Consider the following 140,012-nt stretch of genomic DNA (forward strand, 5'->3'; position numbering starts at 1 on the left):
ATCACCCTCCATGCTAAGCAATGGCCCCTCAGAGCAACAAGAAATTGATATTAAATTGAAATAATTACCATAAGAATGCTAGAATCAAACTTCGGCCTACAACATAACCCGTATCACATTCTACCAGCTCAGGCACAGAGGCTGGGTTGTATCTCCTAAGAAAAAAGGGAGACACACAGTGATATTCATTCCTGAGGAGCATTCCTGAACGAAGAGAAGATTATCTGGCCCTGCTGGTTCCCTGAACAACAAAAATCACAACTCATAACTAAAAGTGATGAAAAACCCAGCAAACACCTCATGCCAACACGAGGCCTTTGTTTCCAAGACCAGTTCTCGTTCCTGGGACGAATCTGCGAGGGTGTCATTGCCCCCCTCGGGGTGCAACAGGAGGGCCACCAAGGCCAGGTGCCCCCAAGCTGCCGGCAGCACCCCCGGTGGCTCCTGCCAGCAGCGGGGACACGGCCACCAGCACGGCCACCAGCAGCCACCGGCCGCATGTGCCCCGTGCTCAGGGACCTGCAGGGATGCAGGGACACGGCCCCGGAGCCAAAGGGCACAGCGGGACCCGGCAGCGCCGCGGGGCCGCACCGAGCGCAGCCTCAGCGGGACGGCACCGGCGCCCCAAAGGCTGGGAAGGACCTGAGCCTCCTGCCAGACACGGAGCTGCTGCAGGGGCTGAAGAGGAGTGCCCATCCCTGGAGGTGCTCTGGGCTGGGGACAAGGCGGGCATCGGGCACAGCTGGGCCTCAATGGGCTGGGAGGGCTTTTCCAGCCTCAGGGATCCTGGGATTCTGTGCAAGTTATCCTAAAACAACAGAAAACTTGGACATTGAGGCTTGGAGCCACCTGGGACAGTGGAAGGTGTCCCTGCCCACGTGTCACGATCAGGTGAGGGAGAGATGCCTCTGCCCCACTTAAGGGCAAATGAGACCAGAGGACGGCAACATTGGGATCTTACCCAACAACACAGACTTGATTTCTCAAGAAGTGGGAGGGAGAAAGAGCAAACACCTGTCAGAGAGGGGGAGACACAGAGCCGGAGATAATCAGCTGGAACTACATGAGCTTTAAGGCCCCTGCCAACGCCACCCGTTCTGTCGCTGGAGAAGTCGGACGGGCTCCAGAAGTGACTCCAACGCTGCTTTCTGCTGAGCAGGCCCTGGGCCAGGACAAGGGAGCAGAGGGGCGAGGCTTTAGGCACAGGGGCACCTGCAAGTTCCTTCCGGCGGATCCTTTGTGTGCAGAAGAGAAGTGCGAATGGTGAGAAGAGCCTTCCCAGCACTTTCCAGGCGCAGCGAGCCTGGGCAGCAGCAGCCGTTCCTCCCTGCCCACGCCACACTCGCGCTCCTTCCTAAGGCAGCTCGGCTCCCTGGCCGTGCTCAGCGCCGGAGCGCGGCTGCGGCGGCTCCGCTGTCCCGGCTGCGCAGCCCCGCTGCAAAGGCGTTCCCAGCACAGCTCTCTGCCAGCCGGGCTCCGCGGGCGGCTTTCGTTCGCCTTGGGCGAGCAGGGACAGCCCTGCCCTGCCGGCCCGGCCGGGAGCTCTCCCGCTGCCGCTGGGGCTGAGCAGCCGCTGCTCGCAGGGACTCCCTGGGGCTGAGTGTGAGAATGCATCGGTACCTCTGAGAGACGAGAAGTGAAACCCGGCACTCTTTTCTCGTGCCTTGCACGCTTTATTAGAAAATACACAAATTCTCCAGCAATGGAACAGTGTCCTGTCTTTCTTTGGTTGTTTCCTGGGAAATGATAATGTATTGCAATTACAACAAATTGTATATTCATGTTTTTATTTCATAGACTGTAATCTAAATATGCAATATGTAGAAAAAGAAATTATTTCCTAATTTTACTTATCTATTAAATTTTCTCTTTACTTTTGTATTCTTAAATTATTCTTCTTATTCTCCTTCTTCTTACTACTCTTCTTCTTCTCTGCTTCTTCTACGTATTTCTAAATTCTTACTCTTATTCCTATTACTCTTCTTCTTCTAACTATTTTTAAATTCTTATTCTTATTCCTATTCCTATTCCTCTTCTTCTTCTATGTATTTTTAAATCCTTATTACTATTCTCCTTCTATCTATTGTCAAATAAGTCTCTTCCGTCTTCTTCGTCTTCTTCGTCCTCTTCGTCCTCTTCCATCTTCTTCGTCTTCTTCATCTTCTTTGTCTTCTTCGTCTTCTTCTTTGTTGTCCTCGTCATCTTCATCCGATTCTTCGTCTTCGTCTTCTTTGTCTTCTTCCTCATTGCCTTCATCGTCTTCATCCTCCTCCTCGTCTGTTTCAGTCCTCGGGCTGTGGCGCCAGGCAGGGGCACCGGAACAGCCCCCGCAGCGCCCGCAGCGCCCGCCTGAAGCGGGAGGGACGTTTCCTGGGGGCAGGCACCGGGCTCTCTGTCCCTGCCTCTGGCACCGGCTCCTCGAGGGCAGGAGAAGCCGCGTGTCCCACGGGGCCTCGGCCTTGCAGGGCCGCGGGCGAGGCACAGAGCGGCCCTGGGCTGCACGGCTCCGGTGCCGGGCCCTCAACCCAGGCCTCACGGGGGACAGGCACTGGGAGCCCCAGTGCCGCAAAACCTCCCCGGTTTTGCTCTTCTGGGGGCAGCTCCAGGACACCCAGCTCGTCCCACTCGTCGTCCTCTGGGTGCAAGGGCTTGGTCCCGATGCCGTGCTCGGTCTCCTCTTCCCAGATCTCCTGCACGAGCTCCTTGTCGCTGTCATCTTCCCAGCTGGACTGTGCTGAGGGTCTGCTGCCGTTCCCTCTGGACACGTCTTGGCCAATGCAGGTTTCCCCTTGGGAAAGGTCTTGGCCAATGTGTTCTTCCCAGTAGGAAAGTTCTTCACAGCTGTTGACATCTCCTTGGGACAGCCCTCGCTCCAAGTATTCTTCCCAGTCGGACACTTCCTGGGACGTCTCCTGCTCAGGGCACTCTTTCCCCTGGGACATTTCTTGGGAGTTGTTAATTTCTCCCAGGGACAGCTCTGCCTCTTCCTCACCTTCCCCCTCGGACAGCTCCGGGTCTCTCACCAGGAAAGGCTCCAGGTCATCCAGGAACTGCCAATATTTCATTTCCTCGTCTGAGTCTTCCATCCTCTCCTGCAGTGCCAGCACTGACCCTGCTGCTGTCCCCTCCTGCTGCTCCCTGAGGGCCTGGGCTCCCAGCGGGGCGGGCGAGGGGCTGGGTGAGCTGTGCGGGGCAGGCACCGGGCTCTCTTCCCCTTGGGCTGTACCTGTTGCAGCAGCTGCCCACTGGGAAATCTCTCGGTCCATGTCGGGGATGGCCGCGTCCACTGGGGACAGTGCTGGGTCACTCGGGCTGTCCCCTGGAATGACCTCGATGGCCTCTTCCACTTCAGACAGCTCCTGGTCACTTGTGCTGCCCCCTGTAGCGACTTTGATGGTCTCTTCCACTTCGGACAGCTCCTGGTCACTTGTGCTGTCCTGTGGAATGACCTCGATGGTCTCTTCCACTTCAGAGAGCTCCAGGTCACTTGTGCTGCCCCCTGTAGCGACTTCGATGGTCTCTTCCACTTCGGACAGCTCCTCGTCACTCGGGCTGTCCTGTGGAATGACCTCGATGGCCTCTTCCACTGGGGACAGCTCCCGGTCACTTGTGCTGTCCCCTGGAATGGCCTCGATGGCCTCTTCCACTTCAGAGAGCTCCTGGTCACTTTTGCTGCCCCCTGTAGTGACTTCGATGGTCTCTTCCACTTCGGACAGCTCCTCGTCACTTGTGCTGTCCCCGGGAATGACCTCGATGGCCTCTTCCACTGGGGACGGCTCCCAGTCACTTGTCCTGTCCCCTGGAATGGCCTCGATGGCCTCTTCCACTGGGGATGGCTCCTGGTCTCTTGTGCTGTCCCCTGGAATGGCCTCGATGGCCTCTTCCACTGGGGATGGCTCCCGGTCACTTGTGCTGTCCCCTGGAATGGCCTCGATGGTCTCTTCCACTTCAGACAGCTCCTGGTCACTTGGGCTGTCCTGTGGAATGACCTCGATGGCCTCTTCCACTTCAGAGAGCTCCAGGTCAGTGTTGCTATCCCCTGGGAAGAGCTCGATGTCATCTTGCAGTTCAGACCGTTCTGGGTCAGTGTTGCTGTCCCCTGGGAAGAGCTCGCTGTCATCTTCTACTTCAGACAGCTCCTCGTCACTTGTGCTGTCCCCTGGGAAGAGCTCGCTGTCTTCTGTCACTGGGGACAGCTCCTGCTCGCTGCTGTTTTCCCCTTGGGACAGCTCACTGTCATTTTCCTGTCGGGAATCCTGTTTCTCCAGACCCGTGACAGTGATGCTGCACTCCATGGCAGGAGTCCCCGAGGGAATGGGCGGCACAGGCAGCAGCTGCGAGCTCGGGGACACTCGGGCTGTGCCCTCCTGGGCCACCCTGAGCAGGGGCAAGAACACCCTGGGCACGGGGGTGTATGGCTGCCAAGGACAGGGGCTGCGGGGCTGAGGCCCCTTCTCCCCTGCACTCCCCAGCTCTGTGTCCCAGCTCCGAGTGTCTCTGGGGCTCACCAGGCAGGGCCGTGGTGGCAGCGGTGCCAGCTGTGGCAGAGGTGGCAGCGGTGGCAGCGTGTCCCCACGGAGGGACAGGGCCTGGCTCCGGCTGCCCTGCGGCGCTGCCCGCGGCTGCCCGAGCTCCACCTGTGGGACCTTGAGGTGTTGGAGCTTTCCGGGTCCCACCTTTGGCTGCCCGAGGTGCACTGGCGGCAGCTTGATGTGCGTTGGTGAGGAGGAGGCGGCGTGGGACGGAGAGGGCTCCCTTGGCAGAGCAAAGATCCTGACCCTCTCTGTCCACTGGCCTCTCCTTCCTGCCTCATCCCTCACTCCTGGCCTCCTCCACAGGCTCAGCAGTTGGCCTTGGGCGGGCTGGGAGTTGGGCTTCCCGTTCTCCTTCTCCATCTTCTCAATAATCTCCGTTGCTCTCTAGAGCAGACGAGCACAGGGAGCTGCTTCCTCCTCAGAGAACGGCGCTCCTGTGATGGGCACCGCAGGGCTCTGCGTCCCTTAGATACCCTCAGCCAGGGCCGGGCTCTCTGATGTCACAAGGGTCTCTGGCCACCACCATGTCCCACATCACAAAGGGCCCTGACACCCCACGCCTGGGTCACAAAGAGCCATCCCCGGCACCCCAAAAACATCGGGGCAGAGAGGAACTGGCTTGGAACAGCCCCGGACTCGTGGCCTTGCGGCCCCTGCTGTGCCCAGAGCCCTGAGGGCCTTTGGCCACGCTCCCACACGACAGCCCCAGCCCCACGCTGCAGAGCCCTGCGTTTGCAGGCTGCGCTGTGCAGGGCACGAGGAATTGGCCGCACGGACGTGCCAGGGACTCGTGGGCAGCGGCTCCGCGTCCCGCGGGAGGCCGGGGACCAGGGCTGTCCCTCAGGGCTCTGCCGGGGCCCCGGGGCTCGCCAGCGCCTTTAGCAATGGCACCCGGCGGCTCCGAGCGCGCCCTCGGCGCCTTTGCAGGGGACGGGAAGCTGAGCGGGGCAGGGGCACCGCGCAAGGACGGGGCCATCCACAGGCACCCGGACAAGCTTGGTGTTATAAATAAAGTATGTAATTCGTGCTATTATGTATAAAACTGGAATGTAATCAGACCATGTAGAGACAGAGTTTCAAAATCCCTCCACCAGCGTGGCTGAGAGAAAAATTTCTCAACACTAAAAGAAGTTCTCTCACAATAAGTGAGGATTCCACCTCGGTGGGGTTAGATCTTATCACCGGGACGTTTGCACCATGATGATTTGGTTACCACCTTCCGATATCTACATCTCATCTGATAAGGAATCGGACATTCCGGGAACTAAAAATAACTGTTCCAGGAACCAGAGATGGCCCATCCATCACCAGAGATGGCCCTTCCATCGCCAGAAATGGCCCACTCATCACCCGGGATGGACAATTGATCAGACCCAGGAAAGGCTTTGGGCAGCCCAACTCCGGGACAAGAAAACTTCAGGAATATGCTAAAATTACGAGAAGAATAGAATTAATTCGGACTCTGCCCAAAAACTGTGTAAGAAAGGACCAGCCGAAGCAGCAGTCGTCAACTTGGGAGGTCTGGTGCGATAGAGATCAGATCTGTGCGTGTTCACCCAGCTCCGACCCCGGGCTCCGAGCTGCTTTCCTCGATCGTGGCTTTCTGTGTGACCGATCTTTCGGCCGCAGAATAACATCTATTTCTTTATTAAATTTAATTTGGCTGAATTTCTTCACTTCATTGAGAAGTGGGAGCACGAGAAGCTCGCGCGGTCCCACACGGCCAGGGGCCAGGTGCCGCCCCAGGGCCGGGGCAATGCCTCAGGCAGCGACTCTTGCAGGTCTCCCCTCGCCTGTGCGGCGCCTCGGGGACAGAGCCCGGGGCCGGGGCTCGGGCCCTGCTGCCACCAGGGCGCTGCCGAGCGCTCCCCGCCCGCCGGGGCCGGGCCCGGGCGCTGAGGGAGCGGCGCCGCCATTGCTGCCGCCCTCAGGGGCTCTGAGGGGAGCGCGGCTCCCGCCGGCCCCGCTCCGCCCGCACAGGCAACAGGAACATGAAGCACAAAGCCGGACGGGGCTGGGAATTGTGTCCGTGCGCTTCCAAATGCACACGGACAGCGGCCCCAAGGGCTGGGCTCGGCTGCGGCAGCATCGCCACACGGCTGCCCCAGGCCCTAAATGCCCTGTGCAGATACCGGCGCCGGGCTGTGCGATGGCACACGAAACACACGGGGTTCCGCCTCTTCGGCAGAAAGAAACGAGTGCTTTAGCCTGTTTGGGAGAGAAAACTACTATCGATGGCACTCGTCTGTTGTATGTGGGGTTCCAAATCATAACAAATACTAGAAAGTTATAATTAGAAATACATGTGGGTCAAAAGTCAGACAGAGGTAGTTAGGAGCAGCATCTCTACTGACAAGAGATATAAAAAAAGAAAAACTATTCTATTAAAAAGTCTTTCTTCTGCAGTTCTGTCACTTGTTGCTCTTGCTTTTTAAAAATTTTAAATCTCTTGTTCCCTGTGATCTGCTTGCTTTTGCAAACGTTGAAGCTAAAATGAGCAAGGTCGGGAAAAAACCAACAGCTGGGTACAAAGCTTCAGAGTCAATGTGGAACAAGTGGAGGATTCACACGTGCTCAAAAGCATCTCTCCTCTCCGAGGCTGCATGGCAGCACGCAAGGAGCAAAATCAGAGTTGCTCCTGTTGTCACAGTAAAAACGCCTCCTGTGCAGATTCCTGCTGCAACCAAACTGGTGACCATGACACAACATTGGATTCCAGAAGCTGGGAGTTGGGGTACCCTTTCTTCTTGTCCATGTCTTCATCCTAAATTCTTATTCCTATTGCTCTTCTTCAGTATCTTCATCGTCTTCTTAGCGTTTGTCTTCTCCATCTTTGTCTTCTTCGTCCTCGTCGTTCCTGTTGCTGTTTGTGACCCAGCTCCCAGTGGTGCCGGCAGCCCCGGGTGTGCCGCAGCCCCGCAGGGAGGGAGGCTCTGGGAGCGATCCCTGCTGTGGGTGCCCTGTGTGTGCTACTCCTCCGGCTGTGGCACCAGGCAGGGACACGGGCACGGCCCCCGCAGCGTCCGCAGCGCCCGCCTGAAGCGGGAGGGTCGTTTCCTGGGGGCAGCCGGCTGCCCGCGCAGGGCCTGGGCTCCCAGCGAGGCGGGCGAGGGGCTGGGCGAGCTGTGCGGGGCAGGCACCGGCCCTTGGCTGCACGGCTCCAGTGCCGGGCACTCAACCGAGGCCTCACAGGTGGCGAGCACTGGGATCCCCTCTCTGGACGAAGTGCTCTGTCCTGTGAGTGACTCCAGATCATCCAGGAACTGCCAGTATTTCATTTCCTCATCCGAGTCCTCCATCCTCTCCTGCAGTGCCAGCACTGACCCTGCTGCTGTCCCCTCCTGCTGCTCCCTGAGGGCCTGGGCTCCCAGCGGGGCGGGCGAGGGGCTGGGCGAGCTGTGCGGGGCAGGCACCGGGCTCTCTTCCCCTTGGGCTGTACCTGTTGCTTCTACAGCCATCCATTGTTGCAGGGCATACTCTTCCTCCCGCTGCTGCCTCAGCTCCAGCAGCTCCAGCAGCGCCTGGCTCAGCATGTCCCCGGTGATGTTCTGCTCCTGGTACGCTGAAGCCTGGCTGCTGGCCGGGCTGTTGAAGGGGACGCTGGGTGGGCTCTGGGGCTCCTCCTCCTCTGCAGCTCCGGCCGGGGCAGCAGCTGCCGGCTCGGCCTCCGTGGCACTGCCCGGGGCAGGAGAGGCGCTGGGCAGGGCAGGCGCTGCCTCTGCTGCCACCGCTGTGCCCACGGGGCTGGCAGAGCCGGGCCCCTCTGGGGGACAAGGCTGGGGCTCCTCCTCACTCACGGGGCTCAAGGCTCTGTCCCAGATCTTGGAGCTGATGTCAGGGCCCCATGGGGACAGCTCCTGGCTGCTCACTCGCTCTTCCCTCTGGGCCAGCTCTCGGACATCGTCCCATTGGGAATCCTCTGGGGCTCTCACATCTGTCCGTAGGGACAGCTTGTGGCATCTCTCATCCTCTTCCCGTTCCAGCTCCTGCTGCCCTCTCTCATTTGCTTCCCACTGGGACACCTCTTGGGCTGTCACACGTTCTTCCCATTCCCACAGCTCTTGGTGCGCCTGACCGTGTTCTTCCCCAAGCCTCTCCTCTGGGCTGGAGCCCTGCAGGGCAGCTCCACCAAGAACAATTCCTCTTCCCATTGCAGGAGCCTCCTTTGGTGTGGAAAAAAAGAAGAATTCCTGCCTTCCCCTCTCTGGGCTGGTAAGTCCTCAAACTTCCTTCCTGGTGCTCCCAGAGAGAGGAACGCTGGCCTAGGGACTCTCTGCTGTTGGATATTGGGAAGGGAGGAGGGAAACACTTGGTTGTTGCTGTACACAGAAGAAATGGGTGAACATCCAGTCCCAAACACTCATGTGGGTCATGGAGTCATCAGGTTTGGAAGAAGCCTTCAGGATCACCCAGTCCCTCTGTCACCCCAGCAGCACCAGCAGCACCCCAAACCCTGTCCCCAAGGGCCACATCCAGGCTCCTCCTGAGCACTCCCAGAGACAGTGACTCCACCACTCCCTGGGCAGCTCATCCCAAGGCCTCACCACTCTTCCAGGGAATGTTTTTCCAATCACTATTCAGAACCTTCCCTGGTACAACTTCAGGCCATTTCCTGTCATCCTTTCCCTTGGACAGGGCAGTACAGACCAACCTGAGTTGTGGGAGCCTGGCAGACCCTCCAGAGCACTGACCCCGTTAATCAGCTCCCTCAGAGCTCTTTCCATGTCCTTCCCAGCTACTTCCCCCAGCAATCAGCAGGAACCACATTTTCAAGCTGTGCCATGAATGTTCAGCCACAGCTACAGAAACTCAAGGCAGCTTCAGCATCTTCCTCCCTCAGGGCTGTGCTTTCCCAACCAAAACACTCGGCACCGTCTCCACAAGAAGGAAGAATTTTATTGTTTCCACGTGACAGGTTTCCCTGGGAATGACCAGGACAGCTCTCTAGACAGTCTCTCTCATGATTTTGGTGAGTTTCTGGATCTTGGACCTTGTTGACATGTCCACATACTTCTCCCCAATATTGACAATCATGCCACCAAGGATTGATGGATCAGTCTAAGGAAGAAACAGTGAACAAAAAGTGGATTAGCAGAAGATTGTTACCACAGGATACAAGTTTTACACTAGCAAAAAAACCCCAGAGCTTTTCAAAGAGTCTTTTTTGAGATAACTTTGTGGCCATTGCATTCCAAAGTGACAATTTTAGGAATTAAAACATCATCATGTCTACAGGAGAACACGGAACTATGTAACAAAGCAACTGGATTCAATAAAATCTTTTGCTTTTATCAAAATCAGAGACACAGAAGCCCTTTACATAAACTTAGTGAAATCTATTTGCAAGTCAAAAATCCAGACCTTGGTCTCCAGCTTCAACACCTCTCCTTTAGATAAGAACCCGTTCAGAGCACTTTTCAGTTCAGTGAGGCTGGCTTCATCCAAGGGCTGAAAAAAAGCAACAGAAGAGAAGAACTTAAAAATATTCAAATGGTATAATGAGGACCCAAATTTTCTCCTCAGGTCTCTTGGAAGACATACTTCCACCAGGAAGGCAGTGTTCTGTAACAGGGATAACCGAAGGACAACACAGGAACAACAACCACTTTGTGCCCTCCTTATTTCATGGAACATTTTCCTGTTTGAAAGAACAGGGGCAGCTCCATGTGCAGCCCAGCCTGACTTTTGTCAGCCCCTGGGTTCACACACAGGGAGATAAAACGTGACCTGTGGAGCTGCAGTGGAACGAACAGGTCTCATTTTGGAGCAGGCACTGCTGGATATCAACCCCTGCTTTGCAGCAATTTGGAAAGCTTGGCAGAGGTGAGACACGTCCTCACTGCTCTCACAGCAAGTACTCCAATCACAGAGCGCAGCATTAACCGGGAGAGGTTTGTCTGTTGTCCCACTCCCTGCTGCCTTGATGCAGAGCTTCCCAGCCCACCTGCGCCGTGGTCACCGTGCACACCACTTCTCCTCGGAAGGCGCTCATGATCTTCCCGAAGGCAGAGACGATGCCCGGGGTGTAACGCAGGCGGCCGTTCTCAGCCAGCAGATCTGCAAAACAGCCACGCATCGAGGGCTTAAAGCACCACCAGAGGTGGGTCCGGGCAGCCAACAGCAATTCCAAAGCATGACGCTGCTGGGATGCTCTCCTGAAGTCACTCACTCATCAAGTTGACAGTGATTGGGGACATCCTCTCTTTTGCCAGAGCGTCATTCACGGCTTTTTGTTTCACTGAGCTCTTGGTGTGAGGGTTCATCACCACGCTGGCCAGCTTGGGGTCCTTCAGGAGGCTCTGGGGGAATACACAAGGATGGGACAAAGGCCAGGAGTTTTCCAGGCATTACAAAGCTCACCTGGAGCAGCCAGGGCAGGCAAGACAGGTATTCCTGGAGTGAGAACAAAGAGCTCTGGAGCTGATGAGAGGTGAAATGGCAGCTCCAGGTATAAAATCAGGGAATGGTTTGGATTGGAAGGGACCTTAAAGACTGGACGGACCTAGACCCACCCCCTACCATGGGCAGGGACACCTTCCCCTATCCCAGGTTGCTCCAAGCCCCATCCAACCTGGCCTTGAACACTTCCAGGGGTGGGGCAGCCACAGCTGCCCTGAGCACCCTGTGCCAGGGCCTGCCCACCCTCACGAGGGGGAATTCCTTCCCAATATCCCATTTAAACACCAGGGCCACAGGCAGGCAGTACAGGTGCCAGTGGGTTGGGAGTCTCACAGGTTGCAGGAGCCCAGCCCCTCCCTACTGAGGGGCAGCAGGGAAGCCCACCTGCAGGAACCCTGGCTGTGGAACACCTTACCCACACCCGGGTCAGCTCCTTCTCCACCTGCTCCAGCTTCTTCTGCTTGCTGGCTGCCGAGTAGAGGGCGGTGGCATAGCGCCCTTCCAGCCCGTACACCTGGATGGGCGGCTGCAGGAGCAAGGGTGGGCGCTGAGCGGGGGATCCGGAGAGAGACCCCCTGCCCCTCACCCTGGCCAGCTAGGGAGACACCCCTGCACCCTGCCCTCACCGTGACCACCTCGGACACCCGCCTTGAGCCCCTCACAGTCCCCCCGCCCTGTCACCTTGACCAGCCTCACCTTTGGCCTCCTCGCCTTGACCGGCTTGGGGACCTCTTGACCTCCTCACGACCCCTCTCCGACCTCCTCACCTTGACCAGCTTGCAGACCCCTCCCAACCTCCTCAAGACGCCCCCCTTATCTTCATCAGCTTTGAGACCGCCCCTGCCCCCTCACCTTGACCAGCTTGGACAGCGGTCTCGCCGCCGTCGTACTCAGCTGCCGCACCTGGGGGGATAAGGGGGAGAATGGCGGGGTCAGCGCAGCCCCCGAGGATGGCGGGGAAGGTAAAAGTGCGAGACCCCTCGCGGGGCTGGAGGGCGGGGAACGGCGCTGCTCGCCCCCAAAGCCGCCCAGGCCCCGCCGCCCCCCAGTTTCACCTTCAAGACGAGCCCGGCTGCCGCCGCCATCTTTCCCGGCCGCCCCTCAGGGTCACCGTGCACTGCGCAGGCGCGGCGGGGCCACGCCCAAATGCCCCGCGCCGTCACGGCCGCTCCTGCCGCGGGGCACGCTGGGAGTTGTAGTTCCGAGCGGCGGCGCCTTCCAGCCGCGCGCCCGCTGCCGGGCCATTGGGGGAGCGCAGCCCCCGCGCCCGCCCCGGGGTCCCGGTGCCACCAGTGTCCTGCGGGGTCCCTGTGCCCACAGTGTCCCGTGTCCCTGGTGTCCCTGTGTTGTCACTGTGCCCACAATGTCCCGTGTCCCTGGTGTCCTGCGGGGTCCCTGTGCCCACAGTGTCCCGTGTCCCTGGTGTCCCTGTGTTGTCACTGTGCCCACAATGTCCCGTGTCCCTGGTGTCCCTGTGTTGTCACTGTGCCCACAATGTCCCGTGTCCCTGGTGTCCTGCGGGGTCCCTGTGCCCACCATGTCCCGTGTCCCTGGTGTCCCTGTGTTGTCACTGTGCCCTCAGTGTCACTGTCAGTGTCCCTTTGCCGAGTGTCCCTGTGCCCCTGATATCCCTGTGCCCTCAGTGTCACTGTCAGTGTCCCTATCCCTATCCGCCCAGTGTTCCTGTCCCCACGGTGGCCCTGTGCTGTCGGTGGCCCTGTGCTCTGGTGTCCTCCATGGACTTCTCCAGCATGGGTGCTTCCCATAGGATCAGTTCCTCAGGATCGAGCTGCTTCAGTGTGGGTCCTTTTCCATGGGGTCAGCCCTTCAGGAACTGCTCCAGCAGGGGCCCCCTTTCACATGGGATCCCAAGTCCTTCCAGAAAACCTCCTCCAGTGTGGGCTTCTCTCTCCACAGGGCCTCAGATCCCTGCCAGGAGATGCTCCAGGGTGGAATTCCCATGGGATCACAGCTTCTTTTGTGCATCCCCTGCTCTGGTGTGGGCTCCTCCAGGGGCTGCAGGTGGATTTCAGCTCCCCCATGGACCTCCAGGGGCTGCACCTGCCTCAGCCCCGCCTGTCCCTCCATTCAGGAGAGCGAATGGAGCATCCCACGAGTTCTTCCTGACTCAAGATAACTGTGCTTCCCTCACAAAAACCTCCAAAACGCGGGATTTATTTCCTCCCCGTGGATAAACTACATCCCAAGCGCTCCCAAGGCAAAGGATTTTCCAGGTGGAGCAAGGCAGGCAGCTCTGTCCCTCTCTCTGGTGACCTTGAGCAGCTCGCTCAGGTCCCGCCGGTGCTGAATTATCTAGAATGCTTCATCTCTTCCTCTCCCTAATCCTTCCGTCTCTTTTTCTCCGCAGAGCTGGCACCGAGTCGGAGTCATTTATTGCCCGCATGGTGCCGGGCTCGGGCGGTGGCTGCCATGGAGATGCGGAGCCTGGCGGGGATGGATGGCTGCGGGAATTCTGCGAGGCGGGATCCAAGCGCTAGGTGCTGCTCTCGCTCCGGATTCCGAGCGCAGGGATCGTTTCAGGACGTCAGAACAGAGTTCGAGCGAGGCTCCTTAGGAAACGCGGTTCAGCGTCCCAGCAGGAATAAGGCAGTGTCTCCAAGAGGCTTTTTTTTTTTTGCTGTCGGGATTGAATTCCCTCCTCTCTCCCTGGCTGCGTTCCGGAGTGACACTCCAAGGCACAAGGACAGGTTTGAGCCTGGCATAACTGAGACGCAGCTTGGCAGGCTGGGAGAGCTGGGATTCTTCAGCCTGGAGAGGAGAAAGATCCAGGGAGAGCTCAGAGCCCCTTGCAGGGCCTAAAGGGGCTCCAGGAGAGCTGCAGAGGGACTGGGGACAAGGCATGGAGGGCCAGGAGCCAGGGAATGGCTTCCCAGTGCCAGAGGGCAGGGCTGGATGGGAGATTGGGCAGGAATTGTTCCCTGGGAGGGTGGGCAGGCCCTGGCACAGGGTGCCCAGAGCAGCTGGGGCTGCCCCTGGATCCCTGGCAGTGCCCAAGGCCAGGCTGGACATTGGGGCTGGGAGCAGCCTGGGACAGTGGGAGGTGTCCCCGCCATGGCAGGGGTGGCACTGGGTGGGATTTAAGGTCCCTTCCAACCCAAACCCTTCTGTGCTTTTCAATAACTTTAATAACCACACCGTGAGAAAAGCACATCCAAAATGTAGAAAAATCTTTGCTTTTCTTTAGTAAAAATCAGGTTTGGCTTTTTCCTTTTTTATTTTTGTGCTAATGTGCCTGCACTGACTTTTTCAAATGGATTTATTTCAAGTGTGGTTTCATATCCCAAATTATTTTAGTGTCATTCCAGAACGCTCTGTGATCTTGCAGCATTTTAAGACACAGAAAATCTGGCTTTTTGAGGCCAGGGAAGTCACTGAGTGCTGAGGGCACTTTACTGAGCTGGGGACTGGCTCAAAGCCTGACACTGCTTTCAAGAATTAAAATCAGAGCACCTTTCACAGGTCAATTTTGAACAAATAAAATCCCCCAGATGATAATCAGGTTGTACCCTGATGCCTCACACTGGAAGGAAAATTTAAGCCTGGATAAAGCCTGTCTTTGTATTTGGATTTCTGTCACAATACTGGACTCCTCCATTGTCATATGTGGGAGTTTTTAGGAGTTTTTTCCTCCTGCAAAGCAATTAAATCCCCCATATTGCTTTTCCCTCAGCCTTTGACATTTCCCTCTGTCCCTGGTTTCAGTTTGGTCACTTAATGAGCACCTGAACCTCTGCAAGGTCTGGAGAAACACCTGGGAGAGCATTCCCTTGTGGGTCTGCCCCTTTAGTGCTTGTAGGGTTGTGACCTTAAATAAATTTTTTCAGGTGTTCTAGAGCATCTTAAAATAATTTAGATTATTTTTTAAAGTCTGCTCTTTTTAGTCATGTGGGGATAGAAAAAACATCACTTTTTTTTCTCCTGCTGAGTCAGAGCACAACTGAAATCATGCAAAGTGAGTTTTATTTTCCTTTCTTCGAGAAACCTCCAGAAAGAAGATGACAATTCTCGGGCTGTGGCAGTGCTGGGGAGGTGTTTCCATCAGGGCCCAGCTTCAGGAGGTGTCATAAAACCTGGAGCAAGGCTTGCCCAACTCCACAAACAACTTTGTAGCACGTGGAGATGGAAAGAGGAGGTTTTTAACAACCCACCTGAGGTCCTCAAAGTGGGGAGAGTGCCACGAAACTCTCTGGGCTTACCACCAGCCCCTCCACCAGGCCAGATCTTTGAAAAGAAGCCCAAAACCCACCACCCAAATCTCTCTCATGATTAAACTGCCGAGCCCAGGTTTTTAAGCAGCGCTGAAAACACCTAGTGCTTCTCTCCCTCACCTTGCAGCTCACCCCAAACCTGAGCTCTGTTATTCAAGAACTGCACCCAGCTGCTCCCCTCTGCCTGAGCCCAGGATTGGGCACCAGGGAGTCCCAGAGCAGCCAGGGTGGAGCTGGAAACAACTTCCTGATGAGTTCCTCTGGAAAAACTTTGGTGTTTACCAGCAGTGGAGGAGTTTTCCTCTCCTGGTGCTTCAGTTCATCCCTCAGAACGGGGCCCCAAAAAGGCGGGACTAAACTCACCCCCATCACAACCATGGGCTTGCTCCTGCAGCTGCTGGAGGGAGGGAGGGTTTGGTGGGGATTTGTTGGGGTTTTTCCCTCTTTCCCAAGGGTTCCAGAGGCGCAGCTGGTGCTGAATCCCATCCAGGTAGGAGTTTTCCACACCTCTGTTCCACAAGCAGTTCCGCTTGGGCTGGTAAATCAAGTGCTCCCTGGGGACGGAGTCTGTGCCCACCCTCTGAAATCACCCTGCCCAGCCACGACCTGACTCATTTTCCCATTAAAAAAGAGTTTTTCACTCAGGGCAAGGGACAGAAAACCTTTTTTTCCCCCTCCAAACCGGAAAGAATGATTGTAAACCTATAAACGTGGTTAGGGGAATTCCAAACAGGGGCAATGTTAGAGTTCGGTGACTGAACTCTCTGCCCTCAGCATCACAACGCTTCCCTGAAAGCTCTTGATTTGCAAAATCAAGCACCTAAACCTACATTTTTCCTGCCCTCCAAGGAAGGTTTCAGGTTAGTGTTGTTATATAGGAAAAAGATGAATCATTATTATTTTGTTGTGCATGTGATACTTCTGGGGAGCTCATGGTGGCTTCGTTTATTTTCCATGCAGCTGCTGCAAAAGGGGGAGAAACCCATAACCAGGTGCTTGTAGACTTTAAAAAATAACCTAAATTATTTCAAGACACTCTAGAACACCCAAAAAAATTAAGGGAATAAACACTGATCTGCAAATCTTTGCCTAGGAAAGGTGATGTGGGCTCACTTGGACTGTGTTAGAGATTATTTGGTTTATTTATTTGTCTTCAGAGGTTGGCTGCGAAATATCAAAGGTAAAAAGAACTGTTTGGGGAAACTCTGAGGATAACAGCCATGGGGTAGGTGATAAGCAGAGCTGAGTGTCACCATCTCCCACCTTGGCAGGGGAGCAGTCAGGACGTGGCCCTGAGGCTCAGGAGATTTGGGATCTATTTTCAGCTTCGCTCTGGACCTGCTGATTGGCTTCTAATTATTCTGCACCTCAGTTCCCCCATCTGCAAAAAAAGCAAGATACCAGCATCCTGTATAAATAGCTCTCGGTTCTGTTGATGGAACACAGTTTATTAATAGCAGTGGTACCTTCTCACACACGCTGCCGTGAAAAAATTCCTCGTAAATTCACAAGTGTCACTCAAATTACAGAAATGTGCAAGTGGCTCTGGAGGAAATAAAGCAGAGGAGGAGCACCAGGCCTGGTTAGATATCAGGGCTACAGGTTGTTCATTGCCACAAGAGGGAAGCCAACACTAATAAAATAACTTTATTTGTGCATTAGCCATGGTTACTGGGGAGGTTTTTACTATTTCAAGGCTGTTGTTTGTCCTCTTTCATCGTAGCAAACTTGCACTTGATCATATGTCAAAACACAAAGAACATTATTCCACATTCCCTTTGGTCAATGTCCTGTGAAATGAATTCCAGGGATTTGCCCGTTTGAATGGCAAATACATCAACCTGAAACAGAAAGTTGGGACAAAACAGAGCTGCTTGCTCTCGTAGTGAATTCAAAAAAAGGGCTCATCCAAAGAAGGGGAAGTTTGGCGGACGTGGGGCTTGAAAAACTGAAGATGGTGTTTCCCCTCATTTGGGTGAGCATGAAAAATTAAAGACTAATCTAGGACTCACAGACAGAGGTATTTTTAGGAGTTCTTACCCCACAGTAATGACAAATTCATTCAGGAGGTCTTCTGACTCTTGTTCACAACGTGTGTGAGCATCTTCTCTGCGGCTTCATTTATGATGGCAAAGCTGCTCTCAGTGCCTCTGCTGCAGAGCTGGGGGATTTATGGGGCGCTTCCTCCTGCAGGGAGGTACCTGTGGAAGTCACCCTTGCTCGGGTCACACGTTGCAGGCATAACCCTGGCAGGTCAGGATTTGTTGTTCCATCTGCAGCCAACATCGTAACGTGCTCGGGCTTTGGGGAAAGGGCTGGAAAAGTGCTGGAAGCAAGTGCTTTGGCACACAGAAATTTTCATAATAATTCCTGTGAAACTGAACAAAAAGTCATCAACCGGCTTCCTTTGGTGGATCTTTTCCTGGCTGTCTTCTGGATCGCTGCAAGATATGAGTATTTGAGAGTCGCTCTTCAGATTTCTGTAGAGCATTGAAACGTTTTTTTTCCCTCACAAAGCCCCCAGGAATGGGACCCCAAACCCCTGGGAATGGGAACCGCAAAACCTCAGGAATGGGACCCCAAGATCCCCCAGGAACAGGAAGCCCAAAACCCCCAGGAATGGGACCCAAAACTCCTCAGGATGGGAACCCCAAAACCCACAAGAATGGGAGCCCCAGACCCTCCCAAATTGGGACCCCCAGAATCCCCATCCCCTTCCTCATCCCAACGACCCCAAATCCAAGGGACCCCACCCCCAATCCCCCCACTCTAATAAGTTGGGATGAGCTGCCCAGGGAGTGCTGGAGTCACTGTCTCTGGGAGTGCTCAGGAGGAGTCTGGATGTGGCCCTTGGGGACAGGCTTTGGGGTGCTGCTGGTGCTGCTGGGGTGGCACTGGGTGATCCTCTTCCAGCACTGGTGATTCTGGGATCCTGGGACTGCAGGCACAGAACACTGGTCAGAGATCGTAATTCCTGGTGTTTGGAAGTCCGGATTTTTGAGGAATGGCAGGAATGGGAAGCCAAAGCAGTGCAGAAAAGCACCTCTGGTGAGGTTTGCTGTGAAGACCCCGCGGGTGTTCCCTGCAAGTGCAGAGAGGGAATCAGGGCAAGGCTGGGAAAGCCACAGCCAGAGATTGCAGTCCCCAAAGGACATTTGCATAACAAGCTGCTTTGTTAATTTTTTTAATATACTTTAGGAACATTTTGGGTGTTTTGTTCTCCTCCCCTTCACGGCAGGCACACCTTAAACTGCTGCCCTAAAGATGCTGCTGGGTTTAGAGGAATTGCCAAGCTGAAAAGGGGAAACAGCCAGAAATATTCCCATGGCCAGATGGGCAGACCCCCCCCCACACACACTGTTCAGGTATTCCCACACTCCCATCCCTTCTCCTCTCCCGCTGGTGCTGTTTTAGGCCCCAGTCCTCATGGATCCGGGCATGTGTTTAACTCTGAGGACATGAGCGGTCACACTGTGAATATTCACATGACTGCAATCATGCACTTGCATAGGGATTTCCTGAATGAAGGGCATAGAAGGAAACGGCCAGGTTAAAAATAATGCCTGGGTTTTGTCCCTGATGCAATGCCTTTGACACCAGTGGAATTGTACAGGGCTGAAAGGGATCCAGCTCCCTCACCTGCCAGTTTCCATAGCTGTGTTTATGGTGGGATAAAAGTCAATCCTGTGTTCGGCTGGGGGGAATTCAGATTCCTCTGTGTCCTTCAGGACAGGTTTCTGCCTATGGAGCTTCACCAGGGCTGTATTCCCCATGTCCTCGTTGCCACAGGGGTGGCTGGGGTGACAAACAGAGCAGGTCTGGCCTGTCCTGCCACTTCCCTGCTCCTGTGCAGTGCTGGGACACTCTGTGGCCTTGTCAGGGGCTGCTGGCCCTGGGGAAAGAGCCCTTCTTGTCTTGGTTTGGGTCTTGGCTGCTTCTCTTCATGTTCTCCACCAGCCCTGCTCTGGTCAGGGTGGGTATCAAACAGCTGGGAGGTGAACACGGAAATAAAAATGTTGTAAGGTGTTGACAAAACCTCTCTTAAAGATGCTTCTCCCTCTTTTCTGTGGCCACGTGCCCATGTGGTGTTTCTTGGGAGTCCCCAGAGAGTGCCACAGTGAAGGTCTGGGACCTGCGTGGGGCCAAACTCCCACCCACAGCCAGGCTCCTGTGTGGCTCCCCCGCGTTTCCCTGCAGATTCCCAGCAGCGTGTGCCACACCTGCTCCCGGGAATTCCCACCAGCACGGGATAGACCCCAAACTCCGGGAGCGAGGAGAGCGAGGGGGACAAAACCCACCCCAACCCAGCAGCCTGGGTAAACAACCCCGTGCACCCAGGGCTCCTGAGGGATCTTTGATGAGATCTATCTTTAGTTGGAGTGAGTCACATCATTGTGATCTGACTTTACGGTTTGCTGGAGGTATGAGCCAGGCCATGGGACTGCGAGCGAGAGCATCATGGGATGGAGCTGTAAAATTCCACTACTCTCTAAATCAGGTTCGAGAGCATTAAGGAGCAGGAAGCGTGTGTGTGTGTGTGGGGGGGGGGGGGGTATTTCATCGGTGGGAAACCATCGCGGGCCACCCTCGGCACGGGGAGGACGGCGGGGGAGAGGCAGCGGCGCCGGGAGCCGGCGGGGGAAGCTGAGCACACCTCTGCCCGGGGCTGGCTCTGTGTGCCCGCAGTCACGTCTGTGCCACCCCAGCCGCCGCCACAGCGCGGGGTTTGCGCGGATGCCGCCGCGTTGCTAAGCGACATCGCCAGGCAGCGATGCTCAGCGACGCACAGCCCGGCTGCCGCGGGGTAGCGGAGCTGCTCCCAGCATTTGGCTCTGCTGGGAAATACTCCTTTTTCCGCTGCCTCCCCGGGCTGGGATGGGAGTCACGGGCAGCTCCCGGGTGTGGAAGTTGTGGGTGCGATGGCCGGGTACCAACACCTGCCCTGGCCCAGGTGCGGCGCAGGGCGGCTCAAACGCAAATAAGCAGCCAGGCGGTGACGGTGATGTGACAGACGGAATAATGCCGGCAACACAGAGCCCCTACAATTTGCTCTTCCACGGATTCATGGAATCACTGAGGGTTGGAAAGCCCTCCCAGCCCAGTGAGTCCAACTGATCCCCAGCCCAGAGCACTGAGTGCCACGTCCAGCCCTTCCTGGGACACCTCCAGGGATGGGCACTCCAAACCTCCCTGGGCAGTCCCTGCCAAATGAATTCCTGCTGTGAGTCCCACGTGTTTGTGTACACAAAAACCAGGGACATTGACTGGATATTCTGGAGTAGTTTTGAGGCCCTCAACACCCCAGATCATTGGATGATCCCATTACAAACCAGTGGTGGGTTTTTAGCCTGATGAGCGTGGTTTTGTTGGAGTCTTCCTGCCGAGCCCCCTCCTCGAAATGATTCCATAACCAGCTGTTGCACACAGAAAGAGAAACCCAATCCCGTTCTGGAAAAAGCTGAGGGGTTGTTCTAGAAGGCAAAGAGCCGCCAGCCTGGTCCTCAGGGCCACAGAGAAGGTGGCACCTGCAGCATCTTGTCCCAGGGCAGAAGAGGCCTCTGCAAAGGCTCTGCCCAGGCCAGGCTTTGAGCACAACTGAGATCCCCACTGCTGAAATGTTCAGTTGTTGGGCAGCTCATCGCTGGTAGCAGGTGGTGAGAGGGGAGGGATGCAAAGGAGCTGATAAAAGGCAGCAGACAGCTCCTGGCACGTGAGCCTGGCTGTGTTTTTCCGCTGCGCAGCGTCGGCCGCGCTTGGGGTGTGAGCCAAGCAGAGAGGGAAGCGAGAGAGGAAAACCACACTGGCAGGATCCACAACGGTCTGGGGAGATCAGCAGCTGCCTTGCCCTTGCCTTGCACTTGAAGACACCCCAGCACCAGCCAAAACAGGGGCTTGTTTTGCCAAATTATTGGACAGCAGCAGTTTCGGCGTAGCCAAGCCCATCTTGTACCTGCACACCCTCCTGTTCTGGGGGTGGAACCTGGTAAATCAGGGACAATTCTAGAGCAGTCTCCTAGTTTAGGTATAGATTGGAATAAAACAGATCAGGATAGATTCTGGAGGAGCTGAGCCACTGCAGTTTGAGGCAGAAACAGCTCTCGTGGCGCTCAGTGGCATTGGGCCAAGAGCAGAACAAAGGCAGCCACAGAACTTCCATTTTTCACCAAATTGCAGCAGACCGAGGCAGATTCGGCGCTCAAGGCTCAGCCCCTCCTGCAGGCTCCTCGATTTTTGTTTGTACAAAAGGCAAATTTAATCGTAGGAGAAGATGCTCAGAATTTGCACCGGGTGTAGGAAACGCACTGAACGCTTTGGAGGGAAAACCACTGCTACAGACACATAAAATTCGTCCTTCAGGCCCAAGGGCCAGCTACAAGTCCTGGTTTTGCAGCTTTTTTTTTTTTTTATCAGGTGAGAAGAAAAAAATATAATCTATCTTTTCTTTTATTTTTCACTTTAATTGGAATGGTTGCCCAGATAGATTTTCAGCAAGATATTTCTTCCGCAAAGCACCTCAACAAAAAGCAGCAACAAGGGGTAGGAAAAACGTGCAGAATTTCACCATAAGTTTTTGCAAATCTTTCTGTCACTCCATGAAGGATGGAGCTGTGAGGGTGGGAAGGTCCTGGAATTAATTATCCAGGAAGATTTTGGACTCCCCACCCCTGGCAGTGCCCAAGGCCAGGTTGGACACTGGGGCTTGGGGCAGCCTGGGACAGTGGAAGGTGTCCCTGTCCATGGCAGGGGGTGGATTGAGATGAGCTTTAATGTCCCTCCCAATCCAAACTTCGTGTAATTCCATGATTAATACAAATGAGGACTTCTCCCAGCTCTTCCTGAGGGCCGAGAGTCATCACAACAAAATTTAGAGGACAAATCCCTCCTTACCCCCGGACGGTGCCAAATCGGGCACAGAAAGGAGAACAGTGTTCAGCTGGGCAGAAGCAAAAAAAGAAACAAGATAATCTCGAATGAAATTGGAAATAAAAAACAGCCCGAGGGTACTTTCTCTCAGAGTTTCATGGTAAATAGCACTCAGTTTTCAGTATCATTAATACCTGATTATTATGGCTCCTGTTTAGCAGTAGCCCCACCTACTTTTGTCTCTGTTTCACGGGCACGTCCCAGCAATTTGCCAGCTGGAGGTTGTGCTCAGAGCTGGAAATAACTGTATCATCATTTCATTAGCACCTGGCTGGGGGAGAGGATCCATTAATCCGGCTCTGGAGGCACCTACTGTGAGAAATGAGGGAGGAGGCCACTACAAACTCTCCTGTAGTGAAAGGGAAACTGCAATTATTTCTTGGAATGTTTCTACTTCCTCAAATAGATCACAGCAGCTTCAATTTCTTTTTTCTCTTCTATTTATTTGCAAGAAATAAAGTTTGATTGTTTTGTGCTACAAGAGATGTCACAGCCTCCTTTTTGCTCCAAGTGACTCAGGGTCAACGTAATCTGGAAAACAACTCCAACAGAACAAACTTGTCACAGATAAATCCCCAGGGACTGAATCTGCCGCTGTTCTCCCTCAAAAACCATTTGCATGTTTCCCTTTCCTTTGTATCCAGCCTGGGTGGATAAGGAACAAGTCAACTTGTCCTTTAGCTCTGCTGCTGAGGCCTGGATGTGGGAGGTGTTCTCGGATAAAGGAATATCTGTGCTGGGAATAAAAGGAGCTGATCATTCGAACGCACTAAAAAGTCTTCTTAAACCTACTCGGGCCCTCCTGATCATCTCCTCAGACTTCCTGCAGCATTCAGGCCATTGATCCTCAAATCCAGACCCAAATTCTTCTCCTCACCCTCTGAGGAGTGTTTGAGCTCTAATGCAGGCTGTGAGCATCTTCTTTTTATGTTCATTTTAAATCTGCTCTTTGGGTTTTGCCTTTGGATTTGCTGGTGAGGAGCAGCCAGGCCCAGGTTTGCTTCCGAAGACATCTACAAAGATTTATTTTAAATAGTGCCAGAAGCAGGCTCACATTCACAACTTTTATTAATATATTTATTTAATGTATTTAGAATCATTTAATACATTTAGAATCACAGAATGGTTTGGGTGGTAGGGACCTTAAAGACCCTCTAATTCCAACCCCCTGCCATGGGCAGGGATGGCACTCACTGGATCAGGTTGCTCAGGGCCCCATTTACTGTTATTTATATTTACTTTGAATTCTACTGCAACATTTATTTATGCCCATATTTCAAATTGCAGTGAATTGAAAAATGAACCAAATAAATGAGCTCATTTTTGTGGTGTTTTTTGATTTGTTTGTTTATTTGAAGAAACAAATTTATTTATTTTCTTCTCTTCCCCTAAGCAGAGAAGAAAAAGAAATCAGATTTTTTTTTGGTAGATGTAGACATTTCAAGATGTTTTTCCTTTTTTTTTTTTTTTTTTTTTTAATGAGGGGAAAATGACAACAAAAATAGCATAACTCCTTCCTTTATCCAGTCATTTTTAATAGCAGAACCCTAAAATCTGGTTTGGAAGAGGGAAGCTGCGTTACAGAAATACCTCAGCAGGCATTTTTTTGCCCTGATCCTGGCCCAGTGACAGTAACACCCTCCTGAATATTTTTCCAGCACAGGGAAGGCTGTGGATGGCTGGTTTAGAGCCCCTGGGCCGATTTATGTTTGTCCCTTACAGTCGTGTCCGTGTCGGAGCCACCTCACAGGACCAAACCAGGAGTGAGGAACGCGCTGGGAAATTCAGTGATGGAGAAGCAGCCACGGAAATCTCCCTGCCTGAGGCTTGTGCAGCTCGGGGCTGATGGCAGCGCTGCCACAGGAGCTCCTGGCTGGCAATAAATCTGTTGTTGCAGCGTGGGGGAGTAACAGGAGCCAGGTTTTGATGTTCCCCTTGTTGTGCGGGGTGACACCGGTGCTCAGGTGTAACTGGAGCCCAGGAAAGCGATGCCAGCGTGTCACTGCGCTCCCAGGGACTCCTCAGCCCTGAAAATGTCCTGGAATCAAGGTTTTTTTCTTCTGTTCTGGTTTGGGAAAAGGCAGAGTTGGACTCTGAGCTCATGAGGCTCCAGGGGCTGAGGAGATCACAGGGAATTCAGATCCATTGGAGCTGCACCGCCCTAAAATCGGAGAAGGGCTCGGGGAATTAATCCAGGGTTTAACTTACACAGGAGCTGCTGTCTTGCAATTCTGTTCCCTGTGTGGGTGTTAGGAGGACAGACAGGAGGACAGAAGGAGGACAGAATTCCCAACTCCTTGCCCAGCCTCCTGTCACACAAACAAACTAAAATTTGTTCTGACTTCTTGTCACAGACTCCCCTGGATGACTTTTGGGGTCCTGTTCACTCCTTGACAGGTCACTGAAATTCCTGTAAGGTTCTGCCTGAGGCTGGAGGGAGCCCTGCTCACCACTGCACCTCCCTGTCATGTAATCCCAGGATTTAGGCTGGAAAAGCCCTCCCAGCTCAGCCAGGCCCAGCTGTGCCCGATGCCCACCTTGTCCCCAGCCCAGAGCGCTGAGTGCCACCTCCAGCCCTTCCTGGGACACCTCCAGGGATGGGCACTCCAAACCTCCCAAGGCCTGAGCTCCCTTTCCATGGGGAAATTCCTGCTGAGCTCCTTCCTCTCAGCTGTTTTCATCCTCTCCCACAGCTTCTGTTTGTATTTGACGAACCTTTTCAGAGGCTTCTCATTTGATTTGTCTTTAAAACATCTTCCAAACCACTGCAATAGGAACAACAACAAAAAAAATTAAATAATTAATATTTATGAGTTGCATCTTGTAATTCACTAAACAGTTCTGAAGAGCAAGTCAAAGGAAACAGAGTTGGGAAAATCTCTTTGCTCATCAGCCCCTGTCAGTGCTGAGCTGCTTCTCCACGGGATATTGTCAAATGCTTTTTCCAGCTAATGTTTAACTGGCCAGATTAAACATTCCCATGTGGGTTCCAGTTGAGGGGGGGTGGATATTGCAAGAAATGCTGAGAATCCCCTCCTCACTGAGCTCTGCTGCCTCGTGGGGAGGTGCCAGCAAAGGAAAACCAACACAGAGAACATAAAATCTCTGGCCAGGGGTTTGGAATAACAGCTGATGGGAAGGGGAAGGATAAAGACCCCATTAGTGGGTGACATTTTTCCAGTCTTTAAATTTAAACAGGGTTAATTTAGAACATTCTAGAATGGCCATATCTGTTTCCAGGGGGGAAAAAAAGCCCGGATTTCTCAATCAGCTCAAATGTCCCTGGCCATATGTATTGGCATTGGGACTCCTCTTTCCACACACAACTAACCCCGGGATTAGGAACACCAGTAATTATTTGCTCAAAGTGAAGTCCAGAAATAAACCCCGTCAGGATCCAAACCTTGTTAAATATTTTGTGGTGCTGGACAGAAGGAAGACATTTCAGATTTGTAGTTGTAATTCACTATTAGGAGGGAGAAAATACTCCCAAAGTTTCCTTCTCTTTTTCTCTCATTGTTCAAGGGCTTTGTGTGGGCAAATTCTCCAGCTGGGGAATTGGAGAAAATATTGGCAGAGTAGTGGGGGTTAAGAACTGGAATTGTTCAAGTGCTAATTAGATGTAAATTGGTCTATAGGAAAATAGGAAACACTAACGTAGGTCAAAACAAGGCAATCCAGGTTGGACTTTCTGAGATTCAAACAGGATTTTAAGGGAATTAGGAGAGTTAAAATCTGTCACTGAAGCTGTTAAATGAAAGTGAGTCCACTGGCGTGGGGATGGAATCACCACAGTGGGATTTCAGCTCCATAGGAAGTTTTCAAGGGGTAAGAAGTGGAAAACAGAGGCTGGAGTGAGCCAAGGTGGCAGAGTCTGCAGTGCCTGGTTGTAGAATTTGGATTTTGGCACAATTTGAGGTTGTTTGATGGGGTTTTTCTGTTGATTCTGAAGAGAGCTACATCTACATCTGTATCTATAGCCACATCTGTATCTCTATAACTCTATATCTATATATCTCTATATCTCTATATCTATAACTATAGCTCTAGATATATCTATATTTATATCTCTTTATCTCTATATATCTATATCTTTATATCTATATATCTACATATCTATATCTAGACTATATATTTATCTGTCTATACCTATATATCTATATATCTTTATATCTATATACCTATATACTATATCTATATCTCTCTCTATATATCTATATATCTATATCTTTATGTCTCTGTATCTACATATCTATATCTAGACAATATATTTATCTATGTCTATATCTCTATATCTCTATATATCTATATCTTTATGTCTCTATATCTACATATCTATATCTATACTATATATTTATCTATGTCTATATCTATATATCTATTATCTATATATTTATATATCTGTATCTATATCTCTATCTCTATATCTCTATATCTCTATATCTATATCTTTATATCTTTATATCTTTATATCCTTATATCTTCATATCTTTATACCTTTATACCTTTATATCTATCTCTATATCTTTATCTATATATATGTCTGTATCTTTCTATCTTTCTATCTTTCTATCTTTCTGTCTGTATATCTATACCTCTATCTCTGTATATCTGTATCTCTCTATCCTATACCCATGTCTATCTCCCAGCAGTAGCAGCCTCAGTGCAGGGAGCGTTCCTTAAGCCGTACCTAACGGGGGTTCATGGCTTTCCACCCTGTCCCAGGTGGTCCCTAATCCCTGCAAACGCCTTTTCACCTCCTCTGTTCCCTGCTTTCCTGGAAGATGATGGAAGAGACCTTTGGAGTTTCAAAATGGATGAGCCACTTTGAGCCACGCTGAAATCAGCTCTGCACTTTCAGCCTTTACTCAAGACACGGCTGCTCCGCGCTTTTCCCTCCCTCCCTCTCCTCGATTTTGTAACCTGCCTTTCACAAACGCCACGAGGAACAGGATGATCCCTTTTAGTTCCTCCTCCAAGGCCAGCAAATCACAGCTGACTCAAATCTCTCTGGTCCTTGTCCTCTCTGAGAGCAGCTCTGACTGTGTGAGAACTGCTTAAATTGTTCTGATTGTTACTTGCCCGAGACAGTTCTGACATCAAGGCTTTCTTTTGGAGCTCTCAAACACTTCTTAGAGGAAGATGTTGGAAAACCTGTTGGAATAAGCCCAGAGGAGCTCTGGAGCCAGCCTGGGAGAGCTGGGATTCTTCAGCCTGGAGAGCAGAAAGATCCAGGGAGAGCTCAGAGCCCCTTGCAGGGCCTAAAGGGGCTCCAGGAGAGCTGCAGAGGGACTGGGGACAAGGCATGGAGGGCCAGGAGCCAGGGAATGGCTTCCCAGTGCCAGAGGGCAGGGCTGGATGGGAGATTGGGCAGGAATTGTTCCCTGGCAGGGTGGGCAGGCCCTGGCACAGGGTGCCCAGAGCAGCTGGGGCTGCCCCTGGATCCCTGGCAGAAAAGATAGAAGTGCCCATTTCTACAGTTCAGCTACGAAAGAGGAAACAATTGGTTGGTTTAGTTAGAATTTATATTCCTGTTATTCCTGCTGGCTGTTCCAAGACAATGACAGGACTTCATCCTGCTTCACTGGGAGCAGAAAGGGGCCACTTTCCCTCTCTGCTTTTTTGTTATCATTTTATTACCTTACCAATACATCCATCAGTTTGTTGGTGAGTTTGCAGCACAGCTCACAGGCATTCCCAGAGGTGTTTTCTGGAAAGGAGTAACACAAACATCAGGAAGAAAGTTGACACCATGTGTTTTGGTTGGGGTTTTTTTTATTTTAACCACAAAATCTTGCCGGGCACCGATCAATTCTTTTTTTAAACAAGAATTGCTCCAGATTAAACAAGAAAAGAGACCAAACCACCCAGGGTTTGCTTGTTTTGGACACTGTTCCTGCAGAGGTGTAGCTGGTGAGCATCCTGCCACTTTGATCAGTTGAACAGAGAAAACACGGAGCGAGTTCACAATTCCTTGTGCCAGCTGCCCAGGCAATTATTGGAAGCTCCTGAGTTCATCTGACCTTTAAAACTTACTTTAACACACAATCACATCTGATCAAGTGGAGTGTTAAGGTCAGTGCTTGCTCTCAGAGCAAAGCAGAGCCAGCCTGTTGTGCAAGCAGAGCTGGACATTTAAAGGATATCATCGTTCTGCAATTGCCAGAGAAGATGACTTCAAAAAATCGAAGACTAAAGGTGATGGGGATTTAAATTGTGGTTTAGAGCCAAACACCCTGAGCCAAAAGAGGGCCAAAGATAAAGTGCTGCCATTTGGCCCGGCTGTGGTCTCTTAAACTCAGCTCTGGTTTTTTGTGCTCGAGTTCTGAGGAAAATTAAACCTGTAGAAAACATGTGCAGAATCTGGTGGAATATTCCATGTTCCCAGACTGGAATGCTGTTGGAAAGAGCACCTTTCAGCCCTCTGGAGCACCTGAAGTGCTTTTTGAACATGACTGAAGTCAGGTCTAACAGCCAGGGGGAAAATATTCCCCTTGTTGCCCTCCCTGCTTCCCTCTCAGATCAAACTCCCACTGACTTCATTGACACTTTGCCTTCATGGAATAATAATTGGATAAATCTCAAGGTCTGACTCAGACAGTGGCCCTGTGATCCACCCAGATACAGTGGCTCCTTAGGCTATTTAGGAAAACAAAGCCTGTTTGGGGTGATGCTATCTTTGAGGAGAAAAGCTTTGCCCTCGGGCAGCTGTTGCTGTGAGAATGTTCCACTGCTGTCCATGGTGGGATTCCAGCTCAGGACCTTGGGATGTTCTTCCTTTGAAGATGTGGAAGCTCAAAGCGTGGCAGAAGGACACAGAACTGCCTTGATCTTGGCTTTCAGTGGTCCAGTGAAAGCAGAGATGTTGGTTTTGGCCAGAAGGGAAACAAAAAATCTGTTTCCTGCAAGGATTCCAAAGTCTGGACCCATTTTAAATCTCACTAATCACCCTTATTCAATTCACTGAGGAGAGAACAACTTGTAGGGAGTAAAAAGGGAGTAAAACATCATCCATTTGTTTCCACTCCATGTCCCATGACATCAATTACACCTTGGATTAAGCCTCCTTAAGGATGAGATGTTGGATCTGCCCCGGCCCAGAGACCCTGAGCCCAGGGCTGAGCCCCAGCATGGGAATCAGGAAATGGATTGGGATGGTGCCCCTGTGCTCAGGTGAGAGCCCACCTGCAGAGCTGCCCCAGCCCTGGGACCAGCACAGGGAGGACGTGGAGCTGCTGGAGAGAGGCCAGAGGAGGCACCAGGATGAGCAGAGGGATGGAGCAGCTCTGCTGGGAGGAAAGGCTGCGAGAGCTGGGATTGTTCAGCCTGGAGAGGAGAAGCTTTGGGCTGAGCTCAGTGTGGCCTTGCAGGGCCTGAAGGAGCTGCAGGAAAGCTGGAGAGAGACAATTCCCAAGGGCTGGAGGGCCAGGAGCCAGGGAATGGCTTCCCAGTGCCAGAGGGCAGGGCTGGATGGGAGATTGGGCAGGAATTGTTCCCTGGGAGGGTGGGCAGGCCCTGGCACAGGGTGCCCAGAGCAGCTGGGGCTGCCCCTGGATCCCTGGCAGTGCCCAAGGCCAGGCTGGACATTGGGGCTTGGAGCAGCCTGGGACAGTGGGAGGTGTCCCTGCCATGGCAGGGCTGGCACTGGATGGGCTTTAAGCTCCCTCCCAACCCAAAGCAGTCTGGGATTCCATGGTTCCTTAGCCCATACTCAGCACAGAGGCTCCTCTTTTTCACCCCTTTATGGAACCTGGGCCAGCACCTCCCACACCTGGGATCTCCCTCACGTCCCTCCAGAGCAGCAATATCCCCATGCCCAGGTGACAGCCTGGTGTTTTCAGGGCCCTGGGGTAGGTGCAGCACATCCTTGAGGTGCCAGATCATGATCAGACTCTGAAAGGGCCTAATTTTCACTTTGCCAGCACAGGAAATTCACTGACCTACTAACCCTCTTCTTCCCCCCGCAAATACAGCACAAAATGCTCTATATTCTTCCTGCCTCAGTTTCCTGACGGAATATTTTACTCCTAGGTGCCTGTGATTCTTCTGCTGCAGCTTTGGGCTTCTTCCCAGCATTGTCCAGCCCATCCTGGTCAGCTTTTTCCCAGCTTTGGGAAAGTTCCCACTGAACTGCCAGAGTTTCATCCAGCTCTTTGTGCCTTCTTTCAGGAGCCCTGGGAACCTCCCCATCCCCCCTCACGTAGAGTCCCAAAGGTGAGTCTCAGGATTTTGCTTCCTTTCCACATCTCAGATCGTTTCCCGATCTAAACCAGGACAAATCTGCCTCACATGGGCCTTGTCCGAGGGGGTGAAGGTGGATTGAAAGCTGGGGGTGATCTCAGGGGGTGGGGATCAGTGGCAGAAAGTCCATTTGGAAGGCAGTGGTCAGTGGAGTGCCCGGGGTCAGCTCCTGCTCCTGCTCAGGGCCTTCATCCATGGCCTGGCTGAGGGGACAGAGGGAGTCGGGAACGCAGCAGGAGGGAGGAATGGGCTGACCAGGACCTCGTGCAGCTCAAAAGGAGGGAAAAAAGAGGGAAGCTGGCACCAGGAAAAGAAAACCTGATGTTCCAGAACCTGCTGGGGAATGTCTGCCTGGGGAGCAGAACAGGACCTGGTGGTGCTGGTGGGTGCCAAGGTGACTATGAGCCAGCACCAGGAGGGGGAAGAGTGTCCTGGGCTGTGCCAGGGTGGTGCCAGCAGGGTGAGGGAGGGGATCCTGCCCCTCTGCACCCCTGGAGCACCGTGCCCAGCTCTGGGCTCCTCAGTGCAGAGAGACCTGGACAGCCCGGAGCCACCAGGGAATGGCACAGCGAGGGTGAAAGGAGGGGAACGTCTCCTGTGGGGATGGGCTGGGAGAGCTGGGACTGCAGGAAGGCTCCAGGGTCTCATCCATGCCCAGGGACACTGCAGGGAGGGGCAAAGGGACAGGGCCAGGCTCCGTCCAGTGTGCCCAGTGCCAGGGCTGGGGGCACAAACGGGGCACGGGAGCTTCCCTGGAACATCTGGGAACACTTCTTCCCTGTGAGTGAAAAGCCCAGGGTGCCCAGAGGAGCTGCTGGAAGCTTTCCATCCCCAGACATACTCAAAAACCATCTGGATACAATCCTGGGCAACCAGGGGGTCTCCAGAGGGGCCTTCCCACCTCAGCCCCTCCGAGCCTGGGACAAAGTGCCAGGATGGATTTCCCAGCCCCTGTGTTGCAATAAATGCCCCAGGCCTTTGCAGCCAAGGGAGAATTCCAGAGGCACACAGCGGTGCCTGACAACAAGCTGCTATTCCCCAGACTGCTCCCGATAAACGCCACGGGTTATCTCACATGTATAAATATTAACACACGTGCAGGTACAATGAGACATGAGTGGATTTATTTCTCCTCTGAATGAGGAAGGATTACTCAATGAATTAATCTGCAGTGAGTCACAAGGTAAATTTAAGTAATTGCTCACTGGTTTGTGTCATAAAAGTGGCAACCAAAGATTTATGGATAACTGAAGATCTGCTGGTCGATAGCAGGGAGCAATCCAGCGCCGCCAGGTGCCACCGTTTGTGGCCCCTGGGGAGGGAGAGCCCTTCCCAAGGTGTGGATACCCCACGTGCCAAGGGACACAAAGGGCTGTGCTGGCAGGAGAAAGCTGAGGGGAGAGATCCCCTGTCCCACTGTGAGAGCCAGAGGGGACACGGGTCCTCAGTTGGTCCCTGAGGTGCTGCTCTGGTGTCATCACAGCCAGGCTGCCCTTCCCTTCCCACCACTTTGGATCTTCTGATTTCAGCTGCAGAGGACAGAGGGAAAGGGTTTTCAAAGATATTAAATTCCTACCAGGGTCATGAAAATTAGAAACTGGAGAGAGTGAAGGTCAGCTCAGCTTCTTGCCCGGAGAGGAGAAACTTTGGGGTGAGCTCAGTGTGGCCTTGCAGGGCCTGAAGGAGCTGCAGGAAAGCTGGAGAGAGACAATTCCCAAGGCATGGAGGGCCAGGAGCCAGGGAATGGCTTCCCAGTGCCAGAGGGCAGGGCTGGATGGGAGATTGGGCAGGAATTGTTCCCTGGCAGGGTGGGCAGGCCCTGGCACAGGGTGCCCAGAGCAGCTGGGGCTGCCCCTGGATCCCTGGCAGTGCCCAAGGCCAGGCTGGACATTGGGGCTGGGAGCAGCCTGGGACAGTGGGAGGTGTCCCTGCCATGGCAGGGGTGGCACTGGGTGGATCCCATTCTGGGATTCCATGGACATCACCCCCAAGGACAGGCAGGCAGAATTCAGGGATCTGAATTCAGGATCAGTGTGTTTGATAATGAGCATTGTGGGGCTGATCAGCCCATACACAGCCCGGGATGAGCAGCACTCCAGGCTGTGTCTCGTTTGATAGGAATCTCCTAGGGAAAGGTGCTGGGAATTGGTTTGGATAGAGGGTAAAGGGCAACAAATGGCAGAAGCATTGAATTACAGAATCACAGAATGTTTGGGTTTGGAGGGACCTTAAACCCATCCCATTCCAACCCCTGCCATGGGCAGGGACACCTTTCATTATGCCAGGGTGCTCCCTCCTGGACTCAAACACTTCCAGAGAACCTGCCTTTATTCACAGTTGGACAATAACTTGTGGAGCTTCCCCCTGTGATGTTTTCCTTCTCCATGTTCAATTTTTTTAAAACAGGGATTTAATTCAGGGCTTCAAGGAGCTGAACTTGAGGTCATTCCCTGAATCTGTGTTCAGTCTTTCCTGATATTTAAGGGAGCACAGCAGAGGGACTCGTACCAAAAATTGGAAGCCTTTTGAGAGGTGCTCTGGAGACAGCTCCTGTTTTTCTCACAACCTGAGCGTTCCGAGATCTGGAATCCTGGTTCTGATCCCACTGGCAGCCATCATTTTTTTTCCTCTCAGGGAATGTTTGCCTTCCAGGCTGGGTGTTGGGGCTTGACGGACACGCTGCCTTATCCATTGTGGCAGGGTCTGTGCCTCTGCCAGCATCTTCTCCCAGAAATATTCCACACATCCACCGTGCACGACACGCACCAGAGCTGCGTCACAGAGGTGACGTAGGCAGAGAGACACACAGTGCCCGTGGCTAAGGATGCCTTAATCACATCTTCAAAATGCACAGCTACACACCCAGGAAATATTTTGAGGTCTATTATCTAAGCCTGCTATGAATAAAGATTTATTTTTTCGTGTTGAGCATCGCTGTTCCCTTCAGAGGACAGAGCACTGGGGCAGTGGAAATTTTTTCGTGGCGCAGTGGAAATTTTCGTTCTCTTTTTCTTCGACTGTTTCAAACAAATCTGCACTTTGGTCTTTCCAGACAGATTACTTCAGTAGCTGCCCTCAGGAAGTTTCTTTAAGCAGAAACTTATGTAGGGCTCATGGATTTTTGCTCATGGTTTTTGCTCATGGTTTTTCCAAGAATTTTTGCTGGTTTCCAGCAGGTCAAGGGAGATGATTCTGCCCCTGTGCCCCTGTGCTCAGGTGAGAGCCCACCTGCAGAGCTGCCCCAGCCCTGGGACCAGCACAGGGAGGACGTGGAGCTGCTGGAGAGAGGCCAGAGGAGGCACCAGGATGAGCAGAGGGATGGAGCAGCTCTGCTGGGAGGAAAGGCTGCGAGAGCTGGGATTGTTCAGCCTGGAGAGGAGAAGCTTTGGGCTGAGCTCAGTGTGGCCTTGCAGGGCCTGAAGGAGCTGCAGGAAAGCTGGAGAGAGACAATTCCCAAGGGCTGGAGGGCCAGGAGCCAGGGAATGGCTTCCCAGTGCCAGAGGGCAGGGCTGGATGGGAGATTGGGCAGGAATTGTTCCCTGGGAGGGTGGGCAGGCCCTGGCACAGGGTGCCCAGAGCAGCTGGGGCTGCCCCTGGATCCCTGGCAGTGCCCAAGGCCAGGCTGGACACTGGGGCTTGGAGCAGCCTGGGACAGTGGAAGGTGTCCCTGCCATGGCAGGGGTGGCACTGGATGGGCTGTAAGGTCCTTCCCAACCCAAACCCTTCTATGATTCCAAAATTCCCCACTAAAACTGAGGGAAGGAGTGGATGGCTTTGTCATTGTGGCCATTCCCAGAGAGCACAAGGAGTTGTTTGGTCCCAGTCTGTGGAACTCCCTCACTTTAAGAGCTTTAATTTGTTAGCACTGATAATTTGTAATGCTTGGATTTAAGTGCAGAACTCCATAAAAACCAGCTGGAGACTGAGAACTTTGGATGCTTCATCCAGGGTGGGAGTGAGGATCAAAAATCCAAAGGGAGAGGCTGGGGAAGAGAGAGGAGCCTGTGGGGTGGTGGTGTTGTCCCATATCCCAGTGAAGGGAGGATTTTTGGCTCTCACTAAGGCTGAGTTGGCTGTGCCAGTTAATTCCTACCAGGAATGAACAAGTGAATGAAGAACAACATACACAACTGTAAAGAAAGCAATATTAAAGAAATGAACTGTTCTGTTTTGTGACTCCCCAAGAGAACCTGGGGGAACTGCAGAAAAGCAGGATTGAAAGGGAATGGGAGTTTGTAGCAGAGTTAATTCAAATTAACGTTAAACTACAGTGAAATTCCCAAGGAATTACATTTTGCAGCCACATGAAAACCAGGGTAATTCATCACCTTTAATGATGTTACAACGAATCCTGGCATGGGTTGAAATACTTCCCTGTTCTAAGAGTAGGAGAAAAATGTTTACCGTGAGCACTAAAAATGGACATTAATCATTATGTCTTTAATGCCAGGGCAGAACTCTTTTCATGCTGCGAATATTCAGCTCATTATTGTAATATTTAGAGTGAATAGACTGACTGAGACAAGTCTAAAATTCCTAAAGAGCTCCTGCAACTGAAGGTAGAGCTGCAGAGAAAATCTCAGACCCCTTCAAATGTTTGGGTAGTCGCTGCTGCTGCTCAGTTTTCATGAGGCTCGGGTGGAAAATGGTTGGAGGAGCAAGAAATTGAAGATGAGGTGAGTTGAGAGTGATTTCATAGAATCTTTTGTGGCTGAGGCATGGAATGACATTCCCAGAGTCACATTTGCGCTGTCTGGGAAGGACAACAAAGCCTCTGGGTCAATGGGTGCAATTTTCCCAGCTGGGAGAGACCTCAGAGCCCCTTGCAGGGCCTAAAGGGGCTCCAGGAGAGCTGCAGAGGGACTGGGGACAAGGCATGGAGGGCCAGGAGCCAGGGAATGGCTTCCCAGTGCCAGAGGGCAGGGCTGGATGGGAGATTGGGCAGGAATTGTTCCCTGGGAGGGTGGGCAGGCCCTGGCACAGGGTGCCCAGAGCAGCTGGGGCTGCCCCTGGATCCCTGGCAGTGCCCAAGGCCAGGCTGGACATTGGGGCTTGGAGCAGCCTGGGACAGTGGGAGGTGTCCCTGCCCATGGCAGGATGATGTTTAAGGTCCCTCCTAACCCAGGGATTCCCGGATTCTGGGGTCCCTGAGTGCCGCTGTCCCTGTTCGGGTCTGGAGGCCCTGGTGATTCCTCATTCCCAACACGTGGCAGGTCCTGTGCTCTTCCCAGAGCTCACCTCTCCAGGGGGCTTGGAAAGGCTCCTCTCCTGCTGGGGTGCTTTTATTTAGGGGAAATTGCCCTGCCAGGCACATGCCCAGATCTGCCTGTTTACATTTTGAAGCTTCTGGGGCCGTGTCCAAAGTCCACTGAAATCACTGGGAGTCTTCCCACTTATTCCAATGAACTCTGATCGGGCTGTGCACTAACTAAAATCGAGACTTACCCAGGCTCTGCCACCTCTTCCTGCTCCTTCCCCTTCCTGGGCTTCTCCTCTCCCTCCTCCTCCTCTCCCCGTGCCACCGTCGCCACATAAACCAGACAGGCTTAAGCAAGATTTGTGATATCAGTGACATTTAAAGCCTCCAGAAATCAGGAGCCTTTTCTAATCACAGGCTTTGTAATCCCCCTGATTATCCAGGTAATGGGGGGCTGGAGCCAATGTTATCTCAGCCTGCTCCGAGTGTTAATCCAGGGACTAGAAAATTAATGATCCCATTACATCTGCACGTTTTCCTGTCTGTCTGAGGGGCTGGAATATTGTGGGTTCTTCACTGGATTTCTTTAATCAGTCTTATTTTGTTTGGGGTTTGTTTTTAAGGTAAAATTGGTGCCTTTTTGCAACATAATTGGCTGAAAAAATAATTACCAGGCAACTAAATAGAAGTAAGAAAAGGGCAGGGAGATGAAACTGCATTTCAACATTTTTTAATGTTTCGAGTTCAAGGCTCTGAGCTTCATCCAGGCTAGAGAATCATGGAATGGTTTGGGTCAGAAAGGACTTTAAGATCATGGGCAGGGACACCTTCTACTATCCCAGGTGGCTCCAAGCTCCATCCAAGCTGGCCTTGGGCACTTCCAGGGATCCAGTGGTAGCCACAGCTGCTCTGGGAAACGTGGAGGTGATGCTGCAGCCATGGAGAGCCCTGGAGAAGGGGACCTGTGAGGCTCACAGTGCTTCTCTTGCCTCAGCCTGGGGATTCCTCCACTGTTTTAGCCCTGGGGATCCTTTGGCAATGCCATGTGTCCCATTTGTCCTGGCTGGTGAGCAATGGGGATGTTTTATGTCCTGAAACAGGAGTTTTATCTGCCCCAAGGGGCTGCCTTCAGGCCAGAGCAGCAGAAGTGGCCCTGGCATGGGGTGTAAGACACGAAAATGGCTTGGAGCCACCTTGTCCCTTCCCTGGTGGCCCCTCTGCTGTGCCCAGGAGTGGAGGAGCTCAGGGATTTGGGATGGAAGCCGTGACTGGCCAAGAATCCCTGGAGAAAGAGAGACATTTGAGACAGTGATGATTTTGATCAGCTCTGCGTAGTTTTAATCAAACCCTCCTTACAAGGGCTTGCAAAGACCAGTGGCCTGCGTGGTGTGATCCTGAGCAGAGGATTTTGTTTAACTTAGTGGGGATGTCCAGGGAGCAGAGCTTTGGAAATTGGATAAAATTCTGCAGATCTGGAGGAGCTCTGTTTCTGTGTGTGTGTAAATCCTGGAGGCTTGGGCTGAGCCAACTGGGGGCTGCTGAGGCCTCATAACCTTCAGATTATCCTGATCTTATCTCAGCACTTTTTATCCTAAGAGTGGCTTATTTCTGAGTAATGTCTAAATATCATCTAAAATGTTGGTACAAATCTATCCAAATGGTTTTACTATTTACAATAATGTCCACCCCGTGGTTTCAGCCCTGGCTTTCTGGAATTAGGAACCTGAGCCATGGGAATGCTCCTGTGTCATCTTTATTTGCTCAAATGAAGTTAAGCAGGTTTGCAGAAACAGGGCCCATGGAAAGGGTTAATTAGATCCTCCCTATCACCAGGATGTAAAAACTTGATAAATAGGCTTGAGAATGAAAGAGGGAAGAGGTTTTCCTAATTTAAAGCAAGAACTTGTGACTTATCACATCTTATTTCCTAAAAAAAGCCTTGGCAAAGGGTCTTGCACTGGCAGGGTGTTTCTCCCCAGCGCACAGCATCACCTCAAACGAGCGTTTATGTTTTTCATAAGCAGCTCCCTTAAATTTTTAATCAACCTTTGGCAGCTGCTTTTATGTTTCCAAGCGTTTCATCAATGTTTCAGCAAAGTGTCACATTTCCCGAGGCACAGCTTTTGCCACACGTGTGGGAGCGCCTCGGGATCCTCCGCCGCGGGCAGGGGGAGAGCTGGGAGGATCCCACGGCCTTGGGATGTGTGAGGGCTGCAGGGACTCAGGGAAAGCCACCTTTGGGCAGCCTGGCAGAAGTGAAGCCCCTGAGAGCTGCTGCAGTGGGAGCTGAGGAGTTTTCCTTGCTGGAAGGTGAAAATTGCAGGAATTTGCTGGGAGAACGTGAGTGCGCTGGAGATGTTTGTGAGGAGCAAGCGGGCAAAAACAAGCACAGATGAGACAACAGCAGGGACTTGAGGAGGAGGTCCTGGACGTGCTGGGAAGTGGAGGAGCAGCAGGGGTGCAGTGCAGGCACGGAACATCCCGAAAAAGCCCCGGGGAATTGGGGATCAGCTGCGGCCTAAGGCAGAGCAGTTCCTGCAGGGCCACGGGTGGCTGAGATGATGAGGTGGGAGTGAGTGATGAAGGATTGTGCTCAGCAGGAGGGAAGCAGTTTGGTTCCCTCATTGCTCATTCCCAAGCACTCTAATGTTTGGGTGGTATTTCGGTGGCAGGGTTTTTGTAAGGGAAGTGTGATGTTGTTTTATGGGGTGCCAGCCAGATCCCACTGAGCCATGCTCTCAATCTTCAGCCTTCTTAGTCACAGTTTTTTCAACAGGGAATTCATCTGCTCAGAAAGTTGCCAGTGTTTCAACATTATCATTATGCTGAGGACTGGCCTGCATTTCCATTTTTGTGCCAAAAGAGCTGTCTCAGTCAGAAGTGTGGGGTTTTATGGGTTGTGATAAAGGAGCAGCCCTTTGTGCTGCCCCAAAGCTTTTGTGTTTTACAAGAAGGCACAGATTTTCTGAGCAGGTCATGCATTTCATCTGCACCCATTGCCAGCACTTCAGGACATCCCAACGAGACATTTAGAGCCCTTTTCTTCAGCTGCACAGAAACAACGTGCAGAGAGTTGAATTTGAAAGGAGCACATTGTTTCCCCCTTTCCTTGATATCCCTCCCTCAGCTCGAGATAGCAGGAGATTGTTGAGCACCATGTCAGCAAGGTCTTCTGGTTATTGCTTCCCCATGAGGAAAAAAATAGTTCTGAATCCTCAGGAACAGTTTTTCCTTAATGGCCCAGCTTTTAATCTGTGATTTCGGGCTCCAGTGGTCGGCATAAGCCGTAATAAACCACACTTGGAACAAGATTGCTCAAGTTGAAGGCCCTGAAATTGAACCTGTGTGATTTAAAGCCAAAATACCAGCTCAGGACAGAGGCTTTCAGAGCAGCAATAATGCACCTGTGAGAGGAAAAGAGTTGAAGGCCAAGCACGTGCCAGCTCTGGGGCAGGATTTTGTTTCATCCCCTGCTCAGAGATTTTGGGATGTGCTCTGCATCCCAGTGCTGACTGCAGTGGTCACTCAGGAACGGTGTTTTCCCTGGGAACATCCCTGCCCAAGGAGTTATTTTACATTCATTGCTATTTCTGACTGCAGAAAAGAAGGGGGTTGGATTTTAGACCTGATTCTGTCAGAGCAAACTTTAGGGCTCTGGAGTAATTGGAATGTGCAACTCTCCTGTCTGGACACTGTGACCCTGCCCTGCTTCCCTTCAGCAGCTCCACTCAGATTCTGCACGGGCAAGGTCCAAATATAGTTCAGATTTCAGATTCTTAATTGTCATTAATTTTTCAGTGGGCCTCGTGTACCAAGGGTCAAGTTCCCAAGGCTGCCAGAGCTCCAGGAGCCTTTGGACAAGGATCCCAGGGATGCACAGGGTGGGATTGTGGGGTCTCTGGGCAGGGCCAGGAGCTGGAATTTGATGATCCCTGTGTGTCCCTTCCATCTCAGGATGTTCTGTGATTCCATGACCAGCCAAGTTCGGAGCAGACCCATCTGGGGATGAATTTGGAAAACCGGGAAAGGACTTTGCAGCATTCTGGAGGCTCTGATCCCTCTGATTTGCTCTGTAGGTAAATTTTAAGCCCAAGATTTTAACAGTTTCTCTGACTTTGGGGCTAAATCACAGTGATCAAGTGAACAGGGTGGCTGCTTGTCAGGATTAAAGTTCCCTCTATGGTCGTTGCTTGAAGAACCAACTCCTAATCCTGTTTATAAAATGATGAACAACTTCCAACTTCACTTTGGGAGAAGGGCAAGGCTGAGGTGGGGTAGTGCAAGAAATCCAGGGAGTCACTGGCAGGAGAGAAGGAAGCAGAGCCTCAAAATTTACTGTCAAATTTAAATATAGGAGCAAAATATAACAGCATAAACCCCAAATTCCCTACGGGATGTGGTGAGCTGGAAACCTGGTCTCTGTATCCTGGGATATTCTGGACCCGTGTTACACAGTGAAGTAAAAGTGACTCAGTCCCAGAATTTATTTTAGAAATGCCATTAAAATGCTTTTTAAAAGCAAAATAAAACCAAGAGACACATGATCAGCATGGAGCAATTATTAGGAAAACTACACCGATCCAGCAGAAAATACTTTATTAAATGCAAAGCAAATCAATCTTCATCGTGAGTAAGAATTAAGTCACCAAATGAATTCCAGCTCTAGAAGGCAGAATAGGAAGTTTTGCTCTAAACCTCACCTACACTATTGTACTGAGCATTAAAGGATTGGGAACTGCTAGGTGGTTAATGCTTGGTTCAAAGGGTTGGTTTGGGTACCCCGTGACTTTGATGAAAAATCTATTTTTAAAATCTGTTTTATCTGTACAAGGGTCAAGCAAATGGCTCCAGCTTTAATTCTGCCCCTTCAAAATTAAGAAAGATTGGGCTGCCCACACAACTGGGCTAAAACTAAAGATCACAGAATCCTGGAATGGTTTGGGGTGGAAGGACCTTAAAGAAAATCCAATTCCAGCCCTCCACCATGGGCAGGGACACCTCCCACTGTGCCAGGCTGCTCCAAGCCCCAATGTCCAGCCTGGCCTTGGGCACTGCCAGGGATCCAGGGGCAGCCCCAGCTGCTCTGGGCACCCTGTGCCAGGGCCTGCCCACCCTGCCAGGGAACAATTCCTGCCCAATCTCCCATCCAGCCCTGCCCTCTGGCACTGGAAGCCATTCCCTGGCTCCTGGCCCTCCATGCCTTGTCCCCAGTCCCTCTGCAGCTCTCCTGGAGCCCCTTTAGGCCCTGCAAGGGGCTCTGAGCTCTCCCTGGATCCTTCTCTGCTCCAGGTGAACACCCCCAGCTCTCCCAGGCTGGCTCCAGAGCAGAGGGCTGGAATGACAGGAATTCTTAAAGAGGAATGTGGGACGACATCACCAAAGCTCCATCACTCTGCGATGCTGGTGGTGCTGGAATGAGCCGGAACTGGATGATCCTGAAGCTCTCTTCTCACCATGATGGTGACTCCACCAGCTCCCTGGGCAACTCATTCCAATGCCTGACCACTTTTCCAGGGAAAAATTTCTCCAAATATCCAATCTGAACCTCCCTTGGTGCAAGCTTGCACGAGCTCTCTTTTACCCTGCTCTCACCCTGCCCTTTTCCACAAAAATTCCCTTCTCCTCCACAAAAATTCCCCTCTCCTCAAGCCCTGAAAATGAATTGAAATTTTAAAAAAGATTAAAAATGTTAATAGAGCAAACATGAGTCACATTCCATGATCTCCAAAGAGTTGGATGAGGCAAACACCCCAGGAGAGGGGATGGGATTTTAAGGAAGGTCCTGGGTTGTGTTTGACCACAATGAGACATTTTTAGCACGTCACAAAAAAAAAAGAAAAAAAAAAAATGAACCTCTCTTGGTGAACTGCTGAAGCTCTGTTCCCACTGTGGAATACACAGGCTCTGGAATTTGCCTGCTGATAATTCCATCAGTCTCCTTACTCCATGGAAAACCAGAAAAAGGGAATTTCTCACCCAGAAAGCAGCAGTGCCACCCACCCCAGAAGTGATGGAATCCTACATTCCTCTTAAAAAACTCCTGTCATTCCAAGCCTTTTCTATGGAGAGCTGGGGGTGCTCACCTGGAGAGGAGAAGGATCCAGGGAGAGCTCAGAGCCCCTTGCAGGGCCTAAAGGGGCTCCAGGAGAGCTGCAGAGGGACTGGGGACAAGGCATGGAGGGCCAGGAGCCAGGGAATGGCTTCCCAGTGCCAGAGGGCAGGGCTGGATGGGAGATTGGGCAGGAATTGTTCCCTGGCAGGGTGGGCAGGCCCTGGCACAGGGTGCCCAGAGCAGCTGGGGCTGCCCCTGGATCCCTGGCAGTGCCCAAGGCCAGGCTGGACATTGGGGCTTGGAGCAGCCTGGCACAGTGGGAGGTGTCCCTGCCATGGCAGGGCTGGCTCTGGATGGGCTTTAGGGTCCCTCCCAACCTGTCTTTTTGAAGTGCCCCCATCATCACAATTAATCTTTTCATTTGAATTTTGCAACTAATTTAAAAGAAAAAATCCTACCCCTGACTCTTCTGATGGAAAAGAGGTTTGGGTTGCTTGGGAATTTTCACTGGATGTGAGGTCTGTATTCCTCCACCTCGTTTGTTTTCACCTGGATTTATGGACATTTTAATTTTTTCAGGAAGTAGAGCCTTGGAATGGTTTGGGATGGAAAGGACCTTAAAGCCCATCCAGTGCCACCCCTGCCACGGCAGGGACACCTCCCACTGTCCCAGGCTGCTCCCAGCCCCAATGTCCAGCCTGGCCTTGGGCACTGCCAGGGATCCAGGGGCAGCCCCAGCTGCTCTGGGCACCCTGTGCCAGGGCCTGCCCACCCTCCCAGGGAACAATTCCTGCCCAATCTCCCATCCAGCCCTGCCCTCTGGCACTGGGAAGCCATTCCCTGGCTCCTGGCCCTCCAGCCCTTGGGAATTGTCTCTCTCCAGCTTTCCTGCAGCTCCTTCAGGCCCTGCAAGGCCACACTGAGCTCAGCCCAAAGCTTCTCCTCTCCAGGCTGAACAATCCCAGCTCTCGCAGCCTTTCCTCCCAGCAGAGCTGCTCCATCCCTCTAAAAGAGTGAAGATTGTATTTTTAAAATCTGTTCTATTTTACTTGGGACAAGCAAACAGCTCCATTGTCCCTTTTGCACCTTAAAAATCAAGAGATTAAAGTGCCCACAGACCTGGGTAGAACAAAAGATCATTGAATCATAAAAGATCACAGAATCCCAGACTGCTTTGGGTTGGGAGGGACCTTAAAGCCCACCCAGCCCCACCCCTGCCATGGCAGGGACACCTCCCACTGTCCCAGGCTGCTCCCAGCCCCAATGTCCAGCCTGGCCTTGGGCACTGCCAGGGATCCAGGAGCAGCCCCAGCTCCCTCTGTGCCAGTGCAAGGTGAGAGGAGCAGTTCTATGTAGAAGAAGCTTTGCTCCCTGTGGGGTTTTGCCCTCTCTTTCCCACCCACTGGTTTTCCTAAACTCTTTTCCCATTTGCCTGAGCAGGCACCTGGCCCTGGGTGTTCTGAATACCCTCGAGGTGCTGGATTCTCCCTCCCTGCCCCCATGGGATCACTGGGCCCACACCTCTCCCTTGCCACGAGAAGGAAGCCACAGAAACCTCATCTCTCACCCCTTTGAACCCTCCCTTCCTGGCCCAGTTTTAGCAGAACTGGAGCACAGCTTTGCCATATTTTTGTGGAAACAAACAATTGGGGAGCACCAGAGCTTGGTGCTCTCGGGAAAGCAGAGTAAGGAACAGAAAAGTCAGGAAAAGGAAACACTTCAGTCCTCAGCGTCTTCCCTTCGCCTCCGGAGCAGGGCTGGGAGTGCAGAGCACATGTGGCTGTTTTCCTGGCGCTGCTTCCCAGATTTTTCAGTCTGGAGAAGGCAGGTGATGGATTAGTCAGCTACTGAAGGAGCTGTTAAATGTGGCTGCAGAGAGCTGCTCTCCCCCAAGTGCCGCTGGTATCTCAGAGGAGCAGGATTCCCTCGGGATGTTTGCTGACCCGAAAGACTTCTCTGCCTCACCCTTAAATTTGGGGGCTGCTTTGCTCTGTCTCCCTCAGGGCCAGGCATCTTTGTCCAATCAAGCTTGAATTAGGTCACTCTTAACCAGTGTCAACTTGGAGGAGCCTTGCTGAAGCTGGCAGTCTGAAAAAACAACAACAACAAAAAAAAATGGAAATATTTTCCATGCCACAGAGACTATTGGTCTGTGACCCACCAAAATATCCAAAATCCAGATGCATCAGACCAATTCTGATGAAGTTGGCATGGTCTTATCTGGGTCAATTGTCTTAACAAGACATTATGTCACCCGTTAGGGGAAAATACAATCTAAACCCCCTAAAAATAACTAATGGGAAAAACCTTGCACAACAAAGCCAGTGGCACATCAGAAAAATAAAAATAAATTCAGACTCATGATATATTCAATCATCTGTATTTATTCCTCTGCTAATCTAAAAACAGGAGAATGTTCTTTTTCTTCTTGGAAACGAGGCAATTCTGGAAAATTTCATATTTTAGGCAGCTCTTTGAACAGCTTTTCTCCTAAAACTTCAATTTTGTTATTTGTTAGGAGGAAAGCCATTGGAATGAAAGAAATTTGCATTGGATATAAGTTATTTTACCATACCAGCTCTGTCCTCTGGGCTCTCCCAACAGGCACCAGAGGAACCCAATTTTTGTGTTTTGCCACAGAAGGAGAACTTGGATTTTATGCCAATCCCTCTGAAGAAGATGGGAATGAAGACAAGGAAGAAGGGAAAGGCAGAGGGATCTCCAGGTGTGTTGTGTCCATGCAGAGCATCCTGCACATGGAAATATTTTGCAGTGGTGATGGATGAAGCCTTCAAAATCATGGAAGCATTGGAACTGAAGTTATCCAGACACCAGCTTCCAGGGGTTTTGTGAGAAAAATCCATGGATGGAAAAACCTGAGGCGGGAGAGCTCCAAAACAGCATCCTGCAGGTTCCTCCCGATCTCTGCTCCCGGGGACAGGGACAGCAGCCAGGGAGCGGCTGGAGCTGGGCCAGGGCAGGGTTAGGTTGGATTTTAGGGAAAGGTTCTTCCCCCAGAGGCTGCTGGGCACTGCCCAGGCTCCCCAGGGAATGGGCACGGCCCCGAGGCTGCCAGAGCTCCAGGAGCGTTTGGACAGCGCTGCCAGGGATGCCCAGGCTGGGATTGGTGGGGTGTCCGTGCAGGGCCAGGGGTGGGACTGGGTAATCCTGTGGGTCCGTTTCACCCAGGAATTCCAGGATTCCATGAAATTGGTGTTGAATCCAACCACATGGGGAGTTTTTCTAGCCCAGCTGGAATTGGAGAGGAAAAAGGCGAAGCAATGATAGAACTGCAAAGAGGGGCTCTGTGTCTGTGGTGCTGTGGAAACCAAAGAGATCCTGTGGTTCTTCATCTCAGCAGAATCCAGAAAACCCACGAATTTTTCATTGAGGGGATACCCTGGAGCACAGAGATAATGGAATCATGGAATGGTTTGGGTGGAAAGGGACCTCAAAGCCCATCCAGTGCCACCCCTGCCATGGCAGGGACACCTCCCACTGTGCCAGGCTGCTCCAAGCCCCAATGTCCAGCCTGGCCTTGGGCACTGCCAGGGATCCAGGGGCAGCCCCAGCTGCTCTGGGCACCCTGTGCCAGGGCCTGCCCACCCTCCCAGGGAACAATTCCTGCCCAAAAATCCCATCTAAAGTTCCTCTCAGCTTAAGGCCATTCCCTGGGTCCTATCACTACAAGCCCTCATGAAAGATAAAACATTGCAGATGTCTTGGAGTTCTTGAGACTCTTGAAAACGGTTGTTTGAAGCTTTTTTCTTTTGCTAAATGGATTTGAGATTTACTTGGATTAGGGCCTTAATAAATACCTGCAGTGTTTGTCTTTCATCTGGGAAATGTTTGCCTGCTTTTAAAAAGGCTGTTCTTGTTTGCTCCAGTGTTGTCATGTTGATGGGAGCCTTTGGAAACATGAATTCTGCCCTTTATTCAGTCAAAGGATTTGGAAACCTTAGGCTCCAACTCGCCTCAAATCTAACTGGGAGTAATCCAGAGTAGCATGATTTTATTTCATTGCTGGGGAAGCAGCAGGAGAGCAGCTCCTTGACAATTTTTGATGTCTGGATGACTTTTTTATGTGCCTCAGGACAGTTTGTGGTAGTGTAGCTATTATTTTTAAAGCTCAGCCCTGGCCAGAGAGAGGCTGTGCTGCTCCACGTGGGTGCTTCCCTGGGAGGAGATGATTCCTCCTTCTGCCCCTCTGCCCCATCCTCGTGAGATCCCACCTGGAGTGCAGCTTCCAGCACTGAGATCCCAGCACAGGAAGGATCTGGAGCTGCTGGAGAGAGTCCAGAGGAGGCCACAGAGATGGAGGCCTCTGGAGCCAGGCTGGGAGAGCTGGGATTGTTCACCTGGGGAGGAAAAAGATCCAGGGAGAGCTCAGAGCCCCTTCCAGAGCCTAAAGGGGCTCCAGGAGAGCTGCAGAGGGACTGGGGACAAGGCATGGAGGGCCAGGAGCCAGGGAATGGCTTTCCAGTGCCAGAGGGCAGGGCTGGATGGGAGATTGGGCAGGAATTGTTCCCTGGCAGGGTGGGCAGGCCCTGGCACAGGGTGCCCAGAGCAGCTGGGGCTGCCCCTGGATCCCTGGCAGTGCCCAAGGCCAGGCTGGACATTGGGGCTGGGAGCAGCCTGGCACAGTGGGAGGTGTCCCTGCCATGGCAGGGGTGGCACTGGATGGGATTTAAGGTCATCTCCAACCCAATCCAACACCTTCCCATTTCCCTGCCGTGAGGGCACAGCCACATGGGTTTAGGGCCTGGCTGTGCACCATGGGGAGGGTTTCTCACCAACAAAGCCCAGGTGGAAGCTGCTGGTGGCACTGTCAGGACCTGCTGGTGTGAGGTGGGGTGGAAGGTGCCCAGAGGTGACCAAAGGTGAGACAGTGCCAGGCTGCCGGGGGAAGGACAGGGCAGTGCCAGCCCGGCAGGGAGACACTTTTCCAGGGCCATTATTGACAGTCCCTTTGCAGAGCCATAATGAACTCCTGGGAATAAATCCGTGGCGGGACAGCTCCTGGACCTGGGGATTTTCCACCCTGTGCAGCTCCCGGATGGTCAGCACAGGGACAGCAGGGACAGCAGGGACAGCAGGATGTGCTTCCTCTCCCCTTTGGGAAGCGCTGGTGGAGCCGGCTTGGCTCTGCTTCAGTTCAGGACTGTGACCTCTCTTCTCCAAGGGACACTTTGGCAGCTTTCTGGTGTCCTCCAGGCCGGTGGTTTCACTCCAAGGAGCTGTGAAGGTCACGGGGCTGCTCTGGTGCCACCACCCTCCCTTCAACACTCCTGCCTTTGTCACCTGATCCCTCAGGACTGTGGGGATGGGACTGGGTTTCTTCCTGCCGATGAAAACAGCTGGGAGTGAAGGGTTTGTTCTGCTCTCAAATCTTATCAAAGAACTGTATCGAACTTTAAAACAGAGAATTAGTAGGTTGTGAGGCGATTTTGACACTGAACTGGGTGGCTGCAGCGGTTCTGGACAGCTCAGTCCTGGGAGTGAAGGTGAATTTTAGACCTGCGGTGTGCAAATCTCACAGGGTAATTAGTAGAAATTAATAAGATTTACTGCTTGCTTTTGAAGAATCCTCTTTCTCTGGCCGCAAATAATGAGTCCCCTTTGCACGACCCTTATCTACTCATATGACCAAAAAACAGATGGAAAAAGCAAGGAGAAAAGAGGGAAACAAAGGATGTGAAAGGATCTTGATCATCCAATAACCCCAGGTGTTGACGTGCTGTCCACCTGCTCCTTCTCAGGTGATTTGTAGGCACCAACAATTGTTCAGCAATTTTTTTCCACAAAAATCTCTTTGGATGCAGCCTTCAGTTGTCTTTTTCCCCTTCATTTTTTTCTCCCAGAGCAGGGCAGCAGCCAAGTCAGTCTCAGACACACAAAGAAGAAACCAGAAGGTCCATGCCAGAGTGGGGAGTAAACAGGGAAAGTGTTGTGTGATCCTGAGAGCTGTCAGGTGCCAGGCTGAGCAGTTTGGGCACACGGAGGTGTTATTCTCCATGTCACTTTAATAGCTGATGATTAAATCAGAAGGGAAAGAGGGCAGGCAAAGGGATTTTATTATTAAAGGGGATAAGAAGGAAAAATTGTGTGATCTCCTAGGACAGATCACACGCCCAGGGCTAAACTTGTCACAACAGAATCAGGTTGATTCATGAGGCCATGTGCTGGGTGTAATTAGACCTTATTTAAAAATGAAAAAAAGAAAAGAAAGAAGGAGTTTAAGGTTGAGCCACACCAGAGCTCAATCCTGCCCAAATTAGGGAGGAAGAAACTCAGCTGAAGGGCCCTGAGTCGCAGAGCTCCTCGTGGCCAAACCAAGATTCCTCAGGATGGTCCAGGCAGAATGTTCTGGAAATGAAACACACCCAGAGGCAGCTGTGGTTCTCACAAAGCCACCAAAGCAGCCACCCCCAGCCCCACACCCCATGGTGGCTCTCGAGTGCTCCCATGAGAGCCGGGGATTTTGGGACTGCCCAGAACCTGGGCAGAGCTGGAAAAGAGTCCCCCTCCATCTGCTGAACAGCACAGGGCAGGATGGAGCCAAGAGATGACTTAATTCCTGTGGAAACAGCCCGAGTTTTTCCAGAGTGGCTGAGCATCCTCCTGAGATCAGAGCAGGGGGGAGATGCCGGCACTCGGCCCCGCCGGGAGCACGGAGAAGGGCCGAGCTCCTCCCTGTGCTCAGGAGCTGGGAAGGGCTGCCAGGTCCTGCACAGCTTCACTTCCCGTTCCTGCAAAACTCAGCCGTGCCTGGAGGGATTCAACCTAATCCTTTCTGAAGCAGGGAGACTTCAGCCTGAGCAGAGGATGGCTCCTAAATGTAGGGATGGGGGATAATGGGATTCAAAACCACAGCCTTGCAGCTGGAAGTGGAACCTCTGCTGCCCCGGAGCTTTGTGAGCTGGGATCAGGAGTGGGAGGTGAAATTTGGCTGCTGGTGCCTCTGTCCCATCCCCACACCTGCAGTGTTTCTGGGCACGGAATTCCTGAGCTTTCTCTACCAAACAGCGGAAGTTCAGCCCCTTCCACACTGCTTAATCCAATTATTTGTCCCCCTCTCTCTTGTCCTGGGTTAAGTGGTGATTATTGATAAGGTTCCCCTCCTCTGCCGGCTCCCCTTCACCCAAACCACCCCTCAGAGGGAGGATTCCAGCTGGGCGACTCCTGCCTGCAAAGCTTCTGTTCCCAATTCCATCTGGGAATGCAGTGGGGAGAAGGCACGGAGGGCACTGGCTGGGAAGGGACACAGACAGCCTGGGCTGCCAGAAGTGTTGGGAAACATCCTGATCCCTTTCCATGCTCACAGATGCCTGGCAGAGCCTGGCCATGCCTCACTGATGGCACCATCGAGTGTCTGGAATTCTGTCAGTTAGAAATGTGCATATTGGAGGTGATTTCTGTTCCCATAAAATCCCAGAGTCCCTGAGGCTGGAAAAGCCCTCCCAGCCCAGCGAGGCCCAGCTGTGCCCCATGCCCACCTTGTCCCCAGCCCAGAGCACTGAGTGCCACCTCCAGCCCTTCCTGGGACACCTCCAGGGATGGGCACTCCAAACCTCCCTGGGCAGCTCCTGCCAAGGCCTGAGCTCCCTTTCCATGGGGAAATTCCTCCTGATGAAGAATTTCTTCCACATGAGTGAATTGCACCATTAAACATCAAACAGCTTTTGTCACCATTTTCTTCCAATAGAGAGCCTGGTCCAAAAGTGTGTTTTGCCCAATTATTCCAGCTTTTCTCCCCATTTCCCCTTCCACAGAGATTGGCTCTTGCCTGATGTGTTTGCCTTTGCTGGTGTCATGGTCACAGCCCTGTCATGGTCACAGCCCAGCACAGATGTCATTGTCCCTCAGCCTGGTGACTTAGCAGGGCTGGCATCACTGCACTGGGCAGCAGAGCCCTGCTCTGAACAGAAATTGCTGATCATCAATGGTCTGGTTGGCCCAGTGCCAGCTGATTCTGTAACACCAGAATGGATAAGCCAGCAACAACGTGGTGTTTGTGAGCCCACAGAGGGACAGGCCTGAAAGAGCAGAGGAGGCTCAGGGGGGACCTCACTGCTCCCCACAAGTCCCTGCCAGGAGGGGCAGTGAGGGGGGGTCGGGCTCTGCTGCCGTGTGCCAAGGGAAAGGAGGAGAGGAAATGGCCTCAAATGGCACCAGGGGAGGCTCAGGGTGGAGATTGGAAACAATTTTTCCCTGCCAGAGTGGTGAGGCCTTGGGATGAGCTGCCCAGGGAGTGCTGGAGTCACTGTCTCTGGGAGTGCTCAGGAGGAGTCTGGATGTGGCCCTTGGGGACAGGCTTTGGGGTGCTGCTGGTGCTGCTGGGGTGGCACTGGGTGATCCTGGAGGGCTCTGCCAACCCTGGTGATTCTGGGATTCTGAGAAGATCCAGCACTTCTTTAACTCCACCTTTAGGGCAGGTTGGATAAATCAAAGCTCTCTGATGCTGCCCTGGGACAGGGTTTTGCTGATCTCAGTCCATCAAACTCCTCCCTCCATCATCATTCCCTGCTGATGTCCTGCTCTGCCCAGATGGCCTCATGGTCACTCCAATGACCATGTGGCCACACAAGCACTGGAGTGACCACCAGGAGGTCACGGTGGAGCGGAACATCAACAGGAATGTGCGTGTGGGGAAAGAGGAGCCAGGAATGTGCAGCAGAGGGAAAAGCTGGACCGGGTGGTGACCACAGAGCCCCTCAGGCACAGCAGTGGGGCTGATGGCACCCTGGAATGACAAAATCCGAGGGGCCATGGCCCAGCCACCTCTGCCTTGTGGCACATCAGGGTTTGAGAGGAGAGTAAAGATGTCCTGGGAGTTTGATGTCAGGGACAAGATGAATGTGAACGTGACAGGGATTTGGTCAGAGGGATGGAGCAGCTCTGCTGGGAGGAAAGGCTGCGAGAGCTGGGATTGTTCAGCCTGGAGAGGAGAAGCTTTGGGCTGAGCTCAGTGTGGCCTTGCAGGGCCTGAAGGAGCTGCAGGAAAGCTGGAGAGAGACAATTCCCAAGGCATGGAGGGCCAGGAGCCAGGGAATGGCTTCCCAGTGCCAGAGGGCAGGGCTGGATGGGAGATTGGGCAGGAATTGTTCCCTGGGAGGGTGGGCAGGCCCTGGCACAGGGTGCCCAGAGCAGCTGGGGCTGCCCCTGGATCCCTGGCAGTGCCCAAGGCCAGGCTGGACATTGGGGCTTGGAGCAGCCTGGGATGGTGGGAGGTGTCCCTGCCATGGCAGGGGTGGCACTGGATGGGCTTTGAGGTCCCTTCCAACCCAGGCCATGCTGTGATTCCAGGACTCCTCCAGGTGGCTGAGGGGGTTTTCATTCCCTTTTCACCCCATAAATGCAGGGTCTGGACTGGTCCCCAGCTGTCTGTCCCTGCTCAGACCTGGCTCTTTGGAATATCGATGTTTGTGCACCACAAGAAACACGGAACTGAATCCTGCTTTCTCCTCAGCATTGATCCTTAAATAGGAAAAGAACAAACCATAGAGCAGAAACTCCATATCCATGGAAACATGGTGCTGCAGCTCCTACGAGTCAACAAACACACCAGGAATTATTGTGCTGTCATTCTTACAACTCCATCACTTAATGGTGTTAAGAGACCCTTGGCTCCTCCGGTTGATTGTTATCTGTCGTTCCTGCTTAAATAACACTGTCAGAAGGATATCGCTGCCTGAAATTTCGTGTTCTCATTCCCAAAGTAACACCTACCACACGCTGCTGGATTAAGTGTTATTTGAAGTTTAAAATTAGATGGATAGACAGATAAATAGGTGGATATTTGGTCTCTTTGTTCCCTCCCAGATATTTTGTCTCTTTTTTTTTCCCCCTCACAATAATTTTTTAACTGAAGATACAAACGAGTTCTGTGGTTTTATTGTAACCCTGATAAAGCTTTTTTCACTCAATTTTTTTTGTGTCGGGTTGGTCTCTCACTCAGAGGTGAAAGCAGCTTTTTGGAAATTAGAAGCAAAACCAGCATTTCAAAACTGAAAAGGCAGCAAGAATCTGGGTCTGGCAGAGCTGATTTATGCACAAAGATGCTTTTTTTTTTACTGGTGTGACTGGTTTGAACACTGCTCCTGGGAATGGTGGCTTTTCTGGTTATCTCAGAGCTTTGGGGGACAAATTTGGATGACTTTGGACACGGGCATGGGATAAGACCAGGGGAATGGGTTTAAGGTGAAGGAGGGCAGGGTTAGATGGGACATTGGGGAGAAATTCTTCCCTGTGAGAGTGCGGAGGCCCTGGCAGAGAAAAACTGTGGCTGCCCCATCCCTGGAAGTGTCCAAGAGCAGCTTGGATGGGGCTTGGAGCAGCCTGGGACAGTGGAAGGTGTCCCTGCCATGGCAGGGGTGGCACTGGATGGGCTTTGAGATCCCATTTTGGCTTCCAACCCAAACCCTTCTGGGATTCCCCGTATGGAACAAACTCGGTTTATCCATCAGTTGATGGCAGCCAAAGAAGTGTTGGAAAACCCATCCCAAATCCCGGGGAGAAGGAATGAGAAGGTCTGATCTCCTTAGCAGAGCCCGCAGGAGATTCCTGAGTGCACCGAGTGGTCCCACAACTGCCACACAAAGGGCTCATAAACAAGGGAACCTTTATTGCAGCGAAGTTTCCACTGCAGCCAGTCCTCCCCTGGTCCATAAAAGGGCATAAATTGGCTCTTTCATTCCAGAAAAATAAAATGCCTTCCCACTTGATAGCACCAAGCCAGGAGCCAGCTCTGCTTTAAGGTGTTTACAGGATTAGGCACTCGGGGAAGGCAGGGGAGGAGGAGGAGGAGGAGGAGGAGGAGGAGGAGGAGGAGGAGGAGGAGGAGAAGGAGGAGGAGCCCAGGCTGCCCTGGATGCTGCCTCACCTGCCTGGCCCCACACCCTCCATTGTTTTCATCTCAAAAAACCCCAAACAAAACCACCTTCGTGCTTTAAAAACCACCAGAAAAAGAGCCCCACTGAGAAATCTGCCGGGTTTCTTGCAGCCTGACGAGAGGAGAAGGTCCTCTTTAAGGTTTAGTTTCAAGAGTTCCAAGGCTTTTCTTCTTCTTCTTCTTCTTCTTCTTCTTCTTCTTCTTCTTCTTCTTCTTCTTCTTCTTCTTCTTCTTCTTTTTGGTTTTTCGCATGAGAAAATAACTCGGCATTCCAACGGCATCACTTGGCAGGAGGGGGATCGGAGAGCTCCAGTTGGAGGTTCAATAAATCAGGACAAGAATTGGCTCTGTCACTCCATAAACTCTTGGGCATTCGCTTTTCCTACCCTTCTGGAAGTGGCTGGCTGCTCTCTCAGGCACGCTGCTGGTGACGCAGCCACGGTTTCATCACGACACGCTCCGCCGAAGGAAAAAGCAGGAGCACATTTGTGTGCCACAAAGACAAGTGGATTTTTCACGGGCTTTGTCACAGCCTAATGAAAATGGAAGAGTTTGTTTCACCTTTCCAGGATTCCCTCGCTTTTCTTTCGGTTTAGTTTTTAATTATTTGGAAAAATCCGAAGGCAATCTGACACCTCGCAGCGGGCGCTGCTGTGAACATGATCTTTCTGTGCTGGTGTGTGGAAAGAATGCACAACAAAGGAGCTACAAAAGCTTTGTAAATATACATTGCCTGCTCTGGCAGAGAATATTCTGTCTGATTAGCTCCCTGCTCCTGCTGTAAATTATATTCCCCTTGCACTGAACAGTTCAAGCCCTCCTGAACCCAATTAAAAGCTTCTCAGGTGTGCCCAGCGAGCAAAGTTTGGATGCTGCTGTGCCCGTGCATGAGGGGCATCAGGAATTTCTGTCCTTAGAGCTCTTAAACCTGAGCATAATTCTGCATCCATGGAGGGCCTGCGTGTTTTCCCAGCCCCAGAGGCTCTTGCTATATGAAAGCATCATTGTTTCTCCAAATGTTATGGCAAAAGCATGACTGGAATTGCAGCGTTTCTAAATATTTTGCCTAATTAGTCTGTTGGGAAGAATTTGAACTCCACTTGTCCTGGATGTGAATGTGAAGTGTTGACTAAAACCCCACACATGTTTGCTGGCCAGCAGGGTCAGTATCCCCAGACAGCTGCAAATCCCAAGGGACACTGTTCAGGGATCCTTCCTTCCCAGCCTTTACATCTTGGTGGGGTTTTTGGACTCTGAACCAGGAGTGACTCGAATTCCAAGCTCAGGGCTTCCTCCCCTGGCTTAGAAGCAAAACTGAAGGCATTTCCATATTCAATAACCCAGGGAAGGATTATATCCTGAAAACCCAGCTGTTCCCTCTGCTGGCTCTGTCAGAGGAGCATCCCCTGACAGAGGGATGTTTATAAGGTGTTATTCCTCACCTTATTCAGCCCAAAATTTACTTTCTGTGGTAGAAAAAGCAGCTGCTTTCCACAGGAGAGAAGGGCTGGAGCAAGGGGCTCTGCCTGCCATTCCACAGGGATTACTGGGAGGGCTGGAAACGGTGGAGCAAGGGGGTATCAAAGGGTTTTGTCACTGTACTGGTCTTTAAGGTCGCCTCCAACCCAAGCCATTCCCCTTCTGCCCAGAATTGTCCTGGTCAGCTGAGACAAGGGCTTCTGCTCTGTGAGATCCTCACAGAGCTCTGGGCACCAAAACCTTTTCCAGGTCCCCCTTCTGGGTGACTTTGGTTGCCTGTTACACCACACCTGGATCGTGCTCACCTGCAGCTGAATCCCGCCCAGCTCGGGCAGCTGATCCAGGCACTGATCCCTTCCAGAGCAAGGAAGGCCCAGAACTCGTCCCACAATTTCCTGTCCATGGGTTAAATTCCTGTGCAAGCCAAAATTCCCAGTGCTGAGGTGTGTGGGTGTGCAATGAGCACAGGATCATGGAATCATGGAGTGGTTTGGGTGGGAAGGGACCTCAAAGCTCATCTTGTTCCATCCCCTGCCATGGCAGGGACACCTCCCACTGTCCCAGGCTGCTCCAAGCCCCAATGTCCAGACTGGTCTTGGGCACTGCCAGGGATCCAGGGGCAGCCCCAGCTGCTCTGGGCACCCTGTGCCAGGGCCTGCCCACCCTGCCAGGGAACAATTCCTGCCCAATCTCCCATCCAGCCCTGCCCTCTGGCACTGGGAAGCCATTCCCTGGCTCCTGGCCCTCCATGCCCAAACCCACGGGCTGAGCTGCTGTCACCTGGTGAATGAATTAACAAATTCCTAATAAATTCTGTTCCCATTAGGTTCACTCCTGCCTCCCACTGCTGTTCCCTCCTCCTGTTGCTCCCAGCCAGCCTGACCCCCCTTTGCCCCTCTCTGTCTCAACCCTTTCCCACCTGAGGAACACAAAATCCCAGCTTCCCACCTCCTGCTTCCCGTTTTGCCCTCATCCCTCACCACGAGGGTCCTGCTCTCCAGAGGCAGGACCTGCTGCTGGCTGTGTCCCTCTGGAAAAGCCAGGACAGGGCAGAGTTATCGCACTGATAGCAGGGGACAAGGTCACCTGGAAAGCTTCAACGAGCAGAGGAAGCCACAGGACCTCACTGGGCCCACAGGAAGTTTTACAGCTCCAGGGTTATTTTCTGCTCCCATTTTCACACCTGGCTATGGATGGACTGGCAGGGCAGTGACGATTCTTCCAAGCCACCTTTTTATGAGTCTCTGGAAACACTTGGGAACAGAGGAAATGGGCCTGCCTGGCTCCCAACTTGGGAGCCACAGCATTTTTTCCTCAGCAGCCAGCACTAATTCCAGTCCCACAGCCCAGCTCTAATTCCAGTCCCACAGACGTGGGGAGGGAAAAGGAGACAATGGGAGCTGCTGCTCCAGAGGGGAGAGGGAAGAGCTCGCAAGAGCGCGAAGGGCCTGGTTTGTAATTCCAGCTCTGGATACCCCTCCTGCCCCCACTGGCAAACCAGAGCCATTCCCAGCTGCTTTCACCCTCAGTGAACTTTGGCAGCGGCCTTGGGCCACTTCAGTCGGTCACAAGTTGTTACCTTGTTCTAGAAGGGTCCAGAATCCTGGGATGGGTCAGGCTGGAAGGGCCCACAGTGGCCACCTGCTCCCACCTCTGGGCCATCCCAGAGCCCAGGGCCCAGGAGTGTGGATATTCTGGAATATCCCCGGGGAGGAGGCTCCAGCCCCTCTCTGGGCTCTGTTCCAGCCCGGGCCCTGCCCAGGGCAGCAGTTCTGCCTCCTGTGCAGGGCAATTGCCGGGCTCAGGCCCTGCCCGTGGCTCTGGTGCCGCTGCCGGGCCCCGGAGCAGAGCCCGGGCCCTGCCCTGAGCCCTCCCTGCAGCCAGGGACAGCCGGGGCTGAGGGCCCCTCTCAGCTGGGGCTCCTCTCGAGGCTGAGCAGCCCCGGCTCCCTCAGCCTGTGCTGGGCATTCCAAGAGCCAAACTCCTGTAATCCATGCTGGGGGTGTTTGGAATCCTGTACACCGTGACGATGGATTGGTCACACACAAATAAATAAACACCTCGGGAATCAGCGTGTGGGAAATCCAGAAAAAGGAGAGTGAGGCGTCAAAATTAGCAAGGAACTAAAACTGGGGGAAATTCCTCCTTAAGGGGGAAAACCAGCCAAGAAATCGTGCATTAGTGCAGCTTGTAAAATCAGCAACCTGTTGTGCCTGATCTTGTAAGGCTGGGAGCAGCTTTCCCACTTCCCTGGGCTCCCCTGGGCTTGTTAACACAAGCTCTGCCATTCCTTTTCCAAGGAATTTCAATGCATGAATTTCTTCTTCATTTTACTGTGGTCAGGGTTAATTCTCTGAGAAGAGGGTGCTGCAGGTAAAGCATCTTTTAGCCCCATCAGGGAATTTTATCCATAAAACATCCCTGGGTTTTACACTTGGAGCAGGAAATAACCATGAGCTCTCCAAGGTCTCCGGGAGGTGCCGCTTAACAAACGCAGGAGAATTTCTGCCTTCAGAACCTCTTCTCCTCGAGTCAATAAAGCACTGAGCGGTCTCATTTCTGCACAGAGCTCATGTTTGTGGTCAATTATTCTTTGGTTATGTTCTCATGTGCCCCAAGGCTCCTACCCAGGAGCTGCAATGTGCTCTTTTATTTCAGGAAGTTTCCAGAGAGGGTTGTAGCAAATGGCCCGTGGCAACCCCTCCTGCTAATCTTTCACACGCTCCAGAACTTTGGGTTAAAGGGAGGACAAATCCCTTCCTCGTGTAATTGATAAGTTCCTCCTTTCACTTCCCCAAATTTTCTTCATAAAAACCAGAATTTGGCCATTCTGCACAGCTTTGTTACAGCTGTTGGTGGCCTTGCTGTGGTCAGTGCCACCGGGTCTGTGTGAGTCTCATCCTTCACGACAACACTCACCAGTTTCTGCTCCCCGTGTTCCTAAGGATTCCCCAGCCTGGGATTGTCTTTCCAAGAGTGAACTGGGGTTTAGGATGCCTCATTTCTGAGGGGTCGTGTGGATGGAATGGATGGACGATGGAAAATGGACAATGTGATGGAAACGATTCATCCAGTGATTCCCAGACAGCTCAAACTCCAACACAAATCCTGGAGGGACAGGACACGGGGAATGGTTTTAAACTGCCAGAGGGTGGGAATAGATGGGATTTTGGGCAGGAATTGTTCCCTGGAAGGGTGGGCAGGCCCTGGCACAGGGTGCCCAGAGCAGCTGGGGCTGCCCTTGGATCCCTGGCAGTGCCCAAGGCCAGGCTGGACATTGGGGCTTGGAGCAGCCTGGGACAGTGGGAGGTGTCCCTGCCATGGCAGGGGTGGCACTGGATGGGCTTTGAGGTCCCTTCCAACCCAAACCCTTCCATGGGTCTCTGAGATACCTGGGATTTTAATTTTGGACCAGAGGAGTCCTCAGATCTGCCCAGCAGAAATCCAGGCTGACGTGAACCCTGCTTGTAGGGCTGCAGAGTGGGTGCTGATCCTGAAAGTTGTCACTTCCTTCTGGCTTTTCTTCTTGGAAATCACTTCAAATATCGATACGCCTCATCAGGGAAGTGGCACTTGGGGACAAGGTTCAGGTGATGCTGGTGATGCTGGGGTGACAGTGGGACTGGATGAGCCTGAAGGGCTCTTCCCACCCTGATGTCTCTGGGATTGTGTCAGATCGTTTGGCTGACCGTGGTTTAGTCTCCTTGGGGTGTTTCTGTTTGATAGGCAAGGTGCCTGAGAGTGGCAAACTTCAGCAAATTTACATTTTCTTACTCAGTATCAGCCTGGCTGTGAGTTCAGAGGGGCTCTTCCAACTCCTTGGATGTGCACCTGAGTTCTGGAGCACCTGCCTACAAGATGGGAACAGGGAACACAAATAGACAGCAAGGGGAGGCATTGATTCATGTTAATTTGTAAAACAGAGGCTTTAACAAGTCTTTGATAGCAGTGATTCCTGGGACCGAGTCCATCTGAGATGATGAACTCATAAATAACATTTGGGGTCTAAATTAAGAGCTGGATTGTGGCGTTGGCTGCCCCTGAGTAAGAGGGTAGGGCAGCACAGATGGTGGAGATGCTGAGTGAGAAGTGGTGACCCTTCCTGCAGCCTCAGAGCCCAGCTGGACTCTGCTCCTCCCTACGAGATCCTGCTGGGAGCAGACTGTGCTCTGAGGCAGCTCTTGGCACCTAAAAAAGAGCCAGTGGGGCATTTCTGGTGTTAGATGTATGTCCTCAGCAGGGCAGGGATTGTCCCTCTGTGCTGGGCACTGAGAGGCCCCTCGAGGGCTGTGCCCAGTTCTGGCTCCTGCAGGAGAGCCCTGGAGGGGCTGGAGCGTGTCCAGGGCAGGGAAGGGAGCTGGGAAGGGGCTGGAGCCCCAGGAGCGGCTGAGGGAGCTGGGAAAGGGGCTCAGGCTGGAGCAAAGGAGGCTCAGGGGGGACCTTGTGGCTCTGCACAAGTCCCTGACAGGAGGGGGCAGCCGGGGGGGTCGGGCTCTGCTGCCAGGGAACAGGGACAGGAGGAGAGGGAACGGCCTCAGGCTGGGCCAGGGCAGGCTCAGGGTGGACAGCAGCAGGAATTTCCCCATGGAAAGGGAGCTCAGGCCTTGGGAAGAGCTGCCCAGGGAGGTTTGGAGTGCCCATCCCTGGAGGGACAGTGCAGGCAGCTGAGTGTCCTCGCAGGGCAGGGCTTCCCCAAAGTGGGAATGAACAGGAGGGAAGGAATATGTGACCTTCCAGCCTGGAGCTCTTGTGCCATGGGGCTGGTGGGAGGCTTTAGCAAGGCTCCACTGCCCAGGGCTGTGGGTGTCCTTAGGAACGCTGGGAACAGAAGCCAGTGGGCCAGATAGGCACCAAAATCCACATTAACACTTCTCCAACAGCAGGGAAAACACGGGAAGTGACTGCTCTGCAGAAGTTCTGTGTGGAAGCCGGGCTGGAAGTGGAGGGATTTGGGGCCACGGTGACATAATGCACACCAGGGAGGGGCAGAGTGTGCAGGGTCTGTGCACAAGCCAGCCTTGGGTGTGCTTAAGCTAGGCCTAAAATAAAAGTACAGCTCATCTCACTTCTTATTCTGGGAGCAGGAGAAACAGAGCGAGCTCAGCAGCAGCCTCAGCGTGGCCCGAGCGTATGAGGATTCCTCCCACCCCCCTCTTGGCCATTCCTCCCCTCCTGGCAGCTCCCGGGGCTGGGAGAGGCAGAGTTTGGGAATGCAGGGACAGCGTGGTCAGGGCTTGCTTTGCACCCTCGTCGCTGCTGGGGTTCCAGTTGCACCTCAGGACAGCTCCTGGGGGTGCAAATTCCTTGTGCTGGGGAAGAGAAGGGTGAATTTATTGGCTGAAGGCCTTGATCCAAGCTTAGAATCCTGCAATCTCCTGAGCTGGAAGGACCCGCAGGGATCATTGATCCAAGCCCTGGCCCTGCACAGACACTTCAACAATCCCAGCCTGGGCATCCCTGGCAGCGCTGTCCAAACCTTCCCCATCCTCGTGTCTCTCCTTTGGACACTCTCCAAGAGCTTCAGACCTGTTTTATATTGAGATGCCCAAAACTCCAGACAGTTCTGGGCACCGAATCCAGCTGGAATCTCTCTGGGGGTGTCACAGCCCAGGTGTTCCAACCCTGGAGGTGGCAAATCCGGAGTGGAAAACCCGTGTGATGCTCACCCAGCAAAGCCCCAGCCTCCCTCCCCTCTCCCAGTGCCCCCATTCTCTTCCACAGACGAGCTGGTGGAGAGGAGAAAAAATAAATATTTTGGGCTAAGGCTGCTGAGTCATTAACCATGTGATGGAAACAATTCCTGCAGTTCTCACCCGCCAGCTCCACCTCCAGCCTCCCAGGAGCTGGGGGCTGCTGCAGTGCTGTCCCTCCTCCTCCTCCTCCTCCTCCCAGCCTTTTGTGTTCCAAGTGCTCTGTCCACAGGCAGGACTGGGATTCTGCTCCATGACTCATCCCCTGGGCACTGCAGTCCCTCTGATAACGCTCCCTGCTCAGACCTTTCACATCTAACACAGTTGGGAGGGTCTGAAATAAGGGTTTGGGGCAGGGGAGAGAGATTAACTCCCAATGGCTTCTCTTCTAGACATTTCAGTCTATAAAAATATAAATATAAAAGATGTATTTAAATGAGGAGCTGGAAACTAACTTGAAAAGGGACCTCAGCTTGGCCTCTACAATGGCAAATCTGGGTCTTCCATCTCTCCCTGCCCTTGCACCATCCTGGATGGAGGTGTGGACATCCTGCAGAGGTGGTTTGCATGGAGAAAAGCTGTTTGTGCACTTCAGGAGGTGCAGGAAGAGCTTTTGTGCATGCAAACCACCAGCTCCATTTGGCAAATGTGTCATTAAGTGGTGGTTTGTCACAGCTTTTTTGCCTTCCTCCCTTCCAAACGCCTGTGTACACAGGATTGGAATGCTCTGGGAGCTGCTGGGTGCAACAGGATTTTCAGATGCTTCAGTAATTTATATTTACTGCCATCTAACAATGAAAATGCCTTACAGTGCACAACTTCCAGCCTACTATGGATTAAAATGCATTTTGGAAATCTCCCCAGATTCCTGGCACATTTATTACGACAACTCCAAAGTACAGAGCGTTTGGGATCTTTAATCTTCCCATTCCTGTAATAAGAAAAGTTGTATAATCCATCTCTGAAGGACAAATCCTTGTGAAAATACGGCAAGTGTATCCTGAGAGCAGGATTTCTCCCTTTGAAATCCCTCATTCATATTCAGCCAGGAAAAGCCTCTCATTTTCTCCCATTATCACATTTGCTTGTTTGTTGAAAAGCACTCACGGAACTCAGCAGCCTCTTCCAGGTCCATTTTCCCTTTCCACAGCCCTTTTTCCTCCCAGCAGCTGCTTTGGGGTGGGCAAAGATGGGACCAGCGTGGTGCCCACAGGAATGAGGAGCTGGCGCTCCCCAGAGCAGCTGGGGCTGCCCCTGGATCCCTGGCAGTGCCCAAGGCCAGGCTGGACATTGGGGCTGGGAGCAGCCTGGGACAGTGGGAGGTGTCCCTGCCATGGCAGGGGTGGCACTGGATGGGCTCTGAGGTCCCTCCATCCCAAACCAGTCTGGGATTCTGGGATTCTGTGAAAATGCCATTAAACTTCAGCACTTCAGAAGTTTGGGATGGAAATGGCCCCTAAGGCCTCTGCCAGAGAAAGGTTCCTCCTTCCAGGACCTCAATAAGTTCAGCAAACAGGGAAGAGGAGGAAGCTCCACTCTCTAACCCTGCCGTTCCACCAGCTTGTCCATCCCTGGGCTTCAGCTCTCTTCCCTCTCCCAGGCCGTAGAATCATGGAGTGGTTTGGGTGGGAAGGGACCTTAAAGCTCAACTTGTTCCATCCCCTGCCATGACAGGGACACCTCCCACTGTCCCAGGCTGCTCCAAGCCCCATTGTCCAGCCTGGCCTTGGGCACTGCCAGGGATCCAGGGGCAGCCCCAGCTGCTCTGGGCACCCTGTGCCAGGGCCTGCCCACCCTCCCAGGGAACAATTCCTGCCCAATCTCCCATCCAGCCCTGCCCTCTGGCACTGGGAAGCCATTCCCTGGCTCCTGGCCCTCCATGCCTTGTCCCCAGTCCCTCTGCAGCTCTCCTGGAGCCCCTTTAGGCCCTGGAGGGGCTCTGAGCTCTCCCTGGAGCCTTCTCCTCTCCAGGTGAACACCCCCAGCTCTCCCAGCCTGGCTCCAGAGGGACACCAGCCCTGGAGGAGCTCTGTGGCTTCCTCTGGACTTGTTCCAGCAGCTCCACGTCCTTCCTGGGTGGGCCCCAGGGCTGGAGGCTCCACAGGTGGGGTCTCCCAGGGCAGAATCCCCTCCCTTGACCTGACCCAGCCCAGGATCCCTCTGCCCTCCAGGGCTGTGAGATTTTATTGCCTCTTTTCCAGCTCACCTCCAAGAACTTGGCCCCTGCAGATCCAACATATCCACGGAGGAAAATTCCACTGAACAAAGGGGGTTTCACTTTCCCCTCCTTCCCAAACACCACTCTCAGAGCAGGTGGTGCCAAGTTACATAATTGTAGATATTGGTCCTCCTTCTCTCATTCCTGGGTCCTGCACTAAAGGGACTTGTGGTCTGGAAGGGCAGCCAGAGAGCAAGAAACTCATGGATCGTTCTCCAGAGGGGAGAACAGCTGAGCTGGGCTGTGGACAAAGACCTAGGAGGAGAAGCCAGGATTTCCTGGAAAGCTCAGTTGTTCCAGGATCATCCACGGAGGGATCTTTGGATGGGACACAACATAAAAAGTCCCACTTGGATTCTCCCAGGCTTCAGCCATTGTGTGTTGCCCACTGAAATTGAGAAACCAACAGGAATCTGCTGAAACTGGAACAGTTTCCCCTGGGTGAGGTGACATTATGGAAAAAACTGGGATTGTGCCTCTCAGGACTTCAAAACTTGGAGTGCCCTTTGCTGTGTGATATTTGTGTTTATAGTTTTTATCTCGAGATAGAGCCAGAGCTGTTTCTCTCCCTGCCAAAGGGAACCATAAGATATAAATCATCCACCAAAAAGTGAGGCCTGGGGCCATTGTTTATGTGATATGGAACAATTTCATTATTGGTAATCATTTATTTTGGTAGGGCTACAAAGTGGTAAGAGCCTTTTGCGGTTTTTTTTTTTTGAAGACGGGAAAGAAAGCAAACTTAAAGCATTCCAGTTTCTTTGGCATTTTCGTGCTGGTCAGCGTTCAGATTTCATGTGAAGAGCGCAGGAATGGAAGTTAAAAAAGGTAAATTTTGCCTTACCCCTCTGCTAAAGGGCATTTGTTTGGTCCTGTGGATTTCTAAGGGTAATTTTCCTGCTGTTTCCAGTGTGGCTGTTAGAAGCCATCACCAAACAGGGCAGAGCTGCTGGTTCTTACAGGAAATGAAATTCTGCTTTGTTTTCTCTGTTGCTGTTGCACTGTGTGCTCATCCCCAGCCCACACTCAGCTTGCAGCAGGTGGAACACGGCTCCACCTCAGTTAAAGCCACCAAAACCCCAAATCCCAGGGGTGCTGGTGTTGCAGTCCACAGGTGACGCTGGTGCTGCCACCAAAGCCGTGGTGGCTCCTGGTCTGTGCTGCTCCTCCTTCACCCCCCGTTCATTCCGCCCATCTCTTCTTGCAGTGCCAGCACTGAGTGGTCCTGAAAATTAAATAAGGCCCAGAAATCCTCCATGAGCACAGAACCATGGAATCTGCTCTGCTGGAAGGGACCCACAGGGATCACCCAGTCCCACCCCTGGCCCTGCACAGACCCCCCACCAATCCCAGCCTGGGCATCCCTGGCAGCGCTGCCCAAACGCTCCTGGAGCTCTGGCAGCCTCGGGGCCGTGCCCATTCCCTGGGGAGCCTGGGCAGTGCCCAGCAGCCTCTGGGGGAAGAACCTTTCCCTAAAATCCAACCTAACCCTGCCCTGGCCCAGCTCCAGCTGCTCCCTGAGTGCTGTCCCTGTCCCAGGAGCAGAGATGGGGGATGCAGTCCCTGATGAGTCTCTCTCAGCCCCCCTGTGCTCCAGCTGGACATTCCGAGCACCCTCAGCTGCTCCTTGGTTGGCTCTTCCAGGCCCTTCCCCACCTTTGTGGCCTCCTCCAAGAGCTCTCCCTGTTCCCAAAGCACACACTGCACCCACACCTGCCTCGGGAATGACAGCACAGGTCCCCCCACGGGCTGCAGCCCCGGGTCATCCATCCGCAAATCGCCTGGGCTTTGTCTCGTTCCCTCTTCCCAGAGCGCCTGGCACACACAAAGCTCCAGACAAACAACGGCATTGCCATGGAAATGCCCGCAGCCAGCCCTGCGCATCGCTGGCACTCGCATCTCCCGACGCCTCCCGATCCTTGTGCCGGGACCAGGGAGGTGGGAATGTGTCACCGCCCCACGTGTGAGCACGGGAGCCTCAGGAGGGCTTCGGGGTGAGGGCTCCGTGCAGCACAGACAGCAAATCCCGAGCGCGGGTTGTGCCACGGGCGGCACTGCGGGGACATCGCCCGGTGCCCGTCCCTGTCCCCTGGCCCGGGCGCAGCACGGGACGGGTTTGGTGTGGCCGCTGCTGCCGCTCCTAAATCGCTGAGGAAACAAAGCGGGCATGCTGTGGGCTCCCTGTGCTAGTTCCACACCGGGGGCTGAGGGGTTGGTGGTGCCAAGGGAAAGGTGCCAGCACTGCCAGCTGCTGCCTCGCTGCAGGGGATGCTCAGGGTTTGATTCTGTGCTTTGCTGCCCCACGAACGGGAGGGAGGCGTTGGGGACCTTCTGTTTTATCTGGGATTGCCATGAGAACTTGGGAATGGGGCACGTTAGGGAGGCATCAGCAAAAGAAGTGATCCTGGGAACTGCTGATTGTGTCGGATCCTCCAGTTTCGGACAGCGAGGGAGCTGTGCAGATTCCGCTGCTCCAAACCCAGCGAAGGAGTTGCTGTTACTCGCTCGCTGAGTTCTGCTGAGAAGGGCACGAGTTGTTCTGCCTGGCAGCCTTGGAACATCTTCTTACACAACACACAGGGTTCCACATCCCGTAAAGCAACGCCACAAGTCATTGTTTCACTTTTTTGTATCTCGTTTCAACATGGGAATTGCTAAAATATTCTCTTTTTTGGTGTATCAGCACTCACAACATCTCTGCAAGGGGCTCTTTGGCTTCCAACTTCCCTGCAACCGTTGCTGTATTTTCCACAGGTTGTTTTCCAGATGTGTTTGCTGAGGGAATTGTTCTGTTGGGAAAATTTGGGACATAAATCCCTACATTTTGCTGATACAACACACAAAGTTCTGTTCTGCTTCACCTCACTCTTGGTAGCATCAAGACCATAATTGCCCTGCACTCATTGCAATTCCCACTGTCAGGTGGATCAGCTTCCACTAAAAAAAAAGGGTTGGATATATCCCAGACACTGTAACTGCTGAAACAAATCGGAAAATCCGATTTTTACCAGGATGCACTGCTGAGGATCATTGTGGTACCTCACAAACAGAATCAGAGGAGCAAGAGTATCCTGGAAGGGACCCACAGGATCATCCTGCCCTGCACAGACACCCCAACAATCCCCCCTGTGCCTGCTGAGGGACGGTCCCCTTCCACTGTCCCTTGCTGGGCAGTGGGGTGGGAGTGTTTGGGCACAGGGACACACAAGGACACGCCTGGCAGAGCTGGGCTTTGCTGCTAGGCTGTGCCTGCCCTGACTTGCTGAGCTTGGGAACTCAGGCTCAGCAGCTCCTGCTCCTGCTGGGCTGGGAAATTGGGTGTTAAATGGCACAGCAGAGCCAGCAGGGCTGCAAATGGAAAGGGAATCCTGATTTTCTTGGAAGGTAAGAAGTGAGAGGTTCTGGACACGGATTGGTGTCAATAAGAAATGATGCTGGAAATTGTTTTCATCTGTCAGAATTGTACAATCATGGAATGGTTTGGGTTCACGAGGATCCTAAAGCCCACCCAGTGCCACCCCTGCCATGGCAGGGACACCTCCCACTGTCCCAGGCTGCTCCAAGCCCCAATGTCCAGCCTGGCCTTGGGCACTGCCAGGGATCCAGGGGCAGCCCCAGCTGCTCTGGGCACCCTGTGCCAGGGCCTGCCCACCCTCCCAGGGAACAATTCCTGCCCAATCTCCCATCCAGCCCTGCCCTCTGGCACTGGGAAGCCATTCCCTGGCTCCTGGCCCTCCATGCCTTGTCCCCAGTCCCTCTGCAGCTCTCCTGGAGCCCCTTTAAGCCCTGCAAGGGGCTCTGAGCTCTCCCTTGTTGGCTGTATGGTTTTGGGGGCGTTTTTTGAGGTTGAGATCCTGAGAGAGGTTTCTGAGCTTTTATTCAACATGTGGCAGAAAGAGCTGAGCCTCTGGCCCTGGCACAGGGTGCCCAGAGCAGCTGGGGCTGCCCCTGGATCCCTGGCAGTGCCCAAGGCCAGGCTGGACATTGGGGCTTGGGGCAGCCTGGGACAGTGGGAGGTGTCCCTGCCATGGCAGGGGTAGGGCTAGGTGGGCTTTGAGGTGCCTCCAGCCCAAACTGTTCTGTGATTCCGAGATGTTGATTTTTAGGCATTCACATTTTCCTGCCTGCAGGGTTTTCTTCCAAGGCCTTTCCTTTGTTGCTTCCCAGTGAATAAAAACCCCACACTGCACAAGCTGAGCTGGAGCTTTCTCCCTCTTCCAGATGAGCCGGAGCTGGTTCCTGCAGTGCCCTGAGGAAACTTCCTGCAAATTCATGGAAAAGCTCAGGTGCCATCAAGGCACTGTCCCTGCTCCCTGAGATTGGAGCTGCCCCTGGGAAGGAGCTGCAGCCCGCGGTGAGCTCTGACCTCAGTCCTGAACCCCCAAACCTTCCACATCTGGGGAGGTTCAGCCAAATCTCCTGGCTTTTACGTTCAATTTGGAAGCCTGGGGCGGGGTGCTTGAAGGCCTCTCAAAGACATTTCACTGCTGAATTCCCATCCAGGCAGGAACACCAATTCCCAGAAATTTCAGAGCAGTCTGAGAAAACCTGTGATTCACTTCTTAAAGCCTCCTGAATTCCCAGGCGATTTAAACCCCCAGGTCGATGATATCAGTGGCATCCAACACCTGTAAGCTCCTGATCTTTGTCAAGCAGAGTAACTTTGCACAAATGGTAATCGGAGGAATTAACACCTGCATTAATCATCAGCACAAACTGAATTGGAGGCTTCTGATTATATTTTATGATGTCTGCTGCAGGCTGCACGTGCAGGAATAAGTGGATTATCCAAAAGATTTGAAATTATTCACATGGCACTGAATCCTTAATATATTGTAGCAAGGACTAAATTCCTTTGGAGTGTGGCTCCAGCGAGCACCGATTTGGGGAAAACCACGGGATCCTGTTTAGCATTTTAAATGTTGAATTTTAAATTATCACTCTGATGAAGAAAGCAAGACTAAGAGCAAGGACTTTGGTTGCCCCCCAGGACGATTTTTCTCCACCTGGCAGCACAAGAGGGAAACAAAGAAGGTGCCTGATGAATCCTTTCTGTGCCATTCCAAGAGAGAATTCCTGAATCTTGTGAAATGAATGATGTGGGATCTGCAACGCTTCTCCAAGTGAGTGGTGCTGGTGGACTGGGTGATCCTGAAGGTCTCTTTCGACCCTGTGTTTCCAGGATTTCTCATTTAGTGAATATTTCCAACATCTCCACGGTGACCTACGGAGGCTTTTTGGTTTTTCCTGGGGATTTCTTGGACAAAACCACCTGTGCATGTTCTGGATTGTGGAATCTTTAGATGGAGTCGGCCTCCAAATGGAAATCCAAACATTTCCTGTTCCATCAGAAGTCCTGCACAAGGAATCTACCCTTGGAAGCACCAGGCTTGCTGTGCCTGGAGCACAGAGGGACCTGCAGGTGGGCAACAGCTCCATGAGAGTTGGAGCGAAGTCACAATTCCAGTTGGATTCTCTGAGACCTGAAGATGCTGAAGAAATGTCTGAAATCTGCATTTTCTGCCCAGACACACTTTTTGTATGGAAAAAGGAATTTTGAATGGAAAAGGAATGAACGTCCAGAGAAACCTGGTGCAGAAATGGTCTCTGTAGGAAAGGGAGAGACAGAACCTGGCTGAACATTCTTCACTTTAATAAACTGGAATTTGGGAAGAGCCACCACGATCAGGGAAGCAGGAGACAGGTGGGCTCCACTGGAACAAGGGAGAAATCCATTTCCTTGGGGTTTTTTTTTTGCTTTTTCTCATGTATTTACCAGATTCTGAGCATTTCTGCAGGATATCAGCACTGTGAACAGCAACATGGCTTTTGCATGTGTGATTTCTAAGGGTAAAGGGATCAAACCTCATCACTCCCCTAAATTAATCTGGGTTAGGGATTCCTTGGAAAAAAATGTGGGTTTAAATCTGATTAAATTGGATCAGCTGGTTCATGATATTCTATTTGCACAACACAATTTATTAGCAGCCAACTCCTGCCCAGAGAACAGGACAAACAGCTGGAAAAACAGGGAGAGGCTTTGTGGGGGAGGCGTCATTTTAATTGCATGGAATTCCATGATCACTTCCCCAGCACAGGGAGGATTGCTCAGCACAACCTCAGAACCCTCTGGAAGGAGCTGAAGTGGCAACTCAGCCAATTTCCCTGGATTAGAGAATCCCAGGATCCCTGAGGCTGGAAAAGCCCTCCCAGCCCATGGAGGCCCAGCTGTGCCCGATGCCCACCTTGTCCCCAGCCCAGAGCACTGAGTGCCACCTCCAGCCCTTCCTGGGACACCTCCAGGGATGGACACTCCAAACCTCCCTGGGCAGCTCTTCCCAAGGCCTGAGCTCCCTTTCCATGGGGAAATTCCTGCTGCTGTCCACCCTGAGCCTGCCCTGGCCCAGCCTGAGGCCGTTCCCTCTCCTCCTGTCCCTGTTCCCTGGCAGCAGAGCCCGACCCCCCCGGCTGCCCCCTCCTGTCAGGAATTTTGGAGACTCCTGGTCCCACCTGGCAGAGCCATTAACATTCAGGAGAAGGGTGAGAGGGGCAGGGGAGTCACAACAACTTTCCTGACCATCCTGGGTTTAGGTTTTTGGTGGGCAGGACACTTTTGGGACATCAGGATAAACAGCAGGAAGACGCCCCTTCCTCCCTTTTCCATAGAAAAGAACAATCAGCCATAAACACGTTTTGTTTCCTCTTGAGTGTCCTGTCCCTGTCACTGAGAAGGTCCCCCCTGAGCCTCCTTTTCTCCAGGCTGAGCCCCTTTCCCAGCTCCTTCAGCCTCTCCTGGTGCTCCAGTCCCTTCCCAGCTCTTTGTACCTCTGCTGCTCCTCATTTCCCTGCCTTGGCTCTGGGACAAGGCCAAGGCCAAGGGCTGTTGCCTCCCAGATGTTTGCAGAGCAATCCAAGCAATCCCATCCCTCAGGCCCCTGACAAAACCTGTCCTTCCCCTGACAAAGCAGTGGGGCCAGTCCCTGGTTGTCTCCCAGGTGATGGGATTTCAGGCTGCTCTTGCCAGAAATGCACAGGGATGAAGCCTGCCTGGATTTATTAATTTATTTCTCTGGTTTATTTATTTATTTTGCATAAGATACCAACGAAGCTGAACATCCTTTTTTCCATCTGTGGTAGGAAGCCACCGAAGCAGAAATTCAGCCATTCTGTGTCTGTTTACAATCACTGAAGGCACAAAGGGACCTCAAGAAATGATCTGGGGCTCAGAAACCTTTCAGTGTTTGCATGTCAGAGACAATTTTTTGGTTTTTTTCCTGCTTTGAGGTTGCTGGAAAGAATTTCCTGGGAGCTGAGAGATGCTTCACCCATGGACAGCACCCTCGCGATGTCTCCAGCTCCAGATGTCACCTGAGCCTTCCAAATCCATTTATGGAACTTTTTCAGGTACATTTGCCTCAAAATTTCTTCCCTTTGGGCTTCCCAAGACACCAATAATCAGTGATGCTGTTTCCAGCTGCATGTAACCCCCTCAAAGCCCTCCACAGATCCCAAGGCTTCCTTAACTCCCTAACTAGGAAGTTTTTCCTCATATCCAGCAGAATTTGTAATTCTGGATGTTGTTTAAGTTGCCTGCTCCCCTCTAAGCATTGAGAGTTTCCTGCTGCCTTCTACCTGTTACGCATTTGAAGATTCTCATCATGTTTCTTCTCTGTCCTATTTTCTCTAGATCAAAACAACCAAACCCAGTTCTTTGAGATTTCCCTCCACGGACAGCATTTTTAAAGACTTTTAGCACCTTTTTGTGCTCCCAGGACTTTCTCTAATTGGCCTCATGAGGAAGTTGGAGACCATGACGAGGTTTCTCGAGTTCAGGGACCAAAGGGAATCGTTCATTTTTCACTTTCACACCTCCCCAGGGCTGAGTGGGAGGGCAGAAATTATTCCACGCATCCCAACCAGCCCATTTAGACATTCCAGGACAATCCTTGCTTTCCCACACTGTTGTTAATTCTCAGGGAGCACCTTCCAAAATCCCCACGGATTTTTGTCCAGGATTTTTGCCTTGTTGGCTCCTTCCACTGTGGGGTTTATTCTTATCTAAAACTGAGTTTACACCTGCACTGAATCCTGCTGTTTTCACACCATTTCTTCAAGGATCAAGATGTTAATCCTGGTAGAACTTTCCCACTTGATCCACCATCCTCCAAAACACAAACCCCGGACAGGCCATCAGTAAAAACGCTTTCCATCATTTTTCCACACCAACATCAAACCCTCTTGGAGGGTTTTTGATGTTTCAAACAGCTGAGTCCACCCTACAATGGTTTCATTTCAGTTCCCTCGCAGGAGGCTGTGCTGAAAGCCTCACTCCAGTCAAGATATGCAATATCTATTGTCCGTAAGAGCTGCTACTTGTCAGGGGAGGAAATGAGCCTGGCTCGGCAGGATTTGTTCCTGGCAAATCATTCTTGGCCTCCACTTATCATTTCATGATTTTCCACGCACAAAAGAAAACTTTGTTTCATTATTTGTTTCCAGAAATTTCCAGGAATTCAAGGTGGGCTGTTTTCTCCCCTGCCATTCCCCAAGCTGCTTTGTTTTCCCCTGCTCTTCCCTCCCCAGGTGTGGCAAAGCATTCCTTGTGGATTCCTCTAGGATTCAGCCAGTCCTCCACGTCCTCTCAGTTGGTTTCTGCCAGCTCTAGCTGACTGGAAAAGCCCCAACTCACCGAAATGCTCTGCTCTCTCTGTTCTTCGTGGTTACTCAATGGACCATTGTTCATTCTCCTTGCTGAGGAGTGAGGGGAAAAGCCATCAATCATTTTGGCATTCCCTGTGTCACCTCTTCCCATCCTGCCAGCCCTGTGGAAGAGCAGATCAGTTTTCCACCAATGTCTTGCTCTAACTCCTAAAGGACAGCCCCACCTTCCTGGAACTTTCTCTTTCCATTGCTAATTATGTTGATTTTATTCGTTTTCACTCTGATAGGCTTCTGCTTTTATTCCTGTCCCCAGTTTGCTCACCCTGGAGGGTTAATGAGCCACTGATTGGGATTTAATCAAGTTGTGGCCTGAAGATGGGACACGGGAACCAAAGGTGGTGACTCTGCAGCTTCTCCCTCTGCCTGCTCCTGCATTTAGAGCTGTTCCCTCACCATGGAATCATGGAATGGTTTGGGTTAAAGCTCATTCAGCCCCACCCCCTGCGATGGACAGCGAACCTTCCACGAGGTTCCACATCCCACTTGGCCTTGGGCACTGCCAGAGATCCAGGGGCAGCCACAGCTGCTCTGGGCACCCTGTGCCAGGGCCGCTGCCCCCTCCTGTCAGGAATTTTGGAGACTCCTGGTCCCACCTGGCAGAGCCATTAACACTCAGGAGAAGGGTGAGAGGGGCAGGGGAGTCACAACAACTTTCCTGACCATCCTGGGTTTAGGTTTTTGGTGGGCAGGACACTTTTGGGACATCAGGATAAACAGCAGGAAGATGCCCCTTCCTACCCTTTCCATAGAAAAGAACAATCAGCCATAAACACGTTTTGTTTCCTCTTGGGCTGGAATTACCTGCAGATGAAGGTTCTTTAGATTCTGGTTCCTCAGATTGAGACAGCCAAGAAGAGTTCAAGTGAACATTTCAAGAAGTTGCTGCTTTCCTCGTTCAGAGCACTTCACATGTGTAGCACCAATTGAATTCATTCCATCTGGGATCATTCAGCACTTCTGCAAATGAGACCACAAAATGTCAATTCAGGCACTCAGAAACCGGGAGGGTGAAATTCACGGCCACCTGCAAGAAGTGTAGTTTAACTGACTTGTGCAGCCTCACCCATGTAGGGAAGGAGGGATTCAATCCCTTCCTAAGGCACATCCCAGCTGGTTTAAACCCAAGAGCTCATCCTTTTCCTCATGAGATCCCATGCAAAATTCCTGCTCATCTTCTGTCTGCTGAAACAAATGTGGAAAAACTTCTGGAGACAGCAGCCTCCTCCACTGTGTCATCCTGACACAGCTCCAGAGTGGCTCCACCCTGAAAAATAAATGTGGCACAGAGCCCATGGAAAAGAAAAGTAGGCAATTATCTACTTTGCATATGCAGATGAGAAGGAGAGGAAGGAGAAATAACGCTCCTCATTATGTGGTATTGATTTTGCAACCTAGTCCTCATTTAACGCAGATTGGATGTGTGCAATTATGCAGCTTTTTAACAAGTAAACAGCGAAAAGAATCCAAACTCCTTCCATCGTGTCCAGCATCCCATTGTGGCAGATGGACCTGGAGCTGCTGGAGAGAGGCCAGAGGAGGCACCAGGATGAGCAGAGGGATGGAGCAGCTCTGCTGGGAGGAAAGGCTGCGAGAGCTGGGATTGTTCAGCCTGGAGAGGAGAAGCTTTGGGGTGACCTAAAGGAAGTGCCTGAAGGGAGCCGACAAGAAAGATCCCAGATCCATGGAATGGTTTGAGTTTGGGAAAGGACCTTAAAGCCCATCCAGTGCCACCCCTGCCATGGCAGGGACACCTCCCACTGTGCCAGGCTGCTCCCAGCCCCAATGTCCAGCCTGGCCTTGGGCACTGCCAGGGATCCAGGGGCAGCCCCAGCTGCTCTGGGCACCCTGTGCCAGGGCCTGCCCACCCTGCCAGGGAACAATTCCTGCCCAATCTCCCATCCAGCCCTGCCCTCTGGCACTGGGAAGCCATTCCCTGGCTCCCGGCCCTCCAGCCCTTGGGAATTGTCTCTCTCCAGCTTTCCTGCAGCTCCTTCAGGCCCTGCAAGGCCACACTGAGCTCAGCCCAAAGCTTCTCCTCTCCAGGCTGAACAATCCCAGCTCTCGCAGCCTTTCCTCCCAGCAGAGCTGCTCCATCCCTCTGCTCATCCTCGTGCCTCCTCTGGACACATAAATCCATGATTTTTCCTGTTCTCTTTCAGCTCATTCATCTCCCATCTTTCCCTGTCCTAATCTTCAAATCTACCCTTTCCTCATCCCAATCTTTTTCCATCTATTCTCCTTCCTTTCCTTTTTTCCCCTCTTTTACATCCTCTCATTAGATCCTAGTCCTAAATCCTAAACCCACCTGAAATGTGTGGTGTTCAGGGACAAACCTCCTGGAGAAGTGAGGAAAAAGCAGGGAGAACAGGCCTGGACCTGTCCTACACTTCTGCCCATACCCAGGCAAACAAAACCTCACCTGGCAGGGCAATTCCTCTTTCCACAGGCAATCCCTCTTTTCTACCGACACCTCCAGAAATCCCTCGTGATCTGGAGCTGGAGATAACCAATATCCCAGTCCTAAACCTGGGATAAATTTTGATTTCATTTTGATATTGAGTGATGAGTCATAGGTAGAAATTAAAGGTTTTAATAAGAGAATTGGCTCTTCTGTGGTGCACACAGGACCTGGTGCAAAACGAGGTTTAGTCCAGCCTAACCAAGAGATTACTTAAACCCAAAATTGCTGTGGTAAGAGAGGCTCTGAATGGTGATTTTGAGCTTTTAATAGTGCCATTTTTTTCTTTCATTTTCCTCCTTAACCCTGCCATGCTGGGCCAGCTTCTTTGTCAGGAGTCTATGAGATATTGCAGGGTATTTTTTCATAGAATCCCAGAATTACTGAGGTTGGAAAAGCCCTCCCAGATCATCGAGTCCAACCTGTGACCCCCTTCCAGCGCCTGACCACCTTTTCCAGGGAGAAATTCCTCCTGGTGTCCAACCTGACCCTCCCCTGGCACAGCCTGAGGCCATTTCCCCTTGTCCTGTCCCTGTTCCCTGGGGACAGAGCCCCACTTTGTTACAACCTCAAACATTCCCAACATCTTTTCCAAAGAAAACCTGTATTTGCATACGTATAGGGAATGCATGAGGACATATTTTTATCTTGTGCTAAGTTACAAAGGGTGATTTATTAAGGGTGAAGTTATTCATCCATGCTCTCTGTGCTGCTCTCTGGGATAGGGATGGATGGGAGAGACAGCAGGATGTAGAGAGGATGGTTTGCCCAAATTCCAGCATGAAAAAGTCAGGACATTTGACATGACACTTATTACCTAAATAAAGTAAATAAAATCTCTGCTAGGGGAGTTTTTATTTCCTTAATGAGGGCACAGCCACCACTTACTGTTCAGACCTTCTTCTCCAACCCTCTGCTTTTAAATATTAAATATTAAATATCCTACAGTCTTTGGATGCTTTTGGAGGAAAAACCAAGCTTGTGAGATTCAAGGTAGCTTGGACTTGGTGGACACCTTAGATTAGTGGTGAAAGATTTGGGAATCATCCCGAGCTTCCACAAAGGGATGGACAGGGCAGGAGAGGGCGGGGCTGGCAGGGCTGGAGCGTGTCCAGGGCAGGGAAGGGAGCTGGGAAGGGGCTGGAGCCCCAGGAGCGGCTGAGGGAGCTGGGAAAGGGGCTCAGGCTGGAGCAGAGGAGGCTCAGGGGGGACCTCACTGCTCCCCACAAGTCCCTGCCAGGAGGGGCAGTGAGGGGGGGTCGGGCTCTGCTGCCGTGTGCCAAGGGAAAGGAGGAGAGGAAATGGCCTCAAATGGCACCAGGGGAGGCTCAGGGTGGAGATTGGAGAATATTACTTGGGATGAGCTGCCCAGGGAGTCGCTGTCTCTGGGAGTGCTCAGGAGGAGTCTGGATGTGGCCCTTGGGGACAGGCTTTGGGGTGATGCTGGTGGGACTGGAGTGGCACTGGGTGATGCTGAAGGGCTTTTCCCACCCTGATGACTCTGGGATTCTGGGATGCTCCGTGAGATGCCCACACACGTGTGACACTCAGACAGGTGTAGTCACTACCTGCATTGCTGACATGCAGGAGAGACCCTCAGGCACCCAGATGTCATTCCAGAGATATCAAACATCCACCTGGGAATGGGTTTATGAGGTCTCAGGATCAAGTGTTTCTGCCTGGAGCAAATCCCATCACAGACCAAAGTGGACAAGGGCTCAGGCTGATGTCTGGGAGGTCTTGAGACAGCTTTAAATACAGCTGGGGGGTGGGGGATTCCCAAAAAGGCGGGCGATTCCCAAAAGGGGGATTCCCAAAAATCCACATGCAGATAGATGTGGATTTAGGGAGATTCCATGTGGAACGGAGTCAGAAGTGAGAATGAACAGTGACTGTAAATTTATATGCAGCTGGGAATCCAATACTGGCATTTGAAAGCAGCCCTGGGAAGACAACAGGGACAGGGATTGCACGTTTCCTTTTCTTCTGCCAGAGGAGTGTTTGAAGGAGGCAGAGCACTGGGAGAACTGGGAATCAGAGCTCTCCCCACTCCTTTCTGCCCCTGGCCACAATGTGACAGCTCCAAATGTGACAAAGAGAACATCACGGGTCACCTGTGGCTGTGCAAGGAGCAGCTGGAGGGTGGGAATGCCTGAGGTGGGTATGGCAGGGATACCTGGCCATTCCCACCTCACCTGGATTTCCTCCTGAACTTGCCAGGCACACGTTCAGAACAAGGAAGAAGCTCAGGCCAGACAACACTGTATTAGAAACCAAACAGGGAAGCAAAGTAAAGGGAAGCAAACCCAGGGAGAGTTTGCATTGTGAGCACCAACAGGCAGTAAATTATCCCTGTCAGCTGCCTGGCAATTACTGCCTGAGCATGGAGGGGTGGGAGCTTGGGAATACCTGTAAACACTTCTGCACAGGCAATTTGTCTTGTAGCAGTACCCAAAACAGCTCCCAGGACTGCCACAGCCCTCATGCCTGGAGGGCACAGGATGTGTTGGGAACCACAGGGAGCTCACACCTGCCTGAGACGAGGCAGGCCCACAGCAGTACCGGGGCTGGCTGAGCTGCAAGTCCTGCTGGAAAGTGCTGGGAGTTGTTTTCCATTCCCATTCCTGCCCTCAGGATCCGTGGCACCGGCTGTGGCAGCCTCCCTGTGCAGGCAGAGCAAAGGCAAACGACCCTGGCTATGGAAAGGGCATGGCTGGAGCTTGCAGGGAAGGTGCTGAGGCCTCTCTGGCTGGGCTGGGATTCCAGTGATATTTCATTCAAGTTGATTAATTTCGAGATCTGCCACTTTCTCTGCTTCCCCTCGAGCCTCAGGCATGGTGGGGCTGCTCTCTCATCCCTCTGTCCTGAGGATGGGACCGAGCAATCAGGGCTTCAACAGCTTAGGCAGAAACGTGTCTCTCCTCAAAGCCACATTGTTGGGCACCGGTGTGAGGGAAGGGAGGGACAAGTCTCTGCTGTGGACAAGAGACTGAGTGTTCAAACAAGCCCCCAGGCCCCTCAAATGCCTTCTTTAGTGGGAGCAGTGGTTCAGCTTCCAGCACAGCCCAGCTGGACGCTGGTGTCGGATGTGCTGCAGCCGGAGGTATGTGTGTCACTGACCTCGGCGGCTGCACGTGAGCACCACGCCAGGGGTGCGTGCCAGGCTGGGAAATGAAATGTGTGTCCAGAATCTCCCTCACCAGGGAGGACTCGGGCACCAAGGCCAGACACGCAGCTTTACCTCCATCCTGCTGCTCCTCGGGCCCCCAGAGCTGGGCACAGCCACCTGAGAGCCGGTCACCCCATGGCTGTGACTGCGGGTGCTCTGAGGGTGGGGAAGGTTCTGAGGGTGCATTGGGGAGCTCTGAGGATGGGGAAGTTCTGGGGGTGCATTGGGGAGCTCTGAGGATGGGGAAGGTCCTGGGGGTGCATTGGGGAGCTCTGAGGATGGAGAAGTTCTGGGGGTGCACTGAGGATGGGGAAAGACCCGGTGGTGCATTGAGGTGCTCTGAGGATGGCGAAGGTCCTTGGTGAGCACTGATGTGCTCTGAGAATGAGGAATGTCCTGGCTGTGCATCGGGGAGTTCTGAGGATGGAGAAGTCCTCGGGGTGCCCTGCGGGTGGGGAAGGTCCTGGGCCTGCACTGCGGTGCTCTGAGGACAGAGAAGTTCTGGGCGTGCACTGAAGGACTCTGAAGATGGGGAAGGTCCTGGGTGTGCCCTGAGAAGCTCTGAGAACGGCCAACTCCCGGGGGTGCACTGAGCTGTCCTGAGGACGAGGAAGGTTCTGGAAGGGGCCACGTTGGACGGGGCTCGAAGCAACCCGGCGCCGTGGGAGGTGTCCGTGCCCACGGCAGGGGGCTGCCCGGGATGAGCTGGCGGCTCCCCGGGCACCGAGGCGGGCGGGCGGCTCGCTGACACGGGCGGGGTGCCCCACACGCGCGGCGCGGCCCGAGCCGCCCCCGCCACGCGCGGGCCACACGCGAGCCCCGGCCCCCCCTCGCGCTCCGTGCGCGGCCCCGGCCGGCTGCGAGCGCGGCGGGGGGAGCGAGGGGCGGCGCAGTGGAAATTTCCACTCCCTGCAGCGGCGGCGGCGGCGGCTCGGGCGGATCGGGCGGTTCGGCGGGGCCGGGGGCGGTGCCGGCCGCGGGGGCAGCGAGGAGGGGGGGCGGGGAGTGCCGGCTCGGCGCGGCCGTGCCCGCGCGGGGGTCCCGGCCCTCAGGCCGCGGTGCGGGGCAGCCCCGGCCCGGCGGGGGCGGCGCTTGGCGCGGGCAGGGCCAGCCCGGTCGAGCGTGCGCAGCTCCTGCCCCCTTTAAGCCGCGCCGCCCCTGGCCGCACGGGCGTCTGAGCCGCGGGAGCCGCGCGGGAAGGAGCCGCCACAGCGCCGGGACGCGCCTTCCTCCTCCTCCTCCTGTCCCCCCTGCTCCTCCTCTCCGGCCTTGCCGCAGCCCCCTCCTCCCCACCCCGTGCCCCGCTCCTCCCGCCACTGCCAGCTCTAAGATGCCCCGCTATGAACTGGCTTTGATCCTGAAAGCCATGCAGAGGGTGAGTGAGGGAGAGGAGACGGGAGGAGGGGAGGGAGGCAGGTGGGACTCGCAGACACCCCCCCCCCTTTGCCCCGTGGTGTCCCCTCGGTGTCCCCTCGGTGCCCGCTGTCCCCGCCGCACCGCGTGGCCCGGCCGGCCCTGTCGCCCGCAGTGTCGCAGCGTGTCCCGGGCTCCGCGGGGCTTCCTCCGCGCTCCGGCCCCTCGCCCATCGCCCCTTCCCTGCCCGCGCCCTCGGAGACCTGGCTGAGTTGCTTCCCCCGAGCCGCAGTCCCCTCTCTCCCCCTCCCCTCTGGTCCGCAGGTAAGCAGATCCCACGCTTTCCGGGCGACAGAGATGCAGTTTTCCTTGCCCATCCCCTCCCTCCGTGTCTGGAGCAGGTGAACCCGGCCCTTCCCATGCCCCTGCCAGCGCATCCCCCTCTCCCTCTGCAGCACCAGCGCTCTCCATCCCCCTCCCCGCACCTGCGCTGGCATCACCGGGCACCTCCTCGGGTCCCCTCGGCTCCGGGAAGCCTTGGGGCTGGGGAAAAGGGGAAAAGCAAGGATTCGCTCCAGCCAGCTCCCAACTACGGGGTGCCACCTAACCCCCCCGTGTGCCAGGGAAGTGCCAAGGATGGGGTTTTGCCCGCACCAGTTGAGCGGGGCCGATAGGCTGGGCCGTATCGCCCCCGGGAAGGGGCGCTGGGGGTGGCAGCAGCCGCTGCCGTTGTTTTTTGGCAGCGCGGTGATAACAGAGCTCGGTTAAATGATGCTCTTCCCATTCGGCAGGAGCTGAGTCAATACGTGGGGGAAGGAGGGAGAATGGGGGATGTGTGTGCGTAAAAATAATAATAAAATAGGGACATCTTCGTGTGGATGGGAGGTTTATTTGGTAAATAACAGCTGATACTGGCCCTTCTCTAGTACCTTCTATAGCCTTTGTTTATGTGCTGTTTTCCAGCACTGCTGGTGTGGGAATGTAGCAGCACTTGTGCTGGGCTGGAGCCCTCTGATCCAGCCCGGCGTGGATACTCTGGGATTTACCCTTCATTCCAACCAGCACAATTTCCCACCGAGCAGCAGCAGCTCAGCAGCGTGGCCGTGGGTTTTTGGGAATTACGGGAGCACGTCTGGTGTGCCGCATGCACTAGTACATTTCCATTCATTTTACATGGACCATCCACATGTCGGGGCTGGCTGGTTGCTTTTTTTTTTTTTTTTTTAATATATTTTTCCCCGTGGTTTAGCTGCAGAAGCTGTAGTAGAGACATCTCACCTGGGTCCTCTAGTGGAGAAACACAGCAGCAGGGAGAAAGCCGGGTGACATTGCTGCACCAGCTCACCCGGGCAAAAAAACGCTGCTTTTCCACTTGCTTGTCAACATATAATTTTTTTCCGAATTTTTTGTTCCTTTCCACACCTTTCCCTATGGGTGGATGAGGCAGAGATGCTTTTTGTAGCCGTGCTGGTGATGTGGAAGATGCTTTAAGCCAGGCAGGCACTCGGAATGCAGGGCAGGACAGCAAGCGTAGCAAATCTGCCATAATACTGAGGCAGGAATAAACTGACTTCTCTGAAAGGATGCCATGGAGTGCTCTCTGCTGGAAAGGCTCTCTGGTTTCTAGGATGTGAGCACGGAGATGCAGGGATAAGCTTTTAGCTGGTAGATGCTTCTAATGAGCATCAGTGCACTCGGGATTTAACATCTGCAACCTTTGCCTCTTTGAAGTTGGACTCTCCAGCATGTTCTTTCCAGATGGGTGTACCTTTAAGGGTTTTTTTTTTAGCTCTGTGATTATGTCCAAACATTTCAGTTTGTGCTGGTGTTTTTAACCCACCCTTGTTGTAAGTCTAAAATTTGGAGTCTGTCTGTCTGCTTCTATTTTTATGCTGTTTTCAGCACACCAGATCTGGGTGCTTTTTCATGTCCCAATATTTGGCTGCTCCTGCCTTTCTTGTGCCATGAGAACACTTGGAGATGTTTTCTGTAGTGGTTTTATGCTCCGTGGTGCTGCTGGATCTTGCCTGGGGGGTTGCTCTAATGACCCCTGTAAGCTGTGTATAATCCTGGCTGTAATACTGAATTGAATGAAGCAAAATATGGGGCTAATAAAGCCGCTCTGAAATACTGGAGTGACTCTACCACTCCTTCCTGTAGAAGAAGAAATGGTATTGCTTTTCCACACCGGTGACAGCTCCTGGGCAGGTGCTCCCTGTCCTGCCCCGTCAGTCCCTCTGTGGTGGCTGTGTGTCCTGGTGCTGTCTGAGCAAGTGCTGACTCTTCTCTTGGTGTCTGTGATGTCCTTCCTCACCTGTGGCAGCTCCCTTGCCCTCAAAAAAAAAAAAAAAAAACCCAAAAAAAACACAACAGCAAACCCTTGTCACTTGGCTTTCCTGTGCTTTAGGGCTTGTCCTGAACTTCTCGGAACTCCCTGGCAGCTTGGTGCAAACCTCAGCCTGGAAGACTTTGCTGCCTCTCTTCAGAGGCAAACTTGGTGCTTCTGTGGGGTTTTCCCCACCCACAACTTTCTTTTCATAGTTCCCTTGGCATTCTCAGAGATCCAGGCAGAAAAAGTCCCTCCAGTTCATTTTTTGTTACTTTAAACCCTGTTGCTCCCCAGCCCTGCTCGTGTCCAAGTCAGGGATCCTTTCCCGTTCTTTCCCTGTGTGTGGCTTCCCTTTGGAGTCTGTTGGGAGGGTCCCGGGGCCAGCACATCCCATCCATCCTGCCCGATGCTCTCCTCAGGCTTGGCAGATTCCAGAGCCTCTTCAGCTCTCCTTTTGTGCCTTAAAAACGCAACGCCCAAGAGCTTTGGGAATGGCAGGGGCACGAGCGAAAACTTTGACTTCGCACTGGTTTCACTTTCCAGCCTTTGTCACTGGTTGTCTACAAAACGTCACAGACACAAAAAGTCCACACAAAAAGTCAGGATTTTATTCTGAAATCAAAGCTGAGCAGTCCTTCTCTGTCCTGTTTTGTGAGAGGTAATGGACTGGGACTAAAACCACTGTATATTTTTAATATACTAAAACACGGGATATTTTATACACTCTGTATATAAACAGCTTTTCATCAGCAGAGCCCCCAGTTGGGAAAACAATAATAAAAGCCCTAAAAGCACCCCCGAAATAAATAACCCCCCACTACTCTGTGGTGTGTTTGGAGGGTGAGGGACTTGTGTTGCTGTGTGTGAGTTTATGGAGGAGATGTTTTGGGCAAAGAAAGGTGTGAGCACAGTGAGGTGAAATGATTTATTTTGCCCATGGTGTTGCTTTCCACACTGCAGCATGGAAGGAACAAATGCTGAGGGGGGCTGGGTTTGTTATCACATTTGTTATCAGCAGTGTCCAGGTGTTTGCAAACCAAGCGTTGCCTGCCCTCAGTGGCCCCAGCCAAGCCCTGCAGCTGTGCTGGAGGTGAAGGTGCAAAATGCAAACACAGCTGTCCATGGCCTGAATTCCCTGCTCATGACAAAAGCTGAGTTTCTAAGGATTCCCGATTTTCTCCCAGGAAATTTGGCTCTGAGTGGGGGGATTGTAGCAGGGCAGGACTTTCGGCAGGGAATCCACAGGAGTGAATCCGCAGGAATTCTCGCTGGCTGGGAGAGCAGAGCTCTGCAGGGAGGCTTCCCCTTGCTGCTAAAACTCCCTGGGAGCCTGGGGAAGGAAGTGAGGGGGAAAGGGAAGGAAGGAAGAGCTGGAAATGGCTTCCTGCTGCTCCGGGGCCGTTGTGCAGAGCGGCCGTGGGGTGGCAATGCCAGACCTCCGAGGGCACTGGGCACAGTGTGGGAATCCCAGAGTCCCTGTGCTTGGAAAAGACCTCCAGGATCGAGTCCAGCCTGTGACTGATCCTCACCTTGTCACTGAGAGCAGAGCACAGGGACACCTGTCCTCAACAGCACCACTTAGTAACTGGAACTGACTGGGCACTTTGTAAATACCTTCAAGTATTTCAGTAAAAATGAGGAAATTTATCCATATTTCATTAGCAGTGTGCTCATCTTCACCTCTGACAAAGTTCAAATACACAGTGTCATAACCTAAAACATAATCACCTTTTTCTCAGCATATACCTGGACTAGGAGACCCATCCACCCATCTCTGGAATCTCAGAATGGTTTGGGTTGGAAGGGATCTTAAAAATCACCTTGTTCCACATGGCAGAGACACCTTCCACTACCCCAGGTTGCTCCAAACCCTGTCCAACCCAGCCTTGGGCACCTCCAAATAATAACAATAATAATCCTGCAGTGAATGTGGGCTCTCATTTCTCCAGCCATGTTCTCACAACACAACTTGTCTTCAGCAGCTGGTTGTTGCTTTTGGAGTGGGTTTCCGTGTTTCCAAAATTCTCTACCTGCTGTGTGGAGATTGTTGGCTATTTTGGGAAAGCCAAAGTAAATGGGCAGTAGTGTTGCTTGACATCTTGACTATTCCCCTTAATTGCTGTGTAGGTAGCTGCAGCAATTGGGCTTTTGATGTCTCAGTTGCCAGGAAGGAGGGGGGAGAATGAAGCAGGAAGATCCTGGGTTTATTTTATTTCCTTTCCTTTCTGGTGAACCACCTGCTCTTCCAGTGCAATTGTGCACCTTCCCCACCCCTCTTCCCAACTGAGCAGGTTGAAATTACACCAAAGTTTTTTTCCTCTGTTCCCACTGGAGGTTTTTAGGAGGCTGGAACAGGCTCTTCAGCCTGGCAGGGAGGGATCCTGGAGTCGGGGGTGGTGCTGGAAAGGAGACCAAAGCCTTGGAACTAAAAGGCAAGATCAGAAAACAACAAGATCCAGCACTGACTCTCCTCTGGAGGAGTCACCTTTTTGTTTTGTGCCTTGAGCATTCCATAGGAAGAACTGGATTTTGAAGGGTGTGACGCACATAGCATTTGGGAACGATACCCTCTTGCCTGATATTTGACATTTTCAGTCTTGGAAGAGCCAGAATTTTTGCCAAGTGTGGGATAAGTGGGTCTGAAGGGACATAGAGGATTATTCTCTTTTACAAAATAATTTAAGTCTAGTTTCAGTTCCTTGCAGGCCCCTGGTGGGATTTCAGTGGGATTTGGCCAGTCCCTCTTCAGGGGACAGCAGTGGGGGTTAACCTTTGAGTTAAAACTCTGGCTGGTTGGCTTTTGTTCCTGATGTGTTCCCTGTGTCTGTGAACAGGGAGGTGTTTTTAAACTTCAGCATGGAGCAGATTCTGTCCCTTAACTCTTGGGAAAGAAGGCAGGAGAACCTGTTGTGTTGAAGCAGCATTGCTGCTCTCCATTGTTGGAAACCCCTGGAACGTGACTGACTCCTGTAAGAGTTGTCCATTGTAACACTGAGGAGAAGCTGCTCCTTCACCTCATGTGTGTTTGTGCTTTCTGTCCCCTGATCTTCATACATTCCATACTTTGGAATGATGGAAGCTCTGGTTTTCCTCTGTGTGTTCTTTCAGGAGCTGATGTCTCCAGTTCCCTTGTCCCAGAACCAAAATTGCCACACAAAAATTGCTTTGGGAGTCATTGAGCTGTTGCTCAAGTAATTTATCTTACTTTTTTTTTCTTTGCTTAGAGAAGCTGTGGCTGCCCCATCCCTGGAGGTGTCCAAGGCCAGCTTGGAGCAGCCTGGGACAGTGGAAGGTGTCCCTGCCCATGGCAGGGGTTGGCACTGGCTGGGCTTTTAGGTCCTTTCCAACCCAAACCATTCCATGGTTCTATGATCTGTCAGGCTCCATCCATGGCAGGCTGGTAACTCCTGGAGCCACAGCCACCCACACCTCCCCAGCTGCAGATCTGGGATGATGGAAGAGCAGTTTGTGGGGAAGCAGTTACTTGGTAGAGCTTCATATCCCACCCTCTGTGTCCCTTACCTGAGGGCAGCAGGAACTTCTGGGCACCAGGTTATTCCCTAGAAAAATTCCTGCCCTGTGGAGCAGCAGGAATAGCCCCAGTGGAGCTGATAAAAATAGGAAAGCAGGGAAAAATAAAAACAGAGATGCAAAATATAACTAATTATGAAGAAGTGGAACAGGAAAAACAGAAAGTAAATATGTGGAAAGTAAGACAAGGGGTGAAGGACCTGTCCTCTGGGAGCACTGGTGCAAACATTGGTGCTAAAAATGAGATTCTAAAGAAAATTCATCAGCCCTGGTGAGGAGAAGGGCAGGAAGGAAGTGGATGGTGTAAAGCGAGGGTCATTAACCCAAGAAATAGGATTGAGGAACTGCATAAGAACTGTTGTTCTGCTATTTTTGAATCCTGGTTTGTGCACTTGCAAGCCAATCCTTGTGTTCAGCCCTGCACATATCTAAGGAATTATTAAAAGCCAGGTCCATGCAGAGGATGGATACAGGGAGGGAATGTGTTCAATGGAATTGGTGTTTCAGAAAAAGAAATCAGTGTTTGGTAGCTTCTAATACAGATATTGTGCATCAAGCTGTGTAATTGGCATTAATTGTTTTATAACCAACAGAATTTTATTGAACTCTGGTTCTGGTGTCTTGAAATCTCCAAGAAGGATCAGAGTCTTGCAACAGCACCCAGCTGACTGGGAAGTTTGGAGAGCCTCAAATTCTTGGATTATGTATGATCCTGAGCTTCTGTGTCACCTATCAATAATCCTTGTGCTGCTTTATATTCTTCCAAAGATTGTGGGCAGCCATAAATGTCATGGGAATTTGGGGAAGTCCTAAATAAGCTTAATGAGTCTGGTTTTATTTTCTTCTTTCGTGCTTCCTAGAAATTTGAAGTAGAATTTCCACCTGGTGTCTTGCCCAGTTTCATGGGGACTGCCACTGCTTCTTTCTCATTTCTCAAGTAACTCCTGCACTCTCCCAGCCCAAATCCTCCTCAAATGGGATGAACCAGCCCATTTTTTAGGCTGGGATTATCCAGTTCCTGCTGCCTGGTGATCACCACCAGCTGGATCCTGTCTTTGAACCTCCAGCTGAACTAAAGGGGCATCTTCAGTAGTGGCAGAAATTTTGTAGCGCTTCTGATCTTTGCTTCTAAAAAGGTGATAACTTTGTCCAGAGAACTGAAGTGGTCCCAAATCCACTCCAGAAATCAAATTCTTGGCTCTTTAGGCTTGTTTGCCCCATTCTCTTGCTGCTGTTCTGTCACCAAGTACGTCATCTCCTTCATTCCTGCCATGGCACTGAAATGTTTGTGCTGATGGATTTCGGGTTGCCGAAAGAAGGGATTTGAGCCTTGGGGCTCGGTGTCCTTCTGCACCTTCCAGTGCAGTGTGACCTGGCAGGGAAATCCTGCCTGGTGCTGTGTGATGCCAGAACCTTCCAGTTTTTGCCAGCCCCTTCCTACTTCCTTGGAAATGTCTGGTGTTCCCAGTTTGCCCTCTGGTGCCCTTGATCTTGCAGTTGACCACATGGCTGCTGGGTTGTCTCTGCCTCTTTTGCTTTCAGTTCCTGTGGAAAAGACCTGTACCCTGTGGAGGGGTGAACATCACCTCTCTGTGGTTTCCTTGCTCAGGGCTGGGGTTTGTGGTGGCAAACTGAGCTCAGGAGGGCCCTGCTGGAGCTGCTGGTGAGGCAGGAAGGGTTCTGCTGATTTCCCAGGGAGCAGTGGCCCAGTTCCTTGGCAGTTTGTGTTCCCTTCACAGAGTCCCAGGATCCCTGAGGCTGGAAAAGCCCTCCCAGCCCATCAAGGCCCAGCTGTGCCCAATGCTCACCTTGTCCCCAGCCCAGAGCACTGAGTGCCACCTCCAGGCCTTTCTTGGGGACTCCAAACCTCCCTGGGCAGCCCCTTCCAGTTCCTTTCCATGTGGAAATTCCTCCAGATAACATTTGTCATCCATGGAAACATAAGCCAATTCTTCAGGCTGACAAGGGGAAAAGGAAATTATTAACTCCTTATTTTCTTTAAATTGTTAATTGGTGGATTAATCTCAAGACCTGGATGAGATGCTACATCATGTCTAGGTAGGCCTGGAGAAGACAGAATTTCTTTCTGGTGTCTTTGTATTTTAACAGATAAAAAGGGACTTTCTATCTCCTTCCCTCTGTCCCCAGCTCACCCCGCTTCCCCCGCAGGTGTTTGGAGTTTCGGGAAGAACAGTGGAAGCAAATGAGTCCCTTATTGCTGCTGGAGTGCTGGGGACTGGCTCTTGGCAAAGGGAACCAGCCAAGTGTGAATGTCACAGGCAGTGGCATGAAGTGGCTCGGGGAGGGTGATGCAGATTCAGAAAACATCCATCTTCTCTTGCTTCCAAGGCTGCAGCTTCTCTTGTGTCCACGGGGTGCTGGAGTGTCCTTCCTCTGCCTGCTCCCCCCTCCTTCATTTGTGACTTGGTGGGACACTGGAGTGGGTGTATTTGCTTGAGATGAGGGGGGAAAATGGTTAAAAAAAAACCAAAAATGACTAATAAATTATGTCCTGCTCTAACAGTGTCGCTCCCATGAGCTCCCAATGGCCTCGCATCACTCCAGTTTCTGCTCTGGAATTGTCCACTGTACATCCCATTTCTGACTGGGAGATGCAGTGAGTTCTCTGTCTCTTGCTCTGGGGTCACTTATTTCTCTCATGTCTCCCTCAGCAATTGTGTAAAAAAGAATCAAGAAGAATTTATGCTGGAACAAGCTGCTTTTTTGTGATGCTGCAGTAAAACGAAGACCAGAGCTGGAGTGATTCCTGACCAAAACAAAAGTTCATGACGTGTTCATAACAGCTCCTTTGAGTGAGTGACTTGATCCTTGCACCTCAGATTGGATTTTTTTGGTAGTGGTGGTTTTTGGAGTTGGCTCCTGTGTTCTCCAGGCCAGCAGGAGGTTGATGTGGGGACCATGCAGAGCGTGACCAACAGGTTCAGTCAGGTTGGCTCAGGTACCGTGGAAATGTGTCCTGCTGCAGCCTCTTGAGTTCAGGTCTGGCCTGGCATCCCCAGCAGCTCAAGTTATTTATTGGATGCTTCAGGTCAGCTGCTGCCTTCCCTGTCTGTCCCAGGGGGGTTCCTGGCACATTCCTCTGCCCCAGCTCCTGGTTTTCAGGGAAAAACCTGGAACTGCTGCCCTGGATGCTGAGGATAGCCAAGGATAGCCCCTGCTTCCTCAAGGGCATGTGCTACATAATTTATGTATCACTTACTCCATGAAAAGCTTCAGTGCTCCTTTTTTGTGTTCTGGAGTGCTGCAGTAAATGGAACAGAGCTTTTCCTCCTTTTTTTTTTTGTCCTGAGAGGTTTTTTTCCCTGAGGCTGCTGTGTGTTTACTGTGGAGCAGTGGACAGGTAGGAATTCACTGGTGTGTCCATGGCAGGAGGGCAAGGAGTCTGGAAACACACTCAGGGAGTTGGACATGGTACAGACCCTGCTCAAGGCACGAGACTTCTGTTATTTATTACTTTTTTTGGTGGCAGGGAGTTAATATTTTCCATGGTCCTGGCAGTCTGGACAGTTTTCTTCCACACAACAGAGCTGTTCAGTAGGGAAAGTGCTGCAGGTCTGAGTTCAAATACTCCTGCTTGAAGGTGGAGAGGGAGAATGTTACTTCCAAGAAATAGTCTGTGAACAAAGTACTTAATTTGCTAACAGCGGACACTCCTGTGGGATAGGTGGGCATCTGCACCCCCAAATTAACCCTTAAAACATTGGGATTGCTGAGGAGAAAAGGGAAGTCAGCTCAGAAACTTCCCATCTGCCGAAAACCCAGCGGAGCTGAGAACAAACAGTGGCTTCAGAGCTGGAGCAGTTGGACTCCGGCGTGTTTTAAACACCCATTTTATTAGAAAAGCACTGTGGAGAAAGTTTTCCTTTAGAACAATCGTACAAATTTCTCCTCAAAATCCCACCCTGGGTCTGCTTCACATTATGAAATTTCTCTTCAGGGACTTGCTTGGGATTTTTTTTCCCCTTAAGGAACAGGCTGGGTGTTGGAGAGACATATGCATTGTTTCACCAGAGCTGCAGCCTCTATCTCCAGACAAGAGGGAAGCACATTGTTTTGTGTCTTTGATAGGATCCAGCCAGAAAACAGCCTCAGGGAAGAAAATTCCCAGTCCTTGGCAGCAGCACTGTCTTTCTGCCTTTTTTTTCTTTTTTTTTTTTCCCCTCTGTTAGTGCCACAATGTTCACTGTTCTAATAACTCAGGATTAAACTCACATGGGGCATCTCCAAAGTCCTTTGTAAGACTTGAGGTCAGAACTTGCTGAAAGTTCAGAGGGACGAGTCTCATTTTCCTAATGAAGAAAAGTTCCAGGGTTATTTTGGAATTAGGTCTAAGAAACTGGTACAAGAAGCTACTTCACTGCTGTAATTTAGTGACAGTGCAGCAAATTTGTGGTGGCTGCTGAAAACTTTCCACCTTCCAGCTCAGGCAAACTGAGCCTGGCAAAGAAACCTCGGGTGTTGGTGACAAAGGGCAGGGTTCAGCTCTCTGCAGTTTGATTATTTCAGGTGCATGGTCTGGCTGTATCTTCCTATGGAAAACACTCCAGGAAATTCACATGTTGTTTATTTTGGTTGGAACGAGCCCCTTGGAGCTGAAGTGACTTAATCGAGGAATGTCACAATTTATTTGAGGGCAGCTGCATCTAATACTGACTGACACACTTGTCAGAAAGTCGGGATCCTGGAATTACAGGAGGTTTGGATTCCCAGGGACCTTAAAGCCCATCCATCCCACCCCCAGGGCAGGGACACCTTCCACCATCCCAGGCTGCTCCAAGCCCTGTCCAGCCTGGCCTTGGACACTGCCGGGGATCCAGGGGCAGCCACAGCTTCCCTGTTTATAGAAACACTCTGAGCTGGATACTTCTGGTATCAAATAGAATTCGTTTTAACAGCTATTTTTGTGATTTCTCCGTATTGCTCTAGAGGATACTTCTGACAGGTCACCAGTGAACCTGCAGGGAAGATGGTGGGGGATGAACTCAAGTTCAAATCAAACATTTTTCAGTAATGAGAAGGACAGCAGAGCATTAAAAATATTAATTATTGCCATTTCTTTATCTTACTGTTCTTCTGGTTTTCTGTGTAGTAGTTTTTCTTTTTATCATATCTCAGTAAAATCTCTTCTTCCCTTTCCCTTCAAATATTTAGAGTTTTGGTATAAACATAATATAGTTGAAAATTTAGCTGAATATAGCAAAAGACACAACACTATTAAAGTGTTGCTCCAAAGTGCTTAAAACTAAGAATAGTCCATTAAACTTGGCTCTGATTGCGTCATCTGATGTGAAGTGTTTGTAATTTTGGGTTGGATTAAGCTATTAGACCATTTAACTACTCCTGTATTTGCGGGTGGGGAGAAATGTGAATTCTTCTGTGGAAGAATTGAAAATACATCTGTGGTTTGAGGCTTCTGAGGAATGATAAATTTAGCCCAGTGCTGTAATCAGTCCGTTTTGTGCCATGGCTCCTTAGTCTCTCATTATTGGCTGTAATTCCAGCAGAAGGAATATCTCTATTCTCAAGTGGGTTCGTGGTGCTGGGGGGGAACCCTTATTACTTTTTTTTTTTAATTATTTTTCTCCTGAAAAACAGCTGGATCATACAAATGACACGATGGTGGATTTCTCCTTAAGGCTGAAGTTGTGGTTTTCTAGAAGCTATTTTTAAAATCGATGAGGAGTTGCACGTTTTTACCTCAGCATCGTTGCTGCCTTCAACACAAACATGTGCATTTTCAACCTTAACTCTCTTGGAACTTGAAATGGTTTTATTGACCCTTTAAACAAACCCAGTATATGGCAGGGATGCTAAACAAGAAACCAGCCAAATATTAGAATATGTTATCAGGCTGTATTAATCATTAATTAATGGAATGGGAGCTTCAGCCTCATGCCAGAGAATGAACTGGAAGGGGATGCCTGGAGCTGATGCTTGTAGGACTTGTGAGACTTTATGGTCAGCAAAAAGACAAAGTGTTGGGTTTTTTATGCCTTTACCAGTGGGTGGGGAAGGGGAGTGGAGTCAGACCTCATTCCTCACCTTCTGTAATAATCTCATTATTGCTGAAGGTTTGTGTGCTGCTCTTCAGAATGAATCTGTTCTTTGCTTTGGTCTTCCCTTCCCATGGCCACTGGGTGTAGGAAATAGAAGAATCCTGTGTCCAGCACTCTCTAAACCCATTAGAAGGTTTTGGGTTGGTAGAGGGTGGAGAGGCTGTGGCACAGGGTGCCCAGAGCAGCTGGGGCTGCCCCTGGATCCCTGGCAGTGCCCAAGGCCAGGCTGGACATTGGGGCTGGGAGCAGCCTGGGACAGTGGGAGGTGTCCCTGCCGTGGCAGGGGTGGCACTGGATGGGCTTTGAGGTCCCTCCATCCCAAACCATTCCATGATTCTGTGGTACCTCCCAAGACATAAACAGAGACAGGAGCACATCCCAAATCCGTGAGGGAGCCCCATGCAGCTCCTCAGTGCCCCTTCCTCTCTCACCTCCCTGCCACCAAGTCTTTATTGTCCCCTTCCCTCTACTTCCAGTGCTTCAGTCCTGCTTGCCAAAATGAGTTTTATTTCCTGACATGCCTTGGGAGAGTGTCAGGTGGGATTGGGAATTTGGGAAGAGAGCAGCAGGGAAAGCTTTGCCTCCATACCTTCCACCTCTCCATGCTGGGATGGGAATGGATGCTGGGAACGGCGCTTCCTGGCATCCTCCCAGCTGTGGCTGCTGCCAGAATCCACCCAGTGTTCCCTCCTGTGTCTCTGGTGCTCCCCCAAAACCCCAGGTGTGGGTATCCAGAGGCACTGGCCCTAAAATGGGATGTCAGGCGGAGTTTTGCTTCTGCCACTTGCTGGAATGAGATGTTTTCTCCCCTTGGATCATATGGATGTGTATGGAGAGCTTTCCAAGTAAAAAATAACCCTGTGATTATCTGTACCCCAGACAGAAGCAAACTCACCTCAAAACCTGCAGAGTAACCTTGATTCTCCAGCTGATTTGAAATGGATGTTGGTTTTTGACAGCGCTGTGACCTCACTTTGATTTTTCTAGCAGCCAGCTGGTGTCTCAAGCGCAATCCTGTAGTGCCAGGATCTCCCAGGATTTGGGGGTGCAGTGCAGGAAATGCTGAGCCAAGTTCAGGCTCTGTAGTGGTTGTTATTTGAGTTACTTCAATTTTATTTTCCTAACATTGCTTGAAAGAGGAAGATCTCATTAGTGGCTTGAGAAGGAGACTTGTGAGACACCAGAGTAAAGGAAAAGAAAATGTATTTTTGTTGCTTGCCTTGTTCTGGGGAATTTGGGTCGCTCAATCCTCCCGAATTGCTGCGTCTCTGAAGGTACCTGTAACCACTGAAGTTGACTCCTAAAAGGCTTTTACCACTTAGCCCTACAAATATTTAATGATGTCTGTTATGGATTGCAGGAAATATAAAGGGGGAAAAATCTGTGGTGTTCAGTGATTTGTTTTACTACACTTCAAATTTTTTCTCATTACTTCATGAAATTCCTCTCTAATTCAATCTTTGTCTTTTGTCTTTGCTGCCTTGCAGGGTTGGTACAGTAGGCCTCACTAAACTTAGCTGCAACTAAGAATTTCTCCTACATCAACTGAGTTAAGGCTGATGCTCTTGTGGAATGTGGATTAAAAGTGCGTGCTAAGTTCCCAAATTTGAGAAGCGGAGAAAAGTAAATGTACCACTGCCACCAGCATCAGGACAGCAAACCAAGGGACAAAGAATTTGACCCGCTGTGTTGATTTTGGTTAAAACTGGTTCACGTGGTGCTTAAGAGACGTTGGCTGGGGGGCGAGAAGTGGACGTCAGCGAAGGCTTTTTGGTTACAAAATGAGGGCTGCTTTGGAGCCAGCAGACATTGCCATTGTGGCCCTGTACTTCGTGCTTGTAATGTGCATAGGTTTCTTTGCCATGTGGAAAAACAATCGGAGCACCGTGAGTGGCTACTTTTTGGCAGGGCGTTCTATGAGCTGGGTAGCTATCGGGGCCTCGTTGTTTGTGAGCAATATTGGAAGTGAACATTTCATTGGGCTCGCAGGATCTGGAGCGGCGAGCGGATTCGCCGTAGGCGCGTGGGAGTTCAACGCCTTAATGCTTTTGCAGCTTTTGGGATGGGTCTTCGTGCCAGTCTACATCCGGTCGGGAGTGTACACCATGCCCGAATACTTGTCCAAGCGGTTCGGAGGGCATAGGATTCAAATCTATTTTGCAGCGTTGTCTCTACTTCTTTATATCTTCACCAAACTCTCGGTTGACTTGTATTCAGGGGCGCTTTTTATCCAAGAGTCCCTAGGGTGGAACCTCTACCTGTCGGTGATCCTGCTGATCGGAATGACGGCGCTGCTGACTGTGACCGGAGGGCTGGTGGCCGTCATCTACACGGACACCCTCCAAGCCCTGCTTATGATCATCGGGGCCCTCACACTCATGATCGTAAGCCTCACGGAGGTCGGTGGGTTTGAAGAAGTGAAAAGGAGGTACATGTTGGCGACACCAAATATCACCTCCATCCTCCTAACCTACAACATCTCCAACACCAACTCCTGCAACGTCAACCCAAAGCCCGACTCTCTTAAAATGCTGCGTGAGCCGACGGACGAAGACATTCCCTGGCCTGGATTTCTGCTGGGACAGACCCCGGCCTCAGTGTGGTACTGGTGCGCTGACCAAGTCATCGTGCAGAGAGTTCTGGCCGCCAAAAACATCGCTAATGCCAAAGGCTCCACCCTCATGGCCGGCTTCTTGAAGCTGCTGCCCATGTTCATCATCGTGGTGCCGGGGATGATCTCCCGCATCCTGTTCGTGGATGACATCGCCTGCATCAACCCGGAGCACTGCTTCCAGGTGTGTGGGAGCAGGGCCGGCTGCTCCAACATCGCCTACCCGCGCCTGGTGATGAATCTGGTGCCCGTGGGGCTGCGCGGGCTCATGATGGCCGTGATGATCGCCGCCCTGATGAGCGACCTGGACTCCATCTTCAACAGCGCCAGCACCATCTTCACGCTCGACGTCTACAAACTCATCCGGAAGAGCGCAACCTCCCGGGAGCTCATGGTCGTGGGCAGGGTCTTCGTGGCCTTCATGGTGGTGATCAGCATCGCCTGGGTGCCCATCATCGTGGAGATGCAGGGCGGGCAGATGTACCTGTACATCCAGGAGGTCGCAGACTACCTGACCCCGCCGGTGGCCGCCCTGTTCCTCATGGCCATCTTCTGGAAGCGTTGCAACGAGCAGGGCGCTTTCTACGGCGGCATGGCTGGGTTTGTCCTGGGGGCCATCCGGCTGATCCTGGCCTTCTTCTACCGCGCTCCCGAGTGCAACCAGCCGGACACCAGGCCCGGCTTCATCAAGGACATCCATTACATGTACGTGGCCACGGGCCTGTTCTGGATCACCGGGTTCGTGACGGTCGTGGTGAGCCTGCTCACGCCACCGCCCACCAAGGAGCAGGTCCGGACCACCACGTTCTGGGCCCTGATGAAGCGGAAAGTGCCGGAGAGCGATGGCAAGGGGGAGCTGTACCAGGCGCGGGAGAAGAGCGTCCTCAAGTGCAACGAGAACGCCAACCACATCATTCCCAACGGGAAGTCGGAGGAGAACATTAAAAACGTGAAGCCGGAGGACATCAACCTCCTGGTCACGTGCAGGGATGACAGCAACCCGGTGATCTCGGTGAGCCACTCCGAGGTGGAGACGCCCGTGGATTGTTATTCCAACGGACAGGCGGCCCTGATGGGGGAGAAAAAGCATGAGGAGGAGACTGACGACAGGGAGAGACATTTGAAATTCATAGATTGGTTCTGTGGCTTTAAAAGTAAAAACATAAACAAGAGAGTGGTTCGGGAGGTCGAGGAAGAGACTGTTTGTTTACAAATGCTGGAAGAGACTCCAAAAGTTAAACTATTACTAAATACTGGACTGGTCTGTGTCTGTTCTCTTGGAATCTTCATGTTTGTCTACTTCTCTTTGTGAGTGAATAGTGAACTTTTAAGGGTATGGCTTAAACATACAGAAGTTGATACAGGTCTCTGGAGATTTTTGGTTTTTCTTTTCTTTTCAAACGACATAACCACAACCCAGGCATTGTTTACGCTATAATTGTCAGATCAACTCAGCTTTAGCCTATTTCGAGACCATTTGAAATGTGTTGTCCTCCCTCTGCTGAAAGCAGAACCTGTCCTGTGGTGGCTTTTTCTTTTTTTCCCTTTTGTGTTGGGTTTTTTTGGTGGTTTTTTTTTTCCATTTGCAGCACTAACCTTTTGTTTTTCTGTGTATAAATATACCAAAGGCAGGCAGGTGGCTGTGTTTGAAGTCAGGCAGTTACAGCTCAGTCAGCACTAAGTGCAGATAACAGGTAATCAGTTACCAATGTGTAAAATCTGAGTGATTAAAGCTGTGTCAAAAGATTTTTAAATGCAGAGCTGTGATGCACATTTATAAAATAACTATATTACCTTGGCCAACTTAGCACTTTTTAATTACACTCACTGCTTTTTTTTCCTTTTTTTTTCCCCAGTTTCTCATTTCACTTCTGGCAACAACAGGAAGCTGTTTTGTCTCATTTTATAGCACTTAAAACATGATAGCTCTTAGCATCTTTCTGCCTTCTTTCTTTTTATTATTCTTTGTAAGGAAATTTTTGTCTTTTGATTTTTATACACTGTAAATTCCAGTACTGAAAAGTTTCTGTATTTAAAAAAAAAACCAAAAAACAAAACGAAATCAAAAATAAGCCTGGAGATGATAAACTGTCAGTGGAGGAGGAAGAAAAAGAAATATTCTTTCTGTGGGGTTTGTAGTATAGTGAAGAATCCCAGAGTTTTTAGGGTGGGTTTGCGATGTCCCTGGGCAGCTGTTTCAGGGCTCTGCCACCTCCATGGAAAGAATTTTTTCCTCAAGTTTGGGTGGAGCTTCTTGAGTTTCAGTAAATGGCCAAAAAGATTCATTCAGCCTCCCCAGCCTCCAAACCTTTAGGACATTGTTAGGATGAGCTTCTTTTTAGGGAAAAATCTGTTTGTAGGTTCTACCACGTGGGAAAAAGAGAAACATGAGGCTTTGCATGTCTTGAAAAGCTGTTTTCCACCCTGCAGAAGGGTTTTCCTCTGCTGTGCCTGCAAGGAATCCCTGCAGCCCCGATGCTGCAGGGGCAGAACAACTGGGCGGGCAAGGAAGGGGAAATGGGGGAGAGAGGTGAAAGTGCTCCTTGTTTTCCACAGTCCTTTTGCCTCACGTCCTCTCCCACTTCCCCTTTCACCCTGTCAAACCTTTTTGGGTTTTTGAGGAATCCCACAATCCCTGAGCCTGGAAAAGCCCTCCCAGGTCATTGAGTTCCAGCTTTGCCCAATCCCCACCCTGTCACCCAGCCCAGAGTGCCATGGTCCTTGGGCACCTCCAGGGGTGGGCACTCCGCCCCCTCCCTGGGCAGCCCCTTCCCATGAGTGACCTTTCTGGGAAGAAATTCCCTCCCTCCTCAGAACAATCCGGAGGCATTCGGTGTCAGGAGACGGGGAGCGCGTGCAGCCACAATCTGTGTCGCCAATTGAGGTCTGTCCTGTCCTCGGGATTTGTCCAAAACCATTCATTCCTCCCAGGCAGTCACAGCTATTTGTAGGTCTCCAGATCCAGAGGATCTTTTCTCCCGAAGGATAGAGGGATGAGCAGTTCCAAGGTGTGGAGGACGTGTGTGCAGCAGGTTGGTGCTCTCACCCTTCCCCAAGCCAAGCTGGCTCCTGGTTTTGGGAGCAGAGCCCAGCGTGGCTGCACTTCCAGTGTTAAACTCCTTCCCTCTCCAGGACAGAGTGGTCATATCCAGGCTTTCCATGGAAACAATTCCTCCAGTTCTCTTTGCTCCTGAGCTCTCAAGGGAGCACGAACTGGCTGGGCCAAAATGGAGCAGAGGGACCAAAACCAGTTCAGGGGTCCAGCAACGTTTCCTTGGTGCATAGACAAGAACCAATTCCTGTGGGGGAAATGGTTTTGTAGAGATGAAATTCGGATCAATCCTGCTTTTGGCTGCTGGAGGAAGTTTGTTTTTCCAGTGGTGCCATCCACATGGCTTTTAGTAGCTAATTTACAGTACATGTTTTCAGATAAAAGGATTCACTTCTATTTTTGGGGTGTTTTTGTTTGTTTTGGTGGTGTTTTTACATCAGTTGAATCTCATTCATTCCAAAACTTTCACCAGAGGCTGAGCTGCCCCACTTTCTCCACTTGGTTTAGTTGTTGCTGCTGGGAAGTAGAACTACTCCAAAGTGGAAAACTTGGAGTGTTGTTGCAATATTTGTAGAGAGGAGTCACCATACCTGGTATTGATGTTGCTACCAATGGGACGAGACACATTTTCTTCTGGTTTGTGTGGCCACAGCTTGGTTTGGGAAAATATTTTAAATCCTATTCAAGGGTGAAATCCTGGTGTGGGAAATAATGGCATCTCAATTTGCTTCATTAGCAGGCTGAGCTGTGAGGGATGGTTTGATGCCCAATGTAGGGAATTGTTTCCACACAGGATAAAATAATTTAGGGCAACATTTGATTGGAGTGGGATGAAAAATAACGACTTGTAGAGGGTAAAGAGAATTCTCAGTCCAACAATATCCTCTTGAGAAGGCTGGGATGTGGCTCAAATGCCTGATTTGGCCCATCAGGGAAGGAGACTCGTGTCCCTTGGGAACTCGGCACGACTTCAGAGCAGCGGCTGGCGCTGGGATTTTCCAGGCTGCTCCTCCTTGCCCTCAACGTCCAGCGCTTTGCCACCACCTGGGAAGCCAGGTCAGCTCAGGGACCCTTTGGCTTGGCTCCATCGCCCCCCTGTGCTGTTCCCCAGGGTGCCTTACGTGGGCGGGCAGCTGAAGGCACGGCTGGAGGAGGCGCTTCCAGTGCTTCCAGCGGCTTCTCCCTGCTCCTTTCATCCCTCTGCCCTTCCCCGAGTCATTTGCTCCTCAAAGAGGACACTTGGAGGAGTTAACAGGCAGAATTCCAGTGTCTTGCTCAGTCAGATCCATGGGGAAATCGTCCTTGGCTGTGGAAGGGAGTCAAGTCCTTCACGAATGCACTGTGGAGCCCGACATGCTCCATCTCCCAGTTCATTTATTCTCCCTTTTGCTACACTAACGAGCTGCCACGTTAATCACACTGATAACTGGCAGGCAGGATCATCATCAATTACTAATCTGCCTCCCCACCCCATCTTTGGACCTGCTATTGTGAAGCTTTGAAGCAAATTCTTTCTCCAGTGCTTTTTCTCATCAGCTGTTTCCGAGGTGTTTTGTGTGCTCCTCTTCAGCCTCGTTGTGTCATAGAGGTCCTGGAAGTTGCTGATGTTCTTTGCTGCATAAAACCACTTAATAAAAGGCCTTCATTACTAAATAGAGATGTTTCTGAGGTTCCAAGCAAGCTGCCTGCTGGTGAGAAGGACCTTGTGTAGGAGAAGGGATTTTTTATAGCGTAAACAAGCCTTTGCTGAGGGGGAAAGTTGATGAGTTTGGGGTTAAACGCCCATTTTTTTGGTCCAGCAGAACCACAAAGTGTTTCCCACGATGGACAATCAGCTCCATGAATTTTGTTGCCTGGCTTCCTCCCCCTGGGTGGGGCTGGTTGTGCTTCTGTCTTGCAGCAATGGGTTTATTTATTATTGCCTTGATCTTAGGATGACAAGTCCTGGAAAACTGAGTTTGGAATGACAGCTGTTTTTCTTCTTGTTATTTCCCTTAACTTATTTTTCTGGTAAGATATTTGAATTTTGCTCCTGGAAATAGTAGAAGCCTTTTATTTAAAAAAAGAAAAAAAAAAAGGAAAAAAATTAAAAAAAAAATAAAAAAGAAGAGGCTTCTTGAGAGTTTAATACATTTTGGGAGACTGTTTTTATTTAAGTTTTTTTTAATGGTGATTTGATGCTATTCTCTGCCAAAGTTTAGAGGGGTTTTTTTGTTGTTTTTGGTTTTTTAAAAATAATTTTTCCTGTTTAGCTTTTAGGGAAAGGAAACAGTGCGAGATTGTAAGAAATTAAAATGGCCTTCAGTATATTCCTTATATTGTGTATTTTTTACTTCTCCACTTGTGTGTTCCCTGATCCCAGAAGGGCCAGGATGAGACTTCTGATGAGAGTCATGAGCCCTGTAACCGAGGAGAGAAAAGGATTTATTTCCACGAGGTTGCAGTGGAGGGGGCAGAGCCACCCAGGGAACTCTGCCAGCACTTAGAAGATGCTTACAACTTTAAAACAGCTTTATTTTTTTTAATATATCTATTTTTTTAAATCCTGAGATAGAGGAGGTGTTGGGAATTGCTCCCTTTCAGAGAACAGGAGATATGGAAGAAGCCGGAGTTGCCAAGCTCCAGCTTTCTCGAGGAAATCTTTGGATTTAGCATGTACAGAGAAGCAAAATTACTCATCTGTTAATTTGGTATTCTGTATGTTCTGTGCCCTTAAATGTAATTGTTTTGAAAATAAAACTAACCTTGTTATGTGATGTTAAAAGCAGACTTCTGTGCAATGTTTTAATTTTTTTTTTGTTGTTTTTTTTAAAGAAAATGTTTGTATATAATTAAATGGTTTAATGTGCTTTAATTGGCCTAAGGTAAAGAGTAGTCCTAGAATGTAAAACATATATAATTAGAATTTCTGATTTCACTGTGAGATCTCTGAACTCTTGGTTTTTTGGGGTTTTGATTTTTGTTTTGTTTTGTTTTGCAAAGTGGTTTTGTTTTGTTTACAAAACACTTTCTCTTTGATTTCTTTCCTGGTGTTGGTTTCAAGGCATTTGCTTCACTTCTGTTCCAATCTTGAACTCATGGTATAGTGACATCTGGTGACACTTGGCATTCTCAGTTCCACTGTGTAAAGTCAGACACTTTGAGCAAAACCGGCGGTGAAATGACAATTCTGTGTCTAGGAATACACGTTTTTAAAATGAGGTGGTTATAAAAATAGTTGCTGTGCAAAATGTTAGTAGTCTTCTTCAAGAAGAAAGCAAAATTTTCTAATCTCACTCGAGCAGTCTCTTCATTCATCATCTTGTTTTCTAAAGCACAGTGTCAAAGTGATGCTGCTTTACCTTGTATCTCTGAGAAAATGTTTTTTTAGATATCTGTGAAGTATTTTTGGGTTTTGTTGCTGTTGTATTTTTCTGCAGATTTTATATAAAATACCAGTTAATGAACTGCCTTTTTTCTGTTGGTTTTTTTTTTAACTCTCGAAAATACATTTCAGACCAAAACCAAATGATATCATATAGCATTTGAAACCTGCCTTTTTCCTTGTCCCTTGGTTGTTTTTTTGGAAATAAGCCAAATGGGCATGTAGATAAGATCACTATAATGGATCCAGGTCTCTTTTGGTAAAGTGTTATTTAAAGGTCTTTTAAGATCTTATAAGACAATATACTGAAAAAAAACCAAACCCTTTACTGTAGTAGGAATATAGATTTAGAAGTGTTAATGAGATTAATACAGCTTAATTATATTGTAAGTTGCTACTGTCCTTAATGACAAGCTTTTTGTCATAGAAACGATGTATGATAAATTAATTTTGGTCTAGTGTATAGAATTATCATATTGCTATCAATCTTTGAAGTAAATCTGATGCAAAATTTTCATAGTTAGCATTGCTGGCCCTGTGTATACTGTTCTTTGTATACTGTATGCATATTATTTTGCCTCCTGCATTAGTCTTCAAACTAAAACTCTTATTAGAGAGTATTTGGATACTTCAGACTGTGTTTCTTGCAGTTTACATTCCTTTACCATGGCATTTTTGTCCTGTCTCAAAGTATTGTATGGAAATGTTTCAAAACTTCTGTACAAAGTTTCAATAAAAATAGAGAAGAAAAAAAGAAAAAAAAGCAAACCAAACCAACCAAGCCACCAGAACAGAGATTTGTGGAGCTGATTTGGGGTATTTTACTTTCTGTAAGCCCTGCGTCCCTGTAGGTAAAGATAATTCCCGTTTTTCCTGGTTATTCCAAAGGCAAAGCCTTTTGGGTTCTTTAAAAGTGCAAGGAGAACTTCAGGATCCCAAATGCTGCGAGTTTGGCCACTGGTGTTGGGAGGTGGGACTGGGGTGGACTGGGCTGGGCTCAGGGCACAAAACAGGAGTGAAGCCCCCTTTAGCTGAGGAATCTGCTTGGAAATTGTGCACAATTCCATCTTTTTTTGTTTTTAAATATCCTGTTCAGCTGCTGCTTCAGCAGTTCTTGAGTATGACAAGCACCTTCTTAGTGATTTTGGGGTTAACACATCAGCACGGTTCTGTGAGCAGAGCCCAAGCCTGGATCTCCCCCTTCCTTCTCCTCATCCCTGTTCCCCAAAAGGACATGAGGAACTTGGGAATCATGGTGGGAATGACGATTTCCTTGTCCAGTGTTGGTGGTTCAGCAAGGAGAGGGGCAGGCCTGGTGTTAAATTGGGGATTCCTGTTCCTTTGGAGATGGGATGTTGGCAATAACGGTGGAAAGGCTGCTAAACCCATATTTTCAGCTGCAGAGAAAATTAATTAACCAAAATTATTCCTTTATTCTCTTCTTTTGCTGCTGTGTTGTATAAAAAGTATGGAAGTTTTGCTGCTGTTTGTTTCAAGGGGTGGATAAGAAACATTTTTGGAGAGGAAGCTTTGGATTTGGGATGAGAAATAAGCATTTTCCTGTCTGCAAACTCAGTTTGGATTTGTGATTTCCAGGAGGGAGCGTTTTCATGAGTTAACTATTAATTAACCAGTTCCCTAATTAGTTTATTAGGTGTTTATTCAGTGAGCAGCTTTCCAGGTCAGCGATTCTCAAAGAGGTTCAAGCAGCCTCTTTGTCCCCAGCTGGTTCTGTTTGTGTTGGCCAAGTCTCACTCCCCAATTTCCTGCTCTTTGGGATGGAAGGTTTCTCTGGGAGTAGGGGCCTGGCCCAGGTGGGTTCTGGGCAGGTTCACTCAGTGCTGCAGCAACTCTGATTTGTGTGGAAAATCCCACGGAGGGAGGTGGTGGCAATGAGGCCTTTTTCCTGCAGGGAATTCCCCTCCTGGGATGTGGCTGTCCCGGTTTCCCTGTGGATGTTCTGCTGTTGGGAAAGGGAATGAGGCAGAAGGTTTCACCTCTGGGCCTTCTCTGTTCACTTGAATCAGGTTGTACTCAGGGATTTGCTTTTTGGGTGTTTTGGGCTTTATTTTTGAGGTGGTGGTGGAGTGATAGAGGATCATTCAGCTTTATGATGTTTATAACCCTTTGTCAGCGGTGATTTTTAATATTTACCTGAAGCCTGTTTGTGAGGTAGCTTTGTGTGTCCCAGGATTTATGTGGCAGAATTTGAGCAAGGAATTGCCAAGGTTCCCTCTTCACTTGGTGAAAACATTGTGACTTCCACCTTAAACCTTCTTCTGCTCCAGAGCCAAGGATGGTTGTGTTCTGCAAAAGTGGGAGGATGTAAAAACTCCGGTTGTGGTGCTCAAAATGTGCTGTGGAAAGTTTTTGTTTTTTACTCACCATGTTCAGCTTTGTCCTGACTCGTTGTCCTTGGGCAGCAGTGAGGATGTGCAGGATGGGTGTGAGAGCTGCATGTCCAGAGCCAGATCTGATACATGAAAATTCCTCTCATGGAAGGTGGAGATGGCTTAGACCAGTCTGGGTGGGGCAAGAGGCCACTGGCCCCTGGGCTGGATCAGGAATTGTGTGCCCAGCAGGAGCAGGGCAGGGATTGTCCCTCTGTGCTGGGCACTGAGAGGCCCCTCGAGGGCTGTGCCCAGTTCTGGCTCCTGCAGGAGAGCCCTGGAGGGGCTGGAGCGTGTCCAGGGCAGGGAAGGGAGCTGGGAAGGGGCTGGAGCCCCAGGAGCGGCTGAGGGAGCTGGGAAAGGGGCTCAGGCTGGAGCAAAGGAGGCTCAGGGGGGACCTTGTGGCTCTGCACAAGTCCCTGACAGGAGGGGGCAGCCGGGGGCGTCGGGCTCTGCTGCCAGGGAACAGGGACAGGAGGAGAGGGAACGGCCTCAGGCTGGGCCAGGGCAGGCTCAGGGTGGACAGCAGCAGGAATTTCCCCATGGAAAGGGAGCTCAGGCCTTGGGAAGAGCTGCCCAGGGAGGTTTGGAGTGCCCATCCCTGGAGGTGTCCCAGGAAGGGCTGGAGGTGGCACTCAGAGCTCTGGGCTGGGGACAAGGTGGGCATCGGGCACAGCTGGGCCTGGCTGGGCTGGGAGGGCTTTTCCAGCCTCAGGGATCCTGGAAATTCTCTAATTCTGGGAAATCGCCTGAGTTGCCACTCCAGCTCTTTCCAGAGCTGGGACAGGGACCCCAACTGAGCAGGGGACATCCCAGCCCCTGTGGTGTCCAGCTCTGTCTATAAAGCTGAGGAAGGAGGAGGAAGAAGGGGGGATGTTCCCTCCATGTCTTCGTTTGGGTGTAATTAATTTTTCCTTTCCACTCCTAATTATTTAACCTTAAAGAACATACAAAGTAGACTTGATGAAATGTATTCACATCAAAAAGTCATGGCAGGAACACAACTTGGAGTTCCTGGGGAGCTCTTTCTCAGCAAGTTTCTGATCAGTAGAATTTTGCAGTGTTACACTGAAGCCCTGATTAGAATTTATTGTGGTTGGAAAAAGAGTGAGAGCTTCTGAAGTTTTGAGGAAGGTGTTTAATTAATTTTGAGGTTTAATTGAATCTTCCTGGAATGTTGAGGGCTCCCCATCCCTGGAAGTGTCGCTTGGACAGGGCTTGGAGCAACCTGGGACAGTGGAAGGGGGTCCCTGTCCGTGGCAGGGGGTGGCACTGGATGAGCCTTAAAATCCCTGCCAACCCAAACCCTTCTGTGAAGTTGTGGCCAGTTGTTACTTCAGCTGTTTCTAGTAATAAACCCTTGAAGTGACCCTAAATCATGGGGGATTTGGCTGCTGTTTATTTCAGATTTAAAAGACACCTTTTAGGCTTCTTTTTAGAACCTCTCAAGACGCTCAGCTCTCTAAAATGGATTAAATTCAGTGTTGGGACTGATGCTTTAATTTAGCTGTGACTTGGTATTAACAGAATACTCGAATTCCTTGGATTGTAGTTTAATTTCTTCTAGAATTTCCTTTGATCTTAAATACTGAGTTAAAAATAAAAAAGATCCATCGTAGAATTTCGTTTCTTTGAAGAAGAAAGGTGGATTTTGGAACAGAAGAGTTCGAGCATCACTTTGAGTTTAAAAGTTGCTGCTTCCTCTGCATCCTGGTCCCTGGCCTTGGTATTCACATCTGGGTCTTTGGCTTACACCCCATTTAAATGCTAATTAAAGATCTGTTTGAAGGATGGGGTGTTAATTTTAATTCAGAGGTAATTTTGATCACTTCCCCCTGAGTTATTTTTGGTGATGTGCCTGCTGCAACTTCTATTTGCCAAATCCATTTCTGGAACAGTCTCTCCTGCCTTCGTGTTCACTCAGTGTTGGGTGGGAACGTGGAAAGGTTCTCATGGTCAGGAGCACCTGGGGGTTTCCCATTTGTCCCTTGTTCTGTCTTGGGAAAATTGTTCTGTTGTGGTTACAGAAACCTCTGTCCCTGCATCCAGCTGTCCCTAAATTGATCCAGATCTGGGACTCCAACACAAGAAAGGTGTTGGAATGTTGGAATGAGTCCAGTGGAGCCAGGCTGGGAGAGCTGGGGGTGTTCACCTGCAGAAGAAGAGGATCCAGAGAGAGCTCAGAGCCCCTGGCAGGGCCTAAAGGGGCTCCAGGAGAGCTGCAGAGGGACTGGGGACAAGGCATGGAGGGCCAGGAGCCAGGGAATGGCTTCCCAGTGCCAGAGGGCAGGGCTGGATGGGAGATTGGGCAGGAATTGTTCCCTGGGAGGGTGGGAAGGCCCTGGCACAGGGTGCCCAGAGCAGCTGGGGCTGCCCCTGGATCCCTGGCAGTGCCCAAGGCCAGGCTGGACATTGGGGCTTGGAGCAGCCTGGCACAGTGGGAGGTGTCCCTGCCATGGCAGGGGTGGCACTGGGATTGGCTTTAAGGTCCCTCCATCCCAAACCAGTCTGGGATCCCTCCCCACCCCTGAACTTCCAGGCAGGTGTTGAGAGTCCTCCCATTCCCACTGCTCAATTTCCAGCCCAGCCCATTTTTCCCAGGGCTTAAGCACAGCTCCTACATCTTCTTTTTCCTTGGAATGCTGCATTTCTCTGGATTTTGATCTTTCCTGACTGCCCTGAGTGGTTGTACCCACCCTGGGGCTGCTGCTGTGGGTTGTTGTACAGTAATCACAGAGGTTTTAATCATTTTCACTAATAATTTCTAGTGTTTTATTAAGCAGTAAATGACAACAAGGAGTTGGTTTTCCCCCTTAGTTTTGCTGCTTGGAATTGCAGCTTCCTTCTAAACATGGATTTTGCCTTCTTTGATTTCCACCTCAGTAAATAATCCCAGACCAACCTTTTGTAACTGCTGAGCAATCAAAAAAAGACCTAATTTTATCCTGCTGTTGCTACATTGAAGGGATAATCAAGTAATTGGGATGGAGTTATTGCTGTTTATAATTTGGGATGTGCCCACTGACTTTAAATGTTTCCTGTTGGACTGAGCAAGTGGCCAGAAGAACTTGAGAACTGTCCTAGCCCTAAAACTATTGAGGATTTGGTGTTTGCTTCCTTTTCTCTCTCCAAGGACTCTTCTTGGAGGAGTTTTTGATGGTTGACAAAGCTCTTTTTGTAGCCAGTGCTGGATTTTCTATTCCTTGGACTTTTCTTGGGGAAATGAGATGGAAAAAGTAGCAGTGGAGCTGAGTCCTTTCACGTGGCTCTGGTTCCAGGTGGGTGGCTCCTCGTTTTTTAGGAGGCATCAGCATTCCAAAGGCTTTATTTCCACATTTGGTTTGTCTCCAAGCTGTTCTTTGAGCTTCATGGCTGAGGCTCATGCCTGAGGGCACTTTTCCACCAGAGAATTCCCTTTTTTTCCAGTTCCCGTGTCTTTATGCACTTCCTGGTTGCCAGGTGAGTCCTGTGGGACTGATAAAACCCATGGGAGCATTTTTATTCCCTCTGATACACAACATTCCCTTGGGAAGGGGTGGTTGGTGCTGCTTTGATGGTTCTTATGGGACATTGGTGGCTTTAATCCTGGTGGGAACGAATGGGGCACCCCAGTTGGGCATGGAAGAGTTTCCTGCTCTTGGGTGGGGTTGTGCTGAGCTGACAGACCGGTGAGGAGAGAGGGAGAGGCCAAAATCACAGAATTGCTGAGGGTGGAGAAGACCTTTAAGATGATCCAGTCCAACCATGGACCAGCAGCAGGGTGTGCTCACCTTTAATCCACGTCCTCAGGGGCCACAACCCCACATTTCTGGGACACCTCCAGGGATGGGCACTCCAAACCTCCCTGGGCAGCTCTTCCCAAGGCCTGAGCTCCCTTTCCATGGGGAAATTCCTGCTGCTGTCCACCCTGAGCCTCCCCTGGCCCAGCCTGAGGCCGTTCCCTCTCCTCCTGTCCCTGTTCCCTGGCAGCAGAGCCCGACCCCCCCGGCTGCCCCCTCCTGTCAGGGACTTGTGCAGAGCCACAAGGTCCCCCCTGAGCCTCCTTTGCTCCAGGCTCAGCCCCTTTCCCAGCTCCCTCAGCCGCTCCTGGGGCTCCAGCCCCTTCCCAGCTCCCTTCCCTGCCCTGGACATGCTCCAGCCCCTCCAGGGCTCTCCTGCCATGTCCCAGAACGGGACACAGGGTTCAAGGTGGGGCCAACCTGAGGTGGGGACAAAGTGCTCAGGGTGTGGCCCTCACCTGTGGCTGCTGTGACGCTGGGGGCTGCGTTGGACTTGGTGGGAATTGTGGAGTTAACAGGTTTCTTCTGGGTAGCTCTCAATTTAGAATAGGGGATAAAGGAGTGGGGAATTTGCATCTGAAGACAAAAGTCCTTTGGTTCCTTCTTCCAGGTCCCTCAGCCCTGGCTGTCCCTGGCTGCAGGGAGGGCTCAGGGCAGGGCCCGGGCTCTGCTCCGGGGCCCGGCAGCGGCACCAGAGCCACGGGCAGGGCCTGAGCCCGGCAATTGCCCTGCACAGGAGGCAGAACTGCTGCCCTGGGCAGGGCCCGGGCTGGAACAGAGCCCAGAGAGGGGCTGGAGCCTCCTCCCCGGGGATATTCCAGAATATCCACACTCCTGGGCCCTGGGCTCTGGGATGGCCCAGAGGTGGGAGCAGGTGGCCACTGTGGGCCCTTCCAGCCTGACCCATCCCAGGATTCTGGACCTTTCTAGAACAAGGTAACAACTTGTGACCGACTGAAGTGGCCCAAGGCCGCTGCCAAAGTTCACTGAGGGTGAAAGCAGCTGGGAATGGCTCTGGTTTGCCAGTGGGGGCAGGAGGGGTATCCAGAGCTGGAATTACAAACCAGGCCCTTCGCGCTCTTGCGAGCTCTTCCCTCTCCCCTCTGGAGCAGCAGCTCCCATTGTCTCCTTTTCCCTCCCCACGTCTGTGGGACTGGAATTAGAGCTGGGCTGTGGGACTGGAATTAGAGCTGGGCTGTGGGACTGGAATTAGTGCTGGCTGTTGAGGAAAAAATGTTGTGGCTCCCAAGTTGGGAGCCAGGCAGGCCCATTTCCTCTGTCCCCAAGTGGGCTGGCTCTGAGGCAAACCAAGGAACCTGTGTCTGTGGATCTCTTGGTTAGCAGAGTTCAGCCTATTTTTAGTTTGGGTGATGGCTTTAGGCAAGCCAGGATAAACCATGGCATTTTTGGGAGAGGGAGGATGAGAGGGGTTACAGTGACAAGCTTTCCAACCCAACAATTAGTTGATGTTTTCAGAGTATGGCCACAAGTGGAGAAGGTTGCAAATTTTACAATCCTGAATGTAGAAATCTGTGGCTTTCTTTTCTTGTTCTTTCTCTCTGGTTTTGTGTTTAAATACACAGGGTTCGAATCTTTGGCTTCGTTGTGTTTAGAAACTGCACCTCACGTTGGCCTTGCAGCCACTCGGGGAATGTGCTGAGTGGAAAAGAGACAAAAAGCTTCTGTGTCATTTGGGGGGAGAGGCATGGAGGGCAGGGAGTTTACCCGACAATATTTAATTTAATTTAATTTAAATCTATATGGAGGTTAAGGAGGGTTTGTCAGGGGGGACCTCACTGCTCTCCACAACTCCCTGAAATGAGGTTGTGGAATGGGCATGGCCTGGAGGCTGCCAGAGCTCCAGGAGCCTTTGGACACTGCTGCCAGGGACACAATGGGATTGGTGGGGTGTCTGTGCTGAGCTTCCAGCTGAGCTCCTGAAGAAGGTGCAGGTCTTCAGCAAAGGGATTTATTGCAGAAATAACTTTGGTTATTGAGATATCAGTGGGGAGCCACGTTCTGCTTCCTGCAGCGGGGTGGTGGCTGTTTCCTTAGGGATGTCAGGAGAGCTGTGGGGACACCGAGGGGTTCCCTGGGGATCTGAGACCTGGGCCAGGGACAGCAGCCAGGGAGCGGCTGGAGCTGGGCCAGGGCAGGGTTAGGTTGGATTTTAGGGAAAGGTTCTTCCCCCAGAGGCTGCTGGGCACTGCCCAGGCTCCCCAGGGAATGGGCACGGCCCCGAGGCTGCCAGAGCTCCAGGAGCGTTTGGACAGCGCTGCCAGGGATGCCCAGGCTGGGATTGTTGGGGGGTCTGGGCAGGGCCAGGGGCTGGATCAGTGATCCTGTGGGTCCCATCCAGCTCAGGATATTCCATGATTTCTCCAAGTGTTCCACACGTGCAGTGTAAATAACAAGATAAATGAATGTGTGCTAATTGTTGTCTCCATATCAAGGATTTATGTTTTCCCCAGACTGTTCACTTTAAATATTAATGAACAATTAATATTTAAAGGACCAAGGACCCCAAAACTGTTGCCAATCCATCATTTTCCTTTGCTAGGATTATTTATTTGTGCAAGGCTCAAACCAAGTGATTCCAGGTGAGTTCAATCCAGGAACCATTTCCTTTTTGCTGGGGCCCGACTTGGAAATGGCAGGAAATTTTGCTGAGCGATTGCCTGCTCCTAAAAATTCTCTCCCTTAATGCTTCCACTTTGTCTTCCTGGGTTGCAGCACCACCTCTCCAAGTGCTGAGCTGTGCAAGTACAGGTGTCCCTTCTACTCTATAAAATAACCAGATTTCTATGAATTTCACACTTTTCTTTCTTTCTTTTCAAGCCTGAGACAGCTGCCGTGCTCAAACGCACCGTTGAGGCTCTGATGGAGAGAGGAGCCATCGTGAGGAACCTGGAGAACCTGGGGGAAAGGTCTCTGCCTTACAAAATCTCCAAGCACAAGGAGCGCCACAAGAGAGGCGGGTACGTGGTGATGCCTTTTCCTTAAATCCTTTCAGTGCTGCTCCCGGAAAATGGACATCAGGAACAACCATTTAGTCTTCCTCGTGCTTTTTGGGGGTGCAGGTGGGACCTGGGAGGTCTCAGCAAGGCGGTGTGGGGTCCTTGGGGGGTGTGTGTCCTGCTTTGGAGTGTTTTGTGTGTTTTGTTCTGGGTGGTGTCAGGTTTGTGTTGGTTTTCAGTGGTGTTTTTGTAGCTCCAGGTCTGCAGGACTTTCCCCAACATAAACAATATTAGTATTTTTTAAAATAACTATTTTTAGGCTGTTTACTGATAAGAGCTGAACTTGAATTTGCTGGTTGCTGTTCAGCAGGATGGGTTCTTTTACTCCAATGTTAATTATCAGTTGTAGGTGCCCTGTAAGACTTGGTTGTGTTTCTAGTACAGTTTTTGGGTTTGATAAGGTCCAGAATCATGGAATGGTTGGGGTTGGGAGGGATTTTAAGGCTCAGCTTGTTCCAACCTGGCCTTGGGCACTGCCAGGGATCCAGGGGCAGCCCCAGCTGCTCTGGGCACCCTGTGCCAGGGCCTGCCCACCCTGCCAGGGAACAATTCCTGCCCAATCTCCCATCCAGCCCTGCCCTCTGGCACTGGGAAGCCATTCCCTGGCTCCTGGCCCTCCAGCCCTTGTCCCCAGTCCCTCTGCAGCTCTCCTGGAGCCCCTTTAGGCCCTGCCAGGGGCTCTGAGCTCTCCCTGGAGCTTCTCCTCTCCAGCTCTCCCAGCCCCTCACTTAAGGCTGTTTCAGGTAATCCCATGTTTTATGGAAACACAATAAATGGGAATTACCACTGGGCCGCCCCACAGGGCAGAGGGAGGTGCTGTGGGTTCCATCCCCTGCCCAGGGTGGTTTTGCTCCTCGAGGCCACCTCTGAAATGGCTGCTGCCTCTCCCAAGGCCTGGGAGATGTTGCTAAGCAACCCCCACTGCTGGGGCCGCCTCATCCAAATAACAATTAACGAGCTCCTGATCCTGCAGTGATGCCTCTGAGTGGAACAGGAGCTTGGCCAAGCCTGCTCTTCCTTGAAGAAGAAGCTGAGGGGACTCCAGAGCTGCAAAGTCCTTCTTGGATCCCCTTCCTAGAGGTGACTCCTGGTTTCACTCCCTCTTCTGAGGTCCTTGTGGTGCTCCTGCAAGGTGGGGATGGTGAGAACTGCCAGGGGAAGGAGACTGGGAGAAAGGATGAGGGGAATGTCCACCATGCTCCTGTTCCATCAGCCTGGGAAGAGAAACTTCAGGGAGACCTCAGAGCCCTTTCAAAACCTTAAGGAACCCTATAAAAAGGAAGAAAGGGGGACTTTCTCTAAGAATATGCAGTGACAGATGGGGGGAATGGGTTCCCACTGCCAGAGGGCAGGGTTAGATGGGATACTGGGGAGGAATTCCTGTTTGTGGAGGTGGGGAGGTCCAGGCACAGACTCCCGGAGAAATGGCTTCTCTTCATCTCTGCTCCATAGTTCTGGAAATCCTGTTTCCTGTCTTCTCTTTGCCTGTTGAGGAACCCACAATCTGGCCTGCAGAAGTGCTGCCACCCAAGCCAAAATCTGTCATGCAAACTCTCCACTTCAGCACCCAAAATCGGTGGAACTTCATCCCTCTGCCTTAGCTCCCCACTGGTACAAGGAGAGTAACACCAGCTCCTGGTTCTGCCCTTGGAAAAGGCTTTAATGTTTATAAAATGCTTCTGCTCCAACAGCAGGATGAGGTAATCACTAATTCTGTCTTGAGACAAGAATTTCTCAGCTCCCAGGGGCATGCAACAGGATTTCATCCCACATTGCAAAACCGGCAGGGTCAAGGCGTGCTTTGAAAAAAAACGCACGGAGCAGGAGAGCAAAACAGGCAGGGGCACAATGGCAGTGCCTGAAGTGGAGTCATGGCCTGGCTTGGGTTTGGAGGGACCTCAAAGCCCATCCAGTGCCACCCGTGCCATGGCAGGGACACCTCCCACTGTCCCAGGCTGCTCCCAGCCCCAATGTCCAGCCTGGCCTTGGGCACTGCCAGGGATCCAGGGGCAGCCCCAGCTGCTCTGGGCACCCTGTGCCAGGGCCTGCCCACCCTGCCAGGGAACAATTCCTGCCCAATCTCCCATCCAGCCCTGCCCTCTGGCACTGGGAAGCCATTCCCTGGCTCCTGGCCCTCCAGCCCTTGGGAATTGTCTCTCTCCAGCTTTCCTGCAGCTCCTTCAGGCCCTGCAAGGCCACACTGAGCTCAGCCCAAAGCTTCTCCTCTCCAGGCTGAACAATCCCAGCTCTCGCAGCCTTTCCTCCCAGCAGAGCTGCTCCATCCCTCTGCTCATCCTGGTGCCTCCTCTGGCCTCTCTCCAGCAGCTCCACGTCCTCCCTGTGCTGGTCCCAGGGCTGGGGCAGCTCTGCAGGTGGGCTCTCACCTGAGCACAGGGACACAGGGGCACCATCCCAATCCCTTCCCTGCTGCCCACGCTGGGGCTCAGCCCTGGGCTCGGGGGGGGGCTCTGGGATGGGGCAGGTCCAGCTCCCCTCCACCAATCCCCCAGATCCTCCCGGGAATCTGTGAGCAAACCCCTCCTGTGTGCAGGGCCCTCAGAGCAGGCGTATTTTGTGTGCTGAGGAGAACAAGGTTTCAGGAACCAGTAATTGCATCCTTCAAGCAGGAAACCATCAGATCAAAGCCTCCTCCTCTTCTCCTCCTCCCCCTCCCAGGTCAGGTGTCCCCAAATATTCCTCAGTCCCTCTCCCTGCCCTGCACGTGGATCCCTGTACTTGGATGTGAGAGGAACCTCCCCCAGATTTCCTGGTTTGTTCAAAGGGAGAAGGGATTCAGAGAGGTACTACAGGAAATGGTTTGTGTGCCTGTATTTGGGATCTCAGATTCCAGAGCCACGGGATCCTACAGGGGGAAGCAGCTGGCAGTGTCAGTACCTGGGAATTCCAGAGGATTGTATTCCTGGAGATTTTCCTGGGGAATTTGCAGCTCCGTGGGCAGGCAGGGTGGATTCCTGGTGGACCATCCAGTATTTTGTAGTGGAGAATAAAACATTCAGGATATCAAACATCATCCATCAATAGGAAATGAAAAGTCAGCTCTTGATGCACCTTATCAAATCAGCCAGTTCTACTTGATAGCAACTGTAAAAAAGAATCTTGTTTTTTTCAATAGGACAAAGTTAAAAAGAAAATAAACAGTTTTTCCAGGTACCTCCCGAAGCTCCTGGACTTACCATGAAATCCTGGAATCTTTTCTCCCCCCCAGCCAATTTCTACTTCTCCTATGTTCCTTTGGGAGTGGGACATTGAATAATCCAGAATATTTCACTTTTCCTTAGTCTGGGCTTGTTCTGAATTAATTTAAGAGGCTTCTGTGAGAATTCAAATGTGTGTTGGAGGGGAGAGTCTTGCATCTTCCAAAGCTTTTAATTTGTGCCTTGTTTGGGGTTTTAATATTTTTTAATTTTTTTTTTTTTTAGTTTTTCTGACTCTTAGAGCTTTAAGTAGTTTATTTTCCTATAGCATGTAGATAGTTGGATATTTGGGATGGACACTCAATCCATTATTTCCTTGGACCTCCTGGCTGGTGAATTATAGGAAAATTAACCTAATACAATTTTATAAAAATTAATGGAATGGGGCTGGGACTAACCTGTGCTGGTGGAAAGTTCCTTTAACTTCCCTCCCAACCCAAACCATTCCATAATTCTCAGGGCAAAGCTTGTGCAGGTTTTGGTGGTGATTTTAGAGATAAGGAAAGAGCTAAACTGCAAACCACAAATTCATAAATCAGCAGGAGGGATGGCCTGTCCTTAAAAAAGGGCTTTTTTCCCTGAGTTCTGCAGTGCTCCAGCATCTTCTGGGCTACAGTGGATACAGAGGATAAAGTGCATTACAGGCACCTTACAAACTTAACAATATCCAAGAGACTTCACAGAGAAAGGGCATTTTCTGGCAATTGATGTGTAAAACAGATTTTTCCAAGGCTGCCATGGGGGATTGCAGCCCTCAGCTGTCACTGGCAGGGGCAGCTTTACTCTCCTGAAGACCTCAGATCCTACAAACAATGGGATTATTCCTTCTCAGGAAATTCTGGTCACTGGGGGGGAGGGGGTGTTAAAATTTAGGTTTTTCTCTTAAAAGCATCCTCCTCCTTTTGTTTTAGTTTTTTAGAGACCTACTATTGACAGGTTTTGCCTTTAGGTCGTTATGAAAACAGAGTTCTGGCAATTGTGTGGATACAGCTATAGAATCAAACTTTTCAATTCCTGATTTACTGATCTTTAAACTGAATTAGCCACTCATTCACATTTATTTCATTCATAGTAGAATGTGAATCTTTTGGTTTTCAAGTATTTCAGAGCACGATCTGAGCAGCAAAATTGTAACAATTCACCCTGTGGGTGAATAAAACGTGACAAGGACCAGGCTCCAGATATGGAAATTTAGGTGAGACTTTGAGCCTGACTTGCCCATGGCCCTGGCTGTGAAAAACTAGGGGAAGAATGTATTTAAATAAAGATTCCCAACCTTTCTCTCCTGCTGGGTGACAGATTTGTGCCAAATATTTGTTTTACTCGCCACTACTTGTTATTAATGAGCTGCATTTAAATTGCTTTTAAGGTGCTTTGTGTTGTTTTGGTCCCAGGGGTGTTTCTGCCTGGCACAAACAAAACCAAACTGATTTAAATAAGGTGTGTGCCAGCCTTTGAATCCAAGGAATGTTCAACTCTGGCTTTGTTTGCTGCTTGGGATGCTCCAGAACCACTGAATCCTCTCCAATCCCTCTCCAGGCTGGGGCTGGCTGAGGACAGCAGAGCAGATTTGGTCAGGGCTGAGCTGGAGCAGATTCCAACTGGTTGTAAAGTGATAGTAGCACACTGGGGGTTGCACTTTGTGGTTGCCTGTTTGCTTTGGCCCTGCCTCAGTCCCACCCTCGTGGCTCTCCCTGGCTCGGGCCGTGCTGAGGGGATGCTTTGGGGACCAGGCTTGGTGGGAGGGAGATTTTCACTGCACGGGAGATGATCCAAAGGCAGCTCCAAAACAGACCTGGGGAAAAAATTAAAATAGGATTCACACATTCCTTTGGGAAGGTTATGGCTCCAAGGATTTGCAGATCAGAAATCTGTGAAACTGCAGGAGCTGGGATGGGGGCTTGGAGGAGAGGGAAGCACCCAGGTGGGACTTGGAATGCTGAGGGTTGGAATTGGAGATTTTTTAGTGGTTTTTAGCCCCCCCTCAATGTTGTTTCCATTCTTATTTTTGGTCTCTGGAGCAAAGGTGATGGAGCTCAGCCTGCTCAGGGTTTGGGAATTGATGGAGCACCAGGGCCTTTCCTTCTCCTTGGTTTTGGGATGGGTGGGAATCTCTCTGTTAAATCTACCTGTAATACAGGAATGGTTTACACCTTCCTCCCCACATTTTTATCATTTCATTCACTTCATTTTATTGATTTGCATATTTATTTCTATGGCAGTGTCCAAGGCCAGGCTGGACACTGGGGCTTGGAGCAGCCTGGGACAGTGAAAGGTGTCCCTGCCCATGGCAGGGGTGGGATGAGATGAGCTTCAAGTTCCCTTCCAACCCAAACCATTCCATGATTTATGAGTTCTCCAGTGAAACTCTGATTATCCATAACAATTTCCATGTTCTATTTGCCAGTTTTTCATTGCCTTGTTGTGGTTTTTTTTCCCCTTTCAAATTGGATTTTGAAAAGATGGCAATTTTCTTTTGTGATTTGCTTGCTTTGCCTCTTCATCTTCTTGTTTTGCTCTTCACTCCCAGTTGTCTCCTCAGCCCCCGTGTTCTCTGAAATAGCAAACTCAGGGCTTGCTTTTGTTCTTGCTGAACTGCATTTTGGGAGTTTATCAGGAATTACCAGCCAGGAATTGCATTTTGAGGAGTTCATCAGGGATTATCATGCAGGAATTGCATTTTGGGAATTTATGAGGAATTATCATCCAGGAATTCCATTCTGGGGAGTTTATCAGGAATTATCATCCAGGAATTGCATTTTTGGGAGTTGATCAGGAATTACCATCCAGGAATTGCATTTTGGGGAGTTCTTTAGGAATTATCAGCCAGGAATTCCATTTTGGGGAGTTCATCAGGAATTACCATCCAGGAATTCCATTCTGGGGAGTTGATCAGGAATTACCATCCAGGAATTGCATTCTGGGGAGTTTTTTAGGAATTATCAGCCAGGAATTCCATTTTGGGAGTTCTTTAGGAATTACCATCCAGGAATTGCATTTTGGGGAGTTCTTTAGGAATTATCAGCCAGGAATTCAATTCTGGGGAGTTGATCAGGAATTACCATCCAGGAATTGCATTTTGGGGAGTTCTTTAGGAATTACCATCCAGGAATTCCATTTTGGGGAGTTCTTTAGGAATTACCAGCCAGGAATTCCATTTTGGGGAGTTGATCAGGAATTGCATTTGGAAGTTTATGTTCACACATGCCCGGGGGGTTTTCTGTAGGAGGTGAATTCCAGGGTTCCTGAGGAACAAGGGATACACAACAGCATCCAAGGGTGTCAGGAGGCAGAAATTCCAGGTGGCTTTGCCAAAGCACCTGCCCGGGAAAGGCTTTTGTTTCCAGGCCCTAAAGCAGCAGGAATGGATGGTTATTGAGAGGAATAATTCCATAATTGAGCATGGAAGCATGGAATGGGTTGGGTTGGAAGGGATCTTGAAGATCATTTAATTCCAACCCTTCAGGGACACCTTCCACCATCCCAGGTTTCTCCAATCCCCATCCAGCCTGGACATTTCCAGGATGAGGAATCCCCAACCTCTCTGGACACTCTGTTTAAGGCATTTGACTCTTGTGGAAACACTTCCACGTAAATTTTGTTACATGTCCAAGCTTTGCCTCTTGCCACAAAGCAGCTGAGCTTAGGAACTTGCACAATTCCTTTTCAATTCCTTTTGCTCGTGGCAGGATGAAATTTTCCACGTGGCCAGGAGAGGTTGAAGTGCCCTCTGATCAATTTGACTGCCTTGATTTCTACACTGAAATAATGGTTACCTGTCAGAATTGTTCTCTGGAGCATTTACAGGTTTGAACAACCCTCTCCCCGCCCTTTATTGAACACAAATTATGCAGAGTTAAAGGACTTTATTCTCCAGACGTGTTTGGCCTCACTCAAGTCGAGCCTCTTGATGCTTTTCATGGCTCTTGAGCACCAAAGACGGGAAAACAAAAAACAGATGAAAGGAGCTGCAATTTTTTCCTTTCTTAATCCCCCCCAAATAAATTTAAACCGAATGCCCAACCCAGGTTCGTGTTGCTGCTTGGATTTTAGAACATCGTGAGCTGTTTGGGCAAAAAGGTGTCCTGGCTCTGCAGTGTGCTTGGATGGGAACAAAAGCAGCTGGAGTATTTGTGGATTTATGCACATTGGAAGTGTTTCCTGCTCAATTGATTGTCTTCTTCCACTAGATGGGGCTTTCTTCATTGATGAGTTGAGCCATTAGTTTTCCTTCAAATTCTTTTCCCCATGAAAGTGTGGATGTGCCTCAAGGATCAAAGCCCTGAAATGTTTGGATGTTTTTTCCTTTTCACCTTAGCTGTGGAAGAGCACTTTGGAATTTCGGTGCATTTTAGAGGCCCTGAGCAGAGCTGGTGATGTGGAGGCACCAGAATCCACCAAATCCTGGTACAGGCTCCTTGAATGAGTGTGGCGGCCACTGGGCTTGGTGGGGTGGCAATCAGCCACCATTTGGGAGGGAATTGATTTTAATTTTAACCTTTTTTTTTTCTTAATTATTTTTAATTTAATTTAATTTAATTTTTTAATTTAATTGGTTTTTAGCACCATGCAGTGATACAGACTGGGGGCAGAGTGGCTGGGAAGGGGCCCAGTGGGAAAGGCCCTGGGGGTGCTGGTGCCAGCGGCTGGACACGAGCCCAGGGGTGCCCAGGTGGGCAGGAGGCCACTGGCACCTGGGCTGGGTCAGGAATTGTGTGTCCAGCAGGAGCAGGGCAGGGATTGTCCCTCTGTGCTGGGCACTGAGAGGCCCCTCGAGGGCTGTGCCCAGTTCTGGCTCCTGCAGGAGAGCCCTGGAGGGGCTGGAGCGTGTCCAGGGCAGGGAAGGGAGCTGGGAAGGGGCTGGAGCCCCAGGAGCGGCTGAGGGAGCTGGGAAAGGGGCTCAGGCTGGAGCAAAGGAGGCTCAGGGGGGACCTTGTGGCTCTGCACAAGTCCCTGACAGGAGGGGGCAGCCGGGGGGGTCGGGCTCTGCTGCCAGGGAACAGGGACAGGAGGAGAGGGAACGGCCTCAGGCTGGGCCAGGGCAGGCTCAGGGTGGACAGCAGCAGGAATTTCCCCATGGAAAGGGAGCTCAGGCCTTGGCAGGGGCTGCCCAGGGAGGTTTGGAGTGCCCATCCCTGGAGGTGTCCCAGGAAGGGCTGGAGGTGGCACTCAGTGCTCTGGGCTGGGGACAAGGTGGGCATGGGGCACTGGACTCAATGGCCTTGAAGGTATTTTCCAGCCTCAATGATTCCATGAGAACATCTTTTCCATGATTTAATTAGCTGAACAACAGGTGCCTGTGGATGGAATTTGGGAAATGCCATTCCTGGCACTGTGGGTGTATCTCCCCTCCAAGCCCTCTGTGGATCATTCCCATCATTGCTGTGGCACAGGTTGGTCACTAAAATCCGGCTTTTGGGTTTCATCTGGTCTTTCCCAGATTCTCGCAGAGCTTCCACTGCCATATTTTTAAAAGCTAAAGGCAACACTTGTCCTGATCCTTCATGATCACGAGCATGAACTCTACCCTGCTGAGGAAGGTTGGGTTGAAAAGCAGAGCAAATTCCCCCATTTCCATGGTCCTAAAGATAAAATGAACATTCAGGTAGCAAAACAAAAATTCTTTTTATGGAATTACCTTCTTGACGACAACGTGGAGCTGCTCCAGCACCTGCTGTGGTTTCCTCCAGGTGATTTCTGCTCCTTTCACCTCTGCCTGTTCCTCAGAACGTTTTCTTTCCCTTGGATCTTCCACCTTCACACAGGGAGACATTTTTGGGCCAAAACCATGGGACCACACAGCCTCTTCCAAGCCCACCGTATCTTCACTGTTCCCCTTGGCTCAGAGTTGAATTCCAGGAGGATTTCGAAGGGAATTTTCATCCAGGTTCCTTGAAGTCCTACCCTGGCCATCTGAAAGCAACACATTTGAGCATCCTTAGGACTCAGGGTTCAAACAATTTCTGCCTGGAACGTGGTAAAATTGAGAAATGAAACCTGGCTCTTTTCTTTCCCCTCTTTTCTTTTGATTTCCCTCATATGCGAAGGCACGTCCTCTTTTATTTGAAACCATCTCACATTTTAAATTATTTTTTTTGAGTTAATGCATTGTTTTAATGTGTTCCAGCCTGCTTCCCTGCATTTAAATCATCCTTGTGTTTGCAGTCAAGCAGGAGGACAAAAATAACCGTGGGCTCATCGTGAATCAGTGGAATTTTCCTGCATTTCTCCCCTGGTGACTCCTAGAGAGCACAAATGCTTTTTGCATTTCTTTTTGCAAGAACGAGGTGGTTTCCCTGCTGCATTCCTGTATTTTTCCCTGCCTTTGTCCCACTGGGATTTGGGGTTGTTTACTCCACAAACAGCAGCGTTGTGGGGTCATAGATCACTGCCTGCAATGAAGGTTTGAGGGTTTAAAAACCCCCATGGCCTCCTGGCAGCTGATTTAAACGGGGAGATTTGAGGGGAAGGGGTTCAGATCTCCTCAGGGATTCCATTGTCCATTGTGTTGCTCATTGTTTTCCCAGCCCTTCTTTCTTTCCTGAAGAAATCCAATTTTTTTTCTTTATGCCGGTTCTTTTTCCCTTCTCTCTCTTTTCTTTTTCTTTTTTTTTTTTTTTGTTGTTGCTCACGTTGGAGAGAGGTGGTTGTTTTTGAAACCCCACATTGTTCCCCGTGCCTGCAGTTCCGTGTGCTCTGATAAAATACCTTTCCTGCGAGGAGTCAGAAAGATCTGCTGGAACAGCTCATCCTCCCTTCCCCCCCCCTCCTCCTTGGCTTATCAACAGTGCGTCAGTGGAAATTTCCACCCTTTGCTAATGGCAGAGAAAGCACAAAGTTGCAAAGCAGCCTTTGGAGGGAAGGAAAAAAAGGAAACAAAAACCAACCCTCTCGCCATCTGAGGAGCACAATGAAAAGCAGCAGATGAGAGGCAGGAACGGAATTAAATTGCGGAGGGAAGAGCGGGGATGGCGATGGGATCGGTGCAAAGGGAAGGGGGCAAGAATCACCCGCTGGAATTGCTCCCCCCATGCTCCTTCCCGGTAGGTGAGAGGATTGGAAAGGCTGCTTCCCAAGGAGAAGAGTTCAAGTGTCATCTGCTAAACTCGCAGCAGGTTTTAATGGCTTTACCAGAGCATCCCACGTTCCTGGGTTTTAGGGGGGTGCATCCTTCACATCCTGCTGGGCTGCACTTCCAACGAATTGTCCAGGCTGAAGGATGGCTCCTCTCCCTGAGCTGAGAACCAGCTGGCATCTCTGCACCCTGGAGCCCACAGAGCAGTGGGCAGCTGAGCTTCCCAAAAGCCAAATGTTGTTCCTGTGGGGATTTGCGAGGAGGAACGAGCCCACCAGAGCTCCTCCAAATCCCCGGGACAAGCGATTCCCGTGGCACAGCACCCCGGAATGCAGAGCTGGCATGGGCTGGCACTGCTCCCTTGGGTTCAGGGACACCCAGGCACAGCCCATTCCAGCTGGGCACCTCTCCTGGAGGGCTCTGCCCCAGGATGGGCTGCAGGGAGGGGGTTTTACCATCCTGCCCCTCCCATAAAGAATTCTGGACTTTCTGGAAAGGATTTGGGGATGAGTTGTGGCTGCTACGTGGATGCTGGTGTGACATCAGGCTGGCTGCTGAGGAAAAGTGGTGTTCCCATGATTTCCGGGGCTGGATTCCGCAATCCAGCAGCGCTGCCTGAGTCATTCCTGGCCCCCTGGGCTCTTGGGGTGCAATATTTGGGATGTGACGCAAAAAATGAACCCAGTGCAGCCTGAAGGACACGAGCGGGGCTTGTTCAGGGCCCCACCTCCTGGATTTCCTGTTCAGATTCCCAGTTCCCTTCTGGGTTTGGGGACTTTCCCTCCAGGATCACCTTTGGGAATGTGGGATGCTCCTGCTGTAGTTGGCTTAGGAAGGATCCAAACTTCCCTCAGAGCAAAGTTCTCTCTGTTGGGGGCAGTTTGGAAGTGAAACTGGGATGTTGGGTCCTGCTTGGATATTTAAGGGAAATCACTTTGGGGTAGTGTGGTGCTCCATGGGGAGGTGGGCTTAGAGAATTGTGGGATTCTGGAACGGTTTGGGTTGGGAGGGACCTCAAAGCCCATCCTGTTGTGGGCAGGGACACCTCCCACTGTGCCAGGCTGCTCCAAGCCCCAATGTCCAGCCTGGCCTTGGGCACTGCCAGGGATCCAGGGGCAGCCCCAGCTGCTCTGGGCACCCTGTGCCAGGGCCTGCCCACCCTCCCAGGGAACAATTCCTGCCCAAGATCCCACCCTTTGCTCCCTCAGGTGTGCTGGAGCTGGAAAAATCTCCTGGAAAACTCTAGCTGAGCTCCTGAAGAAGGTGCAGGTCTTCAGCAAAGGGATTTATTGCAGAAATAACTTTGGTTATTGAGATATCAGTGGGGAGCCACGTTCTGCTTCCTGCAGCGGGGTGGTGGCTGTTTCCTTAGGGATGTCAGGAGAGCTGTGGGGACACCGAGGGGTTCCCTGGGGATCTGAGACCTGGGCCAGGGACAGCAGCCAGGGAGCGGCTGGAGCTGGGCCAGGGCAGGGTTAGGTTGGATTTTAGGGAAAGGTTCTTCCCCCAGAGGCTGCTGGGCACTGCCCAGGCTCCCCAGGGAATGGGCACGGCCCCGAGGCTGCCAGAGCTCCAGGAGCGTTTGGACAGCGCTGCCAGGGATGCCCAGGCTGGGATTGTTGGGGGGTCTGGGCAGGGCCAGGGGTGGGACTGGGTGATCCCTGTGGGTCCCTTCCCATCAGAATATTCCCTGATTCAGTCCCACCAAGGTCAGCACTGCTGGGTGCTCATCAGGCCCCAACAGATTGGAGATTTAAGCCACGTTCACATCGAAGATGTGATTTGAGATAAATCCATCTCTTTGCTTTTTTTTTTTTCATTTTTTCCATTTCCATTCAGCTCCGAGGCAGAGCTTTGCAGGAAGGAATCTCTGTGTGTGTGAATGGGCTTGGAGATGTTTCCCACTGGCATCTGTTCCCCAAAAACATGTCAGGAATTTGAGGAAGGGGCTGCTCCTGCCACCCTACCTTGTCTTAAAAATGGTTCAAGGCAAGATGAGGATGAATGGATGAGGAAGAAGCAAAGTCTTGAATCTTCTTGCGTCTGCAGTGCTGGACAGAGCTCCAGGAGTGTCGGGACAGCATTCCCAGGGACAGGTGGGATGTTTGGGGTGTCTGTGCAGGGCTTGGAGCTGCTCTGGATGATCCCTGTAGGTCCCTTCCAGCTCAGGATATTCCATGATTCCAACAGAATTGACCTTTTCATAATTGAAATCAAGCCCACATGGAGCTTTTTATTTCAAACAATCCAGGTACCAAAATGCAAGAAAAAAACTTAGCAACTCTCATTTAAAAAATCCCACAGGAGCAGAAAAAACTCAAGAATTCTTATTTCAGAAACCCCCCCAGAAGAGTTCCTTGGGTTGCAGCTGTTCCAGCCCAGGAATTTTGCTTTATTTTGTGTGTTTCTCCTTGCAGGTATTTTCTGATAGACTTGGAGGCCCCGCCTTCCATCGTGTCCCCCATGATGGATCATTTGGGACGGGACATTGATGTCATCAGAAGGGCTTTCATCAAACACCCCGTGGCCAAGGCAGAAGAATGCAGTGGCATCATCCCAGTGAGCCCTGAAGAGAAACTCACTGCCAGGAAAAACTGAAAATCCCAAATGTTTGAAACCTTTTTTAACCCGTTTTTTTAATCACTGCTGCAGAAAAGAATTGTGGCAACTCCTGTCCATCCAAAAATCTCACTGTGGGATGTGTGTGGTCTATGCCAGAATCTTCATTATTGTAACAATTGAGGTTTCTTTTTGTTTAAAATGATGGGAATCGTTTTAATCCGGGTGCTTATCTTGCTATTTGACAACTTTGCAAATTGATTTGCTTTTCTCTCGGAGCATTACATTGATAATGAAGATCTCTCCAGCAGCAGGATGCTATAAATAGCATTTTTTCCAGAGATTACTCCGGAATATGGATATTTACATAAGAGATTAAGAAGTCTGCAGTGTAAATATAGAAATCTAGGATGGGATTTGGTGGGGCTTTGTTTTTGGGGGGGGGAAAAAAGGCAATAAAAGTGTGGTTAAAAATAAAAACTGACCTTTTTAATTTTCTTAAGTACGAAAAACAACTTTCACTGCCAAGAGCCACCTCATGGTCCTCAAGGTAAATAATCTTCAAAGCACAGGTGAAAAATCCTCTTTAGGTGAGGCCAGAAAATTCCAGGTGGGAATGAGAGACTCCCCAAGCTTCTGTAGGAGCAGGAGAATCAAAGATGCTTTGTTTTGCCATCGAGTGGACATCCCAAACTGGGAAAGACATCAGGACCAAAGTGTTCATGTGGCTTTTTTGTCTTTCTTTTGCTCAAAGCAGGAGGAAGACCAGTGACATTATTGTTACATATAAAGACCTCCTGCTCTCTGATGTAAATCCAGTAGCTGGATCATTCCTGAGGGAGCTTTGTGCTCTTTCTTCCTTGGATGTGGAATTTTGGGGAGGAAAAGAAACCAGTTTTTCTGAATATTTAAATCATCCCAGAATTTTCTTTCTCTACATCCTTCTTTAAGAGTTACGAATGTCTGGATTTGTGGGGTTTTGTTTGTTTGGGGGTATTTTCATGGTGGGTTTTATTTTAAATTTAAATTTGATTTTCTTTTCTCTTTTAAGTCTCTTTTTTCCTGGAAAAATCATTGGCATTATAGGGGGAATGCACTGCACGCTCCCTGAAGCTGAATCTGTATTAGAGGTGCTTTTCTTGTTGCAGTTGCTGCCTGCTCCAGGCAGAGCTTTCCTTATCCATGATTTTTCCTTGTGGGACAGACCTTCCTTCCACTCAGGGATGAGCTCAGCCGGGAGGAGCTGTGGATTTGGGAATCTGTGCCCTGGGTTTGGCTCCCTGAGCTGCCCTTGCTGCTGAAAATTCACTTTTTTGGTGTAGAAAGTGCCAACTGCAAGAACGTGTCTCACTCAAGGGTTTCTCCAAAAGTTTTCTTAAATAGAACATGGACGGAAGGGGTTTAAAGGGATTTCACCTCCAGCCTGGAATTTGGGCCTGGATTTGGATTGAGTAGGAAGGAGAATATCTAAGATCTCAACTCGTGAAGCTCAGCAGAAGCTGTAAATGTATAAATGTTGTTATTTGTCTCTTTTCAGTTTTCTTGGTGTAGTTTTAAATTTTCCATTTAATTTGTCCCAATTTCAAGGTTGATCCCAGGATCCCTGAGGCTGGAAAAGCCCTCCCAGCCCAGCCAGTCCCAGCTGTGCCCGATGCCCACCTTGTCCCCAGCCCAGAGCACTGAGTGCCACCTCCAGCCCTTCCTGGGACACCTCCAGGGATGGGCACTCCAAACCTCCCTGGGCAGCTCTTCCCAAGGCCTGAGCTCCCTTTCCACGGGGAAATTCCTGCTGCTGTCCGCCCTGAGCCTGCCCTGGCCCAGCCTGAGGCCGTTCCCTCTCCTCCTGTCCCTGTTCCCTGGCAGCAGAGCCCGACCCCCCCGGCTGCCCCTCCTGTCAGGGACTTGTGCAGAGCCACAAGGTCCCCCCTGAGCCTCCTTTGCTCCAGCCTGAGCCCCTTTCCCAGCTCCCTCAGCCGCTCCTGGGGCTCCAGCCCCTTCCCAGCTCCCTTCCCTGCCCTGGACACGCTCCAGCCCCTCCAGGGCTCTCCTGCATTCAGCAGGAAAATCCTGGATGCTCTTTGGAGATGAGCCCATCAGCTTATTATGGAATATGTGCCATGATTTGGTGTGAATTAGGACCATTCATATCCCTCTTTTCTGAGGGATCAGTTTTTTCTTTATCCCAAGTTTGAGGGATGGCAGGAGCTGACTGGAGCGTGGCTATCCCAGCACTGGAGCTGTCTCAGCACCTGGATTTATTTCTAAGCCTCTCCACAGCTACAGGTACTGTTTTCCTCATAACTGATGGTTTCCAATATGAACTTTTTAAAATATTTTTTGTTGTTTTAGTAGGAGGTGGAGTGGGGGTTGGAATTTGTTGAGCCCAGTTAGCTCCCAGGCTGGGAGTTGGATATTTTGGGAAGCTAATAACAGCCAACACTGGAATGGAGGAGAGGGGATCAAACTGGAGCAGTCCTGGGGCTGAGCAAACAGTTGTGCCAGGGAAAAAAAGGGAAAAAGGGGATATTTGTGCCCTGAGGGATCATAAATCCCTGTGGAGGAAGGGAAGCCTTGGGATGTGTTCCAGCCTTTTTGATTGTCCAAAGCCCATTTGTCCCATGGGCTCTGAGAGGCTCCGGATCTCCAAGAGTAAAATTTCAGGACACTGGAGAGCCAGAGGAGCTGTGCAGCCAAACCATGGCCTTAAAAGTCCTGTTCCATGGGCATTCCCAAAGGCCTGAGCAGCTGGAATGCCAGGACTTTTGAATTTTGTTCCCAAAGAATCCAATAGTGAAGCTCCTCAGCCCTTCCTCTGGTGATGTTTCTGAGGGTAGAAAACAAGGAATTTTCTGCTCCTAAATCCTCTGGGTTCCTTGTTTGTGGATTTTGGGGATACACAGCCTTGGGAAGGATTCAAATAACAACTGGCAGCTCTGGTTTGTTGAGCCAAAAAATGTCTTGGGAATGGCCTCAATCCCTTCCTTTTCCTGATCTTTTCTCTTCCATGTGGGAATGTTGCACTCTGGAGGTTTCTCCCGCAGACTGAGGGCACTGCACCATCAAAGACTTCCACCTGGAGAGTGCTCAGTGTGGCCGCTGCCCTGATCCCAGGAAGTTTGAGCACGCAGGGATTTGCTCCCTGAATCCAGAGTGCACCAAAATCCCCTTTGTTGGCATCGTGAGCCTACAGAGTTTCAGGATCTTCTGTCTGAGCTGCAGATGGAGCTGAGCTCCAGCACCCAGGGATGTGTTGCTTTGGAATTGATCCAGGGAGGGATTGGAATGGCAAAAGTCAGCCTGGCTCATGGGCTCCTGCAGCTGGATCCAGGCTTTGGTCCCTGAAACTCATCCCTGTCCCTTGGTGGGATCAGTTCTGTTGGCTGAGTTGTTGCCAAGGAAGGAAGACTTTGGGATATAAACCAGGGCTGCTGGAGTCAGGAATTTCTCTTAGGATGTGGCCACGTTATTTCTGCCCAAAGAGTCTCCCAGGATCTGTCCAGCACTGCCAGGATGTCCAGCAGAAATGTTGATCATGGAATCACAGAATAGTTTGGATTGGGAGAGATTTTAGGGATCCCATTCCCGCCCCTGCCATGGCAGGGACACCTCCCACTGTCCCAGGCTGCTCCCAGCCCCAATGTCCAGCCTGGCCTTGGGCACTGCCAGGGATCCAGGGGCAGCCCCAGCTGCTCTGGGCACCCTGGGCCAGGGCCTGCCCACCCTCCCAGGGAACAATTCCTGCCCAAGATCCCATTTAAATCGCCTCCCTATCAGTTTGAATCCCTTCCCCTTGTCCTGGCACTCCCTGCTGTTGTTAAAGGTCCCTCTCCACCTTTCAGGCTCCTGTCAGGTTCTGGAAAGCTGCAATTTTAAGACACAACCCCCCCCCACCCCCCCCCCCCCACCCCGAGATATTTTCAACTCATGGCCTGGAAGTCCAGGCTTAAAAATCATCAGGATTGTTTGAAATATGAGGGGTTTCAATTGGCCTTTGAGATTTTATGATTCCCTTCTCTCCAGCTTGGGTGCTGGCAGCATTTTCCTGCAACATCCCACTGAAGAGCCCTTGGAAAAACACAAACTCCAGCGAAGGAGATGCTGGATAAAGGGGCACCACTCATGGAAGAGGGGGAGCTTGGCACTGACAGATCCCACTCCTGAAGTATCCCAGGTTGCTTTCCTAGGATGTTTTACTGCAAGGGGATGGATGCTGGGAACCTGGGAGGGCTTGAATCCCTGTTGGGGTCGGGTTCTGCTTGGGCTGCCAAGTCAGGCATGTGTGGAGGGTGCTGCTGGCACAGAGGGAATCTGGCTGAGGAAAATCCTGAGGGGAGTTCTGTGGGGTGGTGAGATCCCACTGCATCTGTGAGAGGCCCCTGGCTGAGTTCTGTGGGAACAGAGGAGTTGTGGATGCTCAGGGAAGCTGTGGCTGCTCCCTGGCAGGGTCCAAGGCCAGGTTGGACACTGGGGCTTGGAGCAGCCTGGGACAGTGGAAGGTGTCAGGGATGGGATGGGATGATTTAAATTCCCTCCCAACCCAAACCATTCCATAATTCCGTATATCCTGACAGTACAATGCTTCTCCCAAGGGGAATCCCTCAGCCACCTCAGCAGGGTTTCAGAGCTGGAAATTCTGCTGGTGAAGACCCACAGGGAGCTTCTCTGCAGGGTCTGGTGGAGACACGTCCAACATTCCTTGGGGAATGTCCAACACCTGCAGGGCTCTCCAGAGCTGCTGCCTGTGGGCACGAGCTGAGCTCAGCTCAGTTTTGTGCTGAGGGCTGATGTGAAGGTCACAGGTAGGGAGGATTGGATTTTCCATTGGATTTTCCCTCCCCAATTCCCCTTGGGAGCCGCAGAGGAGGCTGGTGGCACACTCGGTGTCCTGGCTGTCCCCTGGTTTTGGGTGGCAAGCAGGATGACAATGTCCCAGTCTGTGACATCCATCTGTGGACACGGGGACCTGGCAGAGACAGGAGGGAGCCAGGAGCAGGATGCTCATTATCCTAACGATGCCCAGGCAGCATTCCCACTCTTCTACTCAGGGAATGTTGGGAATGAAATACTCTCAGCCCTTAGACACTAAGGATGAGGGGACCTTAGGAGTGCTCCTGGCACGGCCATGAAGGATCCTCCAAGTTGCTCTCTCTGAGGGTAGGATATTCCCAGTTGTCCCAGCCACTGGAAAGAGTAGAGAATTTGCTTTGATAACCCCTGGAATCCCCTATAAATAATTCTCTCCCTTCTACTGAGGAAAACAATTCCAGAGGAGCTGCACCCAGCCCAAAGGGGAAGAGAAATGAAACCAAAAGTGACCGGGTGCACCTGGTGCTGCTCAGATTCCCCCCAGCTGCATTGGAAGGGTTTGGGATTGCTGCCAGGGGAAGCAGGACGATCATCAGGAAGGCAAAGCTGCAGAATCTTGGACTGGAAAAGGAGTTTTCCAAGAAACTCCGGAGCCCAAGGCTTTGTTTGTTATGCAGGACACGAGCAGAGCTGGAGGTGGGAGTTGGGTGTGTTGGGTCACACTCAGCTCCTCATCCCTGGCAGTGTCCCAGGCCAGCTTGGACAGGGCTTGGAGCACCCTGGGACAGTGGAAGGTGTCTGGGGTTGGAACAAGATGAGTTTAAGGTCCCTTCCGGCCCGAACCATTCCATGATTCCGTGTCTTTCCCTTATTTTTGTGTCCTATTAACCTGTCTTCATCTCAGCCCACAAGTTTTCCCTTTTTTCTGGGTCCCTCCCCATCCCCTGGCACTGAGGGTGCCCACGTGTCTGGGTGGGCTTTGGCTGCCAGGTTAAACCACGAGGTCCTTTTTGGCACCCAGTGTGGTCCTCCAAGGGTTGAGATCACAGAATCCCAGAATCCCAGAATTACCAGGCTTGGAGGGACCTTCTGGAGATCACCCAGTCCAACCCCTGCCCAGGCAGGGTCACCTGGAGCAGGTGACACAGGAACACATCCAGGTGGGGTTGGGATGTCTCCAGAGAGGGAGAATCCATCACCTCCCTGGGCAGCTCTTCCAGGGCTCCATGGAAAGACCTTCTTCCTCCTGCTGGGGTGGAATTTGTTGTGGTTTAGTTCATGGCCGCTGCTCCTCCTGTCCTGTCACTGGCACCACTGGATATACAACAAAACTCTGATTAGAATGGGTTAAAACAGATTTATTAAGAGCATTTTCTGCATCAGTTTCGTAGTCTCTGGTCACAACATTGATTTGTTTGCTCTCAGAGCTGTGGTGTTCCCAGACCTGCTCCAGGTGACGCCTCCCTGGCTGTGGTTGCTCCCTGTCTGTCCCCTCTGAGGGCTGCGTGAAGGTTCTCACTTCTCTGGACTGTGTAACCCTGGTTTGTGATGCCAGAAAATTCCAGGTGCTGGGACTAATCCAGAGCTCTGCCCTGAGCTCTGTGTGCTGGGAGCCAGCACCTGGAATTATAGAACCATGGAATTCCAGAATGGTTTGGGTCAGGAGGAACCTTAAAGCCCATCCAGTGCCAGCCCTGCCATGGCAGGGACACCTCCCACTGTCCCAGGCTGCTCCAAGCCCCAATGTCCAGCCTGGCCTTGGGCACTGCCAGGGATCCAGGGGCAGCCCCAGCTGCTCTGGGCACCCTGTGCCAGGGCCTGCCCACCCTGCCAGGGAACAATTCCTGCCCAATCTCCCATCCAGCCCTGCCCTCTGGCACTGGGAAGCCATTCCCTGGCTCCTGGCCCTCCATGCCTTGTCCCCAGTCCCTCTGCAGCTCTCCTGGATCCCTTTAAGTGCTGATTTCTCTGTGCTGGGAGGGTGAATCACTTGTGAGGAATCCAACACTTCTCCCCGTGTAGGATTTTCTGCTCCCCAGCCTCCACTGACTCTGAGTAATCCGAGTGACTGGGAGAGGGGTTGTAAATCCCAGCATCCCAATCCCCACTGCCCGGGACATTCCTGCCGACCTCGGGGAGCTCTAAAAACAGCTGTGGTCTCGAAGACCTCCTTAATTGCACTGTGAGGAGCACGAGCCCCCTCCCAGGGTTATTCTGGTGGGAATTGCACAGTCCCTGAACGCTGGCATTTAGGAAAGGACAATAGTGGTGTTCCTCATGTGAGAATCCACAGAAATGTTATGGGTTCTTTCAATGGGAAGTGTGGCCAAACCACACGGACCAGCTGGAGTCCCGTGGCACAGGGCTTGACCAAAAGTATTTGCTGAGGGATTTTTGGGAGGATGAAATCGAGTCTGGGGGTTCACCAAGGTGCCTCGTTCCTCCAAACACGTGCAATGCTTTGTTTTCACAGAATCCCAGAACCCCTGAGGCTGGAAAAGCCCTCCCAGCCCAGCCAGGCCCAGCTGTGCCCGATGCCCACCTTGTCCCCAGCCCAGAGCACTGAGTGCCACCTCCAGCCCTTCCTGGGACACCTCCAGGGATGGGCACTCCAAATCTCCCTGGGCAGCCCCTGCCAAGGCCTGAGCTCCCTTTCCCTGGGGAAATTCCTGCTGCTGTCCACCCTGAGCCTCCCCTGGCCCAGCCTGAGGCCGTTCCCTCTCCTCCTGTCCCTGTTCCCTGGCAGCAGAGCCCGACCCCCCCGGCTGCCCCCTCCTGTCAGGGACTTGTGCAGAGCCACAAGGTCCCCCCTGAGCCTCCTTTGCTCCAGCCTGAGCCCCTTTCCCAGCTCCCTCAGCCGCTCCTGGGGCTCCAGCCCCTTCCCAGCTCCCTTCCCTGCCCTGGACACGCTCCAGCCCCTCCAGGGCTCTCCTGCAGGAGCCAGAACTGGGCACAGCCCTGGAGGGGCCTCTCAGTGCCCAGCACAGAGGGACAATCCCTGCCCTGCTCCTGCTGGACACACAATTCCTGATCCAGGCCACGATGTTCTTGCCCACCTGGGCACCCCTGGGCTCATACTCAGAAATCCAGGGACAGAACATTCCTCAAGCAGCTCCCTGGCCACTGCCAGTGACAGAAACACTCAATGAGAAGAATTCCAAAGAGCTGCAATTGCTTCAGGAATGCACCGAAGGAGAGATGAGAGGAGTGAAGAAGAATAGGTGGAAATTAATTTAATTACAGGAGACACCTGATGCAGTTTGAAAGCAAATGAAGTGCAAATACCTCCAAAGTGCAGTTTCCTGGCACAGGGCCAGGATTGGTTTGGTTTCTGACAATGAGGCTCAAATGAAAAACTAAAATTGAACTTCTTTGTACCAAAACAAAAAAAAAGCACTGGAGAAAAAGCTACAGAGAAATGGCCAAGGGACAAAAGAGGATCCAGGCATTTCCATCTCAGCCCTGTCTGCACTCCCAGGCACGGCCAGCGCTTTGTGAGATGTCACAAACAAATGGCACCTGTTTATCTGAAGTCAGAGAAAGTCTCCATCTCTCCCTAGGATTGCCTAAACCACTCCAGCCTGGAGAAGCCAGCAGCCTTCCCGAAACTCCAGAAGTCTCCAACCAACCCCCACGAGGTGTTTTCAAATAAGGGACACAAAAAAGAGCAGAAAACTCATTAAAGTTAATTGGCCACCTGGAAAATCTTCTCTCTGCCAAGAGTTGCTTTGTCATTATCTTCCAAGGAACGTTTGTTAGGAATCTTTCAGGAGAACTCTGCAGAAAGCTCTGATTTCTGGAGCTGGATGGAGTCAAGCGAGTCTCTGAGTTGGAGTGAAATCAGCAGGGCAAGCAAAGTGAACCCAGGTTCTCCCACAGATCCAAGGAAAACTCAATGACATGGAAATAAAACCTCAAATCCCTGACAGGAGGGTCCAGTTCTGGCTCCTGCAGGAGAGCCCTGGAGGGGCTGGAGCGTGTCCAGGGCAGGGAAGGGAGCTGGGAAGGGGCTGGAGCCCCAGGAGCGGCTGAGGGAGCTGGGAAAGGGGCTCAGGCTGGAGCAAAGGAGGCTCAGGGGGGACCTTGTGGCTCTGCACAAGTCCCTGACAGGAGGCGCAGGGACAGGGGGAGAGGAAATGGCCTCAAATGGCACCAGGGGAGGCTCAGGGTGGAGATTGGAAACAATTTTTCCCTGCCAGAGTGGGGAGGCCTTGGGATGAGCTGCCCAGGGAGTGCTGGAGTCACTGTCTCTGGGAGTGCTCAGGAGGAGTCTGGATGTGGCCCTTGGGGACAGGCTTTGGGGTGCTGCTGGTGCTGCTGGGGTGGCACTGGGTGATCCTGGAGGGCTCTTCCCACCTCAGTAATTCTGGGATTCTGGGATATTCCCTGCAGAGATTATGGAGCAGATCAGGTGCCTCTCAGTTCCCCGTAACCACTGGTTTTGTTGGAATGTTTCCCAGTGAAATCAGGGCAATATTAAGACACGAATCAGGCATCCTGCAGCTTCCAGCATTTGTTTCCCTCCTGAGAAGCTGTGGGGCTCTGCTGGCACTGTCCCTGATCCCATCCCACTCTGGAATCTGACTGGAATATGTTCTCCAAATCCAATCTGGAGCATGGAGCTGCTCCTGGGGATGGAGCTCTTTTCTCTTCTCTTCATTAGAATTCCTTCCATTTATCCTTCCAAAGCCCTTCCTCTTCCAGGTGGGAAAAGTGGGAACCATGGAATGGTTTGGGTTGGACAGGAACTTAAAGCTCATCCCATTCCCACCCCCTGCCATGGGCAGGGACACCTTCCAGTATCCCAGATTTATTTCTTTTTAATTTTCCCTCTTTTCTTCTCTTTTAATTGCTGAGGACATCAGCTTGGAAAATCCTGGTCAGGCCTGGTGTCTCCTGGGAATGTGATAGCGGCCCCACATTCCAAAGGACGTTTGAGTGCCTGGAAAGCTGCACCTTTATTTTATTCTTTAATTCTTTAAAGCCTAATTAAAATTAAAAGAGCTCCAGGAGCGTTTGGACAGCGCTGCCAGGGATGCCCAGGCTGGGATTGGTGGGATGTTCCTGCAGGGCCAGGGGTGGGACTGGGTGATCCCTGTGGGTCCTTCCCAACTCAGGATATTCTGGGATTCCATGAAAACCTTTCCCTATAAATGAGCAGTCCCGGAGAGACTGCACATGGAATCCGGTTCTCCTGGAATTTCAAATGATCCCGGAGTATCCCGGGTCACCTGAAGGTTATTGAGGAAACCCCGGAGACCAGGAGCGATCGTTCCCGAGGAGCGACACAGAAGTGCTGCGGAAATGAGGAGAACTTGGAATCCCGGCTGGTTTTTATCACTTCCTTCCCTTTGAGGGACACAATTCCCGAGCCAATTCCTTTTTGATTGCTGCTCTCCCAGCAGTGGCCGCTGGAGCTTCAGAGGGAGAGGCTTTTCCCACCCATTTGGGATCATAAATCGCGGCAGGGTCAAATGGATCGCGGCTCTTTTGCTCCTGCTGCACCTTTTGTTTGGGAAACCTCGTTTTCCAGGATTGTACTGGGGCTTTTTTATTAAAAAAATATTTTTTATTCAGTTTTTATTTTGTATCTTGCAGAGTTTTCAGCTATTTCTGGGAATTGTTGAGGAAATAACCTCCTTTTATTTGTATATTTATATTTTTAATTGTAGTGGGGTTTTAATTTAAAAATGTTTTTTATTCTGTTTTCTTTTGTATCTTTCCAAGTTTTCAGCTGTTTCTGGGAACTGTTGGGAAATGACCTCATTTTATATCATTGTAGTGGGGTTTTTTTATTTAAAAATTATTATTATTTTCTTCTATTTTGTGTTTTTCAGAGTTTTCACCTATTTCTAGGGATTGTTGGGGAAATAACCTCATTTTATATCATTGTAGTGGGGGGTTTTTTAATTAAAAAATTCTTTTTATTCTGTTTTATTTTGTATTTTTCAGAGTTTTCAGCTGTTTCTAGGGATTGTTGGGGAAATAACCTCATTTTATATCATTGTAGTGGGGGGGGGGTTATTTAAAAATTTTTTTTATTCCATTTTATTTTGTACCTTTTGGAGTTTTCAGCTGTTTCTGGGAATTGCATGTGGTGTTGTACACACAGAGTGACACCCAGTTCAAACATCCCATCACTTCCATTTGACTTTTTTATTTGATTCTCAATATAATTTAGAGTAACTTCAGCTGAGAGCTGACTGAAATATTTCATCTTCCTTTCTTTGCTGTGTCAAAGCACCAAACCATCCTATGAGGGGAAAAAAAGATGTTTTGATCAGTGCCAGGCAGCAACTGCCCTTAATGCTGTTAAAAATAACATTTTTGGGTAAAAGAGAAGGAGATTTAAATGATGCTGTGTCATATTATGACATGCTGGGATTAGTCAGTGCATAATTCCATAGATTAGTCATGAAATAACAGGAAAACACGAAGTAAAAGAACTTCCATAAGAGAGGATTTAGTTTAAAATGAAGTTTAAAAGGTCTATATTGGACTCTGGGGAACCAGGTTTAATTTAAGCACTTAAAACCAGTTTTAATTTGTGTTTTCTTCCAGATTGGGCATTTCTTGGGAAATTGCTGAAATGTTTCTAGACATTCAGAGAATCCTGGAATATCCTGAGTGGGAAGAGACCCACAGGGATCACCCAGTCCCACTCCAGGCCCTGCACAGACCCCCCACCAATCCCAGCCTGGGCATCCCTGGCAGCGCTGTCCAAACGCTCCTGGAGCTCTGGCAGCCTCGGGGCCGTGCCCATTCCCTGGGGAGCCTGGGCAGTGCCCAGCAGCCTCTGGGGGAAGAACCTTTCCCTAAAATCCAACCTAACCCTGCCCTGGCCCAGCTCCAGCCGCTCCCTCTGCTTTAATACTTGGATCGATCCCAAATTTCAAAATGTCAGAACTTTGATGAGAAAAGAAGTTCGGCGTTTTGGTCAGCTCTGAAATGAAGGTTCGTGGTTGGAACTTCAGTCAAAAAGTGATCTCAGGTAATTTTCTATTTCTTATCCATGTTTTATGACTTCATGATACCCCAAAATGCTGGGGCTGCCCCTGGATCCCTGGCAGTGCCCAAGGCCAGGCTGGACATTGGGGCTTGGAGCAGCCTGGCACAGTGGGAGGTTGTAGGTTATGGGTGTGGGTTCGGCAATCACGGTGGGCGCCAGACTGTAGGTTACGGGGGTTCTGGGGTCCAGTCGGGACGGCCGGACGTAGACGGTGACGGATGGAGACGAGAGATCTCTATAGGCAGGTCTAGGGACACAGCCGGTTTATTGTAAAGGGCGTGGGTATTGGGGCACTGCTCAGAGCTGGTAGACTCAGCTCTGAGCAGGCCCAAGAGAGCAAGAGAGTGAACGGGTGAGAGAGAGAGTGTAAGAGCAAGAGTGGAAGAGAGAGCAGGAGAATAGAATGGAAGAGAGAATGAGAATGAGAATGAGAATGAGAATGAGAATGTCTGAAGTCCTGGTTACAATACAATAAATCATCTTCTGCACTGAATATTCTAATTGTCACTAACCAATCTAATACAAGATACAAATCCTATAGCATTTACATACAGCCTATAAGAGTTCTTATATTACCATAGAGTGTTACATCATAACTTCTAAAAACTACTCTTTGGACCCCTTCTGCTGAGCTAGTAGGGTCTGCTCTGACCCTTGGACCTGTTTGCAAGCAGAGGGTATTGTTCAGTCAAGAGGGGATTACTTCAGTTGGCCATACCATTGTTTTCTAGTTGTTCAGTAACTAAGACTTGGTATTTCAAAAGTGGCTTTCATTTCGATGTTGCCTGTAGTTTTCATATTCCCGAAATCTTTTGTCAGGCAATCATATTTCCAAGGCTTTCCTGTTTCATCTTCCCCAACAGGAGGTGTCCCTGCCCATGGCAGGGGTGGCACTGGATGGGCTTTAAGGTCCTTCCTGACCCAATCCTTCTGGGATTCTGTGATTCCAGCTGAAGTCTGAGCCTGCAGATAAGCAGAGGATTTTGCTGGAAAGGCCACACATCCCCCTGACCTCTCCTTTCCCCTGGAATGCCGTGGAATCCACGGCGCTGCAGCTGCAGCTGTGCCTGATGGATCCTCTGAGAACCAACCGAGCTGGGAAAAAATCCATTTGCAGCTGAATTAGAGAACCATGGAATTCTGGATGGGTTGGGTTGGGAGGGATTGTAGGGATCATCCAGAGCCAGCCCCTGCCATGGCAGGGACACCTCCCACTGTCCCAGGCTGCTCCAAGCCCCAATGTCCAGCCTGGCCTTGGGCACTGCCAGGGATCCAGGGGCAGCCCCAGCTGCTCTGGGAATTCCATCCCAACCCCTCACCACCCTCACAGGGAAGGATTTTTGTAGGACAGAAACTCCATTTGAGTGAAGTTCTGGCAACATCTTGTTCTTTTTTTTAAATTGGTTTAACCACGAGCTCTGGTGATGTTTGACTTTGGTTCAGCTTCCTGAGAAAAACCCAGAACTGTGCAGCCTCCCAGGGTGCAAACAGGGCCTGGGTTTAATGAATTCATTTATTTCTGTGAGGACCTGACTTAATTTCAGCCAGACTCAGCAAGGTAAACCTGTGACGTGGTTTAAACTCAGTGCTGGCCTGGAGCCTAAGCCACAGTTGCTGGCACAGAACCCTGGGATGGGTGAGGCTGGAAGGGCCAGCTGTGGTCACCTGGGATCATCCCAGAGCCCAGGGCCCAGGAGTGTGGATATTCTGGAATATCCCCAGGGAGGAGGCTCCAGCCCCTCTCTGGGCTCTGTTCCAGCCCGGGCCCTGCCCAGGGCAGCAGTTCTGCCTCCTGGGCAGGGCAATTGCCGGGCTCAGGCCCTGCCCGTGGCTCTGGTGCCGCTGCCGGGCCCCGGAGCAGAGCCCGGGCCCTGCCCTGAGCCCTCCCTGCAGCCAGGGACACCCAGGGATTGGAGCTGGACAGGATTTCCATCGTTTCCATCGTTGCTCCGAGCCAGGAGCAGAGCACATCCAGTGAAGATGAAGAGCTTTGCTCCAAACCCTGACCTGAACCGAGGCACAAATGGAGACAAATCCTGCACGGACCTCGAGCTGGTTGGTTTGAATACTTGAGGCTATTTATTTTTCAAGCTCCAGTTTGGCTCTTCTGATCTCCCTCTTCTCTCTTGCTCCCAGTCATTTATCATTCCCTTCATCAGGAGCAGTTTTCCAAATGTGCCACTGCCTGCTAGGCCAGCCTAAAGAATCTCCTGGAGTTTCCCATGGAGCCATCTGTTCTTTCCTCAGGCCTTTCATTAATGAACTCCTGTCGGTGATGACTCGGGGTGGCCCCAGGTGCCGTTTGTGTTCCCTAATTTCCCTGATCTGTGGGTCTGGACACAGAGTCCCTGTGCAGCTCCCTCCCTCCCCCTGGAACAATTGGACATTTCGGGGTGTCTTTGTCAGAGCTGATTACTGAAGCCTTTACAGCAGCCTTGTTCCACGTGTGCCATTTCTCCTCCATTGTTCCCTGCTCCCTGTTCTCCTTGGCTTGCAAGCGAGGCAGGAGAAGCCATCACTGTCAGCTGCTTCCTGGCCGGAATGAGGGGGTGGAAGGGGCTCCTGAAGTGTTCCAGGAGATGGAGCAGGGCTGGGACACTTCACCTGGATGGAGAACCTTCCTCAGGTTCCTATCTGCCCTCACAGGGTAGGATCAGTGTAGGGAAGGCAGCTCAGCAGCCAGGAAAAGTCTCCTCAGAATGAATCCCAGAACTCCAGAGTGGTTTGGGTTGGAAGGGATTTTAAGGATCATCCAGTGCCACCCTTGCCATGGGCAGGGACACCTTCCACTGTCTCAGGTGGCTCCAAGCCCCATCCAACCTGGCCCTGGAAATGAGAACTTATCCAAGTGCCTTTTATGTTCACTCTGAGGTTGCAGAAGACATTTGGGCTTTGCCCTCCCTGGCTGCCCCTCAGCCCCATTCCAGAGGGCACAGATTCCTTTGGAGGTGGATTTGCATGTCCCAGCCTGGCCCTTGCACAGCACAATCCCATGGATGGTTATCTGGGAACAGTTCCCTGAGTTGTGGCCTCGTTGGTGCTCAGCAACTGGGAGTCCTGGGAAGGACTGGATTCCTTACTGGAAAATTCTGGTAGTTCTGGCACCTTCCTGCTCACCCTTTGCAGCCTCAAATCCAGAATGCGGCAGCATAAATTTGGAATCCCAAATTCTAACATCAACTCAAAATGGCCTAATTTTCCCAGCACAGGAAGGATGTGGAGCTGCTGGAGAGAGGCCAGAGGAGGCCACGGAGCTGCTCCAGGGCTGGAGCCCCTCTGCTCTGGAGCCAGGCTGGGAGAGCTGGGGGTGCTCACCTGGAGAGGAGAAGGCTCCAGGGAGAGCTCAGAGCCCCTTGCAGGGCCTAAAGGGGCTCCAGGAGAGCTGCAGAGGGACTGGGGACAAGGGCTGGAGGGACAGGAGCCAGGGAATGACTTCCCAGTGCCAGAGGGCAGGGCTGGATGGGATATTGGGCAGGAATTGTTCCCTGGGAGGGTGGGCAGGCCCTGGCACAGGGTGCCCAGAGCAGCTGGGGCTGCCCCTGGATCCCTGGCAGTGCCCAAGGCCAGGCTGGACATTGGGGCTTGGAGCAGCCTGGGACAGTGGGAGGTGTCCCTGCCATGGAATGGGATTGGCTTTAAGGTCCCTCCCAACCCAAACCATTCCAGGATTTTATCATTTTAGGCCTGCCTACAACAGTGGCTTAACTAAAGTCCTCCTTGTGCTCATGGACATGAGTGGGAGCACCTGTGGGCTGGGTTTTTATGGCTGGAAGGCACCAAAATGACATTCCATGGAATTCTGGGGTTTGCCTGACTCAGTAAATTTGGAATTCCATTAAAAAAAAAAAAACCCTTTGGCTGGGAACAAATATCCTGGCAATTCCTGGTCCTGGTGAGTGTGCCTGGGCTGTCTCCAGAAGGAGGCAATTCCTCAGGTGTTTTCCCACTTCTGCATGTTTTCCGTGTTTTCCCTGATTCCAGGGTGAAGGATTTGGGGAGCTCTGAGGCCGACGGGAGCCCTGCTCCTGGGGGATTATTTGGGGATCCCAGCAGGGCAAGGTGGGGATTTTGGCTCCTGCTCTTCCTGCTTGGCCCTCTGTAGGTGCCAGTGTGAGTTTGATCCAATTCCTGGGAATGCTGTCTGAGACAATCCATCCCAATTTTCTCACACTGGGCTCTAATTAAGGCTGGGCAGGCAGAGGTGGAGCAGACAAGGTGTGATTGTTTCCTCCTTGCCCAGCTGGGTGTTCCAAAGGGAATTGCTGCTGCTCCAGGTGCTGCCTGCTCCTCCTCTGATCCCAGGCATTCCCAATCTTCCATCTTGGCAGGATTTTTCCCGTTGTTTGGTCGGAAAACTGTAACAAGCTCAGGTTTCCCTTCCAGCTGAGCCTTTAGTGAGGGAAAAATTGAATTATTGTGTTCATTGCTCCTTTATGGGCCAATAAGGAGCTGTCCCAGCACATGGATTAGGCCTCGTACTGCCGGATTTTTCCCTTTATTTCTTTTCCTGAGGAGTCTCAAGCCTCACATCCCCTCTTGGGTTTTTTCCCTAAATGAATGAGGTATCACTTGAGGTTGAAACCTAAACTGCTGCTCCCCTCCCTTACCCCCGAGGAGGGGTTGGATTCAGCTCATCCTCCCGACTCCAAACCTCAGTGCCTGGGATATTCAATGACATTCCAGCCGGGAGCACACCAGGAGCTCTGTGCTGGGCATCTCAGCTCCAGAGCAGGCCTCTTCTCCCTTCAATTCCTCCTGTCATGTGGGCTCTGCAGTGCTGGAGGGCAACGTTTGACCTAAAAAGGAAGGAATTATTTTCAGATGTCCCCAAGAGCGGCACTTCCAGCCCTGGAGAAGTGGTGGCATCTTAAAACAATTGATTGGAAGAAGTGGTGGCAGCTTTCCCAGAAACTTCGCTCCCTGGCACGGAGCTGGGGAGGTTTCCTTGCTGAGGAGGAGACTCCGTGTGGGAACTGCCAGGGTACAGTGGGCAAGTGGAGCTTGGATGGCTTTCAACCCCCTGATCCCAGGAAATGAGCCGGGAACTCTCTGCCTCTGGCTCGGGCAGGGCGGAGGAATGAATGGAGGAGGACTGGGAGCTTCCTGAGCTTCCATAATTTGGGTTTTAAGACCTTTTCTGAGCTCTTCTCACCGGGTGCTCCAGCAGCCAGGGGCTCTCCTTTTCCGAGGGCCTTTTATTCCCATTTTAAGGTGGTGGAAGACATTTGGAACTTGCCGTCCTTGGCTGCCCCTCAGCTCAGGCCTCACCAAGTTCCCTTTTCAGAGGGATTTGGAGGTGGATTTGCACATTCCAGCCTGCACAATTTGATTATCTGGTTATCTGGGAACAGTATTTATCATTATTATTCTCATTATTATTATCATTATCATTTTCATTTTCATCATTATTTTATTATTATTATCGAGGTATTATTGAGTCATTGTTGAGTCACTGTTGAGTTATTATTGAGTCTCAGTCATTATTGAGTTATTACAGAGTTGTTTTGTTGTTGTTGTTGTTTATTATTATTATTATTATTATTATTATTACCACCTTGCTGGTGCTCAGCAACTGGGAACTTGCAGGCAGGTGGCCTGATAAGAACTGGAAAGGACTGGCAGGGTTTTAGCTCAGGAATTTGGGTTTTTCCCTGTGGCCTGGGCCAAATTCCACAGGGATATGAGGCAGGAAAAGTGCTCCGGGCAGGGATGGGGATCTGGAGCTCCTGGGGTTGAAATTGGGGTTGTGCTGCCTCACGGTGGGAATTTGCTGGATCCCAAAGTTCCCCTGGTGGCAGGGGAAAGGTGCAGATGGGGCTGGGAATGGTGGAAAACTGTGCAGAACCACAAGGTCCCCCCTGAGCCTCCTTTGCTCCAGCCTGAGCCCCTTTCCCAGCTCCCTCAGCCGCTCCTGGGGCTCCAGCCCCTTCCCAGCTCCCTTCCCTGCCCTGGACACGCTCCAGCCCCTCCAGGGCTCTCCTGCAGGAGCCAGAACTGGGCACAGCCCTCGAGGGGCCTCTCAGTGCCCAGCACAGAGGGACAATCCCTGCCCTGCTCCTGCTGGACACACAATTCCTGACCCAGCCCAGGGGCCAGTGGCCTCCTGCCCACCTGGGCACCCCTGGGCTCGTGTCCAGCCGCTGGCACCAGCACCCCCAGGGCTTTTCCAAGGACACCAGGAGCAATTTCCCCATGGAAAGGGAGCTCAGGCCTTGGCAGGGGCTGCCCAGGGAGGTTTGGAGTGCCCATCCCTGGAGGTGTCCCAGGAAGGGCTGGAGGTGGCACTCAGAGCTCTGGGCTGGGGACAAGGTGGGCATCGGGCACAGCTGGGCCTGGCTGGGCTGGGAGGGCTTTTCCAGCCTCAGGGATCCTGGGATTCTGTGGAATTTTGCATTTTTAACCTCTCTCTTCTGTGTGTGCAGAGAAGGAGCCAGCCTTGCCTGGCAGCAGAGCTGCCTCAGCCTCATCCCTCCATCACTGTTATCAGCTCAGAGCTCTTTGCTATCAGCTCATTATCAATGCTACTGCTGATAACAGCTCCTACACCAGCCTTGGTTCTCTGGGCTTTGGGTTGCACCAGAAATCTTCTTTTAAAGCAGTTTTTCATGTGCCATTGGAGCCCAAGAGGGCACCAAGTTCCTAAGAAAGACGATCCCACAAGATTTAGCATTTCCATGATCTCTTCTCTGCTTCTGAGATTTGCAGTCCCTGAACTCCAGAAACATTTTCTCTCTTGTTCACGCTTGACCTCCAACTTCTCCAGAAGCTGAATCCTGCCCTGGGCTCACTCTGCAAGACTCAGTGGAAATTTTTAAGTGGGTAATCGGAGATGGGCATTTAGAATTCACCAAGAGCTCGGTGCTTGATTTCTGGAGCTGCCTCTTCTTATGGAAGGCCCCAACAGGACTGGAAAAAATGTTTGTGTTTCCCTCTTCCTTATCTCCGGGAATGTCCAGAAAATGCTCCTGGTTTTTACAAAATATGGTTGTGCTCTTTGTCCCAAGGAGTTCCTGTGGCAGAAAATTCCCCAGGCTGGTTCTGGACTTCTTTGGGAAGTATTTCCTGGGGTTTTATGGCTGGAAGGCACCAAAATGACATTCCATGGAATTCTGGGGTTTGTCTGACTCAGTAAATTTGAAATTACATTAAAAAAAAAACAAACCCTTTGGCTGGGAACAAATATCCTGGCAATTCCTGGTCCTGGTGAGTGTGCCTGGGCTGAGGTGTCTCAAATGGATGGAGCTGGAATCTCCTCCAGGGTGTGCCTGTGGCTCCTGTGTGGTATCAGGGGCTGCAGGGCCGTGGGTATTAACGTGGATATTAATGTGGGTATTAATGTGGGTATTAATGTGGGTATTAACATGGGTATTAACGTGGGTATTATCATCTCCTGAGCAGCAGCAAAGCACAAATCTGGTGAGGAGCGAGTGATTTTCTCCAACAGAATGGAGTTTTTCAATCTTGCTCTAATCCTGCTCTTAAATCTCATCAGCCAGGATGACTTTTTAATATCATTTGTGTCCAGAAAATTGAAATCTAGAAAAATAGCAGCTTTTTCTGAGGGAGAGGAATGAGGTAGAGAAATGCCTTTAGTCTGCAACCTGAATGGCGGCCCTCTCATCCCACACACTTGTGCACAGTC

General features: G+C 51.3%; 3 protein-coding genes and 1 long non-coding RNA gene across 5 annotated transcripts; 2 read left to right on the forward strand and 2 right to left on the reverse strand.

The window, feature by feature from the left end:
- Positions 1-9,411: 9,411 nt before the first annotated feature.
- ATP5PO (ATP synthase peripheral stalk subunit OSCP) lies at positions 9,412-12,066 on the reverse strand. The gene is made up of 7 exons (XM_048291405.1): positions 11,990-12,066; positions 11,787-11,837; positions 11,350-11,460; positions 10,705-10,834; positions 10,480-10,592; positions 9,897-9,983; positions 9,412-9,593 (listed from the first exon to the last, which is right to left on the reverse strand). Exons 1-7 carry the CDS (start codon positions 12,017-12,019, stop codon positions 9,480-9,482), a joined length of 636 nt encoding a protein of 211 aa, XP_048147362.1. The 5' UTR covers positions 12,020-12,066; the 3' UTR covers positions 9,412-9,479.
- Positions 12,067-62,275: 50,209 nt separating this feature from the next.
- On the reverse strand, positions 62,276-71,805 carry LOC125321709. 2 transcript variants are annotated; one of them, XR_007201654.1, is made up of 4 exons: positions 71,640-71,805; positions 71,378-71,533; positions 70,545-70,606; positions 62,276-63,080 (listed from the first exon to the last, which is right to left on the reverse strand). It is a non-coding gene; the product is annotated as an uncharacterized LOC125321709 (long non-coding RNA). The 2 variants fall into 2 exon arrangements; XR_007201653.1 differs by having other exon boundaries at positions 70,545-70,677.
- A 5,657-nt stretch (positions 71,806-77,462) lies between these two features.
- Positions 77,463-121,052, forward strand: MRPS6 (mitochondrial ribosomal protein S6). Its single transcript, XM_048291431.1, has 3 exons — positions 77,463-77,578; positions 107,528-107,667; positions 120,414-121,052. The coding sequence occupies exons 1-3, from the start codon at positions 77,534-77,536 to the stop codon at positions 120,592-120,594; spliced, it is 366 nt and encodes a 121-aa protein (XP_048147388.1). The 5' UTR covers positions 77,463-77,533; the 3' UTR covers positions 120,595-121,052.
- SLC5A3 (solute carrier family 5 member 3) lies at positions 77,491-99,311 on the forward strand. Its single transcript, XM_048291419.1, has 2 exons — positions 77,491-77,578; positions 90,981-99,311. The coding sequence occupies exon 2, from the start codon at positions 91,275-91,277 to the stop codon at positions 93,414-93,416; it is 2,142 nt and encodes a 713-aa protein (XP_048147376.1). The 5' UTR covers positions 77,491-77,578; positions 90,981-91,274; the 3' UTR covers positions 93,417-99,311.
- Positions 121,053-140,012: the final 18,960 nt, after the last annotated feature.

This window comes from Corvus hawaiiensis, chromosome 2 (genome assembly GCF_020740725.1).
Source record: "Corvus hawaiiensis isolate bCorHaw1 chromosome 2, bCorHaw1.pri.cur, whole genome shotgun sequence".
Classification (NCBI taxonomy): Eukaryota; Metazoa; Chordata; class Aves; order Passeriformes; family Corvidae; genus Corvus; species Corvus hawaiiensis.

Excerpts from the sequence above, each read along its gene's own strand:
- ATP5PO (XM_048291405.1), bottom strand. The coding sequence starts at position 12,019 with ATGGCGGCGGCAGCCGGGCTCGTCTTGAAG. Across the intron at positions 10,835-11,349 it reads AGGAGCTGACCCGGGTGTGG|AGCCTCCTGAAGGACCCCAA; the intron begins GTAAGGTGTTCC and ends GTATTCCCCCAG. Across the intron at positions 9,984-10,479 it reads GCACGGTGACCACGGCGCAG|CCCTTGGATGAAGCCAGCCT; the intron begins GTGGGCTGGGAA and ends GCTTTTTTTCAG.
- SLC5A3 (XM_048291419.1), top strand. The coding sequence starts at position 91,275 with ATGAGGGCTGCTTTGGAGCCAGCAGACATTGCCATTGTGGCCCTGTAC.
- MRPS6 (XM_048291431.1), top strand. The coding sequence starts at position 77,534 with ATGCCCCGCTATGAACTGGCTTTGATCCTGAAAGCCATGCAGAGG. Across the intron at positions 77,579-107,527 it reads TCCTGAAAGCCATGCAGAGG|CCTGAGACAGCTGCCGTGCT; the intron begins GTGAGTGAGGGA and ends TTTCTTTTCAAG. Across the intron at positions 107,668-120,413 it reads GAGCGCCACAAGAGAGGCGG|GTATTTTCTGATAGACTTGG; the intron begins GTACGTGGTGAT and ends TTCTCCTTGCAG.